The sequence below is a fragment of the Saccostrea echinata genome, unplaced genomic scaffold (assembly GCF_033153115.1).
Source record: "Saccostrea echinata isolate AGI-Se365-2 ecotype Australia unplaced genomic scaffold, CSIRO_AGI_Sech_v1 ptg000046l, whole genome shotgun sequence".
NCBI lineage: Eukaryota > Metazoa > Mollusca > Bivalvia > Ostreida > Ostreidae > Saccostrea > Saccostrea echinata.
Genome location: NW_026889795.1, coordinates 8,868,831 through 9,013,009, shown reverse-complemented (window position 1 = coordinate 9,013,009; position 144,179 = coordinate 8,868,831). Strand labels below are relative to the sequence as shown.

Genomic DNA, 144,179 nt, shown 5'->3' with positions numbered 1-144,179 from the left:
TGACGTCACATCAGGTCATATCGATTAGTGACTGTTTATATCGTGTTATGTGGGATTTAACTAACGACAATAAAAAAAAAAAAACAACAACAACAACAACAACAACAAAAAAAAAAACAACAAAAAAAAAAAAAAAAAAAAAACAAACAAACAAACAAACAAACAAACATTTTACAGGGAGTTTTAATGCAGCGTAATTCTCTTGCATATTTTATAATCGGAAATCATTTCATCTTGTGGTATTTTACAGAATTTGTAGATTTAAGTGATGTCATAGTTACCATACATTTCCCGTACAAGTTAAGTCACGCCTCCTTTTTGTGGCATTAAATGTGTTGCGTATGGAGGGTTATTCCATGTTTGAGGATAGGCATGTATTGGTTTTAAAGGTCACGAAGTGTTTTTAGCTCACCTGAGCTGAAAGCTCAAGTGAGCTTTTCTGATCACCCATTGTCCGTCGTCCGTCCGTCTGTCCGTCTGTCCGTCCGTCCGTCTGTAAACTTTTCACATTTTCCACTTCTTCTCAAGAACCATTGGGCCAATTTTAACCAAACTTGGTACAAAGTATCCTTGGGTGAAGGGGAGTTTAAATTGTTAAAATAAAGGGCCAAGTCCCCTTACAAGGGGAGATAATCAGGAAAAGACAAAATAGGGTGGGGTCAATATAAAATCTTATTCTCAAGAACCACTGGGCCAGAAAAGCTGAAACTTATGTGGAATCATCCTGGGGTAGTGTAGATTCTAAATTGTTCAAATCATGACCCCCGGGGGTAGGGCGGGGCCACAATAGCGAATCCAAGTTTTACATAAAAATATAGAGGAAAAATCTTTAAAAATCTTCTTCTCAAGAACCACTGAGCCAGAAAAGCTGAAACTTATGTGGAAGCATCCTGGGGTAGTGTAGATTCTAAATTATACAAATCATGACCCCCGAGGGTAGGGCAGGGCCACAATAGGAAATACAAGTTTTACATTAAAATATAGAGGAAAAATCTTTAAAAATCTTCTTCTGAAGAACCACTGAGCCAGAAAAGCTGAAACTTATGTGGAAGCATCCTGGGGTAGTGTAGATTCTAAATTGTTCAAATCATGACCCCCGGGGGTAGGGCGGGGCCACAATAGCGAATCCAAGTTTTACATTGAAATATATAGAAAAAATCTTTAAAATCTTCTTCTGAAGAACCACTGAGCCAGAAAAGCTGAAACTTATGTGGAAGCATCCTGGGATAGTGTAGATTCTAAATTGTTAAAATCATGACCCCGGGGGTAGGGCGGGGCCACAATAGGGAATCCAAGTTTTACATTGAAATATAGAGGAAAAATCTTTAAAAATCTTCTTCTAAAGAACCACTGAGCTAGAAAAGCTGAAACTTATGTGGAATCATCCTGGGGTAGTGTAGATTCTAAATTGTTCAAATCATGACCCCTGGGGTAGGGGGAGGCCAAAATGGGGAATACAAGTTTTACATTGAAATATGGAGGAAAAATTTTTAAAAACCTTCTTCTGAAGAACCACTGAGCCAGAAAAGCTGAAACTTATGTGGAAGCATCTTGGGGTAGTGTAGATTCTAAATTGTTCAAATCATGACCCCCGGGGGTAGGGCGGGGCCACAATAGGTATTACAAAGTGGGAAGTCTGGTAATGAACAGCATGAAGTTACTCAGGTGAGCAATGTGGCCCATGGGCCTCTTGTTTACATGAAGGCCTTCATAATGATGGAACATTTTTACTAATGAAGAATCACACCAGCGAGGTTCCATTTATTCTGCATATCTATACTTATAACCCAGATAGCATGAGGACATTGGCCCAACGTTGGCCCAACAATGTTGGTTATGTTGGGCCAATGTTGGCAATTTACGTTGGCCCAATGTCCTATTGCTCATTGGCGCGATGTTGGTCCAACATGTTGGGCCTATGTTGGTACCACACTGTTTGTTTATATGTCAACGTTGGTACAACGTTATTCCAACATACCAACGCCAACTCAATATTTTGTAACGTTGGACCAACGTTGGACCTCAGTTCAAAATATAATTATTACGTTGGTCCAACGTTGGTACAACGCTTTTGTTGAAATGTAAACGTTGGTACAACGTTATTCCAACATACTAATGCTAACTAAATATTTTGTAACGTTGGCCCTACGGTGGACCTCAGTTCAAAATATAATTATTACGTTGGTTCAGCGTTGGTACAACGTTGTTTGTTGAAATGTAAACGTTGGCACAATTATTCCTGAATACAAATGTCTTACAAAATCAATTAAATTTCGTAACTTTTTTATTTCCCAGATTATACGACACAATTAATTTCACCAAGTTTGGCCAAATAAATTTTTCCTCCTAAAAATGTATCACAATATACATGTATTCTAAGTATCCCGTGGAATGTAACTAAGTGGCCATGGAATGTCACAGGCACTTGGGGTCTGGACCCCCCCCCCCTTTCCATTTTTTGTTCTTTTGAATTATGGGGTCGAGTCACCTTTTTCCTATTTTTGTATTCTAATATGTGGAATGTAAGTAAAAGTAGGAAGAGGTAGAAAGTTCAATGTTTCTCAAGTATATTCCACATTACTATGTCCACTACAAAATATCGATTTGATGTAAGAGTCTTCAAGTTCTAATTTGTAGAGTTTTGGAAGGTCACATCTGAATCATTCATTCCTTTTTCTGTTATTTATCTGTTCCTAGAATCCATATCTCCCACACATATTAATCAGTCCTTTCCATATGAAGAAAATGCCACATCAATAGTCTCATAATATAGAAGGCTTTTCCAGCCAATTCCTATAAACGTTAAGAACGTCATCAATTTAAATAATATTTTCAAATGTTTAATCAGCACCCCGGTACTGATAATTTAAAAGCTTACAGGCCATTATAATTTTGAAACACATATATATTTTTAAAGCAATTCTTTAGGTTGAATTTCACATTATTAATTATCAATAATGAATACAAAAAATATACTTACATTTCAACGGTTAAAATTCTTGCGTTCACTAACATGCTTTATTCAAGTGCGGTGCGTGACGGTTTGTGGAAAAAAAAAAAAAACTGATTAAGATGCCGATTTCCTTGGGGACCGATGAGTCACCTGCCGAGCCAGTGCATTTCACCACTGACCTATTTATTTGGAGCTTTAAAACACAGCACTTTAAATTAAATCAATGATGCTAAATATAGAATCTACCAAGATACAACATTACTCTATGTAATTCACAGACTTATAAAGTTTGTTTCATAATTTTCTATTTGATATAATATAGAATCAATGTTTATCATTAGTTGCTTATTACATTACCATCGATTTACAATAAATAAACCTAAATTGATAAATGACACTTTTCACAATATTGGGCCAACGTTGGACCAGCATTTCATCTCCAACATTACAGGCTACCGGTACATGTAATCCTAATATTCCCTCTATTGGACCAACTCCAGCCCAGTGTTACAAGCCCAACACAGAGCGAAGTCTCATAATATTATCAACATTTACTAAGCTGGACCAACGTTGGACCAACATTGAATGTCCAACACTTAAGTGGCCACGTTTCGTGTCAACATGTACTCGGTTAGACCTACGTTGGGCCAACATTTCATACCCAACACACAATGGTCTTGATCCATGCCAACATTTACTCGGTTGGACCTATGTTGGGCCAACATTTTAATGTCCAACACATAGTCGCCATATTTCTTGTCAACATGTTACTACAATGGGCCAACATTGGACCAACATCGCATACCCAACACCGTTGGTTTAGCTTTCATGCCAACGTAGATTAACGTTGGACCAACGTTGGGCAAACATTTGTTCCCCAACGCCAACACTTTACCAACCACACAACCAAAAACCAACGTTGGCCCAACGTAGTCATGCTATCTGGGAAATTAATAAATTTTGCAAATAAACTCCAAAACGGGTGCACTAGAGTTGGGCCAACATTTTAATGTCCAACACATAGTCGCCATATTTCTTGTCAACATGTTACTACAATGGGCCAACATTGGACCAACATCGCATACCCAACACCGTTGGTTTAGCTTTCATGCCAACGTAGATTAACGTTGGACCAACGTTGGGCAAACATTTGTTCCCCAACGCCAACACTTTACCAACCACACAACCAAAAACCAACGTTGGCCCAACGTAGTCATGCTATCTGGGAAATTAATAAATTTTGCAAATAAACTCCAAAACGGGTGCACTAGAGTTCTTACTTACTCCTCTAAGAACATACTAGATACAAAATGATGTCCGTAAACTATCTTAGGATTTTACTCGCATGGTAAGTATCGTACATTGAATTAAAAGTCTACTTTCATTTTCTATACACAGCCATGAAATTGCAAAAACGTGAGTACAGTGGCGGTTCCGACTGGCAATTAAAATGACAACAAGCAATCGTTTATTTATTTCATAAAACGTCATCAGTGAATTATTCAATCAATACTTGATTTAAATGATATAAAAGAAATAAGTTGTGATAACCGATTAAAAAGGGAAATGTGCAAATTATTTTCCTCATTCACCGATCTTAATATTGAGAAAAGTATTATTAATAATATTATTATAATAATAATATTAAGAAAAAGCTGCATGAACATAAAAAAAAACAAAACAAAACAAAACAAAACAAAAAAAAAAAAAACAACTTTTGTGTGAATGGTCATTGAAATAATGGTAAATCATTGATAACACTATAGATTGTGAATATATTTATATATATATCGAAAGACTATTACATATATGAAGTAGGTTTTCCTAATAAATTTATCGGTAAAATTTGTATATATTCCTCACTGTTAGCATCGTGGCAACGAACCCGAAGTGCAATTTGTACTTTGTAATAAACTTACTTATATGAAAAGAGAAAATAATTAAATAAGGTATTGTTCAAATACAATTAAAGCTGTGCTTTAATCAATACATTTCAGTTTGCTTTTGTTTTTTTTTTTTAGCTCACCTGAGCCGAAGGCTCAAGTGAGCTTTTCTGATCATATTTTGTCTGTAGTCCGTCTGTTCGTCTGTCTGTCCGTCCATCTGTCTGTAAACTTTTCTCATTTTCGACTTCTTCTCAAGAACTACTGGGCCAATTTCAACCAAAATTGCCACAAAGTATTCTTGGGTGAAGGGGATTCAAGTTTGTTCAAAAGAAGGGCCACGCCTTCTTTCAAGGGGAGATAATGAAGAATTAGTGAAAAATTAATAGCATCTTTTAAAAATCTTCTTCTCAAGAACCACAAAGCCAGGGAAGATGAAACTCATGTGGAAGCATCCTCAGGTAGTGTAGATCCAAGTTTGTTCAAATCATAACCCCCGGAGGTAGGGCGGGGCCACAGTGGAGGATCAAAGTTTTAAATAGAAATACATTTAAACATCTTCTTATCAAGAACAGCAAAGCCATGATGAGTCATATTTATATGGAAGCATCCTCAGGTAGTGTAGATTCAAGTTTGTTCAAATCATGACCCCCGGGGGTAGGGCGGGGCCACAATGGAGGATTAGAGTTTTACATAGAAATATACTGGAAAAACCTTTAAAAATCTTCTTCTCAAGAATAGCAAAGCCATGATGAGTCATATTTATATGGAAGCGTCCTCAGGTAGTGAAGATTCATGTTGTCTAAATCATGACCCCCGGGGGTAGGGCGGGGCCACAATGGAGGATCAAAGTTTTACATAGAAATATATTGGAAAAACCTTTAAAAATCTTCTTCTCAAGAACAGCAAAGCCATGATTGGTCATATTTATATGGAAGCATCCTCAGGTAGTGTAGATTCAAGTTTATTCAAATCATGACGCCGGGGGTAGGGCAGGGCCACAATGGAGGATCAAAGTTTTACATAAAAATATATTGGAAAAATCTTTAAAAATCTTCTCCTCAGGAACAGCAAAGCCCTGATTGATCATATTTATGTGGAAGTATCCTCAGGTAGTATAGATTCAAGTTTGTTCAAATCATGACCCCCTGGGGTAGGATGGGGCCACAATGGATGATCAAAGTCTGAAATAGAAATATATAGGAAGATTTCTTCTGATGAAGAACTGCAAAGCCATGATTAGTCATTTTGATATGGAAGCATCCTCAGGTAGTGTAAATTCAATTTTGTTCAAATGATGACCCCTGGGGTAGGGTGGGGCCCAATAAGGGGATCGAAAGTTTTACATAAGAACATATAGAAAAAATATTTCTTCTGAAGAACAGAAAAGCTATGTTTAGTCATATCGATATGGAAGCATCCTCAGGTAGTGTATATTCAGTTTTGTTCAAATGATGACTCAATTTATTAATAATACAGGCAGCATTAACATTTCATGGCACGCGTTTGTCACAATCTATTTATACATTATATCAATGAAAGTAAACCGGCGGAAAACAGGGAATCGCTACCTGCCTACCGGGATGACCTCCCTACTAATCTGGCGCGATAGCGCCCCCACAGGGAAAATAACTGTGGTGGGAATAGACCTCTTGGAACCAACAAGAGTGACTGCCACATACGAACAGGGAATTCAAGTTCTGACTCGGGCCCTAACTCTATACTGTCTCCCCTGGTATAAAAGAACAACCTGGGGATAATACCCCCAGGGGTAGACCCCCAAAGCCTGCCCTTGGTACCACGATGATCAAGCTGGTCCCTCAGGTACCGCTGAGGTAACCCCCGAATCTTCCCCAGTACTGAGGATAGATTACCCAGAGTTTTGAGCCAGACATGGTAGAAATCCTCATTCGCGGTAATACCCGAACTCCATCAAATGAACTTATCTATACAAGCTCACCCGCCACTAACGTGTTGTGTGGTATATTAGCCTATAGCCTATTATGATTTCACCCACCAATCCTTCCATTAAACATATTAAAGTCCGTAAATGCAAATATATACATATCTATATACATATACACATAATATATACTTCTTTGAAATTCACGCTATCAAGCTATGTCATCTGGGAATACCTTTACGTCCATCTGATTGCCCCTATAGGATTCGAGACCACCTTGCAGACTATTAAGAAACACTGAAATTCCTAAATCATTTAAATGTGTGCCATCATATCTAAACAGCTGTTTTGAGGCAAAAGTAATTGTTGGATGTCTGATGACCCGGCCCCCTTCTGCTTTAAGAAATTGCTTAACTTTACGGTTTACATCTTTACGCATAGCATCAACTTTGGATGCGGAATTGGCACTGTGCCAGTATAAGGGAGGTAACATATCGGACCAAATAACAGACATGTTTGAAGCCAATAACTTGCAACAAAGGAAGGAGCATTTGATATTTTGAATTAGTTCCCCTCCAGGCAATATGCCTAGGTCATTGGAACCCAGGTGTACCACCAAATAATTTGGTGGAGGGGTAGACTTCAGTTTTTTCTCGAAAAAAGAGTCAAATTCTTTCCATCTCATTCCCCTGACACCAGACCACATTATGGAGATGTTCTTATCTTGAAGTGTGAGGTTTTTTCCTCCAGGTCTGTTGGTAGCACTTCGGACTGCCCAGTATACTATGGATGATCCCAGTCCCATACTATTTTCCTATAACCTACAAAACTTAAAGTTTGTTAGCAAGGAAAACAAATCCACAAAAAAAAAATAATATTATAAATTTTGTGAATCTAATGTATTAAGAGTATGCCCCCGACTTCCATCTGCCCCATTCTTTGATTATTTGGTCAGGTATACCCTTCACTGCTGCCTCTGTTGCTGCCTCTATGCGGAATGAGTGTGACCTAAAACGCCCATTCTTAATGTTGCAGAATTGTAAAGTTTTAGCTAACAGGGCAGAAAACTGGTAACGTGTTAAAGGCTTACCATCAAAATGCACCAGGAATGGATTAGCACTTGTTGTGCCACGAGTTCGAACCCTAAAAAATTACTTATGGTAGAAACAGGACAAGCTGGCTCTCGTGTACTAAACAAAAACAAGGTGGTCTTGTTACCTAATTGGTTTGTTTTTGATTGATTGTCTTATAGTCAGCTTAACCTGTTTGTGTCCGTTAACTTGAATGATGTCAATGTCGTTTTGTTGCAAAGGTCTTGAGTCCTGCCCTCTCAGCGATTGACAGGCCAATTCGCCTACACTTAAAAAGCCAAAAAATGCTAAACAAAAAGCAGCCTTAAAAAGATGAACTTCATAACTAGAAGAACAGACCTTCTCTAAAGCCTGGAGAAGTGATACAAGCATTTCTAAAGTTATAGGGGCTCGTGTATCCTGTTTTGGTGTCAGTCTTGCAGCCCCTTCTACCAACTTTGAAACAATGAATGATTTGGTAACGTCTGCAAGACCATGAATTTTGTACATATATGACAAGTCCGATATATATGTTTTAATAGATCCAGGGGATTTACCCTCTACTGACATATAAGCTATATAATGAACTATATGATCTAAAGGAGCGGGCCAAGAAGTCGGAAAACCAAACAAATACCCGAAATGATTGAAACTTTGGAAAGCTGCCTTATATGTGTGCCATGTATTCTCAGCCATAGAGGCCTTTAACAGTTTATTGGTTTCCAGTGTCAAATCTCCCAGATTTCTAGGGGCAATTGGATTGGTGCTGGGTCTGCTTGTGGAGCCAAAGCCCGAAAACGACGCCACTGGCAACGAGAAATAGAATCCGCAATTGCATTTGACTTGGTATCTATGTACTCTGCCTTAAACCTTATGTTAAAATGAAGGGTATTAAGCACAAGTTTCCTAACCAGTTTCTTAACGTCTTCAGATTTAGAAGTTTGTTTGGTGGCTATGTGTACAACTGCCTGATTGTCAATATGGAATAATATCTTTTTATTAGCCAACTGAGGACCCCACACTAATATGGCCGCTACTACGGGAAACAACTCGAGAAATGTCATGTCACGCAGCCTACTTGTTTCTGACCAATGCTGAGGCCATCTACCAAAAGCCCACTTATTATGAAAAAATATTCCAAATCCCCCCAACATACCCCCAGCACTATCTGTGAATAACTGGAGAGTATCATTGGAGACCCAGAGTCTCTCAGGAAAGAGGGCCACTCCATTATAATGATTAAGAAAATCAAGCCACATAACTAAGTCTAATTTCATAGAAGTTGTTACTCTTATTTTGTCTTTTGCCTTCTTAACACCTATTGTGGCATCGATGAGTCTCCTAATAAAGCTCTACCTGCTGCAACTACCTGACAGGCGAAATTCAATAACCCTATTATAGACTGCAAGTCTCGTAAAGTAATCTTTTTGGCCCTTAAGCTGTCTTGAATTCTAGTACATAGCTTAGTCAATTTATCTTGTAGTAAACGCATAAACATAGACACAGTATCAAATTCTATTCCTGAGAATGTCAACCTTTTTGTGGGCTCAACCGTCTTGTCGTTGGCTATAGGGACCCTAAGTTCAGCACAGACCTGATGAAAGATATCAAGCGTATGTTTACAACTAGAGTCACTTGCTTTTCCTGCAAATAAAAAATCATCTAGGTAATGCAAGAGGTTTCGATTGTTAGATATTTTACATGTGAGCCAATGCAAGAATTTACTAAACTGCTTAAATAAGGCACAAGAAAGCTTGGAACCGAACGGCAAACATTTGTCAAAATAGTATTTTTCATTGCACTTGCACTACTAAGTCAGAAACGTACTGACATTCCCATTTTTTACTGATAAACTTAGACAATTACTGACCATGTGCTGTCTTTACTGCAAAACTTAGACAATTACTGACCTTTTTACTGCCGGTGCTGATAAACTTAGAAAAGTGCTGACAATCTTAGTCGGTGCTGATAAACTTAGACAATTACTGACCCGTTTACTGTCCCTGCTGAAAAACTTAGACAAGTGCTGACATTTACTGATAATTACTGTCCCTATTGTTCTCGCTCTCGGGGAGGCTGCATTGGTGTGAAAATGTTTGTGTGTATTATACTTTCAATTTAGAAACAATCTGAATTTAATCTCAATAATATTCTGAAATAAAATGCGAGTTCCAAGACAGTTAAATTGTTTAAACCAACAATTTTTTTTTTATTGATATCTGTAAAATAATTCATAATACGATGTACAACTAATTATGCGTGAATCATGTTAAATAATTATTGTGTGGAATAATTGTACTTTATTTTTATCCCTGTTAAATCTAAAATAAATAAATAAATTAACTAACAAATTGGTTTTCATTAATTCATTATATCGCAGGCGGATGCTAAATATGCCCTTTTTTAATGTATTTTAACGTATTGATTCCAGTTTACATCGATCGGAAATACATGTTTGTAATTTTTTTTTTAATCAGGTAACAGGAAAGTATATTTTCAGACTTTCTTTGAACTTGTTGGAAAAAAAGCAGTTCCTCTTTAAGGAAGGTAACAATTGCCGATATAAATTGTTAAAAATTATGTCTATGATGGAAATTGCGGTGGCTAATGTACTAGAGTGCAGAAAGACTGATGGTATAAAAAACTTGAATAGATGTTCGATAAAATTTGAATTCTCAGTCGTATTCAATTAATTTGAATTATTATTAATATATTTATTTAAGTCTTATTCAAATAATATTGAACAATATAATTTATTCATGTTATGTGTTACATACAGTGATATGCAGCAAACATATTAATTATAATTATTTCTCTCTCCTCGTAATTTTAAGACGTTCAAGGAATCGTGTTAATGCAACGCTTCTTTTCTTTCTTTTCCAATGTTTTGAGCAAAGGCAAACTTTATTGTGTCGATCTCATATTTAAGAGGATTCTTAAACTGCTTTTAATTTACGTAATGAAACCATATTTTCCAAAATTATCTTACGAAATAATGAAAATCGCTGATTCGTCCGACGCCTTCTCTTTTATTCGTTTACCTTACACATGCTAAAGCAGTGAGGCGTGACCAAGATACATTCTTGTATATCTTAATAATATGAAAATTGCAGTGGTCAGTTTATATCAATAGGCCCTAATTGTCTATTGTTCTATGTCTGCGCTTGACCACTTTTGTAAGGAGTAAATATACAAACTGATTGACCACTCTGCATGCTCCGAGCAAAACTGAGTTAATGGTAGTTTCACAAATTTTCTATCAATTAAATTTAATATATCATAAATTTGGTTGATTGCCGAAATCAAAAAAAAAAAAAAAAAAAAAAAAAAAAAAAAAAAAAAAAACGTTGAAATGAACACCGAAGTTCACTTATTACTGTTGTAGAGTACTTAATCTTAAGATGTTGTTTTCCTCAATGTTTCAGAGTTTCTTTTAAGTAATTCCACTGTGTTTAAAACATAACAATTTTATTCAAGCTATTACAACGTGAAATGGATTAATCGCAACTTCTCGGGCCTTTCCGACTAGCGGAAAAACAACTTCGAATGTATTACGTAGACGTCATAATAAACCCCCTTTTCACAAACTTTGAAATAAATGTGGGAAGACCTCTTATCTGTGGAGTTTAGAGTTTAACTTTATTAAATGTAAGAGAGGATTCACGAGAAAGATCCCTCACTGCTCAATGGCCATGAGTGCAAAGTGCAAGGTCGAAATGTGCACGAAAATTATTCCCACGATTGATGACCATGAGTACAGTATACAGGTCGAAATTTACACGAGAAAAATCAATTACTGCCTAATTTTAGAAAACTAAATTTTTGGACAGTTGGACATCTTGAAACAGGATAATGACAGAATATATTATTGACTGTATATTTACTCAAAGAAACTTGCCTTTTAGCAAATTATGAAATTAATGGGGGGGGGGGGGGGCTATAATGTTTTGCGATTTTTTTTTTTCATTAAAAGGCGCCTCAGACCTACAGTGTATGATTATTCTCTATCACTTTATTTTAATTGTTAGCATTTTCATTTTAAGGGGTATGTCAGTTCTTAATAAATGCAAATTTAGTTTCTGAGCTCTCAAGCGACAATTCAAGGGAATGAAAGAGCTTGACTCGTACAATTCCGCTAGATACATGTAAATGTTATTTGTCGGTGATTTAAGATGTGCAGACAATTTTAGGATAGTACGGGTGCACAAGGAAGGGCATGTATAGTTTGATTTGCAAAGGAAAATAACAGGAATTGATTTATTTATTCACAGCAAGAAGTTAAGGGTCTTGTTTGAGTTGGATATGTAAACTGATACTGAATTCATTTCATCCGCGTAACTCCGACAGAAAAATCATTAATTATTAAGGTGTATCCGAATTAACACTAATACTGACACTCTGAAGCCGAATGCGTTAAACACAGTAAACAAAATCATGAAATGTATTAAAGTGCAATGAATTATCGTAGAAATGTTTACATGTGTAATAGAGAATTAGTATGAAATGTATTTCTAACTTAATACATGATCCTCTTTCATTAATAGTGACTTTTCTTTCCTGTTGCACATGGAAAATACACGACTGTAATTTTAACTGCCGCCAGTTGATTCAAAAAGCTCAACGAAATATTCATCAAAACATCAAAATGAGATTTAATCTTCAATATTAGCATACACGTATATTCTCCAAGTTACATGAAATACATGTACCCAATATCTATATAGTATACTTGAAATGGATTCATTTGTTGCTTTGCAGGGTGAAAATCTATGTGGCCACTTGGTACAATATACAATCTTTATCGTTATTATTAGTATTTTTTTATTCATTTGTTTCAGTTTTAATATTTTATATCGTTCTTTTTTTTTATATATATAAATAAGATTAATACTATACATTGTAGGTCCCCAACATCTTCCGTGCCGAGTTGCCGTTCGTCTCTCTCTCTCTCTCTCTCTCTCTCCAAAAAAAAAATATTTATCCAGGCGAAATGAATGAAGACAGTTTTATATACAGTATAAATCCGACTGAGAATAAATTTTTATTCTTCTGATCTTGTATGTAAATTATTTTCGAATAATTATTCTTAAATTGTTGATTAAAAGTTCAGATAATATACGGTAACTTTGAATTGTGTCCAGTTTGTTTGGTTTTTTATTTTTTTTTTAAGTTGATAAACAAACTTTACATGCATGTTCAAAATGTTTATCATCTATGGTAAATGCAAGCGACAACACATTCATTATAATTGTTCTCTCACCTTACCGTTCCTTGAAATGTACGTCGCACACTAACCCGACTTAACAGAAAATATTAGAAAGAAACCCCCTGAAAACCATGTTTTTGCAACACATAGTAGTTATTAAATTACATTGTATTATTTTTTTGCTTGTTAGAAATTGCAGATAAATCTTAAAAGTTTGTGTCTTTCCAGAACTTTTTACATATTATTTCTAATTGATACTTGATAATTCATTTTAATTTATCTCATATAAATCTAGTAGTATGTTTTATTTAGAATAGCAATATTTATTCTAAAAAGAGGGTGAGAGGTGTGTTAAATTGCTCAAAATTGTGTTGAAGAACAGACAGGTCTACCGGTCGTCGTAATGTTGCGTAACTAACTTCCTGTGATTTCCGGCGAGTGCCCCTCTGTATAATGTTGCAGTGACACCTATTGTCTTATTTTCTCGCTACCGTACACACTCGGATCGCCTCAGGCGATTTCTTCTACACAAAGGTGCTTCACAGAGTTTTCGACTGTGTGTTCGATAATTCTGTAATTCTGGTAGTTATCAAGTAACAGACTTGAAACATTTTGAAAGAACAATAAGCACAATATTACTGTAAAATCAAACCAGTTATATACTGAACAAAGTATCATTTTCAATCCAAATTGAGTTAAAATATACAGGCATACGATATTTCTCGTCAAACCGCTGATTTTTTTTTTTTTTAAAATAGATCATTTATTTATTATCACTTAATTCCAAATGAGTTGTCGTGCATTACAAATCATAACAGTAACAATTGACGTATGAATTAAGAAAATACGATTTACAAGTGCAACTGAATAGAAGGACATTGACCCTGAATAAATCTCTCAGATGGGAATCCAGAAATTCAAGATATGGAAATCAACTATCATGTATTTTATTCAAAGGAATAAAATAAGCAATAACTAAATCAATGAATACCAAGGATCAATGAGTAAATACAGGCCAGTAAGGGGGAAAAGTACACTATAAACTTTAAAACATTCATTAAAATCATCCTTTTTCCGGGGGGGGGGGGGGCTAACTTTTTCAATATATATATTTTCTTTCAAATGCTGGAATAAGCGTAAGCTGTTTGAGTGTACAGCAACACAAATTGAGGAGGGGGGCATCTACGTCAAATTTAATGAATGAAAATTACACCAAAAGTGTATTCTCAGAAAGGGAGGCACCCCTGGCCCACCGAATACTGCAGGTCCAAAATTAATATTGTTATTCAAAATTAAATGCATATAACACATCTAACAAGACAGTTTTATTTTTTTCATACATAATTAAACAAAAAGAGGGAGTACATGTAAATCAAAGAAATAAGAAATAATAAATTTTTATAATCAGTAGGAAAAGATCACTGTAAAACGCTATGATATTTCGCTAATAAACGCCACTAAAAAAAGTTTATAAATTGCTTATCTGCTGAAAGGTTTTGGAGTTTTATGTTTTCCTTATGAAATATTTTTGAATAAATAATTCTACTATACATTGATCATAGGAGCTTTTTAAAATATCATTGGGGCATACATAAAAAATTATTTAATTTTTAAAAATCAAATAAACCCTCTTTTAAATAAAAAAAAAATCAATTTCACACTTCTGCAGTCTTCCCGAGAGCGAGAACAATAGGGACAGTAATTATCAGTAAATGTCAGCACTTGTCTAAGTTTTTCAGCAGGGACAGTAAACGGGTCAGTAATTGTCTAAGTTTATCAGCACCGACTAAGATTGTCAGCACTTTTCTAAGTTTATCAGCACCGGCAGTAAAAAGGTCAGTAATTGTCTAAGTTTTGCAGTAAAGACAGCACATGGTCAGTAATTGTCTAAGTTTATCAGTAAAAAATGGGAATGTCAGTACGTTTCTGACTTAGTAGTGTTGATACCTAAAAGGTCAAAGTCCCCCTGGGTAAATAGGCAACAAGCGGAATGCACTCTTAAGGTCAGTTCTGGCCAGGAGGGCACCATGCCCCAATTTCTGTATCATCAATACTGCTTCATCTATATTGCTATACTTTACTGTGCAAATGTCCGGGTCAATAAAATAATTAACTGAATCAAAGTCTGGGTAGGACAAGTGATGAATTAAACGGACATCCCCATCTTTCTTGGGCACGAGGCCTACTGGTGATACGCGAAGCGTGGGGAAAGGAATATCGTGAAAAGGACCAGCCATTCTACCCAAGGTGACTTCTTTAGCAAGCTTTTGCTCGACAACTTGAGGGGCGTCTTTGGCAGATTTAAGATTTTTTGCTTCCCTGTAAGTTCTTGGGCCAGCATAGTGTAGCAGAAATCCAAATTTAAAACCATTTAACAGTTGTAGTTTTTCTAAATTGAAAGGATATAATTCTAATTCGTTACAAAGTTGGTTGTATTTAATGGGTGTGGCAGCAAGGTCATATAGCATCATATCAGCATTATTTCTGACCAGATGGGCAGTTGATCTGGGGATGAGGTCCCCCACAGTTAGCACATCTGTGTCTAAACTTGCATGGATTAAAGGAGCATGAGCCCCTATTAAAGGCAAAGCAGTTGCCGACCGACCTTGACGACTGTGGTTTATTAATGTTATAGCCTTGTTTGAATCCGGACCCGCCACCCTGAGTAGTTGTTCCGAGATAAGTTGTTTGTGTCCGTGTACGAAAGGAACTACCCCCAACATTTCCTGAAAGTATGTCCCTATGAGAAGTTTGTGAAGTCGATTGTTCGTACTGTCCCGGGGAAATCAACATTACCCACAATTCGAAATCAACTTCCCCCCATGGTGAAGTAGGATGCCTCTCTTTTTTCAAGCGGAATTGCTCGTCATACTTAGACCTACCCAAATGTCCTTGTCTACTGGCAGCCAATCGAATACGGTGCATGTACTTAATCATTTCTTGGGCTTTCCCTGGAAACCTCTCGAGTTATATTGACATGTAAATAATAAATGCAGTTGTCCAAATGTGTATATTATTTATCGACTTCAAGTGTTGTTTTTCAACAACTAGTTGGCCATTTTTAATAACAAGCTCCCCCGTGATGTTAGGGTCAGTCCTAAGGTCGTAGGCCTGTTTTAAAAATAATGCCAGATCTATATAAGAACCTGCCCATATTTTTTCTCGGATGGCTACGGGCACATGGCTGCCTATAGGGTCACAAATACTAATTTAAGCGGATGGGCGACTACTAGTAACTTGCACCTGTTCCCCAATCGAGAGACCCCCAATACATTGAGTTACCGAATTAAAACCCGAGCCCGACTGATTTGTATCCAAGCTAAGGATTTGATCCTTACGTCGCGGGTTCGAATCCCACTGTGGGACGTGGAGACCGGTCCTTCGGATGAGACCGTATAAACCGAGGTCCCGTGTCACGGTAGGTGCTGGCACGAAAAAGATCCCTAACTGCTCAATGGCCGTAAGTGCCGAGTATAGGACAAAATTTGCAGCTCTCCACCGGCAAATGGTGGCGTCTCCATATGAGGGAAAAATTCTCGAGAAGGACGTTAAATAACATACAAACAAACAAACAAACAACTTGGGGGCGTGGAGACGTACATCTACTTCATGCGTTGAAAAAAGTATTTCTTCCTGCTATAAGCCTGTAGGCTATAAGTAGAAACTACAATATATATATTTTATTGTAATTTTTCTGTCGGTAGTGGTATAAATTCAATTCCCCGCGCTTGCGCGGGATTTCATCTAGTTGTTCATACAAAGGAGGGTACTTACAAAAAAAATCATATGAGATTATAATTCAAAATAATTTCAAGTTCATGATTTTTAGACTATCAAATTAATTTTCAGATTTTTCAAAAGGCCGCTTTTGATATATTTATCTGAGATGATATTGATTGTGATGAAAGAGTTCTTTTTTTTTTTTTACTTTTCATGTAGCATTGACGATGGTTGCAGACATTTAGTGGCCACCCTTTTTGAGCATATTGACTTTGTAGATGATGCAAGGAAAACAGTGTCACACCAGGACCTTGTCAGTGGGTCTAGAGAGCAAGGGAAAATTAAGACTCTGTTCTGGCAACAGACCTACATACATCTTATACAAGTGATTCAGTAAACACACCATGGCCTACGGAAGAGCATTGCACACCCATTAATGCAGATACACCCCTGTCGGATAAAGAAGAATTTTGTGCTTTGGTAAAGGAAACTTGCCCTAAAGCTTACATTCTTGATAATGTTGAGGAGAAAAGAAAAAGAAAACGCAGAGAAAAATTAAAATCATTAGCCATACCAGTTTCAATGGAAAAAATCGAAAAATATTTTCAAGATCATGATTGTGCAGATTGGAATAATGATTGTGTAAAAAAAAATAAATAAATGTAATTTAAGACTATGATATTGGACAATTTATTGGTGTTGAAATAGAAACTTGTTGACAAAATGAGAATGAAAATTGGCATTGTGTTTGGAAAGGACTTTTAACTTCTAAATTTTGGTAAATATAACACTGTCGTGACAACAAGGCTATGGCTGAAAAACTGCTAAATCACAGTCCATTAAATGAAGGAAGACTTCCAGTCCCAATACTTTTTGGTTAGAAGTTTTGAAAATAAAGCGCGATTTATGTTAAGAAAGAGTCACTGATACCACAATAGGTAATGCTCATATATTGTCTCAGGATTGATTTTTATCTAGAACAAACACTTTTCTTGGGGCTAGCATAGATGGGATAGTAAAGTGTTTTGTTTGTCTGGACTTCCTTCTGGAAGTCACAAACGTTGCCCTGAAAAACTTTCATATAAAAAATGGATTAATCATGTCTAAGATTTGTGACTAACTCGGATGATGGAACTTCTGCACTAATACTTGGGCATAAGTATTTTTATCAAACACAAGGCCAGTTGGCCATCTCTGGACTACAAAAATGTGTCTTGGTTGCATATACTCAAAGGGAATATACATGTATACTGTCGATGTAAAATTTTACTCTGATTTTTAAAAAGTGTGTGAAACAAATCTGACTGGAAAAATTTTACTGGGAATTTTAAATGTTTTCATTTCTTCGAATGGCTCTTTCCACATGAATTCGAAGAATTCAATTGAGAATTTTAAATGTTTTTTTTTCTACAAATGGCTCTTTTTATATGAATTCGAACACTTGCAACTTTTTTTTTTGAGCGGTTGACAGCTTTTTGCGCTTAATGTTCTTCCATAACTAAAAGCTTGGATGTAGAGGATTTCTTTAGCAGTGCAATTGCCTTGTACTGAACCCTCTATCTGGCATGATATAACCCCTTCCTGTTCCTGTACGAATTATTCCAGTTAAAAGTTTTGTGTGTTTGTGTGTTTATAGTTTAACAAGGTAATCCGCGAGTGTTTGGCCGGAATGGTTTTTCAAAATATATTTCAGAACAGTAAAAAACGTCTGGTATTAGGGAAATTCCTGTATGATTATGGTGGATTTTCTTGAACAGTATCTTTGGAGGGCCATTCAATCAACTGCTCAAAACATTTTGAAAGAAGATTCACTCATGTTGTAAATAATCTGCAAACATGACTTTGACTGGACCAGTCTTACAAGGCTTCAGCAGCGTCACTTTTAATTATCCGCTTCTTTTTGGCAGGTGGATTTTTTCGTTTTGGTGAAGGTTTGTCGTTGTACTCTGGCAAAAGGATCTGCTGTTTCAGGGTCAGGAAATTCCTCTGTTGACCATTTTTGATCTTTGAAGTGCAAAAAATGTCAGCAAATTATATAAAAATCATAATGGTTTTGCACATGTAACATGCTACATAAAAATTTTTGATATATATTTATCAAAATACTTATTTATTTAGTCTTTCTCTGACCTACATACAGTGTATCAGTTATGAAGGAAAACTTTTTTGTAAATCATTTCAAATGTCTTTATAGTATTTTTTAAGAACAAATAACTTTTGTATTAAAAAATATTCTTACCTTAGTGAAAATGAATTTCCATTCAGTTAAGTTTCCAGTATTAAGTTGAACATGTGGTCGTCCACAGATTTGGTTTGTTCTTGGTTTTGCAAATACACCTTTGGTCTGTCATATTATCTACTGTAAGCATTACATTTACCCCAAGAGCATCATTTTGTCGGCATAATTAAAAAAAAAGAAATCATTCAAAAGCTTATATTAATCAGATAAATTCAGATAATACTTGTCAAGCATAAACAGTTCATGTATAATGCAAAGATTATTCTTATCAAGGCTGCCGAGTTTGTACCGGGGTCAAGTGATTAAACATAGATGTTGCAAAGATTTTCAGATTTCCGGATAATAGCTATGAGGTCACCTGAGTGTTTCAGAAAAAGAGAAAAAATACACAAATACAGCTTACAATATACAGAAAAAAACGGAATGAGGTAAAAACATAATCTCATTCTGAATTTATTTTCTCGGCAGGCAAACTTCTTTTGTAACATTACAAGTTCTATGAGCAAAGTATAATCGCCAGGTAGCGTATATTAATGTCGTTGGAGATGTCATTTAGGACAAAAATACCACGCAGATCCTTTGTTATGTACCTATCAAGTCATTCGAATGAAATTGTTTTGTCGACTATTTTTGATAAAGCATGGACTTTAAAATAAATAAAGAAACATCGATAATAACACGATAAGTATTTTAAAAATATGCAGAACATAAAGGATGACTGCACTTAACGCTATGTTTTGGGTCTTTTTCGGTCGTTTCTTTTGCTTATATATCTTAACCTAATATCAATTTTGTATATTAACTTAGGATTTCTGTCAATTTGGCACCGAATTTAAATGTTAAAAATGATTTTAGACTGCGGTACAATAAACTAATTTCATGCTTTTTGTCCTTATGTTTTCTAAATACAGAGAATTTACACTTACGAGGGATGATCAAAAAGTTCGCGAACTATCTCTATATTTACAAAACCACAATTAAGATTAGAATGAAATTTGGCACACATATAGTCATACACATGTTCTATAAATGGCACGTTATATCATGTTTAGCTCCGTGACTGTGACGTCACGATGTGAAAATGACGTCAATATATAGGTGAATTGTGACAAAAAATTATTCACTCAGCCTTACTCGAAAAGGCTGTAAAGTTTAATGTATATCTCGGAAATTCCTTTGCAGTAGAATATGATAATTTGTATAAGGTTTATGAAGACAAAAGACTTAGAAGAAGTTCAGTCATTAATTTGATTGATTGTTTTAGTGAAGGCAGGGAGATGGTTAAAAATGATGTTTGTTCTGTTGCTCTGTCGAGCAATTTGTTTTGAAAGATCGCCAAGTTGCAATTAGAAAAATAGTTTAATATTTGAACAATAAAATAATTATCAAATAATTATGAAGTCCCTAAAATTTCGTTACTTTAGAATTTAAACATATAAGTTATGAAAAAAGAAGACGCTCCTACTTTTTCCACATTGGATAAACGACGTTCCCGAGACAGAGGACTCGGGTTTTGAAGGTCACCTTGCTCATTTTTGGAAGGTACACTAGACAAAATTGCTAACGCACCACCTAAATAAATTAACATTTTTCTTTTCAAAATTTGTTTATGATGTTTTTGATATATAACTATGTTACTTTAATAAAAAATGAGACATTTAAATGCTTTAACTGATAAATAACAACAATGTTTACTGAAGCGTAACCACTTTATAGAAAAAATTAAAATCATATCCATACTTTTTTGGTGGAATAAATTTTTAATTTTTTCGTTGTGGTTGTGTTCTTTACGTTTGTACTAATTAAAAAATCAGAAAAAAAGTTACACTGTATGCGGCGTTTGACTCTAGAAGAGCGTGCTAAGGCAGCCAGTATGGTGTCTGCAGGGAGTTTCCTTTGAAGAAATTTGTGAAAAATTGAAAGAATTAAATGATTATGAATTTCTCTGGTGAAAAATTGTTGAAAATGAATTAACGATCATAAAAATGTTTACAATATATATCGACGGCATTAAGTGAGAACTACACAATAATTTCAAGATTGTTCCAGAAAATTGGGGCAATCGATTGTTGGGTGGATTTGGTAGGGACAGCAAGGTACTGAATTACTACTAAGCGATATGGTAGTCAATCAGGGTATATCATTTGATTTTTAAGTGGGAGACTGCTCCCGTCGCAATCTCACGGACCACCTTCGGTAATCACCAACTTCATATCTTGGCAAAAACGGCGCGAAGTGCACGTCGGGAAATTGGTTTTTGGACAAGACGGTCCTTTAAGGGTCTTGACATGACACCAAGACATTTGTCAATCCAACTGTTTTGGAAAAGATGGCATATTTTATATACTAGTACCGATCAGGAAAATGATCAATTCACAAATAAGAATAATACCTGGTGCGTTAGCAATTTTGTCTAGTGTATATACTTATCCACCCATCCTATTGCCGAGATTTGGCCATTTCTAACAGATGGAGTGTTCTTGTTTCAAAAAAAAATACCTTGCATGGTAAGAAATATAAGACTCGGAAAAATCTCCTAGCTCCTGTGAACAGACCGCTACAGAGCATATCACGTGACCGCCTGGGTCACATGATTCGCACATGGACAGAACAATGGCAGATGTGCATTAAAATCGGAGAGGACTACTTTAAAAAAAATGAATACTGAAACCTCGTTTTATTTCTTTTAAGGAAATAATTCAGTTAGTTCGCGAACATTTTGATTATTCCTCGTACCTGCCCTTGATTGAAAATTAGATATGCATGAGAGGTGGAGCTAGAATTGTAAGAATGGGTCTAAAATTAGACTAGATAAATTACAATGAAATGTATTAAAAAATACGAGATCACTCTTTCCCATCTCCTTATTCATTATGTATAACATAAGAAAATTATTTATAAAGATTCAAAACGTAATTAACAACATAAGTCCATCCATGAAAGTAAAGAATATTTTAAACAGATTCCTGACAATTCAACGTGTTCGAGCACAGTGTCCTAGTTAGCACAGAACCTGCTACCTTACAAGTCATGTAACGGAATCTAGTATTCCCAAAGTTACCTGAGATAAAAAATCACGTGGTGAATTATAATTTTCAACATGTCACAGCCCTTGGTTACAACAGAGAGAGCGAATGTAAGAAGATTTTTCTCTTCTAAACTATGAGCGCATGTTTGTCTATTAATCTTCTTTTGACACAATATTGTTAATGCAAATATGCAACTTCTGTTGAAAGGAGAACAATAGACAAATATGCGCTAACTACGCATAAAGTCAGTAAAAAAAGTGGGCGTCCTCATTATCGTACGGAAATTTAAGAAATTGTGATGACCCCCGCCTTTGAAAACAGATTTGTACTTCGTAAATACGTACTTTTGTTTAACGTAATTACGTAAAGTCGTAGTTTAGATGTTGATCATTCCTGCAATTAAAAGAAAAAATTTGCTTGTTTTGAAAGTTTGTTTTGTTGCAAATTTCGCAGGTCCTTAAGTGCAGTCATCCTTTGATAAGGACATTAGCAATAAATTAAAACTCATTGAAATAATATCCATAATCATAAATTCCCAATTTTAAAATTAATTTTATAGCATTAATTCAAAAACCTTACATCAATTAACTGAGAAATAACTTTTTTTCAGAACAAAAATTCTTTTATTTCTAAAATTATTTTTATTGATCCTAAAAAACGCTAAAAGAAGCTAATGTATTGTGATTTCAAAGACTTAAAAAAGAAAATGCAATAGTCACTTCATCTTTACACGTACGACTCATTGTAACCTCAGTTGACCTTTGTTAATCTTTAATGAAACATTCGTCTTCAGATTGTTCTTAAATGTGTATTATAATTTACCATCCACTTTGTTGTCAGGAATACATATAGGTAAATCTCTGATCACTCGGCTTTTCATTTTACTGTAATTGGTCTTGCTCCCACAGTATCGTAAATAGATGATTTAATTAATTCTGATTAGAATCAGCTGCGTGAGAGCATATTTATATACAGTGTACATGTATATTGTAAATGTCTGTATTGTTGGGTTGAACAGATAAACAATAGGGGTCCCTTCGCCCTCAGATTCTCACAATGTGTTCATAATTACATATATCATTTGTTTTAATAAGGGAATGTATGGAGTAAAATTATTTAATAAAGAAAGACATATTAAATGAATATTAAATAATTCGATGAAAATAGCTTAAAAGATTGGAAAACACTAGGCATCTTTAGGCTACATTGTAGGTTATTTAAAAAAGAATAACTATGTGTAAGAAGAAAATAAGGAACAATCTTTTCTAAATTCTATATAAAAGATTGGAATTCTGTATCAGGTAACAGAAATTTTTGTCGCCTTTTCATTTTTATGTTGATCTTATCAGGTAGAATTCATTGTGAATTTAAATTTAAGACGCCAGCTGAAACTGCTTCAGATCATATATTCAAATTCTTGTGCCTTCGCCGAAATAAATAGTCGGTTAGATTACAATCCCCGTGGTGTAATATGAAAAGTGTGTCACACATGTTGAGTAATTTATGTCTGAATATCTGAGGAAGTGCAGTTGTACTGACTGCATTGACACTACAAAGGTCTATAAAGAGATTCCAAATGTAAATAAGCGGTTTGTTTCTTAAAACTGATTTAAGGGGAAAAGGGAACAAAACTGCTTACTTGCGGAGAGTTCTTTAACATGCTGTGCACTAAAGACGACATTGAAATATTGTGTGTCAAATAAAACGCATAATAGGTACCCTAAGACAAATAGACACGTTTCCAAAACTTAATCCACTGATTGAGAAACCAAAATGAGGCATGTAGAATATTCAAACATTTCATCAGTTTTTGCACTTTTTAATAATACATGTAACACAGCTGAAGACCTAGAGTGTAAAGTAGAGCATATACTAGCACAATATTCCCCTCTCCGGTTTCTGTGGGCTTGATATCATGTACTGTCTTTAAAAGAAATGTTTTCCTTGTCAATGAGATCAACACTGCTTAAAACTGGATACTTTTTTTAACTATGACCTTTTAAGGGCAAAAGATTTCACGTAATTGTGATACATGTTCAGACCGGAAATGAGATTAAGTTTATGAAATACTCACAAAAGATGCCTATGGGTCATATATTCATCTGATTATCTTATAATGAAATCAAATTAAGAATTTAAGTGGCCTCTTCTCTGCTTATTTCAGATAAGAAAAGGAGTGCATTATGAAGCACACTTTAGTGTGGGGACATGTATTTATGTCTTTTGACTCCATCTACCGGTATTTCTTTTTTGTGATTTCCTTGACAATTAAGCTATCTTTAATATATGATGTGTGGAATTTATTGAATTCCATACATTTTTTATCGGCTAGATTGATTGATTGTATTTAATTTTTCTACAGAGACTTTGAGTATCAAGAAGCCGTACATGTACATGCATTGGTTTATTTTCACAACAATTTTCGAAAACACACACACAAAAATTATTTTTATCGAAGTGGGGAGAAAAACCTTTCGTGTCTTAAAGAACAAGTGGAAAATTTATTTTCAAAAGTTTTACTACAAAAAAGTGGAGGCTAGAATAATAAAGAACATTAAAATATGAGTTTCATTTAAATGATAGGAATTCTGAGTTAGGTAACAAGGATTTTAGGTTACTTTCAATTAGAATTCACTGATCTGTAAAAGTAGAAGACGCAATTTGAATATGCTTAAGATCATTTTCGTGCTTTCGTGACTTTGGAAGAAAGAACAGTGATTTCTAATAAAATACCCTTTGTGTGCTACAAGATATATGGCAAAGATTAGAAGAAAGGAAAGAAATGATCGTGGACTTATAGTGTGTTCTGTGGAATGATTTGCTGAGGACGATATTGTAATCTCATTTCATACAAATCTGACTGAAAAAATTTAGGAAATCCTCTCGTTGAGAGACAATGCCTTAAATCCTGCGTAGGTTCTCGACATTGCTAAATTCGGGCGGTTACAAATTTCAATGCACCAAACATTGTTTGATTGCATGTTGTCCCATTCGAGAATTTTTCACTTACATGGAGACGTCACCATATACCGGTGAACGGCTTCAAATTTTGACCTTTACTTGGCAATCAGGGCCATTGAGCAGTGAGTGATCTTTATCGTGCCAACGCCTGCCGTGACACGGGGCCCTGGTTTTAAGGTCTCATCAGAAGGACCCGCAACTTTCACTTCAAAGTGCCGAGCGCATGGCGAATGAACAGTTGCTACCCATTTTTATCGACTTAGGTCTGTCACGGTCGAGATTCGAACTCACGACCTCCCGATCACGGAGCAAGCGCTCTACCGACTGAGCTACCGTGAGTGGTCAATGCACCAAATAAAAATGATTTTTAATCTAACTTTTTTCTTTCAAAGAAGGCATTATAAAATTGTACATTTTTTCAGAGAAACATTTATATAATCAACAAAATTAGATGATCACTTCCAACAAATATTGTAAACTGATTTATCTGTCGACAATATTTTTTTTTTGTGTTAGTAAAAGTTTGTTGATTGTTTTGCATGTACGTCGATAACAAGATGTACATACAGGTATATATGTATATATTTGTTGAAATTATATCCAAGCGGGAGGGGCTTGGAGGTTCTTATGTAAGAGAGACAGTTTCCCTGTGTATTCTATATTCTGTTTATGTTAGGGATATTGTCAGGAAATGTTGTTGTTGGCGACAATGTGTACCCATTCCTACTACACACATATTGTCTTCCCATAGTTAGGGATGCTAAAGGATTTTTTGATGTTTTTATGTAATTGGTAGGTAAATCAAGTAGACGTGTGTCATGGGTTATTTCATGCAGCACGATTGTGGCTGTACATATTGTCATCATGTACATATTGTCGTTGGCGACAAGGTGTACGTATCCTCACAACAAATTTTGTGTGTCCGTCGGTACATATTGTCTCAAACTGAAAACAAAAATACATACTGTTGCTGGTAACATTATGTGGATGAAATATATGATGATGATAACGAACAGTATTCAAGCTCAAAAGTCCATTAAACAATACAAATTAGGAGCAGAGCAAACACGGACCTCCAAACATCAGAGGTGGGATCAGGTGCCATGGAGGAGTGAGCATCCCCTGCCAACCGGTCACACCCGCCCTGTGCTGATTGTCATGATCTGGAAATAACGGAAAAATCCGCCGACAATTCCGTGTGTAAATAATTGCCTAACAATTAGTATGAAAAACGTCAGTCAGCATTTGACTCAATGATAAATTGTATTTGCTGACAAGGTCATTGTATCGACCATAGAACTTACGAAATAATGACTTTAAACGAGACAGCTGATATTCTTGTTTCATCAACTTGTTTTTCAATAATTTACCTCGTTTTAGAAATTGTACATACGTAGAGCATGCTCTTGCGTATCGAATCAACTGAGAGAGATATACCCCATATGCAGGTGATGAAGGTTAATTGCTGCATAAGTAAGGGAAGTTGACGATTGAAAAGTTAAAGTCATCACGTTTATCATAAAGCTTGGTTGTTAGATTACCATTAACGTCTTTTTCAAGTAAAATATCCAAATATGTGGTATCTTTTATCTCAAGCTCACCAGGATATATGGTATCGACATAAGAATGGAAATAGTCAGTGTTAATTGACAATATGTCGTCGATATATCTAAATATCGAGTTGAAGGCCACAGCAAGTGTTTTCTTCTTTTCACGTACAAGATTTTGGACAAATTCTGCTTCATATGAATACAAAAAAAAAGGTCCACTAATAACGGGGCGCAATTGGTACCCATGGGAATTCCAATAGATTGTTGGAAGACCTGGTCTCCAAAAACCACATAGATATTGTCAATCAGAAAATCAAGCATCTTTTTAATGTCAACTTCAGAGTACTTGTGTGTACAGTCAGAATCTTTTTAACAAAATAATTTTGCAAATGAGCAATGACAAGTAAAGTATATTTACGAGTTCCATTTTTATTGAAAAAGCAGCTGTCTATGATATCAAAAAGCCTGGACTTTAATTTATCGTAAGGAATGGCTGTGTATAAAGTTGAAAAGTCGTAAGTTTTTAAGCTGTTGATTTTGGTAAAATCTTGTGATTTCAAATTTTCCAAAAGTTCCTTGGAATGTTTTAGTATCCACAATTTGATTTACACCACTTCTCGGATATATTGTTGCACAGTACTCTTGAAGTTTCTCCTTCGCCACTGTTAATATCTTAGTGAGGCGTAAAGAAAGAGGGTTGGTTGAACATATACTGGAATCCGCTATGTATCTTTGTAAGGATTTTTATGAAGTTTCGGAACCCAATATAAATATGGTAATTCAAATTCATTTTGGTTGTTTGGAATATTAAAAATATTCAAAACTGACATATGATTTTGAAGAATTTCTTCCTTAGAAAGGGAACTCTGAGTATAAGTTGGATTACCACTTGTAGAATTAAATCCAAGTAAATACATAAAATACATTTAATATAATGAGCCTTACAAACAAAGACAATGTTGTTACCTGCTTTATCAGCAGGGACCAATACGTACTGATCACGTAATCTATCTAATTCTTTTTTCAATTCTGGATTATTGAATACAGAAGGATAGATGGTTCTCATATTGCCCCTCAATCTTTTAATGCGCGATTTTAACATACATCTGATACATTTAATCCATTCTGACAAAGTGTCAATGTCTTCTTTTTCATGTCTGGCCCATCGCCTGGCGTAATCCTCCACAGAATCCATAATATTTATGAAATTCCGACGCCAGTTGAAGGATCGTGGTTCCCTAAATTTAGGACCTTTTAAAATAAGTGATCTAAGGTCCTCATTATTAACTATATTTACGTCACCAGTAATAACGTGTCCAGCAGGAGTATAGTAATAGGGCGAAGAAGGACATGAACACGATAGAGGTAAAGAAAATTGATCCGACATCCTATCATGTTGATCGTGTGTGGGTTTGCAAAAGGGATTTTTCTTACCCAAATACTGATAAGAAATTTCACAACTGGATCATTTCGGAAAGATGTCATATTCGCATTTTAAATTTTCTGAGAAAACTCTATACACTTAAATAAAGATATCTTTTGTTTCAACTTTTTCTAATTATATGCCAAAAATAATACTCCTACTATTTCTTTTTTTCTTTTCATTCAAAAGTTTTCTCATAAACGGAATTAACATCATTAATCTCTGTAATTTCAGACCGGTAATGTATTTTAGTATATCAGATACTTACAAAAGAGACCCATCGGTCATATATTCACCGAGCATTTTATGTTCAATTCAAATTATAGAATAATTAGAGCTTTTTTCCTGGTTACCTAAGATTTGAAAGAAAGTGCATGGAGAGGCACACTTTAGTGCGGGCACAGCATAACTTTTTTATGAAACCATTTATTTTTTTATTTCCATGACAATTAAGCAGTCTTTAATAAATGATACATAGAGAACAGTTATACATCGGACATTTTCTTTTTGATCGGCTAGATTGATTGATTGACAGTTTATTGTTTATCTATAGAGACGTCACCATATACTGGTAAGAGGCTTCAAAATTACACTTTATTCGGCACTCAGGGTCATTGAACAATTAAAGATGTTGATCGTGCCAACGTAGGCTGTGGCCCAGGAATTCTATCTTAAGATCTGAATAGAAAGACCGACAACTTTCACTTCAGTTCGGAGTGCTTTGCAAAGGAACAGTTGCTACCTATTTTTATCGATTTAGCTCAGTCGTGACCGGGGATCAAAAACATGTCCTCCGATAACGGAGCGAGCGCTCTACCGAATGAGCTAAGACAATTTTCGAAAACACAAAAATCATTTATTTTTATCAAAGTAAGGAGAAAACACTTCCTGTCTTAGAACAAGTGGAAAATTCATTTTTAAACGTTTAACTAAAAAGACAGAAGTAAAGGCGAGAATAATAAAGAAAAAAAATACGAGTTTCATTTAAATGATAGAAATTCTGTGTTAGGCTGCAAGGATTGTCTGTCTCATTTCAAAGTTACCTGCTGGTAGAATTTACTGATCCGTATAAATATACGGCGCAATTTGAATCTGCTGCAGATCATCTTTTGGGTTTTTGTGACTTTTTAAAAAAGAGCGATGATTTGTTATTAAATACCCATTGTGTGCTAAAAAGCTGTGGCACGGATATGAAGAAAGGACGAAAATGATCGTGGACGTATAGTTTTGTGGAATGATTTGCTGAGGACGATATTGTCATTTTATTTCATACAACTCTGAATGAATAATTTGGTAAATCCTCTCGTTGGAAGACAATGCCCTAAAATCTCCATACGTTGGTGAGTATACTAAATTCAAGAGGTTAAAAATTTCAATGCAACATATAAAATTGATTTTTTAAAATTTTTTTTCGAGGAAGGCCTAATGAGATTGAAAATTTGCAAGATAAACACTCATATATAATCATCAAAGTTAGATAATTAACTTCACCAAATAATGTAAATTGATTCATCTGTTGACATGTTTTTGTGTTAGCAAAATTTTGTTGATTGTTGTGCATGTACGTCGATAACAAGACGTAAATTCATATGTATATATTGGTGGAGATTATATCCAAGCGGGAGGTGCGCGGAGGTTCTTATATAAGAGAGACAGTTTCCCTCTGTATTATATATTCTGTTTAGGTTAGGGATATTGACAGAAAATTTTGTTGTTGGCGTTAAAGTGTACCCATTCCTACTGCACACATATTGTCTTCCCATAGTTAGGGATGCTAAAGAATGTCTTTCCTGTTTTTTATGTAATTGGTAGGTAAATCAAATAGACGTGTCTCATAGGTTATTTCATGCAGCGTGTTTGTGGCTGTACATACTGTCATCCTGTACATATTGTCATCGGCGACAATGTGTACGTATCCTCACTACACATTTTGAGTGTCCGTCGGCACATATTGTCTCAAACTGCAAAAATATACATGTGCATATTGTTGCTGGTGACATAATACGCTTACCCTTTCTGCACATATTGTCGTTCAACTTTCCAATATTCATTAGATCTCTCATCTGTCATTTCTTTCAACTCAGTAAAACAACAGTAATGAACGTAGGATGCCTATGTACAAGCAAATCATTCTATGCAAAGATGGAAAGTGCAAATCTTAAGTTTAGTTTAAATTAAGAATAACATCTCTCTCACTCTCTCTTCTCTCGCTCTCTCTCTCTCTCAAAAGTTTCAAACAAACATTTTGAAAAGCTCAGATTACACTACACAATCAATAGATGAGGAATGTTAACATATTTTGTTTTCCTTAATTAATTAGTCGAAAGACATATTGGAATGATACTAGTAGTCGGATATTCAGAAATTTTTCGAAAAATAATTCAGTTTTAATTCAAATATTGTTTTTGTCGATGAAAGCAAAGAGTTATCAAAAGTTATGTTCAGTTAATTTATGTTCACAGGTACTTCACTTGCTGATAGCGTGTTAATATGAACTAAGTTTAGAGCCAATTTTTCTGGAAAATATGATTTCCATGTCACTGGTGTTTATAATTATAACAGTCTTATAACTGAAAGCCATGTTGTGGCATGATATTGGCAATTTCAATTAAAAGCACTTGAACATTTTTTCTCTGCATACTGTGCTTTACGTATTTTTGTTCTGAGATATTGCATTTCTTCAGATGTAAATTTTTGGTCATTCTCAATTTTATGAAAACATTCCTCTAAAGTTTTATTTACTATACATACAATATTAAGTCGATTCATGGTTTCTTCATATTGGGTTTTATATAACCCTGGAACACGCAAGTATTTGCGTGAAATGGACGTACAAGGTATTTTTGGGATGCTTTAAAAATGTTTGAGATGAGACATTTCAAAGAAGATAATGACCTGAGAATCCACTATTTCCCTTTGCTCTGTGAACGTTTAGCCCATGTTATAAACAGCCAATGATCACGCTTCAAAAATCTATTCCTTTTAAAAGGATATTGTTAAGTTAGCATCTATTCATTGCACAACTACTTTTTTGTATTTGAATACTCTTAATTTCTTGGGACTTTGGATGAGCGAGTCATTCATGCATTTTATGTTACAGTGATAATTAAGATGTGAATATAGGGTCAAATCTTAATAATGTTATTCTGAAATTTTTTTTTTCATGGATTAGATTACATTATTCCAATATGTAAGTATTCTTATTTGATAAAAGTGTTGCAAAGAAAGTTAGAGGTATAAATCATTTGAATTCTATATCATAAGTACAAAAATAAGCTACATTAAATCCTTAAAGTTAACAATCAAGTAGAAAGAATGATCAAAGAGATATTGAAAGGAAGGCAAAAGCTGATAGCTTTAAGCAGTGGAATCAAGAATTGTATCGTATACATGCATATTTATTCACGTATTTTTATTTACCATATAATCATATCAACCATAGCACATATTTTTTTTAAATGTAGACTAAGTGGGGAAGCACGGGTGACAATGCATGTCCTTAAAATTCTAATCGGGGAGAGGTTGGGGGAGCAAATTAGTCATAGCTTGAGAAGCTCATGGTATGCAAATGACAATTTTGGCCTTGAACTTCTTGTTCATTTCTTACCCTACAATAATACAAAGAAGAGAGTATGGTAGCCGCCTAATTTCATCCCTTATTTGATATAGAAAATCAAAGCACAGTTAAAATTTGGAAACTTTGCAGTTAAAAACTTAAAACTAGATGCTGTCATGAGACAGTAATACCCGCACTAAGGTGTTTGCCTCTAAATGCACACTCCTTCATATTGGGCTTACCAAGGAAAAAGTCCAAATAATTCTATAATTTACACAGTACATGTATTCGTCAAATCGAGCATAAAATGCTCAGGTGACCATGTGACCAATGAACCTCTTATACGCATTTCATATACTTAATTCATTACCAGTCTGAAATAACAGAATTTAATTAATGATGTAAATTAGGTTTTGATAAAAGGGGGGGGGGTATAAATTTTTGGCCCATAATTGGAACTTTTTAAATTTATTTTCTCAACAACAAATAATATTATTTTAGTACAAAGCGTTTTTGATGAATTATCAAAATGTGCAAACTTTTTTTAGTATTTGATTAGGCAAAAAACCTCCTTGAAAAGCCATACCCAATCAATTTTGTCACCCCCCCCCCCAACACACACACACACACACACACAATTTGCCTGTTTTTGGAAATAGGCCTAGATGGCAAAGTTATGTTAAAACATCGTTTGTTATGATAATTTAAAATTTGTTCTTGTACTGTACATGTATGTGAACACGTTTTTGAAAATTTCTACATAACATTGGGCTTGCGTCACCCTACCAGTACTAGTACTAGTTTTACCATTATCATTTTTAGATTGCACATGCCATGTGACATGGTGCAGTGTTACATGTATATCAGTGGAAATTAATTCATTTTGTGTTTTAATTGGATTATATTTCATGAAGTTGACAGGACCTATGACAGTCGGTAAGTACAAGTTTAAGTATAGATTGGGGTAAAATAAACCGAAATGCAAATGGCTAGGTTAAAGTTTAAAAAAGGATCAAAGATCATCGGCAATCTCCTATGCAGAGTTGTCGTTCGTTTCTCTCTCAGACACTAAATGTAGAGAGTGGATCATCGGATGCCACAATAGACGATTTTCACATTCTGAAGAGTTATCTCCCGTTGTCGACATTACATTCAGTTACAGGCACAGATCCGGGAATTTTTTCCGGGGGGGGGGGGGGGTAGGGGGGTCCACACCTCGGTCCAAAAAAATTCCAGCCCAGAATTTCCTGAGGAGCAAAAAAAAAAAACAAACAAACAAACAAACAAAATAAAAACAATGATGGTGGGGTCCATGTTTTTAAAGGGGGAGGGCATCCAAAGTCATTTTTTATTTGCTTCTGTAAATCAGTATATAGTCCTATTTAAATAACTCTGCAAATTCCAGAGGGGGTGGGGGGTTCCAATCTCCCTAGCCGTTCCCTGTCCCTGAAATGACAAATGATCATGTGACTCCTAAATAGTAGAAAACTTTTCCATTTGACTATACATAATTTTGTTTCTTGTGTTATTATGTTATGTACATCTAATGGTTTAAGGTTATGAACCCCTGGAGGTCATCCCCACTCTCTTAATGAACTGGAAATGTTCATAATATGACTACATCAAATTAAATAAAAGTGCATCAATGATAAGATTACTTGACATTTCATTCATGAATTTGGGTCAACCCATGCCCTCCTAGAATTAGGAATGAAAATCATTCAAAGAGATGGACCATTAAACTATTTGCATATATTCACATTTTTTTTTAATGTCAAACCAAAGTATTAGACTAGTTTGCATACATGAACAAACAGGGGTCTGGGAAGGGGAAGGGGCAAGGGGAAGGAGTTATCTCTTTACGTCTTAATTGTTGAAAATTCCTAAAATGAATGTTACCCTCAAATCCGACTTGTACGTCTTCATTATTTTTAAGTGGTGGTGTCTCCGTATGAGTGAAAAATTCCCAAGAGGGACATTTAACAACAAACAAACATTAATGACTTAAAAAACACAATATACATGTACATGTTTATTAGTCAACGGATATACTTCTGATCATATCTCTAGTTCTCCCTTGAATCAGAAATGATGATATAAATATTTTAAGAATGATTAAGAGTTTAAAAGGTTGTGCATTTTAAAATTCACTAAGCTCTGTGGTTGAATTAGCCATACCAGTTTAGCTAAAATTTTGCTACTCAAAGCACCTTGATTAACTATTTTTAGTCATACTGTTTTCTGAAATGTGAAGTTTTTTCAACATGGATACAAGTCATACCTTTTCAGCTTCTGAAAACAATGCATAAAAAAACCCCTGCTTTTCAAATACTGTAACTATTTCCAAGTACTTGTGATCATCAGTTTTTAGCTCACTTGAGTTTTTCTGGTTTTCTGATCACATTTTGTTTGTCATCCATCTGTCCGCCTGTAAACTTTTCACATTTTTGTCTTCTTCACTAGAACCGCTGGGCCAATTTCAACCAACCCTGCCACAAAGCATCTTCGGGTAAAGGGAATTCAAGTTTGTTCAAGTGAAGGGTCTCACCCTCTTTCAAGGGGGGATAATCAAGAATTAGTGAAAATTTGGTGGTATCATTTTAATAAAGTCTTATCAAGAACCACTGACTGGGCCCAAAAAGTTGAAACTTTCTTTACATAGGCTTAGTGTAGCTTCAAATTTGTTAAAATTATGACCCACTGGGGTAGGGTGGGGCCACATATGGGGATCCAATGATTTACACAGAAAAATGCAGGGGATTTTTTCCATCATAAATCTTCTTCTCATGAACAGCAAAGGCATTATTGTCGTCCGTCTGTCACAATAAATTTAACCTTGGTCATAACTTCTAAATAATAAGAGATAGTACTTTCATATTTCACATGTACATTACCTACAAGAACTTTCTAAACATACCATGATTTTTGAACCCATGACCTTGACCTTGAAGTTTGACCTACTTTTCAAAAAAATTAACATTATTTTAGATGATCAGTTTAAAGAGAAAAGATAGGGCGTTCATATTATGCATGTATATTACCTGTGATAAGACCTTTCTAAATATATAATGACTTTTGACTCTGTGACATTGACCTTGAAGTTTAACCTACTTTTCAAAAATGTTGTATTTCCTTATAACTTTTGATTGAGAAGAGATAGGACTTTTATATTTGACATGTACATTACCTGTAACAAGATGTTTCCAAGCATGCTATGATTTTTTTTACCCCTTGACCTTTATGTTTTACCTAATTTTCAAAAATTTTAACTTTGGTGATTACTTTTGAATGACATATGATAAGGCCTGCATATTTGAAACAATATGTCATAAATAATGGCATCCCATCCACTAGGACACGGAAAGCAGGGGACCACAATTCTTTGAAATTGCTTGTTAGTCATTTTGATATGGAAACATCCTCATATAGTGTAGATTCAAGTTTTTTATGCCCTGCCATGAATATGGCCGAGGCATATAGTGTTTGTCATGTCCGACTTCAATAAAACGTCATATGCTGATACATACTGATGTAAGCTTTTCAACTGCATCAAAATTTTTGACCTTGACTTTTCCTTTGACCTTGACCTTACTTTTCTTAAATTAGTGTCTAGATCAGTTTTGAATAAACAATTCAAGATATATTTATCAAACTTCATATGCTGATATATACTGCTGAGAGATATCAATTGCATCAACTTTTTTGACCTTGACTTTTCCTTTGACCTTGACCTCACTTTTTTAAATTAGTGTTTATCTATGTTTTAAATAAACCATTTCTGATATTTTTATTGAACTTCTATGCTAATAGTAAATACATACTGATATAAGCTTTTCAACTGCATCAGCATTTTGACCTCAACCTTTCCTTTGACCTTGACCTCTCTTTTCTCAAATAAGTGTTAAGCTCAGTTTTAAATAAATCATTCAAGATATTTTTATCAATCCTAATATGCTGATATGTATTAGTGAGAGCTATTCAACTGCATCAAAAACTTTTCACCTTCCACTTTCCTGTGACCTTGATCTCCCTTCTCTTTAATTTGTATTTTGCTTAGTTTTAAAGAAACAATCTAAGATATTTTTATTACATAATTTTGTGAGAATTTATCATCTATATCCATTTTTTTTTGGTAGATTTTAGTTTCAATTTTAAAGAAACTGTTCAAGATATTCTCATCAAACTTCATACACTCATACAAATTTTCATGTTGCATTAGTAATATACATTCGGCGGGGCATTTATGTCCTATGGACATATTTCTAGTTTTCAAATCATGACCTCCGAGGATAGGGTCAGGCCACAATAAGGGATCAAAGTTTTATAGAGATTTAAAAGGAAAAAAATCTTCAAAATTCTTCTTTTTAAGAACAACAAAAGCATGATTAATATGGAAACATTCCCAAGAAGTGTAGATTCAAGTTTGTACAAATCATGACCCCATGGGTTAGGGAGAGGCCATTTTTTTCCTGCCCCTATTTGCTATCCACACGGAAATGCAAATTTTAAAACCATTTTACAAATCCACAGGACAAAATCAATCATCTTCCAAATGATCATGTTTTAAGGCTAGTGCATGAAATTTATAAGGGAAGTTCTGGGAACCAGGATGTTTAAACATGTTAAATATTTTTTTTTTAAAAATTGACCCCCTTTGACCCCCAGGGGGAAAATAAGAATTCCGAAACCTTACTGCACATCTAGGGGACACCACTAACCATCTCCCAAAAGATGATTAGACTACTGTGTAAAATGTAAGAGGAGTTCAGGGAACCAGGGGCTTTTTGCATAAAAAACGTCATTTTTCGACCCCTATTTGACCTCATAGTGAAAATGAAAATTCCGAAACCTTACTGCACATCTACATTACACCACCAACCATCTCCCAAAAGATGATTAGACTACTGTGTAAAATGTAAGAGGAGTTCAGGGAACCAGGGGCTTTTTGCATAAAAAACGTCATTTTTCGACCCTCATTTGACCCCCAGGGTGAAAATGAAAATTCCAGAACCTTACTGCACATTTACAGGACACCACCAACCATCTCCCAAAAGATGATTAGGCTACTGTGTTAAATGTAAGGGGAGTTCAGGGAACCAGGGGCTTTTTGCATAAAAAACGTCATTTTTCGACCCTCATTTGACCCCCAGGGTGAAAATGAAAATTCCGAAACCTTACTGCACATCTACATTACACCACCAACCATCTCCCAAAAGATGATTAGGCTACTGTGTAAAATGTAAGAGGAGTTCAGGGAACCAGGGGCTTTTTGCATAAGAAACGTCATTTTCGACCCTCATTTGACCCCCAGGGTGAAAATGAAAATTCCGAAACCTTACTGCACATCTACATGACACCACCAACCATCTCTCAAAAGATGATTAGGCTACTATGTAAAATGTAAGAGGAGTTCAGGGAACCAGGGGCTTTTTGCATTAAAAAACGTCATTTTTCGACCCCCATTTGACCCCCAGGGTGAAAATGAAAATTCCGAAACCTTACTGCACATCTACAGGACACCACTAACCATCTCCCAAAAGATGATTAGACTACTGTGTAAAATGTAAGAGGAGTTCAGGGAACCAGGGGCTTTTTGCATAAAAAACGTCATTTTTCGACCCCCATTTGACCCTCAGGGTGAAAATGAAAATTCCGAAACCTTACTGCACATCTACAGGACACCACTAACCATCTCCCAAAAGATGATTAGACTACTGTGTAAAATGTAAGAGGAGTTCAGGGAACCAGGGGCTTTTTGCATATAAAACGTCATTTTTCGACCCTCATTTGACCCCCAGGGTGAAAATGAAAATTCCGAAACCTTACTGCACATCTACATTACACCACCAACCATCTCCCAAAAGATGATTAGACTACTGTGTAAAATGTAAGAGGAGTTCAGGGAACCAGGGGCTTTTTGCATAAAAAACGTCATTTTTCGACCTCCATTTGACCCCCAGGGTGAAAATGAAAATTCCAAAACTTTACTGCACATCTACAGGACACCACCAACCATCTCCCAAAAGATGATTAGGCTACTGTGTAAAATGTAAGAGGAGTTTGAGAAATAAGAGTGTGACAGACGGACGGACGGACGGACAGACATGAGTAAGAACAATATACCCGAACTTTATTTAGAAAGTGCGGGTATAATGATGATTGATGTAAAACCAGCAAGTTGATTCAAAGCATACATTTAAGTTACAAGAGGATGCCAAGATACTACAAATAACCAAATTTCTTCAATGCTGATTGAATTTCATCAAAGAAGATAGGCATGCTTGGCAAATAATCTGCAGGAATCATTGGTACGATTCATTCATAGTTAAACGTCCAAGTCGAACAGACGATTGGTCTGCTGACCACAACTGGACAGACTTAACGAAAGCTGCCCAGATAGGAAAATGTTACATTACACTGAAGTACCTTGTCAGAAAAGTTAAGTTTAAGTCAAATTATCTTAAAAACTACGATGATAAAAGGGTATATTAAAATGCAAATGTATTTAAGTGTTTTAGAATTTTATAAATTGGAAAATTTCCTCTTGATATCGGTGCAACAGAATCAACATTTAGTTTCATTTTGAAATCCAAAAAAAAAGACCAGCAAATAAAATCAATATGACGAGAACCTTTGAAAAAAAAATAAAATCCCAAAGCAATGATCTAACCAAAACGTATCGATTACTGACCGTCACGGACAGGTAAGATACGGCTGCGTTATCGTCGCTACATACATGATTTGTGTTTTAAAACGACAATGAAGCATCTTTTTTACACAATTTTTTTTTTTTTTTTTTTTTTTTTTTTTTTTTTTGCAAATGATTGCTCGGTTTTTTAAATTAAATGCACCAATTCCTGTTTTGAAAACGTTTTGAAAACGTGGAACAATGACAAAGAAATATCTAATATAAAGCGAATAAAAATGTGACATTTTGTACTAAATGACTCATCTAGCCATATTTCAATATACATTTTACCACATCAGAAGATAATATCGGGAAAATATCTCCCTTTCCTATATCGAAAGAACCCTAATAAATAAAAAGCTAAAATGTGATGTGTAGTAGAAAAAAATTCGATTTTACACCTGTCGGGTACACGCATAGCTTTCTTATGACACCATTTATTTTTATTTTTTTTTTATCTCCTTGACCATTAAGCAGTCTTTAATAAATGATGTTTGGAAATCAGTTATACATCGGACATTTTGTTTTTGATCGGCTAGATTGATTGATTGATTGTTTATTGTTTTATTATAGAGACGTCACCATATACTGGTGAGGGGCTTTACTCGGCACCCAGGGTCATTGAACAACTAAAGATGTTGATCGTGCCAACGTAGGCCATGGCACAGGACCTTGATTTTAAGGTCTTAACAGAAGGACCGGCAACTTTCATTTCAGTACGGAGTGCTTGGCTAGAACAGCTGATGTCTATTTTTTTTATCGATTCAGCTCGATCGTTACCGAGGATTAAAAACGTGACTTCCGATAACGGAGCGAGCGCTCTACTGAATGAGCTACGGTGAAAATTTTCGAAAACACAAAAATCATTTATTTTTATCAAAGTAAGGAGTAAAAAAAACTTCATGTCTTAGAACAAGTGGAAAATTCATTTTTAAGGGTTTAAAGGCAGAGATTTTAAGCACCGCCTTCAAAAATACCTGGTCTGTGTACCCCTTTCAAACAAGTGCATTAAGATACATCATTGGGTGCTAAAACTTGATTGACATTTACTTACTAGTCCCTGTGTATACCCTGTCCACCTTGTTTGGCACTCGTGATGACCTTCAAATTAACTTTTGATCCTTTGATATTTACCACACATGGTATAAACAATAGAGAAGCTGTATTACTATGGAATGTTTACCTTGATAATATATATACATACATACCTTTAGTATTTGAAATAATTATGATATTATTTATGATAATATATATCAAAATTTGGTATAACATTTTTTCAAAGCTGAACAAATACTTTGAATGATAATATTTTTTAATGGGTGGGGATGCTTTGACACATGTTCAATTACAAATTAATAAAAAATTATTGAGATTAAAATTTATTTACAAATTTTTATTTTTAATTTAAAATCATCTCAAAATCCCAACACAGGTAAAGTTTGACTTCTTGGGTACTCTACTGTGTATTAAATTACTTCCTGTGTATAGGGATTAGGAGACAAACGACCACAGGTAGACTGCTAGCCCTCAAGACATTCACACCTGTACAAAATAAGCTCCTCCTTCATCTGGAATTTACCACCCGGTAAAAAAGTTCTGCCTTTAACTAAAAAGAACGAAGTAAAGGCGAGAATAATAAAGAAAAATAAAACGAGTTTCATTTAAATGATAGGAATTCTGTGTTACGCTGCAAGGATTGTCTGTCTCATTTCAAAGTTACCTGTTGGTAGAATTCACTGATCCGTATAAATATACGACGCAATTTGAATCTGCTTTAGATCGTTTTGGGGGGCTTTCTTGACTTTGAAAGAAAGAGCAGTGATTTGAAATAAAGTACCCATTCTGTGCTACAAAAAGAAGGAAGTGATCGTGGACTTATAGTTTTGTGGAATGATTTGCTGAGGACGACATTGTCATTTTATTTCATACAACTCTGAATGAATAATTAGGTAAATCCTCTCGTTGGTAGACAATGCCCTAAAATCTCCATAAGTTTGCGAGTATACTAAATTCAAGCGGTTAAAATTTTCAACATATAAATATGATTTTTTTTTATTTTAATTTTTTTTCCGAGGAAGGTCTAATGAAATTGAAAATTTGTCAGAGAAACACTCATATATTATCAACAAAATTAGATAACTAACTTCAACAAATATTGTACATTGATTAATCTGTTGAAAATGTTTATTTGTGTTAGCAAAAGTTTGTTGATTGTTGTACATGTTCATCGATTACAAAACGTACATTCCTGTATTTACATTTGATGAGATTATACGAGAGACAGTTTCCCCGTTTATTCTATATTCCGTTTATGGTAAGTGATTGTGACGGTACATGTTGTCGTTGGAGACAATGTGTACCCATCCTCACTGTACATATACTGGGTTGCTTACGATTTTTTTTAATGTTTTGAATGCAATTGGTAAGTAAATCACGTAGGCGTTTCTAATAGGTTATTTCATGCAGCGCGATTGTGACTGTATGTCTTGCCAATTGTACATATTACCATCCTGTACATATTTTCGTCGTCGACGATTGAAACGTATCCTCACTGCCATTGGTACTTATTGTCTCAAACAGCAACAATATTCATCTACATATTGTTGATGGTGACATTATGCGCCTACTCGTACTGCAAATATTGTCTTTCAACTTTTCAATATTCATTAGATCTCTTTTTTGTATTTTTTTCCAACTCCAGTAAAGCAACAGCAATGAACATTGGATTTAATTACATGTGTTAAAGCATATCATTTTGTGCAAAAACGGAAAGTGCACATTTTATGGTTAAAATAAATAAATAAATATATATAAATATCTCTCTCTCTCTCCATTTCAACACCAACTCTATGTTAAAAAGCACTTACAATATAAAGGAATTCTATATAAAATGGTTTATTGGAACGATTTTTCAATTATGTTAACCCCCTATCCCAATATTATCGACACATGTATAAGAATAACATAAAAATATAATCATGAAAAATTATTACTGCTGGACATAATTATCATTTAATCTCCATATATATAAAACGAGAAATAAAAAGTATTAGTTATAAACCCAAGTAGAGTTAAAGGAAAGTTATATTTATATCTCTTGAATTGAGACAGGTTACAAGGATTGTCTGTCTTATTTTGGAATTACCAGCAGATAGAATTTACTGATCCATATAAATGTAAGATGCCATTTGAAGCTGCCTCAGATCATTTTTCAGGCTTTCGTGACTTTGTAAGAAAGAACAGTGATTTGTAATAAAATATTGTGTGCTACACAAGATTTGGCACATATATTAAGAAAGGAAATAAATTATCGAAGACTTATAGTTTTGTGGAATGATTTGCTGACGACGGCATTATCATTTTATTTCATACAACTCTGAATAATTTAGTAGATTCTCTCGTTGGGAGAGAATGCCCTTAAACCTCCATAAGTTCGCGAGTATTATAAATTCGAGCCGTTAAAAATTATAATGCAACATATAAAATTGATTTTTTTTTAATAAAAAATTTTGTTTTTCAAAGAATACCTATTCTCACTGAACACATTTTATCGTATCATAGTAAGAGTTGTTAAAAGATTTTTTTCTATTTTTTTTTAAATGTTATTTGTAAAAAAAAAATCACGTAGATTTATCTCATAAGTTATTCAATGCAGCACGATTGTGGTTGAATATTGTCATCCTTTACATATTGTTGTCCTGTACATATTGTCATCCTGTACATATAGTCTTCGGCGTCAATTTGTTCGTTTTCTCACTGTAAATATTGTGTGTCCATCGGTACATATTGTCTCAAACTGCAGATATATACATGTGCATATTGTCGATGATGACATTCTGTGCCTACCTTTACTGCACATATTGTCGCTCCACTTTTCAATATGTATTAGATCTCTGTTTCTTGGAATTTGATAAACATATGTTCAAGAGAATCATTTTGTGTTAAAATGGAAAGTGCACATCTTATGAAAACATTAATACATAAAATCTCTCTCCCTCTCTCTCTTTCTCCATCAAAACACCCAATATATCTTTAGAAAAAAAAACAATACATGTATGAGTAGTTGATTGTTCGTAATATTTTCGGTAAATAAACTTTATTTGTGGATGTTAGCAAAGACTAACCAAGAGTTATCTTCAGACACATATGTTCACAGGCACCTCATGTATTGATAACGTGTTGACATGAAATAAGTTAATAGCTGCTAATTTCTCGAAATTAATACTTTTGCGTTAAACACACTTATAAATATAGCAGCTTTTTAATCCAAAGCCAAGGCGTGGCATGAGGTTGGCAAATTCCATTGAAAGCACTGGAACACCCTTTCTCTGCATAATTTTCTTTATATATTTCTACTTTGATGTATTATATTTTTTTTCAGATGCTATTTTTAGTTATACTCAATTTTATACAAACAATCCTCTACAGTTTTATTAACTATACTTCATGATGTGCAGTCAATTAAGTGTTCAGCATACTAGGTTTATTTAACCCCTGACACAGAAATATATAGCGCAAAATAGACGCATAGGATTGTTTGGATGCTTTAAAAATGATTGAGATGAGACATTTAAAAGGAGAAAATGACTTAAGAATCCACTATTTGTTTTTCGTGTACGTTTAGCCAATGTGTAATAAGCAGCCAATCGCCATTCTTCAAAAAAAGTTTAACTTTTGAAAGGACATTCTAAAGCTAGCACCTATTCATTGCACAACTACTTCTTTATATTTAATTACTGTTAATTTTTTGGGACTTCGGATGAGCGTGTCATTCATGTGTTTTGTGTTACAGTGATTTTTAATATGTGAATACAGGATCAAATCTTAATAATATTATTCTGAAAATGTTTTTCGTGGATTAGATATTTCCAATATATAAGTTTATTTATTTGATGAGCTTGTTGCAAAGAAAGCTAGAGGTACAGATCATTTAAATTCTATACCATAAGTACAAAAATTAGGTACATTGTACGTTTACAATCAAGTAGACAGAATGATCAAAGATACATTGAAAGAAATGCAAAAGCTGAAAGCTTTTTTTAAGAAGTGGAATCAATAATGTTATTAGAAAATCGTATAGTAAAACAAAATACCATGGTTAACTATAGTTTACTTTAGTTAACTATAGTTTACTATAGTATAAGAGTTTCTTTTCTTAAATCAAAGTATTTTTTCTATAAATTTCAGATTGTTAAGTTTTATTTTCTTCAATTTAATATATGCACTTTTTTTTAATAAAAAAAAAAAAAAAATGGAGAATTATGTGTATATTCACATATTGCGTTCAAATTTTACATAACTGTTAACGAATGTCAAAGATTTTAAATTGTGATATCTCAAAAAAAAGTTTCAGGATAAACCTTCATAGTTATTCAATGTATCAAGGTTTTCACTATATTTAACTACACCAAACTATAGTTAACTATAGAAAATTTTTGATAGATATTATTGATGTATTTTTATTTACCATATGATTCAAGATATCATATCGACCATAGCACTCATTTCTTTTTTTAAAATGTACGCTGAGAGAGAAGATAGTGTTGAAAATGTAAGTCTCTAAATTCTAATCGAGGACGGCCTTCGGGGTACAAATTGGTCATAGCTTGAGAAGCTCATATTATTCAAATGACTATTAAGGCCCATGAACCTATTCTTCATTTTTTAATTGACAATAATACAAAGGACAAAAATATGGTAACTGTCGATTTTCACCTCTTAATTGATGTAAAAATTAAAGCACAGTTAAAATTTGGAAACTTTGCAGTAAAAAAAAAAAAATAAACTGATGCTTAATTAAAAACTAGAAGGTTTGATTCAAAGATTACATTGGAGTAACAAGAGGATGCCAAGGTAGGACAAATTACCAAATTTCTTCAATTCTGATGGAATTTCATCAAAGAAGATGGTCGAGTTTGGCGATAATCTGCAGGAATCATTAGTACAGGATGACAATATGTAAAGGAATCATTAGTACGAATCATTCATTGTTTAAACGTCCAAGTCTTCATGATTTGTAACAGATGATTAGTCTGTTGAACACATCTGGACAGGCATTAAGAAAGCTGCACATATAGGAAAATGTTACATTACACTGAAGTACCTTGTCAGAAAAGTTATTTCGGCTTATCTTATCACGATATCATCTGTATCATTCCAATAAATAAATAAACAGCAATCAGATAAAAGGGTGTAATAAATTGCAAATACATAAATGTTTAAATATTTAAGTGGTCGGAAAAATCCCATCATATCTGTGCAACAGAATCAACATTTACTTTCAATCTAAAATTCTAAAAAAAAAAAAAAAAAATCAGCAAATAGAATCAAAATGACTAGACTGTTTGTTGAAAAAAATGACCACCCCAAGCAAAGATCTCACCAAAATATATCGACAACTGACCGTCATGGGCAGGTAACATACAATGTACCACTGTGCTATCGTCGCTACACACTGAGTGTGGGTTGTAAGACAACAATGAAGGAACATATCCACATAATGTAATATTTTTAGGGATAGTAAATTTTTATGGTCTTCTCTCCATTTTTTTTTGTTGTAAATGTTTACTCGGTTTTTTTTTTCTAATTAAAATGCACACAATTTCTGTTTTAAAACCGTGGAACCATGACCCAGATATAGCTAATAATATAAAATATAAACATAAAACACGTGTAATATGTACGGAATGACTGATCTAGCAATATTTCAATGTACATATCAGCACATCAGAGCATAATATGGGGAAAATATTTCTCTTTCGTCTATCAAGTGAACCCTATTATTAAATAGAATACCAAAACAATGATGTGTTGCATCAAAATAATTTTCACTTTACAACTGTGCCGAGATTCCTGCCGAATCAACATTAAAAGTGCCCTTGAATTTTGAGTTGCTTTTCCCTTCGGGAATCATAGAGACAAACGTTCTTATCTGAGATTTTTATACTAAATATGCATCTAATAATAGTGCGTAAATATATAAATTTGGTAGATAGGAAAGCTTGTGCTCTGTTTTTTTTTCTAAAAGGAAATGTGCTTTAAGAATCAATAAAAATTTGCTAGAAATGAGAAAATTCTGAAATTTTCATATTTTTTGTGATCTTTCTGTGACCTTTGTTTATCCCCTACACTTGAATCAAAACTCATTTTGCAATAGGGGGGACAACAAGTCTTTTATGACGAACTGCTGCATTGGAAAAGACACTCAAAATCAAGAGCCCGAAAGGGATCTATCTACCTATCTTATCCTTTCCAGTCCAGTTAGATATTCAAAGTTAGGCACAAGAAGGGAAAATTGAATTCAATTGGAGCATGTTGGTTCCGCACTTGACCCCCTTCTCTTTAATGAATCTCTTCTTAAAGTATTTTAAAGTACAAAAGGAAAAAAAAGTTATGTTATTTTAGCTGAAAGATATTCGAAAGTTTATTTTAGCACAGCCGATTCAACGGGTATATGCAACTATTTTTAATAAGAATAAAGTTTGTTTTTTTTTTTTTACTGTCCCTTATCATGCTTATGCTGCGTTTACATTACACATTATATTGTCAGTCTTCTCAAACGCTGATGCGCAGTAAGATATTAGTTCATTGATATCTCTCGATGTAAATAGGAAAACCCTTCAAAAAGTCTACCCACAATAACTTGCTAATAACTTGCAGGATATTTACGTAAAGTGTTGTTAAAGATATTAACAATCTTCTTTAAATTTTCGGATACGGATAGGTGTAAAATTTTTGGAATCTTATGCCAAATGGTTTAAATAACTCCATATTTCTTTAGGATTTGAACTTTCTTCAATTCCTGATTTGGCTTGATCTATTAATTGTGTGACTCTCCAAAATTGGTAATTTTCTGAATGTCTTTGTAGATGGTATGTATCACGTAAATGTCTAGCATCATTAATTTCCTGTGTAAGCCATTTAGGTCGAATATCAGTCTTGACTCTTTTATTCTTTATTTTTGTATGCTTATTAAGAATATTGTTAAATAATTCATTAAATTTATTCGATATTTCGTTTGGTTCTTTTAGTTTAAGAAGAGTGTTAAAGTGCATTTCCTAAATCTCTAAGAAACTTATTTTCTTTGAATTGTTTAAAATCTCGATATTGAATTTCAGTATGTTTTCCTTTACGCTGCATGCAGTTAGTTTTCCGTGTCAAATGCACAGGGTAGTGGTCAGAGATAGCAATAGGGGGCACACTGATTTCACATATGTTATTTGGTTTGGTCGTATAAAACTGATCAATTAGGATACTAGTTACTCTAGAAGGAACAGTAATCATCTGTGAAAGTCCAAACTCCTCTAAAGCAGATGTCCAGTATTGTGGGGGTCTTTCATTTAATCAATATTGAAATCGCCTGTTAAAATAATTTCAATATCGTCACTGCAAGAGGCAAGATTCTATCCCCTTGCTAAATCCTCTGCCCAGCAGGAGGGGGCAGATGGTGGACGATAAGCAGAACAATAAAATATAGGTTTTGAATTTTTCAGATTTATCTCTAGCCAGATCGTTTCAATGTTACTTATCTCAAAATCAGTTCTATGTTTATATGAAATGTCATTTGAAATGTAAATTACTATTCCGCCACCCGCCTTTAGTATACGATCTTTTCTTTCAAAATAAAGCCATCAGTATTCAATTCAAAGTTGCCTATTTGCTCGGTCAAAAATGTTTCACATAGACCTAAAATATCTAAAGATTGTCTATTTTGGAGTAATAGTTTAATTTCATCTATTTGGAATAAGATGACAAATATTTAAATTTCCGAATCGTAAACCTTTTTTTTAACAATCCAAATCCTTGGTTCTTTTGTGTTTTTTGAATATCATTAATATGGGTCAAAGGAACTGGATTTTTTACTTGTGAAACAGATTTGAATGAGCTAGACATGGGAGGAATGATAGTTGTTTGTAAAGCTGAGCTTTGATTACATACAGAGCATGTAGAATCTGTGTTCAATTGCGTCTTACTTTTAACATGTGGTTTTCTTGACAATTTAAATTTTGCAGTCATTACAGTTTTTAGTATGATCATCACATGAACATTGAAAATTGTTACATTCATTACATATAATGCTAAGAATAGAAAATATACTAGAGTTTTAAAAAGACTTAGTATGGTTGTGAACGGCTACACATTCATTGCCTGATACCTAGTACATGTATGGAGAGGAATTCGTCTTGTGTCCTAATTTACAGCAGTTCCAGCAGTCAAGTTTTCGTCCATGTCTACAGTGGCGTTATGTACGTCCGTGTTCACTACAGAAATGGCAAGTCAAAGACTTGTAAAAGCTTGCATTGCAGTCCGTTGTGGTTCGACTGGAATTTACGCGTAGAATTGAAACTTCGCTGTTAATCCGTTTTAGCAACATTGACGTCCACTTGTCTGAAAGATGAATATCGTCTTTCCAATAATGCATACCGTTTACCTCCTTAAATTCACTTTGCTGGAAATAAAGAAACCTCCATATTCATCACAAACATATTTTAGTGTGGCATTCACATGAGATACATACACAACCCGTCTTGGTTATTCTTCTGAGAAATATACTCTGGTTCCCGGAGAACGACGTTTGATGTTCAAGATGATTTCCGCAGTATCATATTCAATGGCGTCCATCTCTCGGTTAGATGATGCATCATTTCCTCCTGCTTGGATAATTATGTGGGAGTATTCTGCTACATTTATTTTGAAAGGGTTTTGCTTTGATATGGGAAAGTTTAGCCCCTCTTTTTGTTCTTACATGAACTCCCTTTTGAAGTCCTCTGGTTCGTTGCAGAATTGAACTGCCAATTATAAGTTTGGCATTCCCAGATTTTTCCTTTTCTTCTTTCATGGATCTTAAAGGTGTACGTATAGGATGGTTGTGTGGTTCGGTGCTAATACCAGAATCAGTTGTGCATTTTGCTTTCTTCTCCGGTAAAGGATTTTCACACTGGGTGTATCTAGATACTGAGTTCTTTGGTGCAGAATTCGAACCTTTCACGTCCGTTTCCTTGTTTTTCACAACCTTGATTGATGCCTGATTGTTTTTGTCAATCAGTATGGGTTTGCTATGATCAGCTTCCATTTGACATTTTAGTTTTTTCTTTTTTAATTCTTGTAATTCCTTTGCTAAATTACTGATTGACGGTTGTAAAGATTGTATTGTACTTGCACACTGTGTACAATTTTGTACATCACTGGTCTGACTGGTCGACACAAGAGAAGCACTTTTAACTGATGTTGATGCCATTTGTGGTGATGATTCCCCTAGCACATTACTAATATTGTTAGTGTCCTTGGTCTTGAGATCATGAATGAATTTGTCGAGCCAGGTGTTTTCAGATGAACCTTGAACCTTAGACGCTACTCACAGCGTAGAGTGTGGCAGTCACAGAATCGCACTCAGGCTTGAAAATTTGACCATTTTCCCCTACTTCTTTAATTGCTTTAGTTCTTCTTTCGAATAGTTCAAAATAGTTTCATAGTTGTCCTGTTGAAATGACACAGGTATACGGTATTTGTTCAATGTCACGTTTAGATTGATTGATTGATTGATTGTATGTTGTTTTACGTCCCATTCGAGAATTTTTCAGTCATATAGAGACGTCACCATATACTGGTGAAGGGCTTCAAATTTTGACCTTTACTCGGCACTTAGGGCCATTGAGCAGTGAGGGATCTTTATCGTGCCAACGCCTGCCGTGACACGGGGCCTCGGTTTTTAAGGTCTCATCCGAAAGACCCGCAACTTTTACTTCAAAGTGCCGAGCGCATGGCGAAGGAACAGTTGCTACCCATTTTATCGACTTGGGTCTGTCGCGGCCGAGATTCGAACTCACGACCTCCCGATCACGGAGCGAGCGCTCTACCGACTGAGCTACCGTGAACGGTATCACATTTAGAAAGTGTGGTATACTCTCATTAGTAGTAGTGATTTTACAGCTGCATCGAATAATTGTGTAAGTCCAGAAAAGGATTTAAATAAGCTAAAGTTAATACTTTGATCCATATATTCACTAGAATCAGCCATATATATTCCCTAGGAGATCATCGTAATTGAACATAGGTAACACAGGTAAAATCAGAGCTGCCAAAAAAAAAAAAAAAAAAAAAAAAACACGTCTTATCAGTTCGGTTTCCACTCTCATGAACTGTGTAATGTTGGTAATTTCTTTACTGGTGCGCGGATAAACATCTATCATTTATTTTATGAAAACATTACAAACACAAAATGGGACGAAGAAAGCTGATGCAAATATCAAATTTCATTTCTTTTCCGGTCATTATACCAATATTGTCGCTGTATAGCTCCTCGATGTATTCAAGTGTTCAAATTATTATAAATGACATATATGGAGATAACGAACAGTTTTCAATATCAAAAGTTTATTCAAACTATACCCATCAGAAGAAGAAAAAACACGGACCTCTTAAATATCAGAGGTGGTATCTGGTGCCATGAGGGATTGAGCATCCCATGCTGACCGGTGAAAAATATTACCAAAAATTAAAAATCTATAAACGATACAAATATGTGAAAAGGGCATAAAATACAGACCCCTGGAAATTCCAGGGGTGGGATCAGTTGCCTAGGAGGAGTAAGCACCGTTCCATGACCTCTACTACTTAAGTCCTATGCTGACTGATGTTTTTCATACTAATTGTAAGACCATTATTTAAACACTTAATTGTCGACGGATATTTCCGTTATTTCCCGATCATGACAAGGAGCACACGGCGAGTATTACTGGTCGGCAGGGGATGCTCACACCTCCATGGCACCTGATCCCACCTCTGATGTTTTTGGAGGACCGATTTTGCTCTGCACCTGATTTGTATTGTTTTAATGGACTTTAAGCTTGAATACCGTTCGTTAGCTCCATATTTCACTCTACTAGTGTGCTTGAATTCGAGGTAACAAACAGACTATAGTCCGAATTTAAATTATTTTACGATGGATCACGTCCACAAATAAATGTCTGAAATTATTATAATTCAAACTTTCATATATTTAACAAAGAGTTTTATTTACATACCAAACTATTTCCTAAAGTTTGATTTAAAAAAGAAATTACTTTACCATTTGTGTTCAACTTTAATTACTGCAAATAATGCAATTGTAACGTCAATTAAATAAGGGAAATAAACAAGATTTTTTTATAACATATAATACAAAAAGTACTTCCAAGGTTTTTTAAAGAACATTTAGACTATTGTAAAAAAAAAAAAAAATATATATATATATAAATTAAAATGAGGCAAAATACCTTTGTTTGCACAAAAAAAAAAAAAAAAAAAAAAAATCAAAAATCTATTAAGGCAGAGAGAGAGGCCATTGTGAAAGAGAATGAGATTGGCTTATTTATATTAGTATTCAAAAACTATGATATTGTTTTGTTTAGTATGAATGGTGATAGGGACAAAGTCAGGAAGAAAATAGAGAACTTTACTTAAGATTTGTTACCGAGTGCTAGTCTAGATATTTTGAAGATACCTGATGATCCTATTTCTCTTTCTTTTGGGCAATATAGTTTCATCTATCAGTTTATTCTATTTTATTTATACTTGTAGGTTGGTATTGTGTTAAGATGACCTTAAAGGCCCTCGTTATCTTTTTTTCTGTTACATTTTTTTTCTCCACTTTCATTTGTATGTTAAAGAAGGAGAGTGTTACATGTATGAAATATGTAAACTTCTTTTAAATTGTTAATTAAAATTAACTTGTTAAAGCTTGCAAAATAAAGTTGGAAACAGTAAAAGTTTACCATTCTCCTAGCAGGCATTGCACATTCTTCCAGGTTATTAAATTTATATACTATTTGTTTCTTTTTAAAGTTCATGGATTCCTTTTTCAAAAAGAGTTAGTTTTGTGAAGTGTATTTTATTCTTTGGATTAAATATTTCCCCTATCAGTTGCATAGAGTCTGTAAAATACTACACTCGGTGTTCTACACTGAGAAGATGCTGACTTGACTACGTGTCATTCTTCTTCTTCTTCTTATTTTTTTTTTTTACAAGTGATTGATAATATATGATTGTCTTGTATATGGTCACAAAGAAGTATTGTAGAATGAAAAGTTTTAAAGTGGCAGCTAAAACCAGATATAGTAATGCTTAATTGTTATAATTTCTAGATATTTAACAATCTGAAATCATAAATTTTTAATTAGTGCATCATTCAAAAATCAATGCTGTCTTACGTGTATCATATCACATTTATTCCGTATTTTCTTAATTTTGTTGAATGGGGTTGCAAAAAAAGAAAACAGAGATATTGCTTAATTTTGTTAGCTTCTAGTTTTCATAAAAAATATGGAGACTTCAATATTTTTGATAAAACTAAAATTGATTGATTGATTGTAAAACAGCATACAATCATTGAATAAATTCTTGTCTTCGAAATCTCTATTATTCTATTCTTATGTAAAAATACATACTCTGTTTTTTGTAGACATCCATATGTAGCAAATAAATATCAAATAAAAGATTTAGCCCTCCATGCATTATTGAGCACGCAATTCAATCTATTATAATATGCTGAGTAAATTATTTGAGTACATTTGTATTCGTACTGTTCTTCATGTTTTTCCTAATAACACACTTCAGTGTATGAGTTTGAAACTCTTGAGCCCTATGAAAAGTAAAGGGGTTTATCGTTTGAAGATCTTGATGTATGAAATTAAAAAAAAATATTTTAATAAATAGTAGGGCCATGTAGCATACTTATTGTAATATTTTTTTTTAAATTATGGAACCTGGGGTTAAGGGTTGGTCTAACATGCTAAAGTTGGGTATCAGATATTTTACATCATCCTCACAATGTCAATTTAAGGTTTGTGATTTCTGAACTCCACACAAACCCTTGAAATAAGTCGTTATTTAAAAAGTTGGGCTTGTGGTTGCACATGACGCAATTGATAATTATGAACTAACAAATGAGAATATATTTTTAAATCCGTCGTTATCAAACTGCCCAATTCCAGATGATATCTTTTTTTTTATTGTAAGGAGGACGATCTTCCAGAAATTAATACCCGATGTTTAATTGAAAGTAAGTAGTCATAATTCCTACGAAATTTGCACTTTCCATTTAAAAGACTAGTCATAAAAGCTGTTTTTGATTGGTTCCAGTCCTAAATCAGGAATAACGGAAGCACTAGCTTTCAAGCCCAACTTTTAAATAACGACTGATGTCAAGGGTTTGTGTGGAGTTCGGAAATCATGAAACCTTGACATTATGAGGATGATTTTACTTGGGAAAACATTAAAAAAGCAAGGTCATAGATGCTCATCGTTAAATAAATCATTAAATAGCTTTATTTAAAAATATGAACAGAAAAAAGGAATTTATAATTTTATTAACATCAGCAAAATAGTAAAATTCCTAACTAAACCTTACACGAGACCAAGCAGTAGATATAAAAAGTACAAGAATACGTATGTATATTTTACTAAGTGATCCAATATCAAATAACGTACACATTTTAAAATACCTGAGTACATATAATATGACTCTATTATTATTATTATCATTTTAAGTGATAGATAAGTAAAAAAAAAGGCAGAAATTCATAATAGAATAAAAGTAAGCACATTAGCCAAAAAAAAAAGAATTATAAATAATTATCATTTCAAAAATTAATAAGCCCATTTAAAATATTTATAATATGTTTAACATTTTATTTTGATTGAATTCAACTAGTTCAAGATTGAAATTTTTTCACACACCCCCTTCTCTCTCTCTTTCTCTCCTATGTATATTTTATTAAATGAACCAATATCAAATAATCATGTTTCAGAATTAAGGAATAGTTTTCAAAGGGTTGTGTGAATCTTAAATTGTCAAATAATTATATCATCCAGTTTTTCAGTGTCATATGTAGGATATCTTTAGATACAACAAAAAACTCGATTATTAACAAAAGTGTTTTTACAAGTTGGAGAGAATGGCGTAAAATTTTCTTCAACTGTTTCAGTTTCAAGAATAGTTTCAAGAATAGAAAAAAAGTGTTGAAAAACTTTTAAGAAATAAGTCAGTTCAAAAAAAATATTCATTAGGAGTCTATTTAGGCAAATGATTTGTTGAAACATGCCTCCAGAAAAGGACAATTCTGCAGTTTTTGACACAAATAATACCATTTGAAGATTTGATGCTCAAACTGTGATATTTTGGAGATGTGGAGGTTTAATTGATGAGTTTAAACAAAATTGGCTCAATGGTGGCATTATCTTGAATAGAGAGGTAATGGAAATTTTTAGTCAGCAAATTCAACTGGCAATGAAATGTTAAACAATCCCCCCCCCCCCCCCCCCAAATCATTATGGTTTCATTTTACTTGGTACGAAAACAAAATACTTATGTTTGGAGACAAAGTTTTTCAATTCAATTTCATTCTTAACTAGTAACTCTTTTTTTTGGTAAATATTTCTGTTATATTCTCCTTAATTAAAAGCTATCTCATTTCACATGTTGAATACTATCATTTAGCTATCTCATTTCACATGTTGAATACTATTATTTAGTAACCCCCCCCCTCCCGAAAAAAAAAAGATCGTTTGGGATTTGAATCCGGGGCCTCTCGCTTGATAAGCAAGCATCATACCCCTAGACCACAGAGGCACTTGATTAAAAGAAAAATTAAATGCTAACATTAGGTCACATATAATGTTTGTATTCACGTTCGATATTGTCAAAATTTTATACAATACATGATGTCTAATTTAGCCTTTATTAAACAGTTCTAATAGATGTAATTAGAATATAAAGCCCGCCTACAACCTGTATTATACGTAAGACCTTTCCACATGCCCCTGTGCTTACAATAGTGCCAAGCGATTTTCAATTCAATAAATAAAAAAGTGGGCTGGACACTTTGAGGGGGGCGAGAGAGGCCATATATAGGGAGTTATGGTATAAAATTTCATTTCAAAAGCTCAAAAAACGCATTCCAAAATCAAAACAGAAAATCTTATTTTCTGTTTTAGGCATTTTGCCCTCAGGTATTGACACAATCTAACAAAAAACACAGTTTTATAAGATATTTATTCATAAGATTGTGAAAAATCAGCATTTTTCTAATGGATACACGATCTAGTGTCACAAATAAACTGAAATTTAAATATTTGGAGGAACTATTGACAATTTAGCAAGACTTTACGGGGTAAATTTCCCCCGAAAGAAAATCACTGATTCACATCTTAAAGATAGCAAAAACATACAGGGTAAATTTCCTCTCAAAAATGACATTGAAACAGTACCTAAAGTAATTCAAAACAAAAGCAACAATCTTTTAGATAGCAAGACTTTACGGGGTAAATTTCCCCCCAATGAATTTCACTGATACAGTTTTCACTACTCTTATAAAAAGCGAACATTACACTTTGAAAATCGCAGAACTCTACAGGGTAAATTTCCTCTCAAAAATATGACATTGATTCAGTTTATGTACAGTGTTTGAAAGCAAAAGCAACCATCTTGATGATAGCAAGACTTTACGGGGTAAACTTCCCCCCAAAGAAAATCTCTAATACAGTATTTATGATTCGCAAACATTGTGAAGATGGCAACAATCTACATAGTAATTTTTCTCTCAAAAATAATATTGATACTGTTTATACACAGTTTTTCTACGCAAAACACCAAACTTGTAGAAAGGAAGATTTTACGGGGTAAATTTCCCCTCCAAAAAATATCATTAGCTGACATAGTATTCATTACTCTTATAAAAGCGAACATTACACTTTGAAAATTGCAGAACTCTACAGGGTAAATTTCCTCTCTAAAAAACATTGATTTAGTTTATATACATTGTTTGAAAGCAAATGCAACCATCTTCATGATAGCAAGACTTGACGGGGTAAATTCCCCCCCCCCCCCCAAAGAAAATCTCTAATACAGTATTAATGATTCGTAAACATCGTGAAGATGGCAACAATCTATAGAGTAATTTTTCTCTCAAAAATGATATTGATACAGTTTATACACGGTATTTCAAAGCAAAAACAACCATATTTTAGATAGCAAAACTTTACGGGGTAAATTTCCCCCAAAAGAATATCACACATACAGAATTTAGGCTTCACAATATCTTGGCGGTAGCAAAAATCTACAGGGTAAATTTCCTCTTAAAATAATTATTGATACAGTTTATCTTATAAAAAGCGAACATTACACTTTGAAAATCGCAGAACTCTACAGGGTAAATTTCCTCTCAGAGATGATATTGATACAGTTTATATACAGTAATTAAAAGCAAAAACACCTATCGTTTAGATAGCAAGACTTTACGGGGTAAATTTCCCCCCAAAGAAAATAACTGATATAGTTTTTATGATTCACAACATCTCAAAGATAGCAAAAATCTTCAGGGTGAACTGCCTCCCAAAAATAACATCGATACATCTTCCATATATTAATTCAAAGCAAAAGCACCAATGTTTTAGATAGTAAGACTTTACGGGGTAAATTTCCCCCCAAAGAAGGTATCACTGATACAGTATTCACTACTCTTGTAAAAAGCGAACATTACAGTTTGAAAATCGCAGAACTCTACAGGGTAAATTTCCTCTCAAAAATGACATTGATTCAGTTTATATACAGTGTTGAAAGCAAAGGCAACCATCTTGATGATAGCAAGACCTTACGGGGTAAATTTCCCCCCAAAGAAAATCAATGAAACAGTATTTTTGATTCGCAAACATTTTTAAGATGGCAACAATCTATAAGGTAATTTTCCTCTTAAAAATGACATTGATAAGTTTATATACAGTATTTCAGAGCAAAAACACTCATCTTTAAGATAGCAAGACTTTACGGGGTAAATTTCCCCCAAAGAAAATCACTGATACAGAATTTATGCTTTGCAATATTGGGGGTAGTAGAAATTTACGGGGTAAATTTCCTCTAAGAATATTACTGATACAGTTTAGATGTACATCATACTTAGAAAAAACAAACATGAAACTTTGAAAATAGCAAGTATGTACGGATTAAATCCTTCCCTCCCAAAGAGTATCAATAATACAGTTTATATTATTCAAAGCATGACCAAACACTGCAACTCGATGATAGCAAGACTTTACGGGATAATCCCCCCCCCCCCCAAAAGAATGTCAATTATGCAGTTTATATAATTCACAGAATAAATCAAATATTACTTTTTGAAAAAAGCAGAACTTTTCAAGGTAAATTTCCTCTCATAAAATAAACTAATTCTGTATATATTGTTCACAGAAAAGCATACATTACATCTTGATGACAAAAAATTTCATATTAAAGAATATTAAAAATATATTATTTTTATATCACAAACGATACTTTTATCTTAATATCATGCAAGCTGGAAAAGCTAAATATTAAAGTTAACATAATATTAAACCTTCTAAACATAGAAAAACATACAAAAACATAAAAAAAAACCTCTGACATCTTTCTTTCTCTGTTAAAGGTATAAGATTTCTTTGTGCCCCGTTACACTTTCTTTATTTAAACAGCGTCCCCCTTTAATATCTTTGATCGAAGTTCCAATACTATGCTTTTCTCTTGGCTGATACACTCGACAGATTGTAGAGTGCATTTTCCAACGGAAATCCAGCAATCCTATTCTGAACCAATCCATAGTCGACCTATGGATGAAAATTTTAAGTCTCATAAAGTTCAATTTTCCAAAGCCTTAGGCATTTATATATGATTTCATGACAGATATGACTGGTTTAATATTGCGCACTAGAGTAGATCAGCAGGTGCCTGCTCCAAATTTTTGTAAAACAGTCTTTCTGTTCATATTGCATGGAAATTGCATTCATCTAAAGCCCCCCCCCCCCCCCCAATACACACTCATATACACACATACATTTATACATGTTTCTGAAAATAATGCTCATTCGTGATATGGATCTACATAAGATAATCATAAAAGTTACTTACTATAGTATTGTATTTGTATTGTACATGTATTACTGATGCCCTCTAGGTCCATCATGGACATTTTTTAAGGGGAAGTGAGAGAGGTAACTAATAGCATATGCAGATAGTTTTACTGCAACCTAAATGTTGGTTAAAGTTTAACATTTCAGCTTCAGTTATTAAACCTAAAAAATATATATATATCGTGACATATATAAAATTGTATATTTACCTTGTTTGTTCAAGATTTGGACTTGAATTTGTAGTTCAGTTCCAGCACTAAGCAGTCTCTTTTGTATCGAATCGTCCATAAAAGCACACTTTTGAAACATTCTTAAAGTACTTGCGTGCGTCCACAAAACTGAGAGGTCATCTAGCTTGGTTTCCTTTCCCTAATTTGCTTCGTGTTCTGTGTGACCTTTGGCGTGGATGAGCCAGGGAACAAGGCAAAAGAACGCCGGCCATATCAATACGGCCAATAATATTTAAATTCCCAACTCACTATTCATCATGTAGTGTATATTACAGGGAAACGGACACATTGCTTTCAAGGAAAATGAGTGAATTTATCAATGGGTGGTTGCGAGAAAAAAAATTGAGGTGATCAGTTTCTCATCACTTTACTGTTTACTCTTCCGCTGCGTGAATTCCAGATGTCAATCAACCCTTTTTTTGGATAGCATTGCGGTCATGTCATAAATCTGACCCAAGCTAAAATAATTTCTACATTTTCTCAGCATCCATGTCTTGATCTATAAAAAGCACAGGTTGACCTTCTTAAAACTTGGTGACATTTTACATATACTCTACTGCAGTTGCATACGCATCATCTATTCATGTGCCAGTTATTATTACTTTACTAAATATGTAAGATGTGAAAAAATTATGAACAGTTACATGGTAGAGGCCGTGAACCATTATTTTAAACAGGCTCATATCGGCAATCGTATATTTGATAAGTAGAAAGAAGAAAAAAGGAATTCCCCGAGTGTTCTTCGAGTATTAATCTCAGCTAACTTCTTATGATACCATTTTTTGTGATTAATTTTAATAATTGAATATTTAAACACTGCACATATAGGCAGAATTATTTATGAAAGTTTTCAAAGAACAGAATTGTTACTTAGCAGACATTTTCGACAATCGATTATGCCGGAAATGTCCGAGATGATTGCGATTGTCATAGTCAAGGTCATTTTATTTTAGTTCAAAAACGTATCCTTTACAATTACGTTCTCTATTCCACGTTACACAATTAAAAGAATTTCGCGCAGCCAAGTACAGATGGCTATCAGATTTTCAACCCATTAGTTCACGATTAGTAGCAATGTGTGCTCAGCATGTATGCTTTAGGTACTCAAGTGCAATGATATCGCATTGCCCATCCTGCAGAAGTCACCATGCAATTCAGTCAATTAATTAGAAGAAAATAATTCTTTTACACTCTATTGCTTAGCATGGTATTACAAGATATAAAGAAATACACAAAGAATGCATAGTTTTTTTAATGTCAAAAATGATGTACTCATAAATTTAATTTTTTTTAAAGTTCGGAATAAAGTTCTATTAATATTGCTTTTTTAATAGCTTTTTTTTTTTTTTATTAATTTTTCTTTTTATAACTTAAAGTAGTAGCCGTATAGATAGATGAACTTTCTTAGGAAAGAATAACTGTTCATGATTTTTGTTACATCTTGAAAAAAAATTTCAACAGTGCAATAAAATACTGCCACATTAATGAATTATGCATATGCGATTGCAGTAGAGTACATGTAAAACAAGTAACTTAGTACAATGGAATGAAATTCAATGACCTTAAAAAATCAACAAATTCAAAGAGGGCAGCTTGTGCATTGCAAGAAATCCCGTCCGATTTAGCTGTGAGCTGAACTCAATACAAGTGCTATTAACGCTAATCACTGATATTCCCCTAAGAGTGATTCGAGACAATTGATGGCAGAATCTTGGAGAGGTGGATCTAAGGGGAAAAACACTTTTACAATTTTTTTCTTCGGATGTCATTGATAAATTTAGCATTTATTTCCTTTGATATGATTAATTATTTTGTTACCACGCATTCTTCTACATTTTTACATGTGGAATTTATTTCAATTTTATTTAGAATTAATTAAATTTTTCTTGGAATTTAGCGGGTTTTTTTTTTAATTATAGCCTTTAAATATTTCTGAATCTAAGGAGAATCCATAGTGTGCAAGTTAAATCGGACGGGATTTCTTGCAATGCACAAGTTGCCCTCTTTGAATTTGTTGATTTTTTAAGGTCATTGAATTTCATTCCATTGTACTAAGTTACTTGTTTTACATGTACTCTACTGCAATCGCATATGCATAATTCATTAATGTGGCAGTATTTTATTGCACTGTTGAAATTTTTTTTCAAGATGTAACAAAAATCATGAACAGTTATTCTTTCCTAAGAAAGTTCATCTATCTATACGGCTACTACTTTAAGTTATAAAAAGAAAAATTAATAAAAAAAAAAAAAGCTATTAAAAAAGCAATATTAATAGAACTTTATTCCGAACTTAAAAAAAAATTAAATTTATGAGTACATCATTTTTGACATTAAAAAAACTATGCATTCTTTGTGTATTTCTTTATATCTTGTAATACCATGCTAAGCAATAGAGTGTAAAAGAATTATTTTCTTCTAATTAATTGACTGAATTGCATGGTGACTTCTGCAGGATGGGCAATGCGATATCATTGCACTTGAGTACCTAAAGCATACATGCTGAGCACACATTGCTACTAATCGTGAACTAATGGGTTGAAAATCTGATAGCCATCTGTACTTGGCTGCGCGAAATTCTTTTAATTGTGTAACGTGGAATAGAGAACGTAATTGTAAAGGATACGTTTTTGAACTAAAATAAAATGACCTTGACTATGACAATCGCAATCATCTCGGACATTTCCGGCATAATCGATTGTCGAAAATGTCTGCTAAGTAACAATTCTGTTCTTTGAAAACTTTCATAAATAATTCTGCCTATATGTGCAGTGTTTAAATATTCAATTATTAAAATTAATCACAAAAAATGGTATCATAAGAAGTTAGCTGAGATTAATACTCGAAGAACACTCGGGGAATTCCTTTTTTCTTCTTTCTACTTATCAAATATACGATTGCCGATATGAGCCTGTTTAAAATAATGGTTCACGGCCTCTACCATGTAACTGTTCATAATTTTTTCACATCTTACATATTTAGTAAAGTAATAATAACTGGCACATGAATAGATGATGCGTATGCAACTGCAGTAGAGTATATGTAAAATGTCACCAAGTTTTAAGAAGGTCAACCTGTGCTTTTTATAGATCAAGACATGGATGCTGAGAAAATGTAGAAATTATTTTAGCTTGGGTCAGATTTATGACATGACCGCAATGCTATCCAAAAAAAGGGTTGATTGACATCTGGAATTCACGCAGCGGAAGAGTAAACAGTAAAGTGATGAGAAACTGATCACCTCAATTTTTTTTCTCGCAACCACCCATTGATAAATTCACTCATTTTCCTTGAAAGCAATGTGTCCGTTTCCCTGTAATATACACTACATGATGAATAGTGAGTTGGGAATTTAAATATTATTGGCCGTATTGATATGGCCGGCGTTCTTTTGCCTTGTTCCCTGGCTCATCCACGCCAAAGGTCACACAGAACACGAAGCAAATTAGGGAAAGGAAACCAAGCTAGATGACCTCTCAGTTTTGTGGACGCACGCAAGTACTTTAAGAATGTTTCAAAAGTGTGCTTTTATGGACGATTCGATACAAAAGAGACTGCTTAGTGCTGGAACTGAACTACAAATTCAAGTCCAAATCTTGAACAAACAAGGTAAATATACAATTTTATATATGTCACGATATATATATTTTTTTAGGTTTAATAACTGAAGCTGAAATGTTAAACTTTAACCAACATTTAGGTTGCAGTAAAACTATCTGCATATGCTATTAGTTACCTCTCTCACTTCCCCTTAAAAAATGTCCATGATGGACCTAGAGGGCATCAGTAATACATGTACAATACAAATACAATACTATAGTAAGTAACTTTTATGATTATCTTATGTAGATCCATATCACGAATGAGCATTATTTTCAGAAACATGTATAAATGTATGTGTGTATATGAGTGTGTATTGGGGGGGGGGGGCTTTAGATGAATGCAATTTCCATGCAATATGAACAGAAAGACTGTTTTACAAAAATTTGGAGCAGGCACCTGCTGATCTACTCTAGTGCGCAATATTAAACCAGTCATATCTGTCATGAAATCATATATAAATGCCTAAGGCTTTGGAAAATTGAACTTTATGAGACTTAAAATTTTCATCCATAGGTCGACTATGGATTGGTTCAGAATAGGATTGCCGGATTTCCGTTGGAAAATGCACTCTACAATCTGTCGAGTGTATCAGCCAAGAGAAAAGCATAGTATTGGAACTTCGATCAAAGATATTAAAGGGGGACGCTGTTTAAATAAAGAAAGTGTAACGGGGCACAAAGAAATCTTATACCTTTAACAGAGAAAGAAAGATGTCAGAGGTTTTTTTTTTATGTTTTTGTATGTTTTTCTATGTTTAGAAGGTTTAATATTATGTTAACTTTAATATTTAGCTTTTCCAGCTTGCATGATATTAAGATAAAAGTATCGTTTGTGATATAAAAATAATATATTTTTAATATTCTTTAATATGAAATTTTTTGTCATCAAGATGTAATGTATGCTTTTCTGTGAACAATATATACAGAATTAGTTTATTTTATGAGAGGAAATTTACCTTGAAAAGTTCTGCTTTTTTCAAAAAGTAATATTTGATTTATTCTGTGAATTATATAAACTGCATAATTGACATTCTTTTGGGGGGGGGGGGGGGGATTATCCCGTAAAGTCTTGCTATCATCGAGTTGCAGTGTTTGGTCATGCTTTGAATAATATAAACTGTATTATTGATACTCTTTGGGAGGGAAGGATTTAACCCGTACATACTTGCTATTTTCAAAGTTTCATGTTTGTTTTTTCTAAGTATGATGTACATCTAAACTGTATCAGTAATATTCTTAGAGGAAATTTACCCCGTAAATTTCTACTACCCCCAATATTGCAAAGCATAAATTCTGTATCAGTGATTTTCTTTGGGGGAAATTTACCCCGTAAAAACTTGCTATCTTAAAGATGAGTGTTTTTGCTCTGAAATACTGTATATAAACTTATCAATGTCATTTTTAAGAGGAAAATTACCTTATAGATTGTTGCCATCTTAAAAATGTTTGCGAATCAAAAATACTGTTTCATTGATTTTCTTTGGGGGGAAATTTACCCCGTAAGGTCTTGCTATCATCAAGATGGTTGCCTTTGCTTTCAACACTGTATATAAACTGAATCAATGTCATTTTTGAGAGGAAATTTACCCTGTAGAGTTCTGCGATTTTCAAACTGTAATGTTCGCTTTTTACAAGAGTAGTGAATACTGTATCAGTGATACCTTCTTTGGGGGGAAATTTACCCCGTAAAGTCTTACTATCTAAAACATTGGTGCTTTTGCTTTGAATTAATATATGGAAGATGTATCGATGTTATTTTTGGGAGGCAGTTCACCCTGAAGATTTTTGCTATCTTTGAGATGTTGTGAATCATAAAAACTATATCAGTTATTTTCTTTGGGGGGAAATTTACCCCGTAAAGTCTTGCTATCTAAACGATAGGTGTTTTTGCTTTTAATTACTGTATATAAACTGTATCAATATCATCTCTGAGAGGAAATTTACCCTGTAGAGTTCTGCGATTTTCAAAGTGTAATGTTCGCTTTTTATAAGATAAACTGTATCAATAATTATTTTAAGAGGAAATTTACCCTGTAGATTTTTGCTACCGCCAAGATATTGTGAAGCCTAAATTCTGTATGTGTGATATTCTTTTGGGGGAAATTTACCCCGTAAAGTTTTGCTATCTAAAATATGGTTGTTTTTGCTTTGAAATACCGTGTATAAACTGTATCAATATCATTTTTGAGAGAAAAATTACTCTATAGATTGTTGCCATCTTCACGATGTTTACGAATCATTAATACTGTATTAGAGATTTTCTTTTGGGGGGGGGGGGGAATTTACCCCGTCAAGTCTTGCTATCATGAAGATGGTTGCATTTGCTTTCAAACAATGTATATAAACTAAATCAATGTTTTTTAGAGAGGAAATTTACCCTGTAGAGTTCTGCAATTTTCAAAGTGTAATGTTCGCTTTTATAAGAGTAATGAATACTATGTCAGCTAATGATATTTTTTGGAGGGGAAATTTACCCCGTAAAATCTTCCTTTCTACAAGTTTGGTGTTTTGCGTAGAAATACTGTGTATAAACAGTATCAATATTATTTTTGAGAGAAAAATTACTATGTAGATTGTTGCCATCTTCACAATGTTTGCGAATCATAAATACTGTATTAGAGATTTTCTTTGGGGGGAAGTTTACCCCGTAAAGTCTTGCTATCATCAAGATGGTTGCTTTTGCTTTCAAACACTGTACATAAACTGAATCAATGTCATATTTTTGAGAGGAAATTTACCCTGTAGAGTTCTGCGATTTTCAAAGTGTAATGTTCGCTTTTTATAAGAGTAGTGAAAACTGTATCAGTGAAATTCATTGGGGGGAAATTTACCCCGTAAAGTCTTGCTATCTAAAAGATTGTTGCTTTTGTTTTGAATTACTTTAGGTACTGTTTCAATGTCATTTTTGAGAGGAAATTTACCCTGTATGTTTTTGCTATCTTTAAGATGTGAATCAGTGATTTTCTTTCGGGGGAAATTTACCCCGTAAAGTCTTGCTAAATTGTCAATAGTTCCTCCAAATATTTAAATTTCAGTTTATTTGTGACACTAGATCGTGTATCCATTAGAAAAATGCTGATTTTTCACAATCTTATGAATAAATATCTTATAAAACTGTGTTTTTTGTTAGATTGTGTCAATACCTGAGGGCAAAATGCCTAAAACAGAAAATAAGATTTTCTGTTTTGATTTTGGAATGCGTTAAAAGCTTCTTGAGATATCGCCCGGAAACAAAAGTGTTACAGACAGACAGAAATACAGACAGACGGACGGACAGACCCAAATAATATCCCCCACTTTCAGTGAAAGCGGGAGACAAAAAAAGCAATGCTATACAACAAACTAACTCTAAAGAAACATACAAGAACATGTCACATAAAGGTCATTATTTACAATAATAACTTATCTGTGATAAAAAACTAAAATAGTATTAAAGTACGAAAAAGTTCAACTAGCTAATATAACTAACTAATTATATGTAATAATGTTTCACTAAGTTGTTATGTAGATAAACAAATGAAATACTTTTAGTTAGTTTTTAGTTTTAAGAGTTGTCACGTAGGCCTAATTCACCAAGCACGTGGTATGCCATGTGAAACCTTTGAGGTATGCCTTTTTAGGAATGTTCTTCATGTGTGAATTATAATGTTATATTTCATATTAAATAATGCCATTTAATTATTTTTATAGATTCCACATAATGTAAAGTGCAACTGTGGAAAAGAAGATGATGATTTTACCATTGTACATGTTTATATCATTACTCTACCTCAGTAAAGGGTTAATTATATTATGTTTTTCAATTCTAGAAGTTCTTGAGGCTATAAAGTACATGTATACGCAGTTAGGTTAAGGACTCTCATATATACGTCAGCCTATGCAGAGGTTCAGGTAAGCTACATGTATTATGGCGTCACGTTGAAGCAATACAAATGAATCTTGATGAATAAAAACCATATATGCTTTCTGAAACACACTCAAATACTTTAGTTTATCATAAATATTGTCAAGATATATGAATGTGCAACTTATCTTGCCATAAGAGCAATAGAATGTAGAATGAAAGCCAGCTTGATCTCGCTGTACTTTCTGAGATCTCATGAGACGACGTCATTTCTTAGTTTGAGACGCAGTTTCTCTGTACTTGAGGCGTGGATCAAGCTTTTATCGGTGTATGCAAAAATAAAAACTAAATATGAAACAAGCGTAATCGGACCAAAATGGAGACATATTCTGAAATATATTAATCCACATTTTATTGTCAAACTTAATTGATAATGTGTAGACTTTACATTAAGCCGTAGGGAGCACATTTGTACAGTAACGTGCTAGAATGACAAGTCCAGCCACTCGAAAATGTCAAAAGTTCAACGATATCCGCTTCACTATAAATTCTGAATTTTTAAACACGTGTAGCTATTATTTCTACTATTTTGAAAAGTGCTGGGAGCTGGTTGTGCCTTGTTTATTTATTCCGTAATGTTACATTATTCTAGTGCGTATTAAATCTATGTCTGGAGTTAATAGAAAGACAGCTAAATTTTACACAATTCCCGAGCATGAGGAAGTTGCTCCCAGCAGTTTTCACGTTAAGAAATTTATCTCAAACAAAACAGAATAAATCATATAGCGGAAAGATACCCGTATATCGTTGAACTTTTGCGATCTTTGTAGTAGTACATAAATGTTCTAATTTAAAACCTGTCACGTGACAAACAGCTGATATAAGCGATGTCTCTTTGGCCGAACTCAGCACAGACCCGATATATACAAGTGGAAACATCACAATTCACATTCATTAAAACTAATGCTAAATAAAAAAGATATTAAAATTATATTCATTTTCTCTGAATATTGCGTATATTTCATGGGCGTCCTTAACCTAGCTGCGTATGATACTGCAGAGTTCATTGCAGGAATATTTCATGAATTTTATGAATTTTGAATGTGAAAAAAAAAACGTACTGCAACATCAAAATAGAGCGTGGGCCACAATTAACATAGGAATATAGAGGAAAAAATCTCTAAAAAGCTTCTCAAGAATAGTGAAGCTGGGATTTGTCACATTTTCATGGAAGAATCCTCAGGTAGCGTAGGTTCAGATTTGTTCAAATCATGACCCCTAGGGTGGGTTCTGAATAAAAATTCAAACTTAGAGGGAAAAGATCTATAAAAATTCAAAAAGCCATCATTAGTCAAAGATGGATGTTACATCTAAGAAAACACACTACCGTTTGTTCAAACCATGCTCATTTTTGGAGCAGGTCTAATTTCCAAGTTCCGTATATACTCGCCTATAAGTCGGGTTTTTGGGAGATAAACTTTGGTCCAAAATTCAATGTCCGACTTATAGGCGAGTTATAAAAAGATTTGTATTTTAGAAGGTCAATCCCTCTAATATAAGCCTCATAAATACAACCGACTTATAGGCGGACCGACTTATAGGCGACTATATACGGTAACTATAAGCTCTATATTGACCAAACTTGCATGGATGATACATCTAAGAAAACACACTACCAGGCTTGCTTTAAATCCTTGATCTGACCTACATTTTCCAGATAAGTGAACAGATTTAAGTTTTGGAGCATGTCCATTCTAAAGTAACAATAAGCCCTATGTTTGACCAAACTTATGTTGACCAAAGCATGAATGATGCACATACAGGTGTCTGGAGGGGAGGGGGTGGGGATATTGATCATATAGTAAATTTATGAACTCTTCAAAAATCTTCTGTCCTCTCTGTACATGGATATTTAGCAGACTCCATGTATCGATATGATGAGCAAGGGTGTCTCTTTCAAAATGTTGAAATGAATGACCCCAGGGTCAGGGGCTCTAGTGTTAGGACAGGGCTCAATGGATCATACAGTGATAATGCATGAATTCTTTATTTGAAAACCTTCGTTTCTGCTCATGGATATTAAACAGGCAATCTAATTGAATGGTTATGGTGAACTAGAGTGCATTTACCTTAATTGTGAAATTAAAGGCCAGTGGGTAAGGGGTTATGTTGTTAGGGTGGGCACAATTGATAATATTATTGAAATATTTTAATTTTTTGGAGATCTACTTCTCTGCACCTCTGTATGAAGCAGACAAAACTTAATATTGTACAAAGGTTATGATAAGAAAAGGTATTTCTTCCTAAATTATGAAATTCGTGTCCCAGATTCAGTGGTTCTGGTTTTAGGTTTGGTATCTACTGATCAGAGAGTGAAAAATGCATTATTTTTTATAGGTGACCTTTTGCTTTCTCTTTTCGTCTGTCGTTGTGCATCGTGCGTTAATATTTACAAATTTTCAGCTTTTTCTCTGAAGATAGTGAACCAATTTCAATCAGTTTTCGCGTATATCATTTTTGGGTAAAGGGGAGTAAAAATTATGAAATTCCTGACACCAGGAGGGCCTGAGGGCTGGAGCTAAATCATCAAAGTACATGCAATTTTTAAAAATCTTCTATTTACTCCTGGACATCAAGCAGTCAAACTGTTGGTATGATTGTAATGAGCATTGAGCCCTCTACCAAAATTGTTAAATTTATGGCCCCAGGGCCAGAGGTTCTGGTTTGGTTTGGGTTCTGATGTACATATAGTGAAAATGCATTACTAATTTACTTTTAAAAAATATATTCTTCTCTGCTCTCGGGCATTTTGCCGATAAACCATGCACATAGTTATGATGAGAAAGGTTCCTCTTCCTAAATTGTAAATTTCATGGCCCCTGGGTTAGAGATCTGGTGTTAGAGTGGGGCTCTATTGATTATATGTTGAAAATGTATGAATTCTTTGAAAATCTTCTCCTCTGCTCCTGGGTATTATGCTTCTGATCTAAGTGTATAGTAATGATGAGCAAGGGTGCTTCTTCAAGAATTGTAAATTTCAAGGCCTCTGGGTAAGGGGTACGGGGAGATAATATACTGAAAATAAAATAATGCTTTGAAATCTGCCTTTTAGTATTCATTAAACATTTATGATAAGCAAAGGTGCCTTTTCCAAAATTGTGAAATGTGTGGCCCCATTTTCAGGGGTTCCTGTGGGCTGGGGGCACCACTGATTTTATAGTGGAAATGAATTCGCAGCTCTGTTAAGGCTGCATAAAGGGGGCGGGGCCTAATTTATACGGGAAAAGTTTACTGTGACATCACACAAATATAGCAATTCCTCACAATAACATAAAATGAAATAATTTGCGAATCTAAACTGCATAAGAGTAATGAACTACATCAAAACTTACCACTGCATTCATTTTTGTCGCTAGTTAAATCCCACACAGCAAGATATAAACAAGTCACCGATCGCAATGCACTTGTCGACATGACGTCATCATGGTAAAGTTTGACGCATTTTATGTGCAATGAGAGGCGGATCAAGTAATTTTTTCACAGTGAAAAATGCATTTTATTATTAAACAGAATATTATTTGCAAATCTTAGGAAGACCATTAATACAAATCTGAAACGTTTGTTTAGTGGCATTATATAAAAAATATCGAGAAAATGTATTGAATTAATTCTACCGTGTTTTTGTCTACAGGGTGTGCATGTTTCACGCCGAGGTGCCTCATTAAATCGCCTTTTCGCAAGGGCATACACTTAATAAATCTTGACCATTTTTTGAATACACATAACGGACTTATTCCTTAACTTGAAAAGTGCTGCTGCTTTCCTGAAATCGATAGCATAATTTAATAAATACATAAAATACTTGGTAACGGTCACACATATTTCGACATTAGTCAGATAACTTGAAATTTAAACTAATAAAATGCGAATTCTATTTAAAGCAGCAGCACTTTTCATTAACTACAAGTTATGTAGAAACAATCCATTACTTTAATTTTTAATTCTAACTAGGGTATGCCCTTGCGATATTGAAATTTGTTTGTGACCTACATTCAGTACACATTACATGCATTTATCACGTGATTATCAAATGACGTGACCAAACCAAATTCAGTACAGAGCGGGGTATACAATGTTATTTCAAAGAATGTTAAAGTCATAAGATAATATAGTACCTTTACAAAAATAAATTCAGTTTAAAAAGGTATGTATTTATGCACGTTTACATTCTGTTGATTTCTTTGAAGTACGCCTTAACAGTGCTGCGTTTTTTTTTCTTTGTTCCTCTGCTCAGTCTCTTGGTATTAAATAATCAAACTAAGCATGCTATACAGTACCAACCAGACCCAACCTGACACCTAAGCAGTCCCAGAAAGCAGTCCCCGGGACTGCTTTGGGACCGCTCTGGGACTGCTGTGGGACTGCTCTGGGACCGCTGTGGGACTGCTGTGGGACTGCTCTGGGACTGCTCTAGAAAGCAGACCCAGCAGCCCCAGCAGTCCCTGGGACTGCTTTCTGGGACTGCTTTGTTTACTCATGCATGAAAAAGGTTCTGAGTGACATGATAGCTCCGCCCCTTGTGTATTCTGAATTTGCAGGCTCCCTGTTGTTGTTTTGTTTACTTTCAGCAGAGAGGTGTTTAAGATAAAGAATAAAAAAAAAAAACAAGGATTTTTTTTTTCAACATTTTAATAAGTAGAGATAGATATACATGTAATTACTAAATGTCTTCAGGGGCTGTAAATTTACACAATTGTAGTCTAGAATTAATTTTAAAAAATGAAAGTAGTTAAAAGGGAAGTCAGGAGATGACTTTTATCCTTTAAATAAACTTTAATACAGGTGTTTGAAAAAAAATATATATCTAGGCCTATTTAATTAATAAATGCTAATTAAAACTTTAATACAGGTGTTTGAAAAAAAAATATCGAGGCCTATTTAATTAATTAATGCTGTCAAGATACAGAATATACTCAAAGTTTGCATTAGCACTATTTGAAAACAAACAAACAAACAAACTTGTCATTACAATAAGACATTCAGAGGGACGTACTGTACTGGATTTTTTTTAAATTGAAAAAGCTAAAACCATATGCATGCTAAAAAAGAGCTTTCCATGCTATTTTTTACCGCCCTCAAATAAAACCTAATAATTTATTAAATGACCATGAAATAAAATAATTCTACCATTCTTCAGTCATTTAAAACATTATATTTGTTAACAATTATTGGTGGATTAATTTATGAATTTGTTTTTGATTTATAAACAAGTAATTAAAAGAGTAAATTTATAAACATTTTAAAATATTGGGAATTGTGACTTATTTCTTATTTGTTTTGTTTGTGTTTTCCTGGCCGATTAATAAAAAGCAATACAAATGTATAAAATGGTGTCAACACCTGAAGTTTCAATCGCCTTCGGGCATGATTAGCAGGAAGTCAATGCATGTTATTTGGGTATCAGAGTTACACATCACTGAACATGCTGGTCAACAATGACACTAATTTCAATCTATGTACTGCAAAAAATCTTCGTTTCAATAAATGTGTATAAATTTATTTCGGGATTAATTAATTTTGAACATAATCTGAGGGTTCCATTCGCGTGATTTACAGATGTACACTCAAACGTTTATATAATAAAAGTATTATTGTTTTCTGTTACATAGATAATTTAACGATAATTAAATTGGCAAGTCAGTGAAAATAATCATGACTGAAATATAATACACAAAGAATTTTTCAAAAGCTCCAGTACTTAAGAAAACTGCATTCAGAGAATAGTATGGAAATCGGCCTTGCTCTATAATTATAAGGCCTATTTAAAGCTAGTTTTGATAGAAAATAAATAACTCAAGCTAAATTATCTACAAAAAATAAATAAATAAATAAATAAATATGGAAACCAATATCAATCACAGTAATTTAGAAATTGATTTATTTTGGTGAAAAATTAATATACCACAAAACTGTGTTTAAATATTCATGTTATTTATAGGTGTGAACGTCTTCTTTGTTCAATATTTATTATTTGTTTCTATACGCGTAGTGTGATTTTCCTAACAGTTAAAAAATGACTGTCGCATGAGAATTGATACTGCTCAGAAAGAAATGGATCATCAATTTCAACTGCCTTTTATAGTTACATTGTTTATTGGTAATCTCATTTCTGAGTAAGCTCCGCCCATTAATTAACCACGCCCACTGGGACTGCTGGGACTGCTTTCTGGGACTGCTGGGACTGCTTTCTGGGACCGCTGGGACTGCTCTGGGACCGCTGTGGGACTGCTCTGGGACTGCTTTAGCAGTCCCAGAAAGCAGTCCCCGGGACTGCTCTGGGACTGCTTTGTGTCAGGTTGGGTCTGGTTGGTACTGTAAGTGTATAGTATGATGAGCAATAGCGTCTTTTACAAAATTAATAATTTCAATGGCCTCTGGTTTAAAACACGTACCAAATTCAATTGTTTGAAAGTTATTACATGAAACTCACGTGTCCTATAAGGCCATCGGACCTTGTTTTAATAAAATCATCTTCACTTCTCTGTTCCGAGCTAGATATTAAGCAGGCAAATCAAGTACATAGTTTTAATGAGCAAGGATGTTTTTATCAGATTTGTGAAATTCGTAGTCACTGGGTCTGGGACTGAGGTGCTAGGGCAGTGATCAATTGATTATATAAGGACTTTTTTACTCTAGTTTGAGAGAAGTAATTCCCTTTGAATATTCACCTTTGATAACCCAGGTGAATGTTTAAGCCCTTATATCTCATTAATATCTAAAGGAAGACAAATATTTTTATTATCAAATAAAATATATAAGTTTGAGAGGAATAATTCCGTTTTTTAACTCAGGTGGCCTTAAGGCCCTTGGACCTCTTGTGTAATATCAAAGTGAAGACGAAAATTTTTCATGATTAAAAAAAATAAGGTCAATAAAATACAAATTTCTGTAGAATGACAAATAATAATTTCCTGGTTTTCTTTCCACAGAACACACAAAACCTGTATAAATAGTGACTGTACAGTTGCTCCGAGAGACAGGAGGTCTGTGTGGTATACATTTCTCTGCTACTCTATGTAACTATACAGTTGTTAATAGATAAAAAAAAAATCAGTGTGGTATACATTTCTCTGTTTCTTTTTATATATAACTGTGTAACAATACACTGTAGATCATACATATCTATAAAGTGTGGAATATCATCACAAATATCTACATTTAATACTACACATTGCTGTAACTTTATAAATTGATATTTAAAAGACAGTAAAGTTTTGGATAACTATAATATGTTTGTATAAAGTATATTATACAAACACTTTTTGTAAAATTCTGAAACACAGCCACATACAGCCAAGATAGTGCGGTATAACTCCACAGGAGGAAATATCCAGACCATACAACACCACCACAACACAGGTCATAGACTATATATATTACCTCCTATATCACAGAGAACCGCAATGGTGATGTTATTGTGTAAAGTTTTGGATAACTATAATATGTTTGTATAAAGTATTTTATACAAACACTTTGTGTAAAAGTTTATCATGATTTTATACATTTTGTAAATTTGAATAAAGTTAATTTATACAACCGGAAATATTTGATGTCGAGTTACATTTCAAATATTTTCATACTACACATGTACTGCAGAAGAATTTTTAAAGTCAACTGTATTTCATTTTAAATGTGTTTTATTCTTTTAAAATTGATTTTTAAACAGACTTCATTGGGGACACTTGGACCTTGCTATGCAAAAAAAAAAAAAAAAAAAAAAAAAAAAAATAAATAAATAAATAAATAAAATTCGAAGAATTCAGCAGGTAAAGGTATTTATGTATGTCTGTGTCCTAATATTAATGACTTCTTTAAGTTCTGAAAACCAAAACATTGATATAAATACATGTATGTGATTGAGTACATTGTAAATAGAAGCATGTTCTTGATGTGGATAATTCTAGTTCAGTGTTGTAATTCACAGAGAAATCTCCATGAGGAAATCAACACGTGATTCTGTTATGGAGAGAAACCACAGCATAAACATGGTTAAGAAATAAATGTCTTCTGTAAATGATGGCTAGATTTGTGTTACAGAAATCTGTCACAGTGACAGGTGTTAGTTGGTGTCGTCACATTTCCCGTGTGACGTCAGACCGTGTCTGGATCTGTGATTATAAAAACAATCTCATCTTGACAAACAAAGCAGGTGAAAAACTATATCATCTGACAGATATAAGTAGTGGACTATTTAGCTATGGAGTACACACTTTGAACAGTGACGGTGATTTAATTTATATAGACAGTGAGTATAACATCAACAAACTGTCTACAGATAACAAGGTGAAGACTACATTAATAAAGTACACAGCAGCATGGAGACCACAGTGTGTCTACAGCTCCCCCTCCACTGGAGACCTGCTGGTCGGGATGTACAATTCTGAAACACAGCCACATACAGCCAAGATAGTGCGGTATAACTCCACAGGAGGAAATATCCAGATCATACAACACCACCACAACACAGGTCATAGACTATATATATTACCTGCCTATATCACTGAGAACCGCAATGGTGATGTTATTGTGTCTGACTTAGTACGTGGTGTTGTGGTGACGGATCGTCATGGTAAACATCGCTTCTCCTACAGAGGACCTCCGTCAGGATCACGACTAGAACCACATGGAATCTGTACAGACGCGTTGTCACACATCTTTTTGTGTGATGATAACACCCGCTCAGTACAGATGATTGACTGTAATGGCAACTTTCTGTCACAGATACAGACACTACAACACGGGATAGACATACAACGGAGCCTGAGTTATGATGATACCACACACACACTGTGGGTAGGGTCAGCCAGCAACAAAGTAAACATATACAGAGTGGTAGACGGAAACTCTCTGACCGGTAAGTAGCTCTGTAGTTTGTTTTATTGTATCTTATAATTACAATATCAATTCCAATAATAACTACACTATGTAAGGGAAGTCATTTAAGAATAAATAGTAACTGTACATATATCCAAGTGTTTCTTTACCAGTGTTTTAGTTACCGTAATCAGAAATGCTGAATATGTAAACAACAAACATGGGCTGTTAAAGATGAAATTTATGACTACAAATATGATAAATAGATTAAAAAGAAATGATAGATTGATATTCAGTCTGTGATTGTAATTGTAAGATATTGTGTGTAAATCTACATTCTCTATAACCACAGACTTTTATTTTAAACTTTTCTGTATTTTTTTTTCTCAGAAATTTCTAACAAAAAGTACATACATAGATCTAATACATTTCCGCGACAGACATATTTTGATTTCTAGATCCAGTTATGGTATTCTGTCCTTATGGTAATTATAAACCTTTGATTTTTTGAAATAAAATTGGTGTAGTATGATATTTTTTTTGAGAAATAGTGGATTAAATTTTTAAATTTTGAAATCTGTTTTAATTATTACGATATCTTTTTAGTGTATTCAGTCTAAGTAGTCCTACATTCAGAACAGATGACATTTTGTACTGATGTTGACAGTTAGATATAGACACCATTGATATTAACACAGCTCTGTCTAGGAATGTTGTGGATTTCTTAGCAGGTGTGGAGGAGGGGGTGTCTACACTGTGTACTGGGTTGACATTGATATTAACTCAGCTCTGTCTAGGAATGTTGTGTATTTCTGTAGCAGGTATTCAGTAAATCTATACTGTGTACTTGGTTGACATTGATAGTAACACAGCTCTGTTTAGGAATGTTGTATATTTCTGTAGCAGGTGTGGGGGAAAATCTACACTGTATACCGAGTTCCAAATTTGCATGAGAGAGTTCTAGAAATAATGAAATTCAAAATTGTTGTCAACTTAGGATGAAAAGATAAAAAAAGATTTATTTCTTAGACACGACAGAAAATAAAAATAGCCCGAATGCTACTGCGTTGATCAATTTTAGTGACTTGCTTTTAAAAGGGACATAACTCAATTTTCTTCTTTAAGATTCGCAGAAAATGGGTTGTCCCTTTTTTCATAATAATTGACTGATTGATTGTATGTTGTTTTACGTCCCATTCGAGAATTTTTCACTCATATAGGGACGTCACCATGTACCGGTGAAGGGCTTCAAATTTTGACCTTTACTCAGCACTCAGGGTCATTGAGCAGTGAGGGATCTTTATCGTGCCAACCCCTTGCGTGACACGGGGCCTCGGTTTTTAAGGTCTCATCCGAAAGACCCGCAACTTTCACTTCAAAGTGCCTAGTGAATGGCGAAGGAACAGTTGCTACCCATTTTTTGTCGACTTAGGTCAGTCGCGGCCAAGATTCGAACTCACGACCTCCCGATCACGAAGCGAGCGCTCTACCGACTAAGCTACCGTGAACGGGTACACATACCCAACTAAATGTTGAGGCCTTGAGGGATGACGTATTACATGTCTGTCCTATCTCAAGTCAATAATAATTCATTGGAGTGACATACATAATTGTATATTCATAGGCTGGATATGACTTATTTATGAGAAAATTGTTAGATTGCTTTTTTTAACTTACACCCTTGGTGGGTCCCACCCTCAAGAATGTGTGTGTCACTGTTTTTAATTTTTAGCTCACCTGAGCCAAAGGCTCAAGAAAGCGTTTCCGATCAAAGAGAATTCGGCGTCCGTCTGTCCTCTGTCGTCTGTAAACTTTTCACATTTTCGACTTCTTCTAAAAAAATATTGGACCAATTTCAACCAAACTTGCCACAAAGCATCCTTGGGTGAAAGGAATTAAAGTTTGTTCACAGGAAGTGCCGCGACCTCTTTCAAGGGGAGATAATTAAGAATTCGTGAAAATTTGATGGCATCTTTTAAAAATCTTCTTCTCAAGAACCACTTGGCAAGAAAAGATGAAACTTATTTGAGAGCTTCACTACATACTCTAGATTCAAATTTCTTCATATCATAACCCCTGAGTGTAGGGTGGGGCCACCAGAGGGGGTAAAATTTTTACAAAGGAATATATAAGAAATATCTTTAAAAATCTTCTTCTCAAGAAAAGCAAAACCATGGTTAGTCATATTATTACAAAAGTATCCTCTGGTAGTGTAGATTCACGTTTGTTCCAACCATGACCCCTAGGGGTGGGGCAGGGCCACAATAGGGGGGGTCAAAATTTACGATAGTAATATATAAGAAATGTCTTTAAAAATCTTCTCAAGAACAGCAAAGCCATGATTAGACATATTATTACAAAAGTATCCTCAGGTAGTGTAGATTCACGTTTGTTCCAACCCTGGCCCCCGGGGGTGGGACAGGGCCACAATAGGGGGGTCAAAGTTTACAATAGAAATATATAGCAAATACCTTTAAAAATCTCCTTTTCAAGAACAGCTGAGCCATTATTAGACATATTAATACAGAAGTATCCTCGGGTAGTGTAGATTAAAGTTCAAATCATGACCCTGGGGTAAGGCGGGCCACAACAGTGGGTCAAGGTTTACATATGAATATATAGATGTAATGGTTAAAGGACATTGGAGTAAAACGCTTTGAAGACTTCAAATAGTGGAATGACCTGACAGTCCTTGGAATGGACTAGCCTAAGGGTATAAAAGGCAAATCAGAAGGTAGCTGAAGAAGTTCGATGATGATTCAGCAATAAAGAAGTTAAGGTATTCCATCCTAATAGCAAAATGTTCAATGAAATTGAATACATAACAAATGTTTAGGTGATGAATACTCAGTATATTTAGACATAGTTCCCATTTATTATTATTAGAATGTAAGGGTGAGATGCATTCTAATTTATGACCTTGAATTTTGGTAAGAGTTATCTCCCTCCGTTTTTAATTAATAAAAAAATCAATTTTAAAAATCTTACCTGGTAAAAAAAAATCATTTTCAATTGTCATTCTTATTATTTGAATTTTTATTTAAAAAAAAAATGCTTCATAGACTTCAATGCAATCTTTGTTAAGTACTTAAGTTCTGGGTTCTGGGTGAAGTAAATCTAAAGAAGATTGAGACAACTGGTTCTTATCTATCAATGGGAACCTAGCGGAGAAACACGGTGCAAATAGTACCTTATCCAGTCCCCATCCCTAGATGAAAGAGAAAATTTAAGTACTATGTGATATACCCTCAGATATAGCTGTACCAATCATTAACTCAGACAGAGTAATAGGAAAATCTATGTATCCCTTGTAAGAACCTGATCAGAGGAAATATTTTTTGAAATCTTCTTCTCAAGAACAACAACGCAACACAGTTAAGGCTGCAATAATGAGGCGGGGCCTAATTTTTACAGGAAATGCTTACTATGACATCACACAAAAATATATGTTATTCAAATTACCACAAAATAAAATGATTTGCTATTTTAAACTGTTGGATAGCTTTAAACTACATCAACACTTATTATTGCATGTATTTTAGTCCTTGGTTTAATCCCACACAGCAATGTATAAACAAATCATTGATCGCTATGCAGTTGTCAATGTGACGTGATATCGTAAAATTTGACGCAGTTTGTATGCAGTGCGCGGCGGATCAAGTTATATTTTATACAATGAAAACTGTATTTTGTAATTAGATAAAACATTATTTGCGGATATATAAGAGGCCGTTAACTTGGATGCAATGTCTATTTTATGATTTTATTCATATACTTCCCGTACATTCCCTAGACAAGCGAAATTGCCGTATACATGTATTTGTATGCAGATTTATTGAAGGGTAATAGGAGGGTCGTAATAAATCGATATATTGAAAGGGTATACCCTCAATGAATTATGACAAGCTTTTACAAATAAACTCAAGAGGTATGAAGACATTTAAAAAGTGCTGCGAACCTGATGAAATCTTACAAATGAATTAATTATATCTATATTTAAGGTACTTGACCAGCAAAATATTCAACATACGGTCTCACAAATGTAATTTTATGAATTATATAGTAGAATTAGAGTATGTTCGCAGGACTTTTCACAGACTACTAAGAGTGTTGAAAATAATTATAAATTAAACTTAGATTTTTAACTTGGTTATAAATGCCCTTGCAATATTGGAATTTATAGATGACCTCAGTACTACAGGTATATTTGCTAAAAACACGTGGCTGCCACATCACTTGACAAGTCTAAATAATAAATCTAATCGTCCTCGACATGTAGTTTTCAACTACATTACATTTGTCCGATAATAGTAAAGTCCTAAAAAGAATCGCCCATCCTTGTAAAGAATGTATTTTCTATATAAAAAAAATTCCCCCATATTTCCATTTGGCACCTTAACCGTACTGCGTAAGCCATTATTAGTCATATACGAAGGATGATCAAAAAGTTCGCGAACTATCTCTATATTTACAAAACCACAATTCAGATCAGAATGAAATTTGGCACACTTATAGTCATACATATATTCTATAAATAGCAGGTGCTATATAATGTTTTGCTCCTTGTTTGTGACGTCACTATGTGAAAATGACGTCAGTATGTAGGTGACTTGTGACAAAAAATGCTTGACTCAGTCGTACTCGAGCAACGAACGGCTGTAAAGTTTAACGTTTATCTTGGAAATTCCATTGCAGTAGAATATGATAATTTGTACAAGGTTTACGAAGAAAAAGACTTACCAGAAGTTCAATCACTAATTGGATTGATTGTTTTAGTGAAGGCAGGGAGATGGTTAAAAATGATGTTTGTTCCGTTGCCCTGCAAAAACAAGTCGGGGAAAAGATGTGGCCTTAGTTGAGCAATTTGTTATGAAAGAACGCCAAGTTACTATTAGAAAAATAGTTGAATACCTTAACAATAATTATAATAATTAAATCCCTTAAATATTGTTAACTTTAGACTTTAAACATATAATATATGATAAAAAGAGGTCGTCCATACCTTATCCACATTAGATAAACGACCCGCCCGAGACACAGGACTCGGGTTTTGATGATCACCATGCTAATTTTGGGAGGGGATGTCCTTATCCACCCATCCTATTTCCGAGATTTGGCCATTTCTGACAGATGGACTGTTCTTGTTAAAGAAAATAATTTGCATGGTAAGAAATATAAGACTCGCATCAAACTACACAATGTCATTTTCTTCCTATGCTCAAGAAGTCTTTGAAAAAGATGTTAGAGGTCAAAATCATTCTATTTGTCTATATTCTTGATCAGAAAACTACGTGCATATTTTTAGGTCACCTGAGTCACTCAGGTGACCTATTGCTATCCGTTTTTGTCTGTCGTCGTGCTTCGTGCGTCGTCCGTTGTCCGTCGTGCGTCGTGCCTTAACATTTAAACATTTTCAGCTTCTACTCTGAAACCGCTCAACCAATTTCAACCAATTTTGGCATATAGCATCTATCACAAAAATAGTGAATTTCATGGTCCCTGCGCCCCCTGGGGCCTGAGGGACGGGGCTAAAACCACCAAAATTAATGCAATCTTTAGAAATCCTCTTCTTTACTCCTGGACATCAAGCAGTCCAACTGTTGGCATGATTGTGATAAGCATTGGCGCGCGCCCTCTTCCAAAATTGTGAAATTCATGGCCCCAGGGTCGGGGTTCTGGTGCTAGGGCGGGGCTATATAGATGATATAGTGAAAGTGCATTATTTCTTTGAAAATCTTCTTCTCTGCTCCTGGGTATTAGATAAACTAACTAAGTACATAGTTAAGTAGAGCAGGACTGTATCTTCCAAAATTGTGAATTTCATGGCCCCTGGGTCAGGGGTTCTGGTGTTAGGGTGGAACACTATTGATTATATAGTGAAAATGCATTAAATCTTTGAAAATCTTCTCTGCTCCTGGGTATGACATAAAGTAACTGAGTACATAGTTATGTAGAGCATGACTGCCTCTTCCAAACTTGTGAATTTCATTGCCCCAGGGTCAGGGTTCTGGTGTTAGGGTGGGGCTTTATTGATTATGTAGTGAAAATGCATTAAATTTTTGAAAATCATCTCCTCTGCTCCTGGATATGAAATAAAGTAACAAAGTACATAGTTATGAAGAGCAAGAGTGTCTCTTCCAAAACTGTGAATTTCATGGCCCCTGGGTCAGGGGTTCTGGTGTTAGGGTGGAACACTATTGATTATGTAGTGAAAATGCATTAAATCTTTGAAAATCATCTCCTCTGCTCCTGGGTATGAAATAAAGTAACAAAGTACATAGTTATGTAGAGCAAGACTGTCTCTTCCAAAATTGTGAATTTCATGGCCTCTGGGCCAGGGGTTCTAGTGTTAGGGTGGGGCTCTATTGATTATGTAGTGAAAATGCATTAAATCTTTGAAAATCTTCTTCTCTGCTCCTGGGTATGAAATAAAGTAACTAAGTACATAGTTATAATGAGCATGACTGCCTCTTACAAACTTGTGAATTTCATGGTCCTTGGGTCAGAGGTTCTGGTGTTAGGGCGGGGCTCTATTGATTATTTAGTGAAAATGCATTATATCTTTGAAAATCTTCTTCTCTGCTCATGAGTATTAAATAAAATTAACTAAGTACATTGTTATGATGAACATAGCTTCCTCTTCCAAATTTGTGAATTTCATGGCCCCAGGGCTAGGGGTTCTGGTGTTAGGGCGGGGCTCTATTGATTATGTAGTGAAAATGCATTAAATTTTTGAAAATCATCTCCTCTGCTCCTGGGTATGAAATAAAGTAACTAAGTACATAGTTATGAAGAGCAAGAGTGTCTCTTCCAAAATTGTGAATTTCATGGCCCCAGGGTCAGGGGTTCTGGTGTTAGGGTGGGGCACTATTGATTATGTAGTGAAAATGCATTAAATCTTTGAAAATCATCTCCTCTGCTCCTGGGTATGAAATAAAGTAACTAAGTACATAGTTATCAAGAGCAAGAGTGTCTCTTCCAAATTTGTGAATTTCATGGCCCCAGGGTTAGGGGTTCTGGGGCTAGGGTGGGGCTCTATTGATTATGTAGTGAAAATGCATTAAATCTTTGAAAATCTTCTCTGCTCATGGGTATGAAATAAACTTAGTACATTGTTATGATGAGCATGACTGTCTCTTCCAAAATTGTGAGTTTCTTGGCCCTTGGGTCAGGGATTCTGGTGAAGGGGGGGGGGGGGCTCCATTGATTATAAAGTGAAAATTCATAATTTCTTTCGAAACATTTTTTTTCTACTCCTGGTTTTAAAGCAAAGAAATAAGTGTATAGTTATGATGAGCAAGGATGCTTTTACAAAATTTTTAAAACTTGTGGTCTTAGGGGTTCTGTTGTTTCTCGGGGGGGGGGGGGGGGCTCTATTTGATAATATAGTGAAAATGTGTGAAATCTTTGAAAATCTTCAACTAATTGCATAGTTATGATGATGAGGGTACCTCTTCCAAATTTGTAAATTTTCAACATCTGGACCATTTAGTCAAGTGTTCTGGTCCTGGCCAGGGCTCTATTAATTTGTATTCTATTGAGTGAAGTTATTCCCCATTTGCCATTCACTTTTGTTAATTATTCACTGTAGATTATGTATTTGAAAGGTTAATAGAATAAGAGAATTATGCAAGAACATTTATTGTATAATATGAAAAGTACTTTCATAGTTTTAATAATCAGGTAGACTTGGAAATAATAGATGAATAAAAATGAAACAAAAATAACTTATCTTCTTAAATGTTCTTCAATGGCCAAGTGAGGTCAATGTGAGAGGTAATAATATAGACATTCATTTTGTTTAAAGTCTGCATGGTAATAGTGATAAATGGGGGACAGATAGAAAGATACTAGACCAATTATTTTGTTGATCTTAATCGTATTAATTTTCTTGCTATTGCGCAACAATTAAAGCTTCATTTATCAGTTTATGGATCCTCTAAATTGTTGAACTAAGGTGACCGTTAAGGCCCTTGGGCCTCTTGTTTTCAATAGACAAGGAAAAATTCAGAAATCCATGAAACATGCCTAAGATATCGTGGATAATTTTCCAGAGCGGATGTCACACAAGTTCATTCTTCATTGTCACCATAATCAAAACCACGTCTAAACTGTATCACTTAATCTACATTGTTTGTTCATTAATTCAATTTGATAGATAACTGCAAAAGATACACAAGCCAATTCATGTTGCTCAACGGTGATTATTATCATTAAAGAATTACAGGACAGTCGGGGTGACGACATGAATGTTTTTAATAGTAATTAACACATCTCAGACTGACCAATTACCCCACAATTCTAATCTGGAGAGCCATAATTACCTCCCAATCAGCCTAAATAAATAATTAAAAACACTAAATTAAACGTTTAAGTAGGAATTTCTTTTTTTCAAAAATGAATTTTAGAAGATTGTCATCAGTTTTACATATATTTTAATTTTTTTTTCGACTAACCGATTACAGATTTTCTAACCGAATGCCATCGTTCCGACCGAGTAATCGGTTAACCGGTTAGAAATTGTCATCCCTAATTTTTAGCCTAATATGCGAAAAATAAATCCTTATATTTACTGGAAGGTCACCTGCAGGTAAATATAACGATGTTTTTTTTTTCTAACATTGTTGGCTTTCAGCCTTTCAGAGAGATAGGCATTATTCAAACATATAATAGAAAGGAAGAGTTACACTAAAAAAGCCTTTGCTTTGTGAAAATTCAGGAAGATTAATTATTTACAATATCAAACTTTATTCCTCTAACAGGACTTCCTCTGGAGGACATCAAATGTAAAAAGCATCCTAGAAGTCCCCTGGACCAGTTCTGTACCCCGTGTGGTGTTCCCTTGTGTGTGGAGTGTACCAGCTCTGAGGATCACAGCAGACATGAACTTACGAATATAGATACATTGTTTGACAACATTCACTGGAAAGAAGGTAGATGTTTGAAGCTCTTTTGAAACTTGATATCTGTAGCAAATGGAATATGTTTTTAATATTTGTCTATCATTCTGTTTTTCTCATATAAAAAAATATATAAAAATGACCTTTTGTGGCCTGTGCCAAAGGTCAAAATGATAATTTTCTGATCAAAGTTTGTAGGCCATCCATTTAATTGGCTGCCTTCTTGCCTGTAGGTTTGCCCTAACAAAAATTTACTATAGTTAACTATAGTTTACTATAGTTAACTATATTTTATTATAGTTATCTATAGTTAACTATAGTTTACTATAGTGAACTTTAGTAAAAACTTTGATATTTTGATTTAGTATGAAACTTTACACTGGAACTTTTATCTGAGATTTCAAAGCTTAAAATTTCTTAAATTCGGTAACTGTGAAATAAAATTTGGAAACAATATGTGAATATACAAATAGCAGTTCCATTTAATATTAATAATGTGCATATATGGAATGAAGAACAAAAAAAAATAACAATATGAAATCCATAGTAAAAAATACTTTGAATTACTATAGTAAAAATAACGTTGATACTATAGTAAACTATAGTTAGCTATAGCAAACTATAGTTAACTATAGTAAACTACAGTGTGGGAGGTATAGAAAAATCACCCTGTCCATCTGTCTGTCTAATTTGTTTGTTTGTCTGTGCAATCATGCCCAGGTAATAACTTTAATAACTTCATAATGGGGAAACACTAGAAGCTTATACTGGGTACAATGATTTTGTATCTTGACCTTGACCAAAGTAACTTTACCAATATTAAGGTCACTTGCAGAAAATGTCTTCAAGGAATTCCCTAAATTGTATTCATTGCATTAAATTCATTTGAACAATTTGAAGTTCACTAGCAGAAAAAAATATGATATGGGTATCTTACTTAATTTTTTAATGGATAAACATTGGAAGTTTTTGTTTCACACAAAACTTACCTAGGATTTGAGGGTTTCATGGGTCATCATTTTTGCTCAAGAACAACATGATCATAGTTATTCAAGCATCCTCTGGTAGTGCACATTTTGCTTTGTATTGATCATGGCCTCAAAGGATAGAGAGTAGCAAAATATGGGGATAAAGTTTTATATGAGGATTTGTAAGGGAAGCAATCTTAAGAATAGTAGTGAAATGATGATTAGGGCATGTAGGTTTCATACATTGTGTGAGGGGTGCTTGTTTTGTTTGTTTGTTGTTTAACGTCCCTCTCAAGATTTTTTCCAGTCATATGGAGATGCCACCACTTGCCTTTGGAGGGCTGCAAATATATTCCTATATTCTGCACTCAGGGCTATTGAGCAGTGAGAGATCTTTCTCGTGCCAACACCTACTGCGACACATGTCCTCAGTTTATACAGTCTCATCGGAAGGACCGGTCCCCACGTCCCTCAGTGAGAATCGAACCCGCGACGTAAGGATCAGCTCCTTACTTGACTCTAGAGCAGAAACTCTAACTCCTGGACCGTGCGGTCGACGAGGGTGCTTGTGAGTAAAGTGAGTGGAGTGACCTGAGCTATTTTTTTAAGGCAATGTCAAAGTCAAGAATAGGTTGCTGTGTAAAAATGTGAGAAAATTCAAGATCAAGGTTGACCTACTTTTCAAAAATTTAACACTGTGACCAGTAAGGATTTGGCAGCAATTCAATGTTCTCAAGTTAACCATATGAACTTCTCTGAACCAAACTTCCGAGGTATTACATCTATGCATGATTTTCCGTCTTTGACCCAAACTTGCATGGTTGACACATCTATGCTTCGCTTTCTCTGACCCAAGCTACAAAGGTAGATACACCTAAGTATGACCTTCGTTGACCTAAACTTGCATGGTTAATACATCCACTATGAACTACCTTCTATGACCTAAACTTGCATGGTCAAAACATCTAATACATGTATGAATGACCTCCTATGAAATACACTTGCATGGTTGATATGTCTACCTTTCCAGATCCAAACCTACGTATGCAACTTCCAGCAACATGACAAGAACTACCTTTATTTTCTGACTGATTAGCCAAATCAATGAAAATTTACAAAATCTTAGTCCTACGTTTACCCAGTGTATCTTCTGATATATACAAACCACCTTGCTTAAATTCTGGAAGTGATGGGTATTAACATTTAATATGATTAAGGGCTCATACTACTAAAAAACTTACAGAATTATACATATGATGGAATTTTTGTGTGGAGCCTCTGAGAGACTTTCGTTCTTTACTATTGCTCATGGAAAAAAAAGATCTAGCAGTGGAAATCGATAACTTGACTCGGAGAGAGAAACGAAAGACAACTCTACAAGGGAGATTGGAAAAGCCTTGCTTATTAATTTATGATAAGATTTTGATGGTCAGGTGCGGATCCAGGATTTTTTTCCAGAAGGGGGAGGGGGCACCAAAAATACAAAAAAATCAACACAGAAAATCTTTCCAGACAAAAAAGTCCTTTTCCAAATGTGAAAAACCTATTTCGTGGTAGGACGTGGAAGGGGAGGGGGGTTAGTGTGGTGGGCGGGGGTTAGGTAGCTATACTTCACTTCGTAAGCTTTCTATGTAAGACTTTTTCTACCCACTTAATTATCTGGGGGTGGGGGGTGGGGATGGGGGGTCCAAGCTTACTTTCAGTTGCTTTAGTATATAAATGTAATAAGTTTGCAAATTCTAGGGGGTCCGGATCCCCCTCTAGGAGGGGTCCAGGGTTACTTTTTATTGCTTTAGTATATAAATTTAATAACTTTGCAATTTCCAGGGAGGTCTTGACCCCCCCTCCCCCCCCCCCCCCCCCCCCGATCAACGCATGGTGATTTATCAATTGAAACTTTGTTATTGTGGACGGGCATTTTTAAACCAAACACCATCAAGTGAGCTTTTCTGATCACCCGTCGTGCGGCGTCCGTCCGTCTGTCTAGCTTTAAGTCCGTCCATCTGCAAACTTTTCATATTTTTAACTTCTTCTCAAGAACAACTTGGCCAATTTTAACCAAAATGGTACAAAACATTCCTGGGAAAAGGGGTATCTAATTCATAAATATGAATGGCCAAGCCCCCTTCCAAGGGGAGATAATCAGGAAGAGGCGAAAATGAGGTTGGGTCATTAAAAATTCTCTTTCTCAGGAACCACAAAAAAATAAAACTTAGGTGGAAGCCTCCTGATGTAGTGTAGATTGTAGCTACTTCAAATCCGGGTCCTCGGGGCAAGGGTTGGGCCACAATAGTTTTGCATTGAAATATATAGGAAAAATATTTAAAAATCTTTTCTCAGGAACCACTGGGCCAGTAAAGCTGAAACTTACGTGCAAGCTACCTGAGGTAGTGTAGATTGTAATTGTTCAGATCATGGTACCCGGGCTTTGGGTAGGGCCACAATAGCCAATAAAATTTTTACAATGGAATATATAGGAAATATCTTAAAAATTGTTACCCCAAGAACTTCTGGACCAGAAAAGAAGAAATTTAGATGAAAGATCACTGAGTAAAATAATCTACATTTGTAAATCGTCTAAATCATGGCCCCAGGGTTAGGGCCATAATAGGGAATCAAAGTTTTTACATTTAAATTTATAGAGCAATTCTGTAAATATTTTCTTCTCGAGAATTCCTGAACCAAAAATGCTGAAACATGTGAAAGCTTTCTTGGATAGTGTAGACTGCTCAGATAAAAGTCGCCAGCGGGCAGGATTGGGCCACAATAGGGATTACATAGGAAATTATCTTTGAAATTCTCTACTCAAAACAACAAAACTTTGATGAATCATACTAATTTGTAAGCTTATTAAGTGATATTTTTTTATGACTCAGTATGACTCAGGTAAGTGTTGTGGCCGCTGGGCCTCTTTTTTATGCCCCCGGATCGAAAGATCCCGGGAGTATATTGTTTTTGTCCTGTCTTTCTGTTTGTCTGTCTGTTTGTCTGTCTGTCTGTTGGCAACTTAAACCTAGCCCATAACTATTGCGCTGTCAAAGGTAAGGCTCTGATATTTGACATGAGTGTTCATTATGACAAAGCCTTTCCATTGGTACAGAAATTTTTGATCATGTGACCTGAACTGTGACCTTTGGCCTACATTTGAAAAACTTTAACATTGGCCATAACTATTGCACTGTAGTCTATGTCACACTCCAGAACTGTGTAACCATCGGGGGCACAGTGTTTCACAAACACATCTTGTTTCTTTTTCTTTTTTTTTTTTTGTTTGGCTTTGCTTTATTCATGAAATCCATTCATTTAGATGATCTTTGTTATCTTTAATTATCTGTATATTTCTTTTTTTTTCAGATGGAGATACATTTTTGATGTGCCTTCTTCTATCCAATTCCTACAAAGTAAACATGAAAGAAGGAAACTGGATGACAAAATATAATGCTGTTGCCAACAGTTTTGACTCCAAGGAAATCACAAAGCCGTTTGCTCTTACAGATTTAGAAAAATACAAACCAATTCTAAAACTCAAAGAATTAGAGATCAGTTTTTCAACTGAGCTCTTCAAAAATATGAGTTTCCTGAAATTTTCGAAGATTTCAAAATTTCTTGATATTTTCCTGACTTGGGCCGAAAAAGAAAACATTGCTGAGTACTGTAGATCATGGAATTATCCAAGAGGAGAAGATGAAGTTTGCTGTTGGTTACTGCCAGAAAAAACAGAGGAGTTGCTAGAAAGACTTGGAGAAGATATTTGCACACACTCAACAATGAAGGACCAGTCAATACATGAAGCAGTATTTAGACAATGTAAGTGTATTTTAAGCTCACTTGACGTGTTTAATATTCAATTAAAAATTTTGTGACAGTTTGTCTAAGTGATCCATTTTTCTGTCTCTGTTATTTTCTTTGTCCATAAACTTCTTACTTTTTAGCTTACCTTAGCCGAGGGCTCAAGCGAGCTTTTCTGATCAAAATTTGTCCGTTGTCTGTCGTCGTCGTTGTCGTCGTCGTCGTTTTCGTCGTTGTTAACATTTCACATTTTCATCTTTCTCTCTAGAACTACTGGGCCAATTTCAACCACACTTGGCACAGAGTATTCTTGGGTAAAGGGAATTCAAATTTGTTCAAATGAAGGGCCACACCCTACTCCAAGGGGAGATGTTTAAGAGTTAGTGAAAAATTAATAACATCCTTTAAAAATCTTCTCCTCAAGTACCACTGGGCCAGAAAAGATGGAACGCATGTGGAATCATTGTCATGTAGTGTAGAGTCAAGTTTGTTAAAAATCGGTAGGATGTTGCCACAGTGGACGATCAAAATTTTACATAGGAATATATAGTAAAAATCTTTAAAAATCTTCTTAAGAACAGCAAAGCAATGATTGGTCATATTAATGAAATATATGGACATAATGAACAGTATACAAGTTCAAATGTCCATTAAATAATACTAAATAGGAGCAGAGCAAACACGGACCTCCAAACATCAGAGGTGGGATCAGGTGCCATGGAGGAGTGAGCATCCCCTGCCGACTGGTCACACCCGCCGTGTGCTCCTTGTCATGAACGGGAAAAAAATCGGAAAAATCCGTCGACAATTCAGTGTGTAAATAATGGATTAACAATTAGTATGAAAAACGTCAGTCAGCATTTGACCCAATGATAAATTGTATTTCTGACAAGGTCATTGTATCGACCATAGAACTTAACGAAATGATGACTTTAAAAGAGACAGCTGATTTTCTTGTTTCATCAACTTGTTTGTCAATAATTTACCTCGTTTTAGAAATTGTACATACGTAGAGCATGCTCTTGCGTATCGAATCAACTGAGAGATAAATACCCTGTATGTAGGTGATGAAGGTATATTGCTGCATAAGTAAGGGAAGTTGACGATTCAAAAGTTAAAGTCATCACTTTTATCATAAAGCTTGGTTGTTAGATTAAAGTCTTTTTCAAGTAAAATATACAGATATGAAACAGATGTGTAAGACTTTGTGGTGAAATATGAAAGCATCCTCTGGTGATGTAGATTCAAGTTTGTTAAAATCATGACCCCAAAGGGTAGGGTGAGGCCACAGTGTAGTTTTACATAGGAGTATATAGAAAAATCTTCAAAAATTTTCTTCTCAAGAACAGTAAAGTTATGATTGGTCATATTTATATGGAAGCTTTCTAAGGCGGTGTAGAATCAAGTTTGTTCAAATCATGACCCCGGGGGTAGGGTGGGGCCACAATGAATATTGAAATTTGAAGGGAAAAAAGGTCACAGTCAAAAAGTATGTAAGCATCCTTAGTTAGTGTAGATTCAATTTTGTTCAAATCATACGCTCCTCCCTTTTAGGGGTAGGTCGGGACCACTTATGCATTTACGCTTTTCAATACTAAACTGATTTTTGCTTGTTTCCTAGCCACAGTGCTAGTGAGCAATGTGGCCCCTGGGCCTCTTGTTATTATAAATTCTTCCCCAATTTCATTGTAATTAACCCAAGTATACCATTAAGCCCTTAGCTCATCTTATACAATTATAGAGGTTAGCTTCTATGTTTGAAGAAATATCAGAGTCCCTTTGTCACTATTTGTTATCTTTTAACATTTTTGATATTAATATAGAATTAAGATTTTTATATAAAATGTTGCCATTTTAAAGATTAAAGCTTAATAACAAGCAGCTATGTTAAGGCTTCCAGAAGTTTAAAATACGTTCAAAAAGTAATATTGCATTGCGTGGTCGGTTTTGGTTTTAATTTGTAAGTTATGTACTTAAGTACAACCAATTTATAAAGAGGGTTCCCTCGGCTATATATTAATATTTTTGATTTGACATCACAAGACCTTGTTGATCACTTGACGGTCATATTTTGTTTAAGTATTTCACACAAATCGCTTTGGTGCAGCCGATAAACAAAATTATTACAAATATTTTATTATATAAAGTCATGGTATCCTTGTGCACCCAAAATGTTCTTGAGAAAAGTCATAGTACTACAGCACAGTTAAGGCTACAAAAGGAAGCGGCGTCTAATTGTACGGGAAATGTTAACTATGACATCACACGAAACTAACAATCCTTAAAAATACCACAAAATGAAGTGATTTGCGATTTTAAACAGTAGGGGATAATTAAACCACATCAAAACTTACGATAACATGCGTTTTTGTTGTTAGTTAAATCCCACATAGCAAGGTTAAACCAAGTCACTGATTGCACTGCACTTGTCGATATGACGCCATTCCGTAAAACTTGACGCAGTTTGTATGCAGTGAGAGGCGGATCAAGTAATATTTTCACAAAGAAGAAATGTATTTTATAGTTAAATAAAATATTATTTGCAGATGTTCAATTGACCATTAATTTAGATGCAATGTCTTTTTTATGATTTTGTTCATATATTCACGGTACATTTTCTAATTAACGTATACAGCCGTATATTTGTATTCAGGTACATTGGAAAATAATCTAAGGGTCTTAATAAATCGATCTAGTGCAAGGACATACCCTCAATAGATCATGACAAGTTTTTAATCATAAACTCTAGAAGCATTAAGTTATTTGAAAAGTGCTGAGATCCTGTTCAAATCTTGAAACTGAATTAATTATTTCTATATTTAATGAAGGTGACCAGCAAAAAAATTCAGTATACGTTCATAAAATATGATTTAAGCAATGAGATAGTAGAAAAGATATAGTCTTTTTACAAACTACAATGGGTGTTAAAACTATTTAAATATTAAATTTCGAATTTTAACTGGGTTATGCCCTTGCACTATTGAAATTTTTAGGTGACCTCAATACTGCAAGTATGTGTGCTAAAATCACGTGACTGATACATCAAGTCTATATAGTCTATATAGAAAATCTAATCGTCCTCAATATGTACTTAATTACGAAAGTCCAGAAGGCTCATTCGAGATTCAGATTTCACCTAAAGCGCATCATTGCCAAATTGACCATAGGCAAGGAGGAAGTCGCCTCCTCTCTATAGAGGGGGTGGGGGTGGGGGGTTCGGAGGATCACTTTCTGCGATCTTGTAGACATCTATCATTGTCATTTTTCCAGTGAGTATAAATATAAAACATTTTAACATATTTTTATGATACAGAAATAAAAATCTTCATGACCACTTTTAGTAAAATTGAGGAATTTTAAAATCCTTACACCGTGCTTGGAAATGATGGAAACTTCTTTACTGAATAATCTAATTATAATTTTCAAAATGTTTTATGTTTGACTTCCTACTAAGCCAAACATATTCCCTAATTTCTATTCCGAGTCCTGTTGCTGTCATTTTTTATTAGTCTGATATCGACTTCAAGGTAACATTTCAATTTGAGATTTAACCATTCAGCTATAAAAATCAAAAGTTTTGTATACTGTAAAAATGGATATGCATAAAAGTGTGGATTGTTAAAAATGTTTTTATTGCATTTGATGAAAAAATATTCTAGTAACTGGTGAATAAATATGATTTATGATCACCTTCCCCCGTTTTTCAACCATATACATGTATAAATAAATGATTTTTTTTACATCAAGAAAATGATGTGTAGGCTACAGCCTTTTTGCTTATATGGAATATATACCAGTGGCAAAGCGACCGCGACTTTTCTTTATCATTACTACGATGTCTTTCAAGATTTTCTGTGTACACTAAAAAGGCATACATTAACTAAGTAATTTTAATACATACCCCTTTAGGCTATACAATTTTTTCAAAGTCCTAAAGGTGTATAGAGGGTCCATTGTTTTGTTAAAATGATTAAATTTTATCATTATTAAATACTTTTATACCTTTTTTTCTCTATGGCCATTACATTATGTATTGAAATTTGTGTATTGATTGGTTTTGTATCTTGTCTACCGTTGTAATGAAATAAACAACAGAGCCATAGGACCCTGGGCACGTGTCTCTATCTCCTCCCCCCATTCCCCTTATATTTTTTACCGATATAACATACTATAGAAAACATAGCGACTCTATGCTTGTATCCTTTCAAAAATAACGTCTAATAACCGTGATAACCCCCTGTTTTGTTTTGTTTTTTTTTTTTGGGGGGGGGGGGGGCTTTACAGTGATTTTTTTTCATTACTTCCTACGGGCCTGAAAAAAGAAAAATCATTATCTTTATTAAACATGTATATTTCAGCCATCCGTACTTAAGGGGCTGTCTCTTGGTTTCACAAACTTGGTCACTGGTCACATTCTGATACCTTGTCACAAACTATGTCCAAAGTTGCGGGTCCTTCGGATGAGACCTTAAAAACCTAGCCCCCGTGTCACGGCAGGCGTTGGCACGATAAAGATCCCTCACTGCTCAATGGCCCTGAGTGCCGAGTAAAGGTCAAAATTTGAAGCCCTTCACCGGTATATTATGATGTCTCTATATGAGTGAATAATTCTCGAATGGGACGTAAAACAACATACAATCAATCAATCAATCTAATACCTTGTTACAAATAATATCCACTTTGAAACCCGTATTGGTCACTGGTCACATTCTAATACCTTGTCACAAACTATATCCAATTTGAAACCCGTATTACTATTTATTATTAAACGCTAGTCACTTCTTTAATTGCACACTAATAATTCATATCGACTACAATAGCCCCCTCCCTTTGCTCTTTGAATATTAACAATATTTATCATTATGACATCAAACCTGTTAACAAAGTAGATAATACGATATAGATATTCTGAATATAATCTTTTATAATATTTAAGAAGTTATAATATAAATGTCAGCATATTTTGCAGACCAAAAACCCAATATTTTTTTTTCTAATTTCGTTCTGATATATATATATATATATATATATATATATATATATATATATATATATATATATATATATATATATATATATATATATATATAACACCCTTTCTTGCATTGTAATATAATCAAATGATCTCTTCGGTTTGAATATATTCAACGATTTCTTGAAGGTCAAAAAAACTTATCAAAGGGGAGTATTTCAATCTTAAACCGCCTTTTAATTGGTTAGTTTGGATCTAGAATTTCGAATCTCGTATTTCGAAACTCGAATCTCGAATGAGACTTCTAGGCTTTCGTAGTTAATAACCATAATTACATTTTATCCGATATTAGTTAAGTTCGCAGTACAGTTAAGATGCGCAATGGAAATATCGGCTATTTTTGTGATTAAAAATATATTCTTAATCAGGATGGCGATTCTTTTCAATACTTTATTGATATCTGACAAATGTAATTATGGTTAATAAGTACATATTGAGGATGATAAGATTTTATATTTAGACTTGTCACGTGATGTGGCAGTCACGTGATACAGCACATATACTTGCAGTATTGAGGTCACCTATAAAATTCACTAGTTAAAATTCTAAATTAAGAGTACAAATATTTTCAACACTCATCGTAGTTTCTGAAAAGTGCTGCGATCCTCTATAAAATCTGTTATTTCATAGTTAAAATCAAATTTATATGGCCGCATTCTGCATTTTTTGCTGGTCAACGACATTAAATATAGATATAATTAATTCATTCTCGAGATTTCACCAGGATCGCAGCACTTTTCGGATACCTTAATACTTCTAGAGTTTATATGTAAAAGCTTACTGTGATCCACTGGGTGTATGCCCTTGCACTAGATCGATTTATTAAGACCCTTACATTACTCTTCGATGTACTTGCATACAAATATACGGCAGTATCAATTAAATAGGAAATATACGGAATATATATGAATAAAATCATAAAGAAGACATTGCATCCAAGTTAATGGCCTCTTAAATTTCTTTAAATAATATTTCATTTAATTATAGAATGCATTTTTCGTTGTGAAAATATTTCATGATCCGCCTCTCACTGCATACAAACTGCGTCAGGTTTTACGAAATGACGTCACATCGACAAGTGCATCATGATCAGTGACTTGTTTATACCTTGCTATGTGGAATTTAACTAAAGCCAAAACAGCATGTTATAGTAAGTTTAGATGTAGTTTGATGGTTTCGTATAGTTTGAAATAGCAAATCATTTCATTTTGTAGTATTTTTAAGAATTGTTGGTTTTGTATGATGTCATAGTTAACATTTCCCGTACAAATTAGGCTCCGCCCCCTTTTTGTAGCCTTAACTCTGCTGCGTTCTTAAAAGAAGCGCCATCCTGAAAATGAATATATTTTGTACCATAAAAAATCGCTGATATTTCTATTTTGCACCTTATCTCTACTACGTGCTTGGGCATCAAATATTTCATGAGAAGTTTAATTAACGGACAAATTTGAGGGCATTTTCCAAACAATATCGTAATCTGTATTAAAACAAAGCCACCACAAAGCAGGAGTAAGTTAGAAAACGTCCTCCTCTTTCAGATTTCCACAAAAGATTTCAGATTAATCCTCGTTAATCGCCTGCGCCAGACTCTTTTGTACACTCATATTAAGTCATACCTCAAACCACGGGTATAAAAAAGAGTACATTTCAAAAGTTATATTTTTTGTAAGTATTTTGAACACGCTGAATTTCATTCCAAGGTACATGTGTATGTAAGCGATGTATTTATAAAATATTCGGATATATAAGATTTAAAAATACTACTACGACACGTAAATTTTGCAATAGCATTCCATGATCTAACAGTACCGACCAGACACAACCTAACAGAAAGCGAACCCAGAGCGCACCACGGGTTTGCTCTCTGGGTTCGCTTCGGGTTCGCTTGGGGTCCGCTAGTGCTGACCCCGAGCGAACCCGGAGCGCACCCGTAGCGAACCCGCAGCGAACCCAGAGCGAACGCTGAAAGCGAACCCCAAATTCAGTAGCGGTCCCAGAGAGCGAACGCGCGTTCGGTGTTGCGTAACAGAGCTGTCAATCAGGATTACCTATTAACTCATAAGCGCGTCGACCAATCAACATGCTGAACAGGTCTGTCAATCAGGATAAGGGATAAAATGCGTTGACCATCAGCGCATCGACCAGTCAACATGCCAGTTTGTAATCTAAACATTGCACAAGCAAAGCGTGTGAATGTACAGTGTAAAATTATTATTAATATGATTTGTAAACATGATTTTATATTTATATATTTTAATTCTCCAGACAACATGCAATATATACACATCTATTTGCATTATTTTTTTATTTTTAAAATCTATTAATAAGTTATATATTTTCATTATCAAGGTATTATCATGTTACATGTATAGTTACATATTCATTTTCTTTATATTTTAAAAATCCATTAATATATAAATATACATTGCGTTTATCAGACAATAATTACTTTAATTCATAATAGAAAAAGAAGATAATAATGGTTATAACAATTGTTACTAAAAAAAAAGAATAAAAAAAAAAAAGGTCTTCGATTAATTATAGAATTTTATCATCTCAAGACACAGTATAAGAACATGTACGTGCTTTAATTTAATTATTTATTATTTCAATTTACATGCACGCTTTAATTTATCCAGATCAACATCGAAATAATCAATCTTAATAATTGATCATAAAAAAAAATAAATGTACATTGTACAGTATAAATGTGCATTATGTCAATACGTAAATTGGAGAGAGAAAAATCTCATTTTTTTTAAATAGTGTGATATCTTTTTTTAATTAATCTTTCACCAGAATTTAATAAATAGCTTGATTTAAATACATGTATATAGGAAAAGATTATTTTGTCAATTCTAATTATCCTACATGTAGATCTTACATTGTATGTTTTTGAATTTTTGTAACTACTTGCAAGTCAGTCAAAAAAACAAACAAACAAACAAACAAACAAAAAGAAAAAACAAACAAACAAACAAAAAATGCTTATCATTTTCCTTCGCGTCGATATATACATGCATATACAGGTTTACATGTTCACCAACCTCTTACATGTACTACATGTAATTTTCGAAATACTTTATATGGATATTACTAGACGGGTACGTTTTATACTTGTTCATGAAAAATACACGTAATTCCAACTTTAGTAAATTGAACTTACAAAGATTCCTTAATACGAAAACGTACATATATTTTTCATTACATTGGTACCTATATTTGAACTTTGTAATTGTCATAATTATTTAATTTTAACACTTTAATAATTATAGTTTCAAAATGAAACCAAGGTCATCACGTGTCGGTTATCATCCACCTGTTTCGAAGATATTGCGGGTGTTAAGAGCAATTGCGGTGGGTTTTTTTTAGCTGACACTTACTAGCTGGATGTATACTGTCTCCATGGTCACGGTATACCTGAGTATATACTCCCCCTACATTCGATGCTCCTTAAGTTACATGTACCTCGTCTGGACACGTAATCAATGAAATTCAATTATTCTTTTTTTTTTATTTTTGAATTTGGAAACGTCATAGTTCTTTGGTACGTTGCATGAAGAGTACATATTCATGTAATTTGTTGCCACTTGAATGCTGAAAATCTGTACATGTAAAATAGCTTTACGAGAGAGAGAGAGAGAGAGAGAGAGAGAGAGAGAGAGAACACTGTATATTATTTGAAATTAAAATCGCTAAAACCGGCCCATAGAAAACAATTCGAGTACGGAGAGGGGTGGCGTGGGGGGGGGGGGGGGCTCATCGAAATAAAACAATAGAAAAAAAAAACATCGGGCGTTATTATCTTAATTTCATTTACTTATTCGTGCGAGTTTACGGTTATTGAATGCATGTTTTGTTTGTTTTCTTTCTTGTTTTATTCATTTTTAAACATTTAGAATTTTGTTTCTTAACATGCCGCTCCAGTATCACTGGACCAGTTTTTAGTTTCGGTTTGTTTGTTTTGGTTTTTTGATTGTTATTTTTTTTATATAATTCTTCCGTTAAACTCGCCTTATAAAACAATGATTTATAGCATGGAAGTAAATTATGAAATTAATGATCTGTAAAACGAAACTCAAGTTACACTGTATGAGAATTTTTAGTGATTATCACGAACTACATATACATGTAATGGACGACAACCTAGCTTAAATGTAAACTGCTAAATGTGGAAACTTAGTATTTTACGTGTACAGTATGTCTCAGCTATTTCATAGATAAGATCATAATTCAGTTGTTTGTCTTTCAAACATTTAAATTACGATTTAGCAATTGAATTAGAATTGGAAGTTCCAACTTATTTTAAAACGCATGAATAATGTAAACAAATGAATTTGAAAGCTTTGTTTTTATTAAGATAATCTTATCAATTTCACTCCATCCAATCCATCGAAAATAAATTTAACACCTTTTTCTTTTTTTTTTTCTTTCGAGATATACTTAGCTTGTAAGTTAAGAAAAATAAAAGTGATAATTCTACGTCGAATGTACGGTATAATTCTTGAAAATTTATCAACGTTCTCCATATTGTCACTTACATGTACATGTTTCAATCGCCATAAAAACAGTAATGATCGATTTCACTACTGTATTTGGAATATAGAAGGGGCGGGGTTTACTGGCGGCAAGATTAAAGCGGGGTCCGCTTCACGCATGAGTGCCTAAAGCGAACCCGGAAAGCGAACGCCGGGTTCGCTCTAGCGAACCCATAGCTGACCCAGAGCGAACGCAGAGCGAACCCGAAGCGCACCCAGAGCGGTCCCAAATTTTCTGAAAGCGGACCCGCAGCGGACCCCGAGCGAACCCAGGGTGCGCTCTGGTGTTAGGTTGTGTCCGATCGGTACTGTAACATGCAGTTCAAAGTAAGATGTTAAGTCCATGGCACTCTCCCCGTCATAACAGCTCAAGTTGGCAATGACTTGACGTCATTTTCCATTATGACGTCATATTTTGGTAGTTCTCAGATTTACTGGAGTAAAGGCACAGAGTGCACTGTGAACTTCTATGGCAAGCCTTAACCTACCCACGAAATCAGTCGTCATATGCAGGGAAGCTTTAAAGCAAGTCCTTAGGGAATTCTTTGAAAGTTATATCTTCATCAAATCAATGTGCAATCATGCTTTTGTAATGCCAGTTTCTTCACTTTGTTACATGCACTAGATTATGATCCTTAGACCACACAAATCTACGTTTTAGAGAAATGTTTCATAAGAACAATGTATTGTAAAGAAAAAAAATGCCAATTTTACATTTGTTCTTGTAATTGACATGCTTGTAAAGATGAGGGGTAATAACTCACTTAACGTTTTATTTGTGATATTGATTAAAAAAGATTTTGTTAATGTCTTGTGAACAAGAATGCTAATATAGTACTTCTTTAAGATGGTACATGTACGAAATCATGAATTTGAGTATTTGTCTTAGGATTGTAATACTATAAATTATGTTTTTATAGTCGGGATACCAATGCAGATTATACTGAGGGGAGACAAATCAGTGAAGAATTTCATTGAGAATCTAAAGAAAGGAAAGACAATGATGTACCACGCCTCTGGGATGATAGTAGGGTGTGCTGGTAGTGGTAAAAGCACATTGTTAGAGAGACTGAAGGGCATAGATCTGGATAAAATAAAGGAAAAAATCTGTTCAACTAGGGGGGTCGATATTCACACTGATGTTTTCGACGTGACAGATAGCATCAAAGGTACTTGAATTATATCAACTAAACATGGTAATTTTTTTCATAATGAGTTTAACAAAATAAATAACATTCCAGCCAGATGTTTTGAATTTAGGGTTTAATGATGCAAATTATAGCCATTCCTAACATATTTTCATAACTATGTTGAATAGCTATTGTCATTATTTTGTGTTTCTTTGCTTATTATGTTGAGTTATATTTAGGTACAAAATATCATGATAAAGTATTTGTATTTGGATTTCAAGTAATATTAAATCACCCGAAAAATATTTTTAAACGCAATTAACAAATTTCTTTGCCCACTTGAGTAATCTTATTTTGTGACACATCACAGCATTTCAGTGTAATGAATTGCTTGAAAAATAAACTGGTATAGTACACTACAAGAGAGTCATTTTGCTGTCCATAGTTGTTAATTGTAATATCTTTCCCTGTATTTATATTGTAACTGATTAATAAATAATTTAAGGATATATCCGTGGCAAAACATGCTTCAAAGATTGTTTAAACTTTGACTCTTATGACAAAAATCAAAATCCTAAAACCATCCATTTTTGTGCAAAATAAAGAAAATAAATTTAATTAATAATGACGGTTAGAGGAGAAATGATAGTTTTGAATAATACAAAGGCAAAACAAATCTAGATGGTGTTAATCAAATTGCATTCATATTCTTCTGCAGTAAATTCCTCAAACCTACAACAACACTTTAAAATTAGACTTGACGAAATAAAGCAGGAGCAGAAAAATTCTGAATATTCAGTAGAAGCAGATGATGCTACGAAAATGCCAAAAAATGTGGAATCAATAGAATATGAGGACACTAATTTTGAAGCATCAAACCCAAGAAAGATCATGCATGTCAATACAAACAGTCAATATACTATATTATATGAAAGAGAAAAAGGGGCAACATCATTACAAAAGACACTGGAAATTATAAAGGAAAACCAACATGCTCAAAATTATAGCACTAATTTTGAAGCATCAATCCCTGGAAAGATCATGCATGTCAATACAAACAGTAAATATACTATATCATATGAAAAAGAAAAAGGGGCAACATCATTACAAATGACACTGGAAATTATAAAGGAAAACCAAAGTGCTCAAAATTATTCAGATATATCTGGAAATTTGCCAATAGATGCAAGAAATATTTCAGAAGATTTTGAGAAAAAGATCACCATGACTGACTTCGCAGGACAGTGTGCATATTATGCCTCACACCAGATTTTTTTGAGTCCACGGACATTCTTCGTTCTTGTGCTGAATATGGAGAAGGAGTTCGATGATAAGGTTGGAGAAGAAGTATGCTGTCAAGAAGGTTCCATTTACAAGGGATGGACAAACAGAGGTATTATTTTTAAACTTTAACGTAGCATATATATGTATATAGGGGTTAGTTTGTTCTTCTTTGTTATTGTTTATCCTATATGGAGGCAAAAAAGTTTGCTATGGAAGAGGCAATCATGATAGCCTTGCAACATATCCCAGTGGTAAAGGGTTTGCTTCGTATACCCATTTGATATTAACAATTCCGAACCCTAAAAAAGGATCTTCTAGAAGAAGGGGAAGAAGAATTCATAAGGTAAAGAAAATCATCGTGATGGGACATGATCACGATGTTCGCCAAGAAATGTTACATCTAAGACGCAAAACAAAGATAGTGACTTTTTCTTTGCCAAGCGTCTCAGATCTTTCGGATGAGACCATGAAAACTGAGGTTCCGTTTCCCGTAAGTCGCTGTAACAATAAAGTATCATCAATGCTTGATATGGCCCTAAGTACTAAGAATAGGTCTAAATTTGATGCTCTTTATCTTCATGTCTCTTATACATGAAAAGTTGTCAAACGGTACGGTAAACAACATAGACTGAATAAAATCAATGTATTCAATCAATGAATAAGCTGAGAATCATATTTAATGGTAAGATTGTCTAAAACTGATTTATAGCCTCTCATAAAAAAAGTAGACAAGGAGAGAGTGAAATACAAAGAAAGAGAGAAAGACGCATAATTTGTATTCTTGCCCCTGATTAAAAAAAATTATGATTGAACCAAGTAATTTTTTACATGATTATAAAATCTAGTTTAGTTAATGTTTTTATAGATAAAATTAATCGTTTGCTACCAAACTTAATTCTTGTTAATCCGATAAATATATGTTTCATTTATTCAAAGACGAGTTAAGAACAATTAAGCGTGAAATATGAAGATAACGAACAGTAAGCAATCTCCATTGAAACAATTTGGAGCAGAGCAAACACGGACCTCTGAAAGCATCAGAAGTTGGATCAGGTGCCATTGAGGAGTAAGCATCCCCTGTCTACCTATCACAACGGCAGTGTGTTCATTATCATGATCGAGCAACCAGAAAAATTACTAGACAATTCAATAGCCTTAAAATTAGTATTAAAAATGTCAGAAATCATTCGACTTAATGATAAGTTGGATTTGCTGACCATATCGACCGTAGAACTGATGAAATTTGACGCGACTGTTGATATCCTTGTTTCATTAACTTGTTTGTCAATAGCTTGTCTCGTCTTTTTCGTACGTGGAGCCTGGTCCTGTGTATTGAAACATGAGGAATATCTAAACTGAATTTTGGAATAAGTAGAATGCATGTTAACCTTTTGTGAAAATATCATTTACTGCAAGCTACCAAAAAGAAAATTTCATTTGTATACTCAAACATTGAATGCTTTTCACTATTCAGATTATCTACAGTTCTGGATGAAATCCATTCATCAATACAGCAGTGATAAGGCCCCAGTCATCCTGGTCGGTACACACAGTGAGAATAAAACAGAAGAGGTACTTGCTAAGAAAAAGTCTTACTTTAATTAATAAATTGATTAATCGGTAGTCAACTGGAAACCATGATATCATAAAAAAAACAACAAAAAAACTGATGGGGAATGAGCTTTGAATATATTATTTCTGTAATCGGTAAAAATTAGCAATTCATGTTAGAAAAAAAGAAATCCAGATTTTAATCTGGTAATCAAGATATAATGAGATTTATTGAAAGCCTACGATTAATTGAAGGAAAATTAGGGCATATTTGTGCCTTTTTCTCTCTCTCAATCGTTTTTTTTTTTTCAGATGAAGGTCACCATTTTTTTTCTTTGCATGGCTGAAATTACCTATCTAATCTTGCAAGTTCCCTGCATAGAACATTCAGATAATTACTTTTATTTAGTTTTAGCTCTTCAGAGCCAAAGACTCAAATTAAAGAGCTAATGCTTTGGCCATTTGTGCGAAAACGTCTTTGAATATGGGCCATATCTCAAAAACCCATTGGTCTATTTTTGTCCAGTTTTTCACAAGGCATGCTTGGCAAAAGGGCTTTCATTTAGTATTAAAATTCGGGAAGTGGTCCTTAAACAAGGGGAGATAAATATGATTAAAACAAAGCAGTTGTTGTAATAAAATGTTCTTCTCAAGAACTAACAAGCAGATGTCACCAAGCGTATAAAAAGGATTGGGATATGTTGTAGACTGGATATCATCCTGAGGCAAAGGGCTTTGTCCGAAGCTCACTTCAAAGTGAACCTAAAATTATATTTTGTTAAAATTTTAAGGACCAGGATCATCACATCTTGTCAGCTGATGCATCTTAGGATCTCATAGCATGTTCATTGGTACCGTTCACGGTAGCTCAGTCGGTAGAGCGCTTGCTCCGTGATCGGGAGGTCGTGAATTCGAATCTCGGCCGCGACAGACCTAAGTCGATAAAAAATAGGTAGCAACTGTTCCTTCGCCATGCGCTCGGTACTTTGAAGTGAAAGTTGCGGGTCCTTCGAATGAGACCTTAAAAACCGAGGCCCCGTGTCACGGCAGGCGTTGGCACGATAAAGTTCCCTCACTGCTCAATGGCCCTAAGTGCCGAGTAAAGGTCAAAATTTGAAGCCCTTCACCGGTATATGGTGACGTCTCTATATGAGTGAAAAATTCTCGAATGGGACGTAAAACAATATACAATCAATCAATCAATCATGTTCATTCGTTCATGGTGACCCTGTTTTTGAACTTTGCAGGTCTTTATTTTCAGTTTGCTTTTCATACATATCTTGGACATTTTGAAGCCTATGATCATCAAAACTTGTCAGTTTACGCGGCTAGGATAAGGCTGTCCGTAGAATATCAAACTGTTCCAACTGAAGTAACTTCTCCGAACTACCTAGATATGACGTCATAATAACATATGACGTCAATGCACTGCATATACTTGAGCTGACTCGACGAGGAAAGTGTCATAACTATAACATTCCTTTAACGTGACATGTAAAGATCTTTTTTTTTATTCAAGAGTCTGTATTGCTCTTTAAGCTTAAGTGTGCTGTTATGATGCTGAACGCTTGCAATTTAAGATCGTGATTCCTTTAACTTGTCCGATATACATCTTTTCAAACAATAACAAAATATTGACCGTGAAACGCTCCCCCTTACACGTCCATGGACAGAGTTAAAATTTATAAATCGTGAATATATTTGGCACAAGTGATTTATAAGGATACATTGAAGATATTCTGTGCGAATCTACTAGAGAAGTATGTCATCTAACTGAATTTTGCTGGGGGATTGTATGTAATTTATTCGGTTTTGTACAAATTGCGATAAAGATTGGAAAATGCCCCCCTGTATATGGGTAAGTTGAATTTCTCTTGGAATATTATCTCAACAAATAAAATTCAGACCTGCCCCCAGCACTTTTTATGTACCAAAGATTACGATGAATTGACTTATGTGACAATTTTTTCTCAATAATGTTGTTTTGCACTTGTGCTGATGCGATTTTTATGCAACATTTAGGAATTTATAAGTGTCCATCACATGATCAACAAAGTCATGTGACATAACAAATACGCATTATTTTAATACCTGATTACACTCTCATTACAAGTTGACTGCAAATTCATACATAGATCACAAATTGAAATTAAAATCTACCTCAAAATAAAATGTATAGTTTAATGTATATTAAGTCTTCGGACAGCCTTAACATAGCTGCGTATGCAACATTGGCCTTTAAAGTTTGTCAATCAAAAAGTAGGTCACAATGACGTACTTTCATAATTTCATGACATATCATTTTCAAAATATTTAATGTCATTAATTCAGATTACAAAGAAGTTAAGAATAAAACTGTATAAGTTGATGCATCTTGGGGCCTTGAAACATATACATGTATGTCAAAAAGAAGGTCTTCCTTTTCAATTCTACAGGCATTCATTTTCAAATTGTTTTATATGCATACTTTGGACAGTGTGAAGCCTTGGATCATCAAATCTTTTCAGTTGGAATTTCATGTATATATTTAAATATTTTTGATACTAATTGGCCTAGAGTCATCAAACTGTGTGAGTTAATGCATCTTGGGTCCCTCGGGAATGTGAACTAAAAAGTATGTCCATGCGACATACTTTTGGAATTTCATGGCCATATCTAAATATTTTGGCTTAAAAAAACGAATCATAAAACTTTGTCAGTTCATGCATCTTGGGTCCTCAGGGAATGTTAGCCAAATATTAGATCACAGTGACCTACGTTTGAAATTTCATGTATATATTTAAATATTTCAGATACTAATTGGCCTAAAATCATCCAACATTGTGAGTAAATGTATTTTGAGTCCTCGGAATGGATCAACTAAAAAGTAGGTCACTGTGACCTAGTTTTGGTATTTCAAAGACATGTCTGAATATTTTGGATTATAAAAGGCCCAGAATCATCAAAATGTGTCTGTTGATGCATCTTGGGTCCCCGGAGTGTATCAACCAAAAGTAAGCTATCGTGACCTACTTTTGGAATTTCATATATATATATATATATATATATATATATATATATATATATATATATATATATATATATATAGATAGATAGATAGATAGATAGATAGATAGATAGATAGATAGATAGATACGAAGTATGTAAACTAAAAAGTAGGTCATGGTGACCAACATTTGGAATTTGAAGGCTTTATCTTTATATATTTCGAATAACAAGAAGCTTAGTAATATCAAATTTTGTCAGTTGATGCATCTTTGGTCCTCAGAGTATGTTCGCCAAAAATAGGTTACAAGGATCTTTTTTTTTAATTCCAAGGCTTTATCTAAGTTTATGGGATATAGATAAGAAGTGAAAGGGTTGTACAATTCATTAAAGAACGATTCTAGGCCTGAATACGAGAGAGAGAGAGAGAGAGAGAGAGAGAGAGAGAGAGAGAGAAGGGAGATGTATATCAAATTAATGCTGTATCTAATTGGTATCATCTATTTGTAATGAAATAACCAGTTCATTAATTTAAATTTCTCTTGTTTGTGAAGATTGCATCTATATTTCATAAATATTAACAAACTTCTGTTTTAACCTTGGCATGGATTTTCACTCTGTCAACTGTAACATGTATAGTCAAGTTTCTACTTAATAAAGTCTGTCTGAACAGACTATAGAGAACATATTTCATAAGCAGGACATTTATTTCACAATGTTTTTCTATTTCTTTGATTTCTTACTTCAAAGATTGCATGGAATAAAATAAGGTTTCTCTTTCTCTTGGTTAGGAGAGAGGCTTGTTTTTCGTGAAATATGGAAGACTCTATCCATGAAGGAAAAGGCTTTGCACAAACATCTTGATGTACAGAAGCAGTTTGCAATTGGATTCAACGAAAATGAAAGTGTCGAAAAAATAAGACTGTCAATTGTTGATGTTGTTCAATTACTTGATCACTGGGGAGAAGAGCTTCCACAATCATGGGCTATGTTTGAAAAGTTCTTTCAGGAAAAGAAAAACCTCAAGATTTTGAGCAAAGGTGAGCTTCAGGCATTCAACAAAGCATTACCACTGGGGATAAAGCTCCAAACAAATGATGATATTAATGTCATGCTGCAGTTTTTTTCATGACATCAGAGCAATTGTATACTTTGATCAAGAATTCCTCAGTGAAGTAATTATCCTTGATGTACAGTGGTTTGCTGATGCATTTTAAAATATCATAACAGATAAAAACCACGCAAAAGAGGATTTATATGCATTTGCCTCAGAGTGGGACAAATTCAATGAAACTGGAGAATTATATGACACATTGTTGTTTGCTATATGGAAAATGAACAACAATGGTTACATTGAACACAAAGACAACATCATGCTTTACATGGAGAAACTAGGACTCTTAGCTAAAATGAATGAAGAAAAGTGGTATGTTCCATGTATGAACAAAACACCATTTCCTGTAAATTACTTTTCATCATACCCTGCCTCATCCGTACTTTGCTACACATTTGATTTTCTTCCTGCGGGAATTTTCCATCGCCTCGTAGCAACTTGCATGCAGATTCCTTGGGAGGTTTTCGCTGATAACGATCAAGGGTGTATTTACCAGACTGCAGCTATTTTCGTGTTTCATGATTTGCACCATAACATCATGCTTGGAATGACTCAAAAAGAAATTCAATTGCAAGTTTTTGTTGCAGTTGGAGAAGTTGATGTTTCAAAATGTCACCAGATTAGAGAAAACATTGGGCGTATGTTACACAACCTTTTCAACACATTCCAGAAAAACTCAGAATTTCACGTTGCGTTCAAATGTAAACCAACAGGATTTTGTGACAGCAAGGAGAGCGCGGTCATAAGTGAATCTAAGTTTATAAGAGCAACTTTTCAGTGTCCGTCCTGTCCGGCGAATGAAAAACATTGCATCGACACACAATATATTACAAAATTTTGGAAACAGGTAATCTGGTATATGTACATGAACTTGGCAGTTCAAATAATTATAACACAGTGGAATCCTTGTTAAATGTACTGGTAAGGTCAATGTTTGTGGGTAACCAAAATTTCACTCTTTCGTGGTGACGTAATTTCGTGGGTAACGTTTATATTCATGCACATGTACGCAAACTTCAGATGACTAATATAAAGACAAAGTTTTGTTCTTGAGGATATAATTTCATGGGTAATGAAAACTAAAGAAAACCCAGAAACATTTGGCACCAACAAACAATGATGATTCCACGGGAATGCTTGTTATGCAAACAGAATTAAAATCTAAAATTGAAATGTTTGTCTTTGTAGTAGAATCTTGAATTAGTTTCAATATTTTTATTATATAAGGTTCCTGAGGAGGAGTCCAAGATTAATAAAGTCAAGAGTGGAAATGAGGACACAACATTGACAGAGGCCATGAAGGGCGCTACATCTATCGAATTACCTTCTACAGGTATCTTTTTTATTACAGCTTTTGCAATCTTGATGCACTTAACTGAAATTCATTTAAATAAGATATAATGCTTTCTTAATCAAACTTTTTTGTCTTTTCAGGTTGAATAATTCATTTTCTTATTTTTTTTATGAATGGCAATCCTAATTGTTTTCTTTTCTAAGGGAAAACTATCACATTAGATACCTCATGCTACTTTAATTCCCCAAATAGATAATTCCAGTGAAAATTTCGACAAAATCATGAAGTTGTTGCACATTGGAGTTGACGCTATACGAATCTGCTTTGATAAATTCTTTCCAAAAGAGCATTTAGAAAAGACTCTGAAAGACAATGAAACAGACATGAGAAAAGGACAGTTTCGATTCCAACCACCTCAACTAGAGATTCTGTTCCCTCCTCAAGGTACTTGCCATTTGCTTAATATTTGTTTCCCATAGGACTACAGTATATGTTCATAGCATGAATTCATGTTCAAAAGAAAGGGATTACATCTCATCGATACAGTTGTATACATGTAGTTACTCTTTACTGGAAATGGTACCCATAGTATCTCATTCATTTTTGGCTACAGGTACTTTCGGAGAAGTGCATTTATTCCCATCACCTTTCTACCGGATTTTGGTTCTTTACTAGATAACTTGATCATTTCAAACATTCGTTGTATTAAAATGGTGAGACATTACTGTAATTAAAGAAATCATCATCAAGTTCGTCTTTTGAACATTTTTTGCAAAGAATTTTAACGTTTTCCAACCCATAGATTCATCTGCTGAATTTTAATGATTAAATTTAACCCCCAACCCCAGGGATTTAAAATAATTTCTAATTATTTAAACAAATTTTCATAGTAAGTAAATCAATTCTGTTTTTAAATGTATATATAATTCATCAAAAGCAAGCAAACTAACTTGAAGAAACGAAAGGAGAAACTTATAATTTTTTCAAAGATTGATTAGGCTGTGCAAATTAGTATACATAGTTTTAGATGTTGCAATAATTATTTTTGTTTTTTTTTAAGGTGGATCTTACAGTGTTACATCTTTATCTATGGACATTACCATCATGTATAAATTGTTGAGGAATTTCTCTGACATTGCTCCCCCCGGGAGTGGATGGGGAAAGGAACCTAAAGTAGAGCACATTACAGAGAGTGACGACATAGAGAGGATTCGTTTATATAGAAACAAGTACTACCATGATTCAGGAAGTGATCGTGCCATAAAAGATCATGTTTTCAACATAATCTGGACTGACCTTTGCCAGGTGAGACATCTGTTTGCAATTCTAGTGGAGGGGATCGGTTTATTGCATTCTGATTAACTTGTGTAATTTGGAATTATCTTCAAGAAATTTATTAAAAGCAATGTACAGTCAAGATAGGCTTAATAAAAACTAGTACGTATAGATGTCAACATTTTATTACATCTTATGCCCATTTTTTTTGCCGAAATAGTGCAAAGTTGTAATCTTTATACATGTTTGATTTCTTCGGAATCAGTGGAAATTTTTAAATAACAATTCTTCCTTGAGTGAAAGATTCAAGATTTTTCTCTCCTTTTAAGTAAAGGCCAACACTTCTTTAAAAGAAGAGTTAATAAATAGAAAGTTGAAATATCGTGAGTACATTGATAAATCGACTGAACAACAACAACAACAACAACAAAAAAAAGCATACCTAGGCAATGGTAATTCAGATTATGAAGGAATATCTTTTTCTCATCCGCTAATGCTTATAGCTTAAGTCTTAATAACAACAGCAGGAAAAAGGGTTCATTCTTAACATTGTTTATCTTTTTCTATTTATCAAGAAAATAATGTTTAGGATTATAGAATTATAATTATACCCTCATCTCTTATATTTTTTTTTCTACAATGTGCATTTGGTTTCTCAAGCCTTTAAAAGGGAAAAACAATGCATGGTTCTGAAATCTGCTTCTGAAATAATACTTCTATAAATTTTGACATTTACATATTTAAGCAAGTCTAAGTACCTTTTGTTTTATATTCCTCCTCTACTTTACGTCTTTAAATTTTGCTTGAGAAGAAACATTTTTCTAACACCACGTATACATTCCCTCGTATAACATATTTGTCATTCCTTTCAGGCAATAGTGAGACTTAGTGAAGGTGTTTTAAAAAGAAGGATCAGTGAAATATAACGATGGAATTTACTAACACCAAACATCACGATTATGAAGATAAGCTGTTGACCTAGTCACTGCAAGACAGTATTGTCTGGGACATTGGGTTGTGAATCCTTGTTATTTAATTTGATTTTAAATGCTACATTGTACCGTTCTTTTTACTTAGTGAAAATATAAATGAAGATAACGAACAATAATAAATCGGATTTGTCCTTTGAAACAATAGAAATTTGGAGCACAACAAACAAAACCTCTAAAAACTTCAGAATTGGGATCAGATGTCATGGAGGAGTAAGCATTCTCTACCGACCGAACACATCCACCGTGTCCTCATTGTCATTATTGGGCAAACGGAAAATCCGTAGACAATTTAATGTTTAAAGAATGGTCTTACAATTAGTATGAAAAACGACATTTATATTTTGACTTACAGATAAATTGTATTTGCTGACAAGTTCATTGTATCGACCATAGAATTTGCCAAATGATTTCTTTAAACAACAGTTGACATCCTTGTTCCATCAACTTGTTTGTCTATAGCTTGTCTCGTTTTAAAATTTCTTTGTTGTAAGTAGTGTAGTCTGCTCTTGTGTATAGAATCAACTTGGAGATATAAATACCTTAAAACAATGACAGATTCTGTACAAATTCATCTAATGATCTACAGTTCGACTTCAACATGAATGTCTCTTGGTTTTAGGGTAGTTTGAGGGTAAAAAAGAGGCTAAAAGTAACCTTTCTGTATTAAAAAAACATTTTTCAGATCTTAGTCTTTAGATTAAAAAGAATTACTTACAAGCCGCCAACGGCCAAAGGTGGGAACCTCACTAAGCTCCTTTGCAAGTATAACATTATGAATAAATATATTAGCTTTCGAAAATAGCATTTCGCAGAATGCTTAGAAAATATATGACAATACGCTTCAATAAAGATACATATAATAACAGAAGTAAAACTTACAAGGTCAAATTTATGAATACTATATAGATATAAAGAAATTCATCTCTTACAGTATTAATTTGATTTAACATAAGTATGCAATATAATGGAAGGGAGGTAAATCCATTACCAACTCAGAGTCTCTAATTTTACCTCCCTACCTACAGACCCTGAAACGTGCTACTACCCCACACGCACGCTGCACGAACGGTACACGCTCGCTACACGGTTCGCACGAAACGCTGCACGGTTTACACGAAACGCTTTGCACGAAACGCTACACGGTTTACACGAAACGCTTTGCACGAAAGGCTGCACGGTTTACACGAAAGCCTGCACGAAACGCTTTGTACACGATTCTCGCACGCTTTGTACACGATTCTCGCACGCTTTGGCCTCGATCTGGGTTTTCTTTTCGGAATCTCTCGGACTTTATTTCAATTATTACGGATTAATCAAAGATTAGTTAAGAATTGCAATCATTCAGATTAAGTTAAGATTAAAACTCTCTACACCAGCACTATATCAACAGATAAAATACTCAATGTTCAGTTGTAATTAATAAATAGTTGTCAGTGAGTATGTGACCCGCCCAGTGAAATACTTATTATCGTCTGTGTACGTACCTTTTTTCACTAGACTCTAAATTACGCACTGGAAAAAAATATTATATTTGTAATTCATAATCTTTCACAGCATTTAATGTTTTTCCAATTATAGTTTGATATTAAATAGTCGTTTTATTACTTACAAATAAACTCAGTTATTGATTTGAAAAAAAAAAAATGATTCAATTGCGTATGATTTCTGTAAACATATTGATTTTCTTTTCCTTTTTTAAATTATTGATTGATTTATACATTTTTTGATTTAGTAAAAAAAATAATAATTTCATTTGATAAAATTAGGTTCTGTTTATAATTTGCAAAGGTAATATGTAAACTGCATCCAACAGGAACATTGTGCAGGAAAGGGGGGGGGGGGTGTAGATTACCGAGATCTTACTGTTGTATCTTCAAATCTGTACATGACTAAATATAACGGGCACTTGTTTCAGTAAGTATACCATCGGGAAAAAAAAAATATTATAGAAACAAGTGCCCGTTCTTAGAAAAAAAGGATATCCATATCTCCAGCGGGACCCGATACATGTAATTCATTAAATACACTTTATTCAAAATGGTAAATATATCGTTTCATTTCAGAGTTAAACTTTAATTAATCATTAAAATTTTATATGGTAGAGAAGCCGGGGGATAGGTATTGTAATTATTTAGTTCTCTTTTGAGGCATAGGTTTCTCAAATAAAAACTATATTATACCCACCACCTTTTAAAACCCCTGATTTCAAACCGCGTCAATACACACACACAGAAAAAAAAATCAATAATTTATGTAATCAATAGTCACGGCTCTTAACAATACATTCAATATATATGTATACATGTCCAATGTCCTAAAAACTAAAAATAAATATGCTCTAGAACTGCGTGATTAATAAAACAACTAATACATGTATATGATTATTCAGGATTTATTTTATTTACGAATGCACTAGCAAATTAATTCTCTGTTTACAGACAATCGGATAAATTAAAGAAATAAAATCCACGGGTATTTATCTATACCCATTAAAAACTAATGAAACCGTTTAATTTCACAAATTAAAATTCAATCGTTATTGTCGGTTGTCATCTTAGCTATGATTGACAAGAGATACTTGCAGAACAAGTTTCAGTCCCGGCACGCGGAAGCCGTGATCGCTGTTGTAACAGTGTAAATGACCTTGATCACAGTCGTAAGAAGAGTGTTGAAAGTGTAAAGAAGATTACAATATTTTAAGGGGTGCATCGGACGCACCCCGAAAAAAGCAATAAAGTATTTTTGAAAAGAACATCATCAATAAAAGAATTGTTAACAACAAAAACTCAGTATTTTCATTTGATCCCCCCCCCTCCCGGAAATATTTAACCCTGTATTTGTCGATGCATGTGAATTATAATTCATTTATATGACTATTATTTACCAACTAATTTTATGCATAAAATAGACTATAAATGACTCATCGTTCCAAAATAATTTGTAACACAATCTTATAATAGAAGAAAATTATGTTCGTTAATAAAGAAAATCAATTAACTGTGCTCCCCGGCCTAGAATTCCAATTTTTTTCACATTTATAGCAACACACTAAATTTTGCATTTTATTTTTCACGCCTGCCATATTTATCTATTATTTTGTATTAATCACCGATATGTTCTTGTAATCCCACATCCCATAATTAATTGTAGAATGGTGAAGAGATTCAAATAAATGAATGAAAAGGACAAGACCGGATTTCTAATGAATTTTCTATTACATGTACAAAATGTTCAGTATCGCACCCTTTAAAAATGTATTGAATCAAATACCTTAAAATTTATGTGCATATAATTAATTACTTTTAACACATTTTCTGTCCATCTTTATTGAAATAAAAAAAGAAAGAAAATCAAACAAATATGTAATACATTACCGAGTAATTTTATTTTGTTGTTTCCGGTATTTTTTCACTCTTAAAATACCACCGGTATGATAAATCCGAATAATATTAGTTACAAAAAACACAGAATGACATGTTGATCCATCAATAGCCATCTTTAAAATAAAAAGACTTCCGAATGAATCCTACACGTTTCTCACGCGATTCTTGCACGAAAGTCGCACGTTTCTCACACGGTTCTTACACGAAAGTCGCACGTTTCTCACACGCTTCTCGCACGCTCGCTACACGGTTTGCACGAAACGCTTTGGAGCTTACACGAAACGGTTTACACGAAACGCTACACGGTTTGCACGAAACGAAAAGCTCACGAAAGTCACACGCTTTTTTGGGGTAGTAGCACGTTTCAGGGTCTGTACGTACGTCCCGGGGGCCTGCTACCCCTCAAAGACAAACATGTACATTTTGCTTAAAAACAGTTTGTATTTTCTAACAAGTGTTATATTTGAGAGGACTTTTAAGTTCTGGATTGTAAAGCAATGTTTTAAGTTCAGTATGTTTCAGCAACATCTTTTAGTCGACAATACATTTAATATTTATATACTTTCTCGGCTTTTACTGTAGTGTCCTCTACTTCTCTAAAAAGATTTTTTAGATGACCATGAAGAATGCATTCCGTTTTATTTATGTTTACTTTAAAACCTGCATTTTTGAAATAGAATAGTTTAAAGATTTCTGAATTTTTATACCAAAAAAAAAAAAAAAAAAAAATTGCTGTGATCATATAATTTCTATTTTAAAAAAATCTGGTCTCCGGGTAAATGAATATATAAAATATTTAATAGATAAGATTTGAAGATCACTGGTTTACTGTCTTCTTGTGAAATTTCCTTGTGTTGTAGCTGAAACAACAGGACTGGTCTTAGAGGAAACACAGCAAATCACGGTTCATTTGTAAAGACCTATCTTGAATTTTGTCTTGAAATATTTTTGTCAGGCCATATTGTCAACTCTTTATAAAAATTAATCTCATCTGATGTATTCATCTGAGGCAAAAGCTGCCCCTTTACTTTATCTTTAAATCCTATGCGGTGTAGAATAAAGAAAGTTCATTTGCAAGTATTTTACTTAAACCTCTTCAGATTCTTCACTATATAAGAGTGAATCGGTATATTTTGTTTATTCCTAGAACATCATCGTAAAAAGATCGATTCCCTGCAAAAAGATGGTTATCTTTGTGATTAACTGATATACACCTATTTGGAACACCCGGCAATTTCTTTAAAGCATATGAAAAATTCAGATGTTTTCCAAATTAAATTATGAATATTCATAGCGCAGCTCAGTAAGTAATATTTTGAGGCGGGGCTTTATTTATATGGGGAATGGGTAACTTAATATTGTGACGCCAACATAATAAAGTGCAGAATGAGCTTACTTTTATAATAAACAGAATATTCCTTGCAGATACATGTTTAAATGGACCAGAAATTCAAATGTCTACTGATTTTTTTTTTCCATTTCCCGATCATGACAATGAGCACACAGTGGGTGTGACTGGTCCACAGGGGATGCTTTATCATCCATTGCACCTGGACCCACCTCTGTTTTTTTAGAGTTTCATGTTTGCTCTGCTCTGAATTTGAATTGTTTTATGGTTTTTTTTTTTAGATTGATTACTGTTCGTTATCTTCATATTTCAGGCAAATACCTTCTATTGAATTTATTTCATATACATTTTAGGTGACCAATATTTCCACCTTATAATTATATTGTAATAAAGTAGAATTGCAGTTACCTGTTTTAAAACTGGTCAAATTTTCATTTTGGTTATTATAAAGTGAAACAGCTTAAAATTTCATCATTAAAACATCTGAGCCTTCTACTTACAATTTATTGAGGATTATAACTGACAATAAATAAACAACAGAAGTGGTTACTACGGTTGAAAAACAAAGGTGGTACATGTACCTTTATTTAATTCAACAAAGGTGGTACCTATAATTACCTCTACTAATATCCTCTACTGTTATTGCTCTATATAAAATGAATACCAAAGAACTGTCTATTTCCCTGAGAAGGCACTACTTCCCCGTCTAAAAACTATTACTTGTAAAATCATAGCTACTCGTTGGGACTACTCCTTCATTAATATTTATTGATTTTTTTTAACCAATTAAAATGCTCAGTGAAAGGAGCTTTCAAAGAATCTCGATTCCGTGACGTAATGTTATTAGCAATGTATCTATGACGTGAAAAAAACATTTCGACACGCAATGTCACAATCATACTGAAAGTATAGCAAACTATATATAGGACGAGCACAATAATTCTTTAAAATATCTGGTTTTTTAAATATGTTATTTTCTCGATTTGATGCATTAGACATCTGACAAAATTTTAGATACATGCATTTGTCTTTGAATATAATTTGTATCTGATCTTCCTTGATTGTTGGTATAATAAAACAGTTATGGAATGGGTTCTCGTGAAATAGCCAATTAATGGTTCCGCTTGGCATATAATTTTTTCCCTCTTCAGCTTCTTCGCCTCAGGAAATAATTTCGTTCATTGGGGAACAATATATGTAATACTTCCCTCATACCCATTCCATAAATGTATATTAAGCAACAAAGGTGGTAAATATAATTGAACAACAAAGATGTTATCTATGACTAACAAACACATGCCGAAAAATATGATAAAACGGTGGTAGCTATAGTTAAACAACAAAATGGTAACTAATTTAAACAATAAATGTGCTAACTATAATTAAATAACAAACGTGGTTACATATGATTTAACAACAAATTAACGTAGCTACGGATAACGACCACGTGACATTACATGTGAATACTAAATTAAGAATTTTTCGGTCCGCCTATTCCGGAAATGCGCCTATTTCAATACTGCAAACTGCAGTTGTAAACAACGTGCTCCGAGAAAAGTTCCCGGGAATAGTTACAACAAAGCTCAGCAGTAAAGGTAAATCAAGTATTTTAGAGCGAATGAGAGATTATAACATGTCAACAAACAGGATAACACTTATAAAACTTTTTTTTATGAAATGGAATATTCGTATATACATGTCGCAAACGACTTACACCCCATATTCCGAAGCAGACGATACGGCTGATGTAGATCATATAATGACATCAAATGGAACGAAGGACGAGGAGTCGTTGAGATGAAGAACTTGGCAGACCAGTTTATATGCTTACAGCCACAAGATAAAGGCAATCATTTGCATTTTTTCCAACTTTGAAAACGTTGTGAACTTTACTGTATAAATACATTGGGCCTAAATGTGACCAATAGTACTGTACTATTTGTGGATTTACCAACACCTTTTCCACGGGAAAGGAACACGATAGATAGGCATTTGATATTAACTCAAAAGTACCTCTTGGTAAGTGGAATAAATATTAACATGATTAACATGATGTATGTTCCATTTCAAACTTCTATCATAATTGTAATTCAGCATGAATATTTCACCTCTCCTTAGTAAACTCAGTACATGTAAGGAACTGTCATCTGATTGGGGGGGGGGGGTTCTAGGTGTCAGATTATTTATTAACATGCCAGTGAAGGACAGATTAATTATTTTTATTTTCAAGATGACTGGGGACATTGTTTTTCTTCACTGGAAAAAAAAAGTTTGACAAGGTGGTACTTATTGAAACTGTTTGCATGTTGTTTGCTGGTCTGATGAAATTCAATTCTTTATTTTACTACTGCTGTATAGAATCTTGGTCAGGCAGCGTGGGCATTTCTCTTGATAAGTCCAGTTTCTGTGTAAGATTTTCTGGTTAAAAATTGATTTTCCAATCAACCATAATTAAGTTTTGTTTATGCCGGTATATATTTATTTGATCTATATTTAGCCAACTTGATGGTACATTCCGGAATGGGACCAACTCATTTATTAGATTTTCTCAGCACCTCTAACACTCCACCTATGGTGTCACCACAGAGAAGAAAAAGTACAACCAGGCCATTGATTGATTGATTGATTTATTTATTTTGTTTAACGCCGAGTCGGCAATATTTCAGCCATATTTCGGCGGAAGAACCAGGCCAAGAAATCTCTTTGGATAGCTAGAGACGAAAAATGCTAAACCGGACCAGTTGGAATGAGTATTGATGCTGAATAGCAGACCAGGGGGTCTTGCTGTTAGTATAATAGTGATACTGGTAATGTCATTATTTGAATTTTGTTATGCCAAAATTAATAAGCGTAGAAAATTGGGAATTAATGGGCTATAAACATCTGCAAGTTATGTTCATGTATATATACATGTTCACTGCAATTCTATATATAGGATATAGACATTTTTGGGGAATATATTTTAATGTGGACTCCGGATAATAATGTTAAATTTTATATTTCAGATAATTTCATCAAGTAAGGTGTATAAGATATATGTATTGAGGTCCGGACCATTTATGCTGATAATGATTCAACTACTGTAGCTCGACTAAAGCGTGACTTTCCATCTCGTCCAAAAAAGCAGGACAAACATCATTTGATGAAGCTGAACTAACATAGACTACTTTTCCTGTCAATTTCATATTATCTCTAGTTTGAGTGTTACATCTTAAGTGGTAACAGACCACTCCACATATACACTTCTATTTATTTTTCATGTATAATCTACTCTGCGAGTGTTATATCTGGTGTGGTAATAGACCGCTCCATACGTAGACTTTTTCATTTTTATGTCTAATGTACTATGTGAGTGTTACATGTATGTCAGGTGTGTTAATTGACTTTTGCGAGACACACTGACTTTTACAGTCGATGGCTTACTTTGATATATAAACCTGCCTTATGTATGAGGGTACGGAATTGATAATACATAAGAAAACCTTAGTAGTGATTATAGGTATGGTGGTAGGGGCACTAACATGATTTACTGGTATGCAATCAATGCAAGAGATGATGAGAGGCAGAATTACAGACCTTAAATTACATTATTTGTGAGATTAGTACATGTACCTCTATTCAATCTAATTATTTGAAGGAATGAAATAAGGAAGAAAATACATATCCGATCGGAAGAAAAACTACGCAAGAATTGGTCAATGTGGCAATGGAGGGGGTTGTGGGTAGGGTGGATGCCGGTCCCTTCCTAGACAATGTAATATTTAATTGCTTTGAAATGGTCCATTATCATCATTTAGTTAAATCTTCAGCTTAATGTTCATATCGCAAAAGAGCTTCCATATAATGCCCTAATGTAAAAGTACAGTACCAACCAGATACAACCTAACAGAAAGCGAACCCAAAGCGCACCCCGGGTTCGCTTTCTGGGTTCGCTTGGGGTTCGCTATAGCTGACCCCGAGCAAATCCGGAGCGCACCTCGAGCGAACCCGCAGCGGACCCAGAGCGAACACCGAAAGCGAACCCCAAATTCAGTAGCGAACCCAGCAAGCGAACGCGCGTTCGGTGTTGCGTAACAGAGCTGTCAATCAGATTAGGGATAAGACGTGTTAACCAATCAGCGCGTCGACCGATCAGCATGCCAGTTTGTCATTCGATGTAAATAAACATTCTACAAGCAGAGCGAGTTAATGTGCAGTGTGAAATTATTATTAACATGATTAAAATCATGATTAAAAGATATATATATTTATATTTTAATTATCCAGGTAACATATTATATTTACACATTGATTTTCTTTATTTTTTATTTTTAAAACCCGTTAATTTATATTGCGTAATTTTATCAGGCAAAATGTTCTTTAATGTATAAAAGAAAAAAGAAAATAAGGGTATCACAATTGTTATTAAAAAAAGAGAAAAAAAAATGTTTTTTGACAAATTATAGCATTTCATTATCTCAAGATACTGTACAGGATGTATATGTACGTGCTTTCATTCAATTATTTTATTTTTATAATTCTAATTTACAGTTTTGTGTAAATCCAGATCAACATCAAAATTATTGATCTTCTTAATTAAAAAAAAAAATAATAAAAAAAAAATAAAGAACAGCATTAATATACATGTACAGTATGTCCAATCGTAAACTACTATCATAATGGTATTATTTTGATTTATCTTTTACAAAAAAAAAACAAAAAAAAAAAAAAAAAATTATGTAAAGCTTGATTTACCTTGTTTTTTTTTTTTTGTTTTTTTTGTTTTTTTTTTTGTTTTTGTTTTTGTTTTTGTTTTGTTTTGACTGAAATAAAAAGAAAGAAAAAAAAACAACAGAGCGAGATTTACATGTACATTATTAAACGAACTACTTATCGGTAGTAAATAAACAATATAATAAGTCATACAGTATTGTATTCTTTTAAAATAGCGTAAATTTAAATGATAAAGCGTATTTAATATGTTTAACGATTTTTTTTTCTCTGATGATAGGCCCTGTTAACTGCTTATTGTGGTCATGATATTTTTATATCAATACATCAGAAATGTACATTTTTTACAATAAAATTAATAATTCCCAATACTTACGTAAATATTTAGTCGGGAAATGTACACGACATGATTGTCGGGGTTACTTTTTATCCCTTATTCGTATTATTACATGTATTTTAATTTCTGCAGATGAATAAATTTTTTAAAAATGCCGATTTTTTAAAAGATGGATATAAGTTTTCATTCATTTTTAGGCCACTTTTAAAATTCTTTTACCCCCATACTGCATATCATAAAATCCAATAGAAACAAAACTCACAACCAAGCTATATCATGTACAACATGCTGCATTCGATCATAAATTACATCTTTATGTATGAAAAAGATAAAAAGGAAATTTCTAAGTCGGAGAATTACATTAATAATTATTTGTAATCTAAAATACCTATTAAATCTTTTTTACATGTAGTTTCAAAAATATTGATTTCTATTTTCTTTTTTTTCAGTTTTCCAGAGTTGATGGAATTGCAGCAGTACATACTTTTAATCTAAAATATCTATTAATTAAGTTTTTTTTTAAATCCACTCCTAAATATTTTAACTTTTTTGTGTAAAACGTGAATGTTCGTGTATGTTGTCAACAATAACGTTACAACCACTGTACATGCACATGTATCGATCGGGACAAAAACAACAATGATCGATTTCACTGCTGTATTTGGAATAAACAAGGGGCGGAGCTTACTGACGGCAAGATTGAAGCGGGGTCCACTTCACGCACGAGTGCGTAAAGCGAACCCAGAAAGCGAACGCCGGGTTCGCTATAGCGGACCCGTAGCGGACCCCGAGCGAACCCAGAAAACGAACCCGGGATGCGCTTTGGGTGTTAGGTTGTGTCTGGTCGGTACTGTAAGTCGTCTTTTGTAAAAGTCAGCTCTTCTCGCAACAGTCCATTAGGCTGCTGCAGACTACTCTTTTTCAAAGAAATTATGCATAATCTACTGTGCAAGTGTTATGCTGGGTTCGGTAATAGGCCTCTCAACATATAGAATATTCTTTATTATGCATAATCTATGTGAGTGTGTGTCATGTTCTTTAATCAGCTACTCCACATATTCATGTAGACTCTTCATTTTCATTTAACATATAAAATGTCCTGCATGAAGTGTTTAGTCAAGAGCAGTAAGGGACTGTTCTCATGTTATCATGTTGTTTTTAATTTTTATATATAATTAATGCATATCTCAGGTCAAGGTCCCTTTTACAATATATTTTCCTAAGACAAATGTTATTATTCTACCTGCTCGTCTTTGTTTTATTGAATGAAATTACTTTTGTTCAATTTGAAAGATTGCTGATCATATCTTTTCAATGATATTCTTTTTATTCCATGCAATAGAATTATGTGTGTTGTGCAGTGCTATGTCAAATTTATTTTTTTTTTTTTTTGTCTCAGTATGCATGGCCAAGGATTTTTTTTTCTGAAAAAGGTGCATATACTTGACATGTTAATACATGTAATTAGGGTTTTTTGACAATGCAATAAAAAAGATATTAAATGCATATAATATGGGTGTTTTAAGTTCATTATTATAGTCATATTTATCTGATTAGGAGAAGTGGAATACTTCTATTCAATCCCTACTTCTATCCAAGTGGATTATAATTTAAAATTGACATTAAATAAGGTTTTCGTAGTACTATTAAATAATTATCTTATTGAGCCACATTTTGTTTGCATTTTTTTTAAAAGCACGCCAATTTTGATTCTTATTTTTAATTCTGGAAAATGGGGTGGGGGAGAGGTGGGGAGAGGGGGTTGAACCATTGGATACCTTTAGTTAAATAGCCCTCAATGTGGCAAGATTTTCGAGTGAGGAATAGTATTGGACAAACTTTCAAATGATAATATTATCAAAAAATCTATTTGACCAGATTTTTTTGATCTTGTATAAGAAAATATAGAATTTGTTTGCATGAAAGTAATCAAAATTGTTAAGGTTGAAGAGTTTTTATATATGTCTTGTTTTAAAATTACATTTCTATTCAAGTAATGTATTGTTGAAATATAAATTAATATTTCAATTTTGTTTCGGAATAATTAAAAAAAGCACACATTTAACAATTATTTTTTTCATGGATTATTTCAATATTGGATAAATTACGAGGTTTGCGAGAGGGGAGAGAGGAGGTAACTCATCACTTCATTACTCTATGGTTTCTCCTAATATCATATACATATTTTCATTAATCACTTATTAGTTATTGTTTTGTACTTCCGATTTGTTTCTTTATTTTTTTTTTCTAATTTACTTTGCAATTTTTTTTAATAGCACTTCAATCATTATTCTTATTTTTATGAGGGGAAAGCAAATGGGGGGGGAGGGTAGTTTTGGACCATTTGGTACCTTTATTGGCCCGAGTGTTACCAAGATATTTTGAGTGAAGAATAGTATTTGACAAATCTTTCATATAATCATAAGAAATAAAAATTTTAATAGGCAGATTTTTTTAGAATGAAAAAGTGTCAAATTTGTGTGAATGGAAATATGCAAATTTGTTGAATTTAAAACGTTTTATAAGCACTATTCTCTTAATTTATCTCTGATCAGACAATCAATTTTAAGATAAGTTTATAGTATCAAAATTGTTTAAAAATAAATTTTGATAATGAATGCGTATTGCATAATAAATTTCCTATCGGTATTATATATGTTGTATTTTGATATTTGGAGTGACTGGAAAGGGGAGTTAACTCATTACCCCCCTGGTTCCGTAATTAACCCTCAATACCATGTTCATATTTAAACTAAATGTTCATTACACATTACTTTGCGTCATTTGAAAATTTCAGCAAAATCTATTGGAAGGTTTTTTGGGGGTCAGGTGTCCTAAGCTACCTTAAATAATAATTAAACAACAAAGATGGCAACAATACTTAAACAAAAGGGGTAATAATAACTGAACAACAAAGGTGGCACATACGATTTAACAACAAAGGTGGTAACTATGATTTACCAACCAAGGTGGAAAAATATGATAAAACAACAAAGGTGGTAACTTTTATTAAACAACAAAGGTGGTAATCATTATTAAACAACAAAGCGATAACTATAATTGAAAAAAAACAAATGTGTTAACTATAATTATATAAACCAGAAGTCTCTGTTGAGACTGTAGCTCTACTGGTTTGATCAAAAAGTGAGGGGGTAGTAATATGTTTAAGTTTTTGACATTTCACTTTAAATTTTCTTTAAATAAAAACTTATTTTCTCAAATTAGCTGCACTAATACATGTAGTCTTTATTAGTTGTCTGTCTGTCTTCTCTTCAAGATTAAAAACAAATGCTATTAATGAGTCTATTGACATTAATAGTTTACTTCTCAATCATATGTTAAGCATATAGTACTTTTCAGCTCCTAAGCTGAATAAATGAAGACAAATTTTCACAAAAGCTTGCATGCAATGAGAAAAGACAAAGGAAAAGATGAAATAGATCGATACTTTATTTGATTTTAGATTATGAGGAATAGTTAACAGACAAGTAATGTAACTAAGACAAATCAGATCTGCAATGATAGGCATATAGAGAATTTACAGTTACATGAGCTCAAATTATAGTCATAAACACAAATTTATAACAATTTTAGGGACAAAATATTTAGGTTGAATGGTACATTCCATCTTCAACTTAATATACAATACACTTTAAATACATTAATTGCCACTCGACTACGATATGAAAAATGTGTGCAAACCTGTTAATTACATGAGTCTGAAGCAGGACAGATCATGATTTGAAATGCATTCAAAGACAAATATTCCTTTGACAATTAACAGATTTATGTTTAAATTCTTTAAATAACAGTACTGTATTTTATGACTGAGATATCTACATAACTTCAGAAAACAATCTCATTTACATTATCATAGTATATACTTGGTGAATAGTGCAAGGCAAAACATGAAGAAGGATGGTTTACCTCCCTTTACGGACTGGCCAGTGACCTCCTTCTTCCTACTATACTCACCCCTTAATATTTCTTACATCATCATACTATATACTTGAACAATGTCAATTTCAAAGAAAGATGCATTACCTCCCTTTACTGGATGGCCAGTGACCCCCAGCTTTTCATAAGCTATCAATAAATTTTTTTAAAATTCATATTTTTCATAATATATGGTCATATATTTTTGTGGTATTTTCAAATTCAAATAAGTATGAAATATAGTCAATTCAATGTTTGGCAAATCAAAACACTATCTGTCCTTGATGGAGTATTCAATGGATTTTAAAAATCACGAAAAAATAGGATAAATACTTAATGTACTAATATTAAACTATAGCAAAAAATTAAATCAAATTAATAACGTTAATAAATATTATCAACTTATTAAAGATGTTTGTGCACTATCTTGTTGTAATCTATGTTAAAAATTAAGAAATTAAACTTTAAATTGTTAAGTACATGAAAAATATTTCACACAATTAATTCAATTCAAAAGTTCACCACATTTATATCAGAAATCATTAACCTTTCTTTTACAGAAGTGTACTGTAGAATGTAATTTAAAAAAAACAACAAACTAACACAGAGTCTCAGGGCCCCACTAAGGGCTGTCAAAGTACTTCGGAGATACAGAGACATTTGTCTTGCATTGTTTTTATGTCTTTTAGTTATGGACATGAAATTAATGTTAAATAATTACACAATAAATTATGGTATATTTACAATCACATGTTTTCACACCAAGAAGGAGGTAACAGAATAAATTGAACCACCTTCCCTCATGAAATAACTGTTACAAAAAGCATACCTGAATATTCATAATAAAAGTTCATCAGTGTAAAATACTGACAGGCAAATGTACAACTTTGTTTTTATGTAGCATTATACATGTAAATAGGAAATTAGCTTTTGTACAATAAGTATTTTTGGAAGTAAACATATATTCTGTAATAATTTTAAGTAAATATCACTTAATGTGTATCCCTCAGTAAAATATTCTTAAAAATAACTTTTACATTAATAATATGATTAAATAGAAAAAAAGCAAAATCATTAAGTCAATATATTTACCATCAAAATTATGATATACATATTGCTCCATACATATATGTAAGCAAAGAGACTTAAGTGCTTGTAGATGCCCCCAGTCGGTCATAATGTATGAAAAAAATCATAGCAATCAAATATATTCTTTCATTAGTTTCTCCAAGATGTGACATTTAATATTATATTTACAATAGTATTAACAATGCTACAGGGGTTACAGAAAACTAAGTGGGAAATAATTACTGAGGGATATGCACTCTAAGTGAATAACACCTTATGTGGATGACTTTCAAAACTACCTGCATCACCAACTCAGTGATGGTACACTCACTGGTGTACAAACGCACGCAGCGAGTCAGGTAGTGGTGCCTGCCCTGCTTCACACACTGGTGAAGGTACACTCGCTGGTGTACAAACGCACACAGTGAGTCAGACATAGCTATGTTACCCCTCTCAGGGATAGGCAGACTTCATTGAAGAGGCATTGGCTTCAATGCATTAATGAAAAAGTAAAATGAACCTTAGTTTTCCTCCTGGGTCTTATTTGGCATATCCCTAACTAAAGATGTATATATTATTTTGTCGTCAGAATAGACACTCTCAATGACATCAGTGATACAGTTACATTCCACGTTTGTATAAATATGGTCTATCAATGATCCTGATGAATGGGTAGCCTTTGACACAATTTGTTTGCAACTAAAAGCTTCAGACATATATGTTGCCACTGATGAGCGTCCATGAGATAAGTCTATATTGAAATCCCCAATGATGATTATATTGTGTTGTTTCTTGAGAACTTTGCATAGTTTGTTGGTTAAGTTGTTTCTTGCTCTTTCAATAGAGGAACTTGGGCTTCTGTACAGAACAATAATTTGATAATTTTCATTTTTGAACTTTATTTCACTATACTGCCATTCTAAGTCTTGGTCTGAGTAGCTAGCATGATTGATAATTTGACAGTCATTTCGTATGTATGTAATAATGCCTCTATGGGGTCTGCCACTTTGCTGATTCAATGTAAAATCCAATCTTAACATGTTGTAATTCTCCAATTCATAGTCTTCATTTCCATGTGATGGTGTCAACCAAGTTTCCGCCACTCCTATGATATGACACTGTTGAAGATTTGGCTCAGTTTTGAAACTTTCAAAATGAGCATGCAGTGATCTCACATTCTGAAATGCAATATTTATAGTCTGGTTGTTCATTGAGTATATTGGCTGGAAACATAACTGAACATTTGCTTCTGTCCTAAGTCTAAACATTTCCTTTTTTACCTTCTCAGATGCACAAATTTTGTTTTCATTTAAACACAAGAGATGAAGTCCTGTAATTTTTGTTACCCTGCTTAGTGCAACATAATGAATGTGTGGCAATGTATATTTTGGATTCATATCAAGATTGATCACAGCTTGATCCATTGTGTCCCCCTGAGATTTGTGTATAGTCTTGGCTGCAGAAAGTCGAAATGGAAATTGTATACGAACAACAGTGTGTCGCAGGTACTGAAAGCTTCTTCTCACATCAAATATTGGTGTCCAAGACTTATCCACTTCAGGCCCAAACAGATGTCTATATTGATACCTCCATGATTTTCCAGTATTTCTGTCATCAAAAGAAACCCAAATTATACTTGGTCTTTCTGTGCTTTCTTGTCTCCTGTCTATGTGCTCTACCTTGCATGATGTACCATTTGTGAGCCCATCCTCAACACGTAAGTTTGCAGTTATTTCATACTGAAGACCGAGTGCTATGGCAACATTTTTAGCCAATCCAGCTGTTTTAGAGGAGTCATCTGGCAAATTCAAGTGCTGTATTAAATTTTCCCTTCCTACTACAGAATCATGAGCTGGTATGTTAACCTTTTCACCTTGAGCCAACAGAAACACTTGGTTGTTGTAAGCATTCACACTTTCATTTCTTGTATACAATCGTGGAACATTTCTGATATATTCTGATTGTGATTCATCTACACAGCGCTGCTTCAATGTCTGTATATCAGCTTCAGTTTGATTTCCTTCTCGTAAACGGTTAAGTAACTCAGCAAACTGAACATCATCTTTCTGTCTCATTATTTCTGTAAGCTCAAGCATGGTGAACAAGTCTCGCCACAAGTTTGTTGCTAATGGTCCAAAATTTTTCTTTATGTCATCAAAAACCCATCCATCCATCACTGGCTTTAACTGGAAAAGATCCCCAATCAAAATGACATTGATACCTCCAAAGTATTCTTAACTGCCTTTTATCTGCTTCAAACGCTCATGTACACAATTTAACTGTGAATTTCCGACCATTGAAACTTCGTCAATGATGACCGTTGACAAATATTTGTACTTTGTTCTAAGACTGTTCAAAGATTCACTATCAAGCGGCTTGCAGTTAAACCCCTGACTTGCTGGAATTTTGAATGCTGAATGTATTGTCTGTCCCTTTATATTAAATGCAGCTTTACCGGTTGGAGCACAAAGTAAAACCTTACAGTCATCTGGATTTTCACCTTCAGTAGAGCAATAGTGTCGTGTGAGTGCTTCATACAAAGCTCTTACAACAACAGACTTTCCAACTCCTGCACCACCAGTTAGGAAAACTCTAAGTGGTTCATTTTTGGTTATAATCCAATGAAGCACGTGAGTAAAAAACTCCATTTGCTTTTTGTTTAGCTTGCTAACTAACTGAAAATACAACTCATTGGTCATTTTGTACTGATGAGTTTGATCATCACTGTTAGAACTACAAGGTAATCCAAGATCTATTCCTATGTCATAGTTCTGATGATTTACCGAACGCTTTGGGTCAAAATACAAAAATGCCTCACTTTCCCTACTCTCTTCACCTAAGTCTTCTTGTTCAGTTTGCTCTGCACTAGGTGCTACTCTATCAAATTGTACATCAACCTCTTCAGCTTGCCTCTGTGCCTCTTCAAGCTTCTCTGCATTGCATTCATACTTCTTTACTTTAGCACCTATAAAACTCTTCAGTTGGTTGTATTTTTCTTCATAAGTTGAGTTGTTTCCTTTAATTTCTATTTCTTCCTTTCTCCATGGATGGAAGAGTAAAATTCTTTCTCTAAAATGATTTTCAGAATCTACTTTGATGGAGTAATTGACATAACGGATGCATTTTGCCTTCCTCCTTTGTCTAATAATGATGCCATTTTTCAAAACTATCCTAATAAGTTCTGAATTGATCTCTTCATCTTTTAAGTCTATCAATTCTTGTTCATCTTCAGTATCATCATTTTGCTCTTGAAACTCGTCATCCTCTTTAAATTCTTTTGGGTATATAATTTCTAATTCTGCAGCATAGTCTGCTAAACACCAGTTTTCAAGCTGCCTTGGTCTTTGAGAATAACGCTTGATTATACTGCTTGCGTGAATGTCTGTGGAATTCTCTGGCAATTCTTCTAATGCAGATTTACTTTTTAACAGGAAAGTTCTTTCTTCTGGTGGTGAACTATTTATGAATACAACATCTCTTGAACTTTTTGTTAAAGGCAATTGTAAATTTAAGTATGCAGCTTCTTGTGCACTTATTTCAACTGCATTCAAAAACTTGTTTCCCATGTGTTGAACCTGTTTTTTCAAATCCATATTTCCTTCTCTTGCTTCCTTACATGCTTGATCAAGCAGGTTACTCATACCACGTTGAGACTTGCTAATGTAGGACACAATGTACATGGCACATGCGTATGGGTCTAAGACAAACTGCAAATCATGATTAGCTCGCCATGCTGTCAAAACATTTTTCATGTAAGGATTCACTCTTATTTCACAAGGGGTTCTCTTCAGAAAAAGCTGTGGTCCATCAAGGGAACTTCTGATTGAATTTATATAATCTTCTTTCTCCAGGTTCAGTGATTGTAGAAATTCATTGAAAGAAATATTTTTCCCTTCTTTCATATCTGCTAATTCTTTCTTAACCTTTGCAAAAATTTCTTTGTATCTCAATGAATCTGGATCATCTGCTGATAAAGGTTCCAAGATCAAAGTTGAATCCATAGGAGGCTGTGGAAATCCAAATCGACAAATGTCTTTTCCTTTTTTCCGACATGTTCTGGAATGTTTGTGAATTTGTAATTCTACAAATGGTGCAATTTCATCAGCACAGCTTGCAGAGCAAGAAGCATACTTGTCTATAAATTTTGCAATGTCAGTAACTGGATCTTGTTTAAATTTTGGAGCATCTTTAATCCACATGAGCATATGAATGTGAGGTGATCCTCTGTGTTGAAATTCAACACGATAAAAAAAATCTATCAGTTCCCCGACAGGATGATGCTCACTCTTCAAAACAGTATTGATAAACACTTGTACTCTATGATCAAAAAAGCGAACACATGTCACTGGATCTTTTTGCACCAAGTCAGTTTTTTCAGCCCATGTCATACTGTCTATCTCCTCATCAGTAAGCGATTTCTTAAGATTGAGTTGAGCAAGCGTTTTGAGTAACTCAGGCCATCTTGTATCTGCTGCTGATAAAGATGCAAACCATGCTGGTAATCCCAATTGTCTAATCATGGCAAACAACTCTTTCTTTTTTGCCTCAAGATAAGGAGGACTATTACGTAAAGTTCTGAAAATGTAATATCCCTCATCTAATCTTGCTATCTTGTCAAGAACTTCCTGATTGCGAACATCACCAGCTGTTAATTTCTTGTCTGTGCCTTTGCATCTTCTTAATACAAGACTGACTTTGTCTGATATCTGTTTCATCTGAATTTTCTTCATTTTGAAAAACAAATTTGGCACATTGTTTGTGCTGCACGTCTGTCAATGTTTCTTAATTCCCATTTCACAAGATCACTGTAATGAACTTTAACTTCACGATCATCATTTGATGCCATCCTCTGACCACAGTAAATGGTTGGAAAAGACAAGTATTCTGCATCCTTATCTCTGTACAAACTCAATGGGGTTTGTCCTTCTCCTGGGGCAAATGTATACACCTGATCTTGAATAGGATTTGCATCATCCAGTAATGTGTCACAACTACCAGAATTCCCCTCTCTTTCATCAATTTCTTCAAAATGACTCTCTCCTAACACATTTGACATGCCATCAAGGTTTGTATTCCTTCCTTCTGTACACTCATGTAACATGCCTTCAAGGTTTGTATTCCTTGCTTCAGTACACTCAGATGTGCTTGTGTTAAAATATTCTGAAATGATTTCACTGCTATCTGGCTTCCCAGTCTTCATCTAAATGAATTTTTGCATCTTTGTACATTTGGCTATGCCTCATCAACCAGTGTAATGCAATGATTACATGCTGTGGTCTCACATTTTCCACAAAATCACAAGTTTTGTAACTTAGTCTCCTCTTTAAACGTACTGGAACTGTTATGTCATTGTTAAACTGTCTTGGTAAAGAGTTTACAGTTGGTTGGATATCTACTGGAACATTAACAACATTTCCTCTTATAGATAACTGTCTTCCTCTAGGCAACTCTCTTATCTGCATAAATGGAATCCGTAAAGCAATGAGACGTTCTTCTAACTGATGAAGTTCAAGTTCTTCAGGTTTGGTAGGAAATTGTGCATGGTTTGCTAATGACAACTTTGGCATTTTCTTTTCTTGTATTGATTTCTTACAGGTTAAACATATCCACTCTTTTCCTCCAACTGATATATATTTGGTGAGAAATTTTGCAACATCTTCAGATGGTAAATTTTTTCTAAGAAAGCTGCTATCTACAACTGAATGAGAAAACCAGGTCTGGTGACAGCAAGTACATACATAGAATGGTCCTTCTTCTATTTTTTTGTTAAATACCGATATTGTTTCTGTCAGTGTTGATCCATACTTTCTCTGTTTTCTTGCAACCTTTTCCGTCCTACAAAAATGAGGATCTTTTCTTTTTTGGGCTTTAGCACTCTTTTCTCTAGTTTGTTCATTCTCACGATAATCCAAATTATTTCTCTTCACAGATTTTCTAATGCGTTCCAATTCACAAAATGCAGAATCTTCCCTACACTTCCGTTTTCTTCTGATATCTCTGTCACGCTCATTATTCATTACATCTATATTCGTTCTTTCTTTTTGTTTAGCAATTTTCTCTTTTTCTTTCTCAGAAAATCTAAATATTTGGTCATTTCTCTTGCTTTGCCTTGCAGTTTTGTCCCTTTCTTTCTCAATGTTTCTTGTCTCTTTGTTTAACCGTTTTGCTTGTCTTGCAGTTTTGTCCCTTTCTTTCTCAATGTTTCTCGACTCTTTGTCTAACCGTTTTGCTAGTCTTGCTGTTTTGTCCCTTTCTTTCTCAATGTTTCTCGACTCTTTGTCTAACCGTTTTGCTTGTCTTGCTGTTTTGTCCCTTTCTTTCTCAATGTTTCTTGTCTCTTTGTTTAACCGTTTTGCTTGTCTTGCTGTTTTGTCCCTTTCTTTCTCAATGTTTCTTGTCTCTTTGTTTAACCGTTTTGCTTGTCTTGCAGTTTTGTCCCTTTCTTTCTCAATGTTTCTCAACTCTTTGTCTAACCGTTTTGCTTGTCTTGCTGTTTTGTCTTTTTCTTTCTCAATGTTTCTCAACTCTTTGTCTAACCGTTTTGCTTGTCTTGCTGTTTTGTCTTTTTCTTTCTCAATGTTTCTCGACTCTTTGTCTAACCGTTTTGCTTGTCTTGCTGTTTTGTCCCTTTCTTTCTCAATGTTTCTTGTCTCTTTGTTTAACCGTTTTGCTTGTCTTGCTGTTTTGTCCCTTTCTTTCTCAATGTTTCTTGACTCTTTGTCTAACCGTTTTGCTTGTCTTGCTGTTTTGTCCCTTTCTTTCTCAATGTTTCTCGACTCTTTGTCTAACCGTTTTGCTTGTCTTGCTGTTTTGTCCCTTTCTTTCTCAATTTTCCTTATTTCAGTGTCTAACCGCTTGGCATGTCTTGCTGTTTTGTCCCTTTCTTTCTCAATGTGTCTCATTTCTTTGTCTTGTCGTTTTTCCTGTTTTGCTGTTTTTTTCTCTTTCTTTCTCAATGTTTCTCATGTCTTTGTCTTGTCGTTTCAATTGCCTTCCTGTTCTTTCTCTTCCTCTCTCAATGTTTCTTTTTTTATTGTCTAATCTTCTTTCTTGCTTTGCCATTTTGTCTCTTACTTTCTCAATATTCCTAGCATGTTCTTTTTTTTTCTCTAGTTTTTCATGTAATTTTTAATGTACTCTTTTCTAGAACATTTGATCTTTCCTTCCTCTTTTCTTTTGACCACATCTTTCTGTCTACATTCTTGATCATAAAAATATCTGTCAAGAAGGACATCATCTTTTTTAAATCCTGCTAATCTATCAGATGAACTTTCCTCTATTACTTGTATGACATCTGTACCTAATTCAATGATATTTACGGGAGTTAGTTCAAACTGCAAGTTCTGGTCAATAGAGAGAGATAATGCCAACTGTGAACAATGTTGTGCCACACCTTCCAACGTCTCTATTCCAATCAATGTACTTTTCCCATTGGCATCAAGTAATCCTTTCTGATCTCGTGCGTGGGAATCAAAAAGAAAGTATCATTTGCCAACATTCATCACAGAAAAAGTGTTTCCACCAAAACACACAAAAGAACATTCTGCCATTTCAAATGACCCTTGCAATGCATCTAGAATGGACATGCCAAACGATTCACCATCAATTCCTAATCTTTCATCATTTCGCATTAAACCAACTTGTGATTCAAAAGTTTGCACAGAAAAGCATTTGTCATAAACTTCTATCTCACTTGGTAGCTCATTTATTAATAAATACTCATTCTGCACAGTTGAACTTGCTTGCAGATAACCATATAGTTCATTCCCAGTTATCAAAATTCTGTCAATATCTGCTGACAACCAAGAAACTTTTACCTTAGAAAAAATTATGCTTGATAATGCATTAGCCACACATTGTTTACCACTTGTAATTCCAAAAAGATCAGTACAGCCCTGATGAAAGTTTCCTTGCACAGATAAAAACATTCCAATACCAATACCCATTTGTACTTTTTTTCTCTTTTCTTTCCCATCCTCTAGTTGAATATTCCTTCTCTGGGGGTATGACTCCTGGCTTCTGTCATCATGAAATCTCTGTTCTATTCTGTTCTCAGGCATTTCTTCAGTTTTCTTTTTTAATTTTTCTATTTTGTTCTCATGTATTTCTTTCTCATTTTTGTTCTGTATATTTTCCTCATTTTGAATCTTGCACCTTTTCTGATTTGTCTTACTAACTGCATCACCCACTTCTGACAGTGATGGTACACTCGCTGGTGTACAAACGCATCGCGGCGAGTCAGTTAGTGGCGCCTGCCCTGCTTCACACTCTGGTGAAGGTACACTCGCTGGTGTACAAACGCACGACGGCGAGTCAGACATTGGTATGTTACCCCTCTCAGGGATAGGCAGACTTCCTTGAAGAGGTACCAACTTCAAGGCATTTAAAGGATCTGCACCTGAAACAGAATCCTTACCATCCTTTGAGAGAGTCTCTGCTAGCCATCTGCTGTGAACTTTATCTCTGGCTCTTTGGGATGCTTTTCCCTTTCTTGGCATCTAAGAAATTTGTAAACAATAGTCAACAACAAAAGCTAACCCCATCCTCACAACATCAGGGGTCCCCAGTCCATGTTCCTGCTTCTCTCATTGAGATGCACCGATCATGTTGGGGCTTTCATAAGTTGACATAAAATGTAAACAGAAAGTTAGTTCCAAGTTTAATATGCATGTATTAATGTGTAGAAAATTTGTGAATTTAGAACTATAGGAACTGTGAGCAAACTAACAAATAACCCCCCCCCCCACTTGCAATTTTTTATAGTGCCCATTCAAAATTTTGTAAAGTGACCTTGAACTTGGTTGGTTAAAAAAAAAAGACACATTATCTGGTCAAAAGCAATCTTATAATGAAATATGGACATCCAGTATTTCTCCACTAAAAATTATAGACCAGTCATGAATTTTACACTTCATAAACCAGTGACCTTGAACTTACCAGAAATGGGACAAGGTCACAACCACAAGCCATCAACAATCTTTGTACCAAGTATGAGCATCCCATAAATTTCCATTTTTTGCAAAGTTATAGCCTGCACAAAGTTTTAATACTTTTTTCCTGCCAGTGACCTTGAACTTGCCTGAAACACTTCCAGTCAAGGACATGACACATCCTCAAGTCATAAAAATTTTTATATTACATATGAGCTTTCTAATTCTAATTTACAAAGTTATAGCCCAGACAAGAATGATATTCCCTATCTGTCAGAGACCTTGAACTTGCTGGCATAACCCTGGATCAAGGTCAAGACACACCTAGTCATAAACAATCTCTGTACCAAGTATGAGCTTCCAATGATTCTCCAGTCAGTGCCCAGATAAAAATTTTATACTTTTTCTTTCAGTGACCTTCAACTTGCTGGAATGACCTTGAATCAATGTCATGACACACCTTCAGGTGTTAAATAATCTCTGTAGTACCAAGTATGAGCTGCCAATGATTCCCCATTACAAAGTTATAGCTCTGACAAGATTGCACAGACAGACAGACAAGGTGATTCTTATATATATACCCCCTTATTTCGTTTGCAGGGACATCAGAGTTACAAATGCAAAAACAGAAGAAATACCATGATTATTTTACAGAAAAAATGTTGTGTTGAGTAAGATTCATACCTACATGACAGCAGCTGACCCTTCATTACAAATTACAGATTAATAACTGTCACCAAAAGTATACACATTACACACTGATTGTCACCAAAGTATAGAGTCTAATGTAATTGGTTGAAAGAAAAGAAAAACAATCAGGATTTGTACTTTCCCATAAAATGTTGCTTCAGTCAGCCCTTAAAAATGAATAAAGTTTGTCGGAGGTCCCAGGCCATCATTAAAAATCTTTTTGTTTGATGTACTCCATCCTCACAATGTCAAGGTTTTGTAACCCAATCCACATTTTTCAAGGTGGGTAGTTTTTTTTTCTTAATATTTTCTAACATTTTGACAATCACATAAACCACAGACTTAGAAATTTTCATTATAGACACCTGATAGCTAAACAAATTAAATAAATCACATGTATATATTTCTATAAAATCTTTTAATCTAAAAAGTATCTTAGAAAATTGACAGACCTAAACTTTAAAAACAATTCCGATAATCTATTTAAAAAAAGAATTTGAAATACTGAAGAAAATGACTGGATAGGGGCTATTTTAATGGGCTGGTTGGAATACATCAAACAAATCATTTTTTATTACTGGCCTCATGGCCATGAGTAGGCTCAGGATCCTTGATGTTGTGAGGATAAGAAAACCTAGCATCACAATATTCATTCATATTCACCATAATCAAACTCAGTTCTAGCAATGTATGGTATGTAGTTAAAATCCACTTGTGACGTCCCTCTTTTGTTTGAGCGCTCCATTATTTTTCAGGAATGGAGAATTGTGAATTACATTGAAATTACATTGAAAACGGTATTTGCTATGTTCAAATTCTCCCGTGCCTCTACTATTAAGAAAAAAACATGCTGGTACCACTGAGAATTGATCCCGGTACCCTCATCATGATAGTCAGACATTCATCTCACTATGCTATGGAAGCTGTTGACAAACTACGGACTTAAAGTACTTTATAACACTTTACTCGCCTTACTCTTCCTCTGTATATTATATATATATATATATATATATATATATATATATATATATATATATATATATATATATATATATATATATATATATATATATATATATATATATATATAAAGCACTAAAAATGACCAACGACACGAACAATAATAATTGTCAAATTTTCGGGACAACCTGTCCCTTCCTCAGGACAAAGAAAAAAGTTAAGAAGTCATAAAAACAAAGGAAATAGAGAAGCAAAAACAACTAGCACTACTACTAAACTACCAAACACTAAATATTTACAATGTTACATGTTTAATTTGGAGTTTATAAACAGTTGTGAACAAAGAAATTCGGAGCGCTATGAATTGCGTCCAGTTTATCGGGTGTAGTCTGGTGAAGTGTGATTTACATAATTGAACGAATTAATTATCGCTAATTAATTACGGCCAACAGTAAATCGTACATTGTCTTATTCTCTCAGAATAGCGTAACTCTACATGATAAAAAGAAATTAAAGAAAGATAATATGGAAGGGCAATTTTGAAATATGAATTTGGATATATTATAAATTTGGAAATCGGAAAAATGAAATAAACAAAAATGTGAGCTGTAAATATTTGGGTAGGTTGTTCCAGGATTACTAATACGTATTAACGGTAAAGTTTACACTATATAGAGAGAATGAACTTGTTTGTTACAATCCGGGATTGGGTCTAGTTCACGTTCATCCTGGTGAAGTCATTAAGTTTGTTAATACCATTAGGGCGGAATGACTTCAGCCTGTGCATCCAGAACTTTTCCTTGTCTTTTCTCTGCGCGTCTGTCCATCTTGGATTATGGTCAATAACCACTACTGTCATGTCCTCCCATTTGTGACCTTCAAGGTTGAAATGTTCCCCAACGGGTTCATTGAGTTTTTTGGTCCTAATGGTAGAACGGTGATTATTGACTCTCCTGCGGAGATCTCCTGTTTCACCAACATACTGTTTGGAGCAAACTTTGCAACTGATGAGATAAATGCAGTTGTCCGTTTGACAGGACAAATTCCCTAGTATTTTGTAGCTGCGGCCTGTAACGGGGCTGTTAAAACTGTCTGTGTCAGAGCTGTACTTACAGAGAAGACATCTTCTGTCAGAGCAAGTTTTAAAGCCCCCGTTAGGTAATGGATTGTCCAATCTGGTTCTTACTACCATGTCCTTCAGGTTCCTCGGGCGTCTGTATGCAGCCAATGGGGGCTCCTTAAAGACCTCTGCCATTCGTTTATTTGAGTGGAGAATTGGCAGATTCTTTTGAAGGATACCGCTGAGGTTCTTAAGGACGGGATGGTATGTGGTTACCAGAGGGACCCTGCCGCTATTGTCTTTTTCCTTGTAGCGTAATAGGTTTTGCCTGTCATGTTCCGCCATCTCACCAATAGCAGTTTGTACGGTGCGGGCATTGTAGCCTCTCTTGCATAAGTTGGACTTAAGGAGACCGCTTTGTTCTTGATACAAGGCAGGGGATGAACAGATGCGCCGAATTCTGTTCATCCCCTGCCTTGTATCAAGAACAAAGCGGTCTCCTTAAGTCCAACTTATGCAAGAGAGGCTACAATGCCCGCACCGTACAAACTGCTATTGATGAGATGGCGGAACATGACAGGCAAAACCTATTACGCTACAAGGAAAAAGACAATAGCGGCAGGGTCCCTCTGGTAACCACATACCATCCCGTCCTTAAGAACCTCAGCGGTATCCTTCAAAAGAATCTGCCAATTCTCCACTCAAATAAACGAATGGCAGAGGTCTTTAAGGAGCCCCCATTGGCTGCATACAGACGCCCGAGGAACCTGAAGGACATGGTAGTAAGAACCAGATTGGACAATCCATTACCTAACGGGGGCTTTAAAACTTGCTCTGACAGAAGATGTCTTCTCTGTAAGTACAGCTCTGACACAGACAGTTTTAACAGCCCCGTTACAGGCCGCAGCTACAAAATACTAGGGAATTTGTCCTGTCAAACGGACAACTGCATTTATCTCATCAGTTGCAAAGTTTGCTCCAAACAGTATGTTGGTGAAACAGGAGATCTCCGCAGGAGAGTCAATAATCACCGTTCTACCATTAGGACCAAAAAACTCAATGAACCCGTTGGGGAACATTTCAACCTTGAAGGTCACAAATGGGAGGACATGACAGTAGTGGTTATTGACCATAATCCAAGATGGACAGACGCGCAGAGAAAAGACAAGGAAAAGTTCTGGATGCACAGGCTGAAGTCATTCCGCCCTAATGGTATTAACAAACTTAATGACTTCACCAGGATGAACGTGAACTAGACCCAATCCCGGATTGTAACAAACAAGTTCATTCTCTCTATATAGTGTAAACTTTACCGTTAATACGTATTAGTAATCCTGGAACAACCTACCCAAATATTTACAGCTCACATTTTTGTTTATTTCATTTTTCCGATTTCCAAATTTATAATATATCCAAATTCATATTTCAAAATTGCCCTTCCATATTATCTTTCTTTAATTTCTTTTTATCATGTAGAGTTACGCTATTCTGAGAGAATAAGACAATGTACGATTTACTGTTGGCCGTAATTAATTAGCGATAATTAATTCGTTCAATTATGTAAATCACACTTCACCAGACTACACCCGATAAACTGGACGCAATTCATAGCGCTCCGAATTTCTTTGTTCACAACTGTTTATAAACTCCAAATTAAACATGTAACATTGTAAATATTTAGTGTTTGGTAGTTTAGTAGTAGTGCTAGTTGTTTTTGCTTCTCTATTTCCTTTGTTTTTATGACTTCTTAACTTTTTTCTTTGTCCTGAGGAAGGGACAGGTTGTCCCGAAAATTTGACAATTATTATTGTTCGTGTCGTTGGTCATTTTTAGTGCTTTATATAAATTTCCATCCGTGACCTTGTATCTACTTAGTAGATCCGACTCTAAGGATATACAGTGTTGTTGGTTTTTAGTGCTTTATATATATATATATATATATATATATATATATATATATATATATATATATATATATATATATATAAGGAATAACTGTCTCATTTTTTGGATTCATGATGTGATCAATCAAGTGGCTTGCGTGATAATTTGCATAAACGCCAAAGGCGTTTATGCATAAAATAATCACGCAAGCCAATCGATTGATCATCGTCATGAATCCAAAAAATCTGACAGTTATTCCTTATATTTACATGCTTCTGATTCTTCAAATTCCCGTGTTAATAGACCCGCTTCTGTCTCTATTTGTCCCGCCCCGAAAGTGATTTTTTTTAACCGCGCCTATCGATGAACCAGTAGATTTATGTAGAAATAAAATATTTTTACAATTTGTAATTTTATCTCAGACAAAGACATTGGAAATGTAAATATATATATATATATATATATATATATATATATATATATATATATATATATATATATATATATATATATATATATATATATATATATGACTGGCGTCATGAGAAAAGGGCCCTTAACGTCAAAATTTCACATTTTTATTTTTTTCTTGAAATGAAGTCTCCATCATTTTCTGTTTATGAAAATACCAAACTTTTGCTCGTATCACGTAAAATAACGTTTTTATGACATTTTTTGCGACGCATATATAAAAATATTGATAACGTCCATTTTAGAAAATCATAACGTCAACGGAACGTCAATCGACGTCAAACATTGTGTCGATTCTTATTATGTGCCCTTTGCATCTTTTCGTTGTAAATGTAGTTTAAAACATTTGTTTATTTGTTTTAGAACCGTGAAAACTTTATACGTGTATATATTTTTATTACACATGTTAAAAGAAAATGGTCATGCACCATTTTTCATCAATTCTGTAAGGTCTGTACAGTTGTTCATTTTCACAGAAGTTCAACAACATATTAATGAATCAAATTCCAGTGCAAACTCAGATTTCCTTGTTCTTCTACATAAGTTTAAATATATAACTCACAATCAACCAATAATTACACACAGGAATAAATAAATAAATAAATAAATAAATAAATAAAAAAGGCTATAGCCATCATCGTCTGAGTCATTTATTCCTCAGTGGGAGTGGGACATGTCGCCTCTCTGGCATGGCTCTTTACAAAAGGCCTCACGTGTTTGTAGAGATACTGGAGTCTTTCCGAAGAAAGTCCACCTGTCAAAAAGGTATAGTGTTTTAAGTTATAAGTTCATTGCATTTATTTTTTTAAAGAATCAGATCTAAAGTCAAATAATATTAACCTTCAGCCAATGTCTGCGGAAGTCTCCTGCATATGAATTTATATCTAGACTTCTGTGATGATATGTATCAGTAAATAAAACAAAAGAAAATGTTTTTCTGGTGTTGATGCATTCTTAATGGGGTGGGGGTGGGGCTTGAGTGCCACGAAATTTTCGTAGTTATATAATTAACCTTGGATTCTTGAAAAAATAATTTCTTGTAAAGTATAATTGAATATCTAGGAATGTAAGAACTAAACCCCCACCCCCACCCCCCAAAACACAAAAAAAAAAAACCACGTAGATAATTTTATCGTTTCTTGTGTTTGTTTGTAAAGTTTCCCATTGCTTGTGGCCCGGACTCACCCCACTCAATGGAATTTTCACAGACTATCTTTCTTGAGTTAAGACCCCCCCTCCCCCCCCCCCCCCCCCCGCTGGTAAAAAAATCTTCAGTGAATTTTATGAAAACCAGGTAAACTTTTATGTCTAAGCCTTTATGTACCTTGAGAAATTTCAATATGTTGCTTATAATCATGCAGAGCGATTAATTTTTCCTCCTCTGAGACTGCACCCATCGCGCGGCATCTAAGCGTTTCACATTTTGGACAAACATCAGATCTGGGAGAGGCGATTTTGATGTGAGGAACACACTGCAGCCAGATGCTCTTAAATGTTGACAGTTCCACCGACCTACGTATAGTTTTTATTATTTTTTTTTTAAGTTAATATTCACTGTATATTAATTTATAGAGATTAAAGTATAACGACGAAACCAACACTCGGAAAAATTAATATAGTTAAGTTTAAATTGATAAATTCTTTAATATAACACATGACCAGTTTTAATCAGCTAAATTTTAAAGACATGACAGACCTTTCATTGCTCTCCTCACAGACCGACTTGTATCTTGAGTGAATTTCAACCTTTGTTGAGGAAGCTGGTAAAAGAACGGGTGTTTGGACAGCGTCATTGCCATGGGGCATAGCGGGGAGGGGCAACCCGCACTCCTCACTGTAGCGCACGATAAAATTCACTACTCTTTTGATGTCCGGAAACGACAGGGCGTGTTTAGGTTTTCTACCTTTGTTTCCATGGGACCTGGGCACTGGTCCATTAAGTTTCATGTGTTTTATCAAAGTTTTTAAATACTTCTCGCCGATGTCATGCATTACAAGAAAAGCTTCTTTACATACCTCCCTATCGTCGTAGTTGTACATGTACCTTTGCCGTTTTCTGTCACTTGCGTCGATTCCGGTACCCTTACTTCTCAATTTTCCCATTAGGTACATGTCTTTTTCGTCACGTGAAAGTTCGCGCATTGTAAGTATGTGTTCTTTAATCTCTTCACATTGAAATTTATCAAAACATTTCAAATGGCAAGAACAACCAAGTGAAATTGTATCTCTTAAATTGTCCAAACAAGGATCCTCCTCAAATACAACACATCCTTGATCTTGCGAATAGTTGGAAGAAAGTCTACTAATCATTTCTTGGTCTGATTCTATAGGTTCAGAAAAAGGGGGCTCTTCATTAACTGCCTCAGTGTCATTATTAACTTTGTGTTCCGACCTCGGAAAGAATTCTCGTATTACTTCATCAAGTTCCTAAGAACATTCCGGAAAATATGAGACTGTCAAATTCTATTTTGTACTTTTTAATAACTGTGCTAACATGGTAACACCTAAACATTCTAAAAATAGGTTATATGATTTTATGTAAAAAAGTATTTCCATGTAATATGTTTATGTGCTTAAATTATTTAATATGTACTGTGGGTATTTTTTTTAAAAATTCTTACGTTAGCAAGGGTATTTCAATAAAATGATTGTACATGTATGTAAATATCGTGCACAAATATTAAGACCGCTACGATCAAATATTTTGTTTCTTCATCATGGACTTAATCCTGTTCAGTTTCAATTTTTTTTTTTTACAAATATTACAGAATCACAACATTCATGAAATATATTCAGGGACTTAGTAACTGCAGCTTAATTTTTTCATTAAAAAGGGGGAGTAATAGAGGGGGGACTAATAGATGAAAAAAATGTGTCACTGTGATTGTTTGAAGGGGGGGGGGGGTCCTCTCTCTTTTCGACGAAAAACAGGAACCAACCGGCCCTGAGATGAAATGATAATATGAAATAAAATTAATAGGCCAACTAAAAAAAAAAAAAAAAAAAAAAAAAAAAAAAATCTCGAGAAAAGAAGGGGGATCATACATATTGTTTTATGTACTCTACATGTATGCATATTTGTAAATTAAATTACAATACCTGTTGTTGTTTTTCTTCAAGTTATAAATATATTGAATTTCAAAAACAACATGTACGTATTTATTGTACATTCATATAATTGTGAATAAATGATCTAGAATGTTTTAATCTGAATAGATACTGTACATGTACAACGTACATACAAAGACTGTGCATAACGGTGCTGAATAAAAACATTTTTAAAAAACAATTGACAAAACGGCAAATTTTCTTGTAACCCGTTTTGTGAAATGATTATTCTAAGCAATTTTTACCTGTAAATCCATTTGAAAGTCTATTTCAAGCCTTTATATTAGAACTGTCATGTGATGAATTTGTAAACAACGCATCCAGGATGTAAACAAACGCAGCCGACAATATAACTTCCGGGTTTACGTTGCCGCGATATTGAAGATTTAAGTTCACGAACTTTGACGTCGTTTTCTGTGAATTGTGACGTCGAAAGATAAGGGCCCTTTTCTCATGACGCCAGTCATATATATATATATATATATATATATATATATATATATATATATATATATATATATATATATATATATATATATATATATTAAATACTACTAATATGTTTAATATATATTTACTGTGCATCTTCTATATTTTTTTTATTATATATTAACAAACAATTACAAGAATTTAAAACAGTGGATTTTAAGCCGGTTAATATACTCATAGAGCTCCATTCCTTAAAAGTAATGGGCCTCAGCTCCATTACTTTTAAGGAATGATGGAGCTAACTTGTACATTAACCCTAACATAATTGATGCACCGACTCCTTAATTTTTATCAGACCAAGTCATGGTATAAATAGGAATATCTGAACCAATGTTGTTTATTTCATACTGGAATAAGGAAACAAAATTTGAATATATATATAGCAGGGTTGTGGATAACCACTTGCCCACTCGCAAATGCGAGTAAAATTCACCGTGGGCAATTAGATATTAAAAATCTGGTTGCCCACATGGCGAACAATTTTTTTTCCAGAACATTATCACATATCAGTTTTTGTATTGCACTTTCAGTTTTTGAACAAATGCTCTAATAACCTAGATTATTTGTATTGTGTGCAAGCATATTAGTCAAACATGTACATGACTTAGATCAAACGTGGCGATTTATCAGATCATGCACACCCCTGTACAAAGCTTTAGATCTATGACTTACATGTACATATGGATTTTATTTTTTTTTCAAGTCACTTGCCCATGGGCAAGTGGTTGATAAAATTTGACTTGCCCACCCTTAAAATTCACTAGCCCTGGGCGTCGGGCAATGGGATTTGTCAGCCCCATATTGACGAACATATTGACACTAGGAATTTTAATAAAGAAATCAGTAAAATAAATTTAATTTTTTTTTTCTCTATTTTTAATTAACATATAATGTGGGCTCCTGGGTCAATTGTGGGCCCGTAAAATTTGAAAAGTTAGGAGCCCACATGGCCCCTAAGTTTTCAAAAGTTAACCACAACCCTGTATAAACTAAAATGCATTGGTACAGCTCTTGCTAACACGCTCACTCGCCATCCATTATCATTGTTTGGAAATCTGAAAGCAAACATTGGGAAAAATACCTGCTTTTCAGCATTCTGAATGGGGCCTTATTTCGACCCCCTACAGACCCTAAAAAAAATCCTGCAATATGTCAGGTTGCTTTCTGTTTCATATAGTATCATCTTTGCTGGCCCAGTGGTTCTTGAAAAAATTATAAAAAAGATGCCATCAAACTTTTACTTATTCTTAATTAACACCCCTTGAAAGAGGATGAGGCTTTTTATTTGTACAACTTTGAATCCCCAAGTTTGTTGAAATTGACCCAGTGGATCTGAAGAAGTCCAAAATTTTAAAATTTCACACACTGGCTTGGGCTCTCAGCTCGGGTGAGCTAAACAGATTAAGCCTCTTCACCAGAGACATAAATAATGTTATTTATGTCTCTGTCTTCACTAAAACAGAATTTATAATCAAGTAAAAAGATATCATTAACCTGCACACTGTCTAACCATAATGATTAAGTTGATATGTAGGTATAATTAAACATAACTTGATACAAATAACAAGAGACTTTAAAATCCTGTTCATCAAAATCTCCCCATACGATATAAAGCATTCCTGGCCCATTCCCTTAGTCTACCTAAGATAATTTTTTTTCAAGAAGCACGTGTTCAAATTTAGGTCATTGTTTCAAATTGTAAATACGGTTGAAAATTACAGAAACACATCACACGGGTAGAATATTCAACTTTTTATCGTATTTACCTAATAAGATTTTTTTAAACCCGTCACTGTGCTTCTCTAGAATATTTAACTAAAACATTATTCGATATTGGCAAATGTTCGTTTCCGGCGACTGTATGCGTCCGACACCGTTCAAGATTTATAATTATATCATACAACAAAGCGTAAAAAGTAAAATACAATACATCAGACAATAAATACCTTTATATAAGAAAAGAAAACGTGTTATCAAATACGGTTAAAATCCCGTAAACTGCAAAAAGAAGAGTAGTGAAATCTGTCATACACGTTGACGCTGTCCTTCTTTTACAATATGGCGACTGTTAGGAAAGATTTTTATGAACATCGAACCCGAGTAAATTTGATTTGTCAAAGGGGCACAGTAACGCATTTTTTAACGGTTGAATACATAATTTACACAAATACAGTAATATTTTATATTTCAACTTATTTTTCAAACAGATTTTATTCATTTGTATTCCAAGTTTGAATGTGATCAAAACTATGACACATAATATTTGGGGGGAAAAATCAAGGCTTATTTTTTTCATAACCATGGCAACCCTGTTCATGGAAATTAAAACCGTTATAGAGGATAAAATATCTTATTGAAGTCTTTTTGTATATTAAGCTTTCATCAGATCAAACAAAAACTGTAGAGAGAGTAGTACTTTAAAAGTATCAATGATTGTGCTGTTTTAGTAACCATGGCAACACTGCTCATTTAAATCAAAAACCAATAAAAAGTATTATGTGTCTTTACAAAATCTACAAAAGAATTGAGTTTTATTAAAATTCCAATGAACACAGTAGGTGGAGTAGCATTTTGAAAAAATTTAATAAAATTCATATTTTTAGCAACCATGGCAACATCAATCATTGAAATCAAAAACCGATAAACAGAATTATGTATCTTAGTGTAGTCTACTTGTGTGCCAAGTTATAATGAAATCAGACTAAAACTCTAAGAGGAGTAGCGTTTTGAATGTATTTCCCAGAAATCTCTATTTTTAGTAACCATGGCAACACCGATCATTGAAATCAAAAACCGATACACAGAATTATGCATCTTAGTGTAGTTTACTTGTGTGCTAAGTTTTATTGAAATCAGACCAAAACTGTAGGAGAAGTAGCGTTTTGAAGGTATTTCCCAGAAATCTCTATTTTTAGTAACCATGGCAACACCGATCATTGAAATCAAAAACCGATAGACAGAATTATGCATCTTAGTGTAGTCTACTTATGTGCCAAGTTTTATTGAAATCAGACTAAAACTGTAGGAGGAGTAGCATTTTGAAGGTATTTCCCAGAAATCTCTATTTTTAGTAACCATGGCAACACCGATCATTGAAATCAAAAACCAATACACAGAATTATGTATCTTAGTGTAGTCTACTTGTGTGCCAAGTTATATTGAAATCAGACCAAAACTGTAGGAGGAGTAGCATTTTGAAAAATTGTTTACAGACGGACGGACAGACAGACAGACAGACAGACAGACAGACAGACGGACGGACGACGGACACCTTACTATCGCATAAGCTCTTCTGGTCTCTGACCAGT

At 34.1% G+C, this 144,179-nt stretch overlaps 2 protein-coding genes across 2 annotated transcripts; one reads left to right on the top strand and one right to left on the bottom strand.

Moving 5' to 3' along the window:
• The first annotated feature begins 67,469 nt into the window (after positions 1-67,469).
• On the top strand, positions 67,470-108,445 carry LOC133202015 (uncharacterized). Its single transcript, XM_061337794.1, has 12 exons — positions 67,470-67,493; positions 72,869-73,685; positions 82,408-82,578; positions 86,868-87,320; positions 97,793-98,041; positions 98,721-99,395; positions 104,614-104,862; positions 105,053-105,783; positions 106,164-106,269; positions 106,483-106,674; positions 107,291-107,535; positions 108,378-108,445. Exons 1-12 carry the CDS (start codon positions 67,470-67,472, stop codon positions 108,429-108,431), a joined length of 3,966 nt encoding a protein of 1,321 aa, XP_061193778.1. The 3' UTR covers positions 108,432-108,445.
• Positions 108,446-128,456: 20,011 nt separating this feature from the next.
• On the bottom strand, positions 128,457-130,181 carry LOC133202014 (RNA-binding protein 25-like). The gene has a single exon (XM_061337792.1). It carries the CDS (start codon positions 130,179-130,181, stop codon positions 128,457-128,459), a length of 1,725 nt encoding a protein of 574 aa, XP_061193776.1.
• Between the last annotated feature and the right edge of the window lie 13,998 nt (positions 130,182-144,179).

Coding starts and splice junctions, on each gene's coding strand:
- LOC133202015 (XM_061337794.1), top strand. CDS start 67,470: ATGGCCCCAGGGCCAGAGGTTCTG. Junction 73,686..82,407: donor AGACGGAAACTCTCTGACCG/GTAAGTAGCTCT, acceptor TTCCTCTAACAG/GACTTCCTCTGGAGGACATC. Junction 105,784..106,163: donor TTACAAAATTTTGGAAACAG/GTAATCTGGTAT, acceptor TTATTATATAAG/GTTCCTGAGGAGGAGTCCAA.
- LOC133202014 (XM_061337792.1), bottom strand. CDS start 130,181: ATGAGACACATTGAGAAAGAAAGGGACAAAACAGCAAGACATGCCAAG.